A 144,179-nucleotide genomic window follows, 5' to 3' on the forward strand; every position below is an offset into this window, starting at 1 on the left:
CAGTTACGTTGAGAGAGGGATGATGTGGTGCAGGATCCTCATGAGGGTGTCCACCGTCACCGCAGACATGGTTCGCATCCTCACCAGCCAGCTCAATAGCATGCTCCTCAGAGTAATTGAGGGGCATAATGTGGGTCACTCCACCCCTGGTCTGGGACATCTCCCTGATCTTATAAACCAGTTTTCCCTGCATGAAAACAGCTGGAGAGATTGTGAGCAGGACACATGGCACTGTGTGGAATGTTTGTGTGGTGAGCGGAGCCATGGACGGAATGAGGACGTGAGCTTGAGAGGATGTGAGCCTGATGGAGATGTGAGGGTGTGTGTGAGGGTTGACAGTGATTGCGGAATGGATGAGAACATTTGTCATCTTCCTGCACATGATGGCTGACCTCCTCTGTGCTCCTGTGGCACTGACAGCCACTGCCTCCACCTCCCAGGCCAGATTGGTTACTCTGGTGGACCTTCTGCGGCCAGACCGGGGGTAGAGAACATTGCGGCAGCCCTTCTCTATATCCAGCAGGCACTCCAGAGAGTTGTCACTAAATTTGGGGCTGTCATCATCTTTGCTTTCGGGGCCATCTGTCACCTGGAGCAGTCCTGCTCTGTAGACACGAAGTAGGCTGTGCCCTGGTGTGCTTTAAATATGGTGCCTGGAGCGAGGAAGCGCTGAAGTCACGCATTGCGGGCAAATCTGAGCTCGCCCACCAGCGATCCAGAGTGTTTCCCATGAATGCATTATTGATGAGGCTGGACGTGCCAGGAAGGGGATGGTATGGTGCAAAGATCCATTGCAGCCGACAAGTAAAATGCCTTTTTCCTCACCCACTGCAGCATTTAGTGTAAATCTGGGACAATTCCAGCCAAGTGTCTCCTTTCCTAAGTGGATCTGCTGCCATGTACAATTTTATCATATTATTATATTTTTTAAAGTGAGGAGTATGCTATATTATGGCACTATTTCGAAGAAGACCAAGAGATATTCTGGTCATAACTTCATTGCTGTTTGTGAGACCTTGCTGTGTGCCAATTGGCTGATTCTTTCCCTACATTATGACAGTGACTACGCTTCAAAAGTACTTCATTAGTTGTAAAGCATTTGGAATGTCCTGAAGACATGAAAAGTACATTATAAATATAAGGCTGTCTGTATGCCTTCCTTTCTACACGCATTTAACTATTTGATCTGTGAGTAGAAGGGTGTCGCAGGGTTGCAGTCGCTTGAAAGCATATTTTCATATAAAGACAAGAAAACCTCCTCCAAGTTTCCTCTTACTTCATAGAAAGTATAGAAAATGTGCCGCATAACACACACAGCAGTGCTCAAGGAAAGAAGGTAATGGAAAATTGTAAGCACATTTCTTCATTTACATTGCGGATAGATAAATAACTTTACACACGATTAAGCAACAGCAAAGACAGAACAGATTTTCCTATTCATTTGTAACATCTTGCCAGCATTGCCAGATTTACTCCAATAGCCCAGTGGCAGAATTCTCGATGCACTCGCTCTCTCAACACCACAACACCATCTGTTAAGTTGCCACTCCGCTTTTCAACTCTCTCAGTTTCACCATTCTTTTAATTTTCAATTAATTTTCCATGTGTCTCCCCTCTCCATTAAACATTATCTAAGCCTAACTTCAGGAGGCTCCAGAATCTTAGGGTGCCGCATTTTGTTGATGCAATTAGTCTGCCCTCAGACAGAACAGAGGCAGAGTTCACCAGCTCACCCGTGCTCTTTTGCCTGATTGCCAACAACAACCTCTCTTGTAAGATATGTTTAAATTTATAAATTGATAATTTGAGCTACTTTGTACATTTGAGAATACATTTCAAAATCAGTAAGCAGCTGCGTTTTAAACATTTCAATGGCTTCCCCTCAAGTATTCTCTGTACATTATTGTCTGAAGGTTGTGCTGACATGCCCAAAATTAGTCAAGCTAGCATAAAAGATCAAGGAATTTCAAGTCTATATTACGTTCTGTGCAAATTGAGTTTCACAATCTTTTGCACTGGCTTAAAAAACATTGCACTAGAAGAGGATCTCCCCACAAAACTAACAACGCAGTCAAATTAAATTAATTGTGTTGCCAAGTTTCTGCTGATTTTGCCCATTTTACAAGCCTTCAAGAAAACTCTTAAGCTTTTCTCTTTGGATTCAAAGGCACAAATAGGGACATTTTGGAAGCATTTTTTTTAAAAAATTTACTACAAAGCTAACTTACTTACACCAATGTAATTAATTAGTAAACAATTCTTTGCAGCTTTTTAAGATTGGGTTACTCACAGGCAATGGACCAGTCACTGATTAAAAATGCCAATCTTTTGTAGTAAAGCCATTTTCATCTGCATTAATAAAACTGCACCAGGTTAGCATGTGTAAATATGTCAAGGATTTTGCTAATGCAATTTTTAAAAAAATACCTTTTTGAAATGCTGTGCAATTGCCCTGGTTCATGGAAAATTTTCATATGTAAATTAATTTGAGTCAAAACTTGAGGAAAAATTCACACAGCAAAACTAGTGTCATTTTGTGTGCAATTTGCACCTGGTTCACTGTTCCCAGAGTGAAAAATGTTAGCCCATTTATCCCTTGCATTATATTTTCCTTTTACTACTCTCCTTTTTCCTTACATCTTTTCATTATACCTTCATTATCAGTTCATTTTCATTTTTTTTTTCTCTTTGGGTTTTAACTCTGTCAGTATTTAAAAACAGAACCTAATTGCCTGTGAGCAGTTTCCCTTCCCCTGTGTCCAAATCATGCTGCTCCTCTCATCTACCCTTTCTCTGAATATTCACATTAGCACTTTCTCTGCTGGCAACCAATTGTCCCACGGGATGCTGGTCATGGAAAACTATCTGATTCACATTACCCATGGACTAGGTGATTGAGTCCTAGCACTACTGAAGCTCCTCTGAGGAAAGTAGCGTTCTGTTCCTCTGATGTCTCAGCAGTTTACATCATAAGTTGTGTAGCCTGCTGACACCGTTTGAGCCAGTGCTATCCAATAAGAATTTGTGACAAGCCATGAGGGTGGATATGGCAACAAGTTTTAGCTAAATGTACTAATTTAAGTAGAAAATTACACACATACAGGTAAAAGTAATTTGTGTGTCTATTTTCTTAAAAAAAAATTACCACCATTCAGTAGCAAGGAAATAAAGTACTCCCATTGATCAAAATACATTTGCACATTCGTCTCTTAGCATTTTAGTAGCAAATGCATGAAAAAATTAAGAACAAAATTTCCCAGTCCTGTTGGCGATGGGCATCATGATGGTTGGGGAAGGGGGGGTTGGCGCCGATGTGGGGGTGGAACAACATGGCGAGAAGGTCAAAAATTGGCTTCACCCCGTCGTAAAACAGGTTTGCGATCGTCCACTCCACCTGGCAATGGCAGGTTGTGTTTCCCGCCGCCAGGCATCGGGAACCCAATTTCTATATTTTAGCATTTCATTATAAACCCTGCTCACTGGAATCATTCCCCCCACGTCAAATTTACTGCCCATGTCGGTGTGACTTCAGAACAGCGTGCTTCATGACTGCCTTTAAAAGGCCTGCACCTGGCGAGCTGAACTTTGAGCGGAACTTGGAGATAGTGTACACAACCTTGCACAGCACCCACAAGCATCACCAGTAGGACATCAAGGAAGAGGTGCCCCACTTTCCCAGAGGGGCACAGGCAAGTTGCTTTTTCTTGGCTGACTTTCAGTGCAGTGCCATGGCAAGGGTTCCAGTACGGGCAAGGCAGCACAGGCTGAAGGAAGTACTCAAGCATATGTCGGAGGGTTGGGGGTAGATGGGTGATGTAAAGCGGCCACGCACTTGGAAAAGTTTGTCAAAAGTGAGCATTCTTCCTCAGCTGAGGCCGTTCAGCTGCAACTCCATTGACATGCCTGGAATTGGCCTCTGAAGCTTTTTTTCCCATTCATGCAACGCAAAAGCATGAAAGTGCCACCAAATGCTCCAGAATGTTTCACCCCTCAGGCACAGATTGCAATGAAAATGCATTTTAGGGAGGCGCAGAGCAATTGGCTGACTGGGCAAGTTATATAATCCCCTTGCAAAAGGTGGCCATGGCACAGTTACTGGTGGAGGCACTCACAGCCCCTTGCAATGTCTTTATTAAGGTTTGGACCAGTCTTCCCCATGGTTCAAGCAACAGTGCGGCCTTGCAGTGCGGGTTAGGAGAATAGCTGCGCCTGAGCTGAGAGCACAGCATGCAGTCCAATGGCTGAAGCTGTTGCCAATTGATCAGGTGGAGTTGGGCGGTGGGTGGGATTTCAGACAGCCAATGAGCGCATTACACACTGGCCATCCAAGTGTTGGCCAGCACTCACCTGCTTGTGTGAAGGGGCCTTCAGGCTTAACCAATCCTATGCTAACCTCTGCGTCACTCTCTTTGATTCTGCAGAAGAACATCAGGATCATGGAGCCTGCTAATTTAGCGATGTGCCTCATGGCTTACAGGGAGCAGAAGAGAAGGAAAAGAGAGCAGCAGAGGCACCTGGCTGGGCAAAGGAAGCAGTACCTCTCCCAAGATGAAAATACAGCAAAGCCTGCTGCGCACGCAGCTGAAGATCCACAAAGAGCCGTCGCTTGTAGGTGCTTCACTAGACCCAGGGTCTGTAAACGGCACCTGTCATTCTTGCAGATGACCGAGAACCAGTGTCGCTCTCATGTGCATGTCTAGGGAACTGGTCAGTCACATATTGCCACCTGCTGCAGGGATCAGGAAAGCCAGGAAGCAAGAGCGCTGGGGTTTGCCCAGATCTCAGATTTTCCACAGGTGCAGGGTGCCATCAACTGTGCACATGTGGTGCTAGGATCTCCATGGCAACAAGCAGTCAACTATATCAACAGCAAGGGCTTCCACTCGCTGAATATTCAGCTGGCGTGCGACCACCATAACCACATCCTACAGGTCGGTGCACAATTCTCAGAGATTGTCCATGACTCCTACATCCTTAGCAGGTCTCAGATCCCTGACATCTTCCAGGGCCTGTAGACACTGTAGGGCTAGCCCCTCAGGGACAAGGGCTACCCACAAAGGACAAGGCTGATGATGCCCGTGTGGCAGCCTTGGACTGCAGCAGAGTGATGGTATAATGAGGCTCATGCTGTGACCCTGACTTTGGCGGAGAAAACGATAGGCATTTTGAAAATGAGGTCCCGGTGCCTTGACAGGTCCAGTGGAGCACTTCAATACAGTCCCCAGAGGGTGTCACACATCATTGTCTCTTCACAACCTGGCGCTGCAACATGGGGAGGCTAAGGAGGAGATAGAGGAGCTGCACGCCTCCTCCGATGAGGAGGACATTGAAGGAAATGATGATGATGAGGTCCTGGACTGCAAGGATGCCAACAATGAGGCCATCGCACTGGCCAGGTGAGGCAGATATACTCAGGAGGCCCTCATAGCCACAAGGTTCATGGAGGAGGAGGATGAGATGCAGTGAGGACAATCCCGACATCCTCACCTTGCATCTGTGAATATTTGACTCCTGTGTAGCTGATGGCAGTGCACATACCTTCAGTGCTCAGGCACATGTCATGGAGATGCATCGGAGGCCCTGACAGTGACTCGATTCCAGGAGGATGATGACGACATGCAGTGAGGACACTCCAAGGATCTTCACAAAGCCTCTGTGAATGTCTGACTCCTGTCAGAGGGCAACTCGCTTGCACTCTGTGATCAGGGTCATATCATGGAGATGCAGCCATGAAACTTTAAATGTACCAGATCCTTTGTCAGCCTTCAGCACCTGTCCCCTTCAGGAGCACAGTGTCACTGGTCACAGATGCTGAAGAGATGGGGAGCCAGCCCCACCTCAAAGGTGCTGAGAGCACACGGAAGTCTGTGATGCCTGTCCATGACATTCTGGCAGCAATGACAAGCACCATCGAGGTGCAGGCATCAGTAATATGTGCAGTGAGTGTGAAGTCGGACCTTCACTGAACAGGGAAGAGACACTGGACCGAGACACCTGACTTTATCTTGTGCAGGAGCCAAGGTTTGACATCTGAATGACATGAACACTGCTCATCAGAACAAGGAGCCATAGGCAGGGAGAAATTCTTGGGAGTTTATTGACAATAATGAACATTATGCACAAGTGATTAACACCCGTGCCTGGGCTGTGCAACTACATCTTCTTAACACTCTAAAAGAGTTAAAAGAGTTACATCTTCTTAACCTCCATAACCCTGCCACCACAGCTTGGTGCTCTCGTGACATCCAGAGCAGAGCTGGAGGCAGTCTGCTGACTGCTATGCCCTGTCTGTGATGAACTTGATGGATGTCCTCTGGAGGGCCAAGACTTGGAGGGCCCTGGCCTGCATTTGGACTCCTGCTGTGTGGCAGTGGCACCTTCCTCAGCCTATGGAGCAGAAGCTGCTGGGTTACAGGAAGAAGGGGTTTGGTAGAGCTGGACACTTCTGGAGTCACCTGGGTGGATGACCCCGGGGTGTGCACCTGCTGATCCTCCTCACTATGGGTGCTGTTGTGGTCGCTTTGAAAAATGGACCACAGGAGTCTCAGGTACAGGTCACAATCGTTTATTCGAGCAATTGCAAGGAGAGAACCATCCCAATGCAGCTTGAGATAGCACTCTGCTAAACTACAAGTGTTCAACATATTTATACATTATTGGTCACGTACAAGAACAGTTTCCAGATTCTGATCTCGTCAACATATAGGTTTACATTAAACAGACATCTCTGGTAACATGCATCATATGTCCTATTTTCACCCAGACAGAGACCTTCCGTCCTACCTAAGCTGGGACCATCTGTCCTTCTCCTATCTGTTGAAGAGCACACTTAATCTTAGTTCCAACCTAAGTCTCCAGTCTAACTCCCAGGACCTTGCTGGTGATTGCAAACCCTGAGGGTGTACAAAGTTTGAGAGTGTATAAGGTTCATCTGGTTCAACTGTTTAATTGTTGATTTACTGATTTGCGCTGACCTGCCTATAGATTCTAATTTAAGTAATTCATTCCCTTATAATGAATTCTCCCTTACCATAAATTCTCATTTACTTTCTTCCCCCTAACACGGGCCTATGGGCCTCAGGCTGACTCCCTGAGACAAAGGGGAAGATGAAGTGAAATTGAGCTGCCCCCACACCCCTCTTGCATTGAAACTGCTGGAGGCCAACCATGGTGTCAGCAATGGAGTTGATCCCACACAGCAATGCAGGACCAATGTCCTGGACAAAGGCCTCCATGGCGGCTGCCATCCTACCAGTGTTGACCTTGGTGCATTGACATGCCCAGTGCTATCACCTTAGCCTGAGGCGGATGGACTCCTCCATCATGCCTTGCAATTTGAGGAGTACAGTGAACATCCCTTCCTCATCTTGCCTTCACAGCTTCAGCAACTGAGGTATGACCAAGTCCAGAGGCTCCTCACTTGACTCTGACTCAGCAAATTTTTGGTCCCAGCAATCCTCTGAGTGCAGGAAGTGTGGGAAGTCCTTGCGTCCACCTGCTGTTGATCAGACAGTGAGATGTGCCTACCAGATTGTGCCCCTGAGGCCACTCTAGCACTCTACTCAAGAACTAGGTCCCATCGAGGCATGTATCTCTGCACTGGTGGAGGGTGTGGCTGAGCAGGTATGTCTGTGAAAGCGAGGTGAGATAATTAGTGCATGGCAGGGGACTTTGGAAAAGGACACATCACTCATGGTATGGCTGTCTGATGGATGTTGAACTGTTGGATGCTCACTTGGCTGAGCACCGCCAACCTCACCGTCAGCACAGGAATGGCCCAGATCCTCGCCAGCCAGCTGGATGACTCTATTTTCAAAGTCTGTGAGGACCTTGTTGTCGGGCATTTCTCCGCTAGTCTGTGACCTCTCCCTTTTGTTCTGTGCTAGCTTGTCCTGCATGAATTGTGATAGAGGAATGTAAGCAGGACACCTGCCAGGCCAGATGAGAAGGATGCTGAGCATGTGTGATGGTGAGTGATGCCATGGACTGGATGAGGACACGATCTGCAGGGCAGATGGTGAGTTTGAGAGAGTGAATAGTGATGCCACTTGAACTGGCAGTGAGTGAGATCCCTGTGGATGTGTGAAAGGTTTGTGAGTGTACGAGTTGAGTGATAAGAAAAGTGACTTACCCTGGCTGCACAGAGGAGACCATTCATCCTCTTTTGACACTGGGTGGCTGTCCTCTTTTGCAGGGTGTTGGCGTTGCCATTGCCTCCCATGCTGGATTAATGATCTTGCTTGCTGCTCTTTGCCCGAAATGGGAGTGGAGAACTTCATGGCAGGCATCCACTGCATTCAGTAGGTACCATGGGAGGCGTCGCTAAATTTGGGGGCAGCATGTTTCCTCTTTTTGGCAGCCTATGACTTTCCAGCAGCTTCCGATCCCCTAGAGAGCGCTAGCTCTGTGCAGGGGTGCCCTTTAAATATAGCGCTCGGATTACTGAAGGCCTGAGGTGATGGCAGGGCGGGCAAACCAGAGATCGCCCACCAGCGACCTGGCATATTTCAGGGAATTCATTATTAATGAGGTGGGACACACCAGGAATAGGACAATATGGCGTGAAAACCCGCCACTGTGGCTGGCCGGTAAAACGACCTTTTACACCGACTACGACACTTAGTGCAGGTCTGGGATCATTCCATCTTAAGTATCATGCATAAGCTAGATGTATTTGTGTATTGATATCTAGTGCCCAATGTCAGTGTTTATTGCTTACTTTTGTTCACTAATTAGAAAAATCAGCATCAATTTGCCACATTTGACAAGGGGCTGGTGTATTGGACACGCTGGCCTAATCTCGCACATGAAGAATAGAGTCATAGAGGTATACAGCACAGAAAAAGGCCCTTCGGCCCATCGAGTCTGTGCCGGTCAAACAAGTACCTAGCTATTCTAATCCCATTTACCAGCACTAGGCCCATAGCCTTGTATGCCATGACATCGCAAGTGCACATCCAAATACTTCTTGAATGTTATGAGGGCTTCTGCATCTACCACCCTTTCAGGCAGTGAGTTCCAGATTCCTGCCACCCTCTGGGTGAAAAAATTCTTCCTCACATCCCCTCTAAACCTCCTGCCCCTTCCCTTGAATCTATGCCCCCTGGTTATTGATCCTTCCACCAAGGGGAAAAGATCCCTCCTGTCTACTCTATCTATGCCCCTCATAATTTTATACACCTCAATCACGTCCCTCCTCAATTTCCTCTGCTCCAGGGAAAATAACCCCGGTGTATCTAATCTCTCCTCATAATTAAAACTCTCCAGCCCAGGCAACATCCTGGTAAATTTCTTCTGCACTCTCTCTAGTGCAATCACATCCTTCATATAATATGGATTCCAGAACTGCATGCAATACTCTAGCTGTGGCCTAACCATTGTTTCATACAGTTCCAGCATAACCTTCCTGCTCTTATATTCTATGCCTCAGCTAATAAAGGCAAGTATCCCATAAGCCTTCTTAACCACCTTATCTACTTGTCACGCTACCGTAAGGGACCAGTGGACATGCACACCAAGGTCCCTCTGATCCTCGGTATTTTCCCAGGGTCCTACCATTCATCGTGTATTCCTGTGCCTTGTTTTTCCTGCCCCAGTGCATCACCTCACACTTATCTGGATTAAATTCCATTTGCCACTGATCAGCCCATCTGACCAGCCCATCTATATCCTCCTGTAATCTAAGGCCTGTAAGATGTCAAATGTATTGCCCTCGTCTACACGCCTGGTCACCTCTTCGAAAAATTCAATCAAATTGGCCATACATGACCTCCCCTTAACAAAACCATGCTGACTGTCCTTGATTAATCCCTGCCTCTCCAAGTGTAGATTAATTCTGTCCTTCAGAATTGCTTCTAATAGTTTCCCCACCACTGAGTTTAGACAGACTGGCCTGTAGCTCCCCGGTTTATCCCTTCCTCCCTTCTTGAATAACAGTACAACTTTGGCTGTCCCCCAGTCCTCCTCACTATTTACCACCCCACCAATTTTTGTGTCATCTGTGAACTTACTGATCGATTCTCTTACCTTCAAGTCTAAGTTGTTTATATATACCACAAACAGCAAGGGACCTATCACTGATCCCTGTGGAACCCCACTGGACACAGGCATCCAGTCACAAAAACACCCCTCGAACATCACCTGCTTCCTGCCACTCAGCGAATTCTGGATCCAATTTGCCAAATTGCCTTGGATCCCATGGGCTCTTACCTTCATTATCAGTGGGACCTTATCAAAAGCCTTGCTGAAGCCCAAGTAGACTATGTGAAATGCATTGCCCTCGTCTACGTGCCTGGTCACCTCTTCGAAAAATTCAATCAAATTGGCCAGACATGACCTCCCCTTAACAAAACCATGCTGACTGTCCTTGATTAATCCCTGCCTCTCCAAGTGCAGATTAATTCTGTCCCTCAGAATTGCTTCCAATAGTTTCCCCACCACTGAGTTTAGACAGGCTGGCCTGTAGCTCCCTGGTTTATCCCTTCCTCCCTTCTTGAATAACAGTACAACATTGGCTGTCCCCCAGTCCTCTGGCACCTCTCCTGTGGCCAGAGAACTATTGAAAATTATTGCCAGTGCCCCTGCTATCTCCTCCCTTGCCTCACTCAACAGCCTGGGATACATTTCATCCAGGCCTGGAGATTTATCTACTTTTAAGCCTGCCAGATCACTTAGAACCTCCTCCCTTTCTATGCTAATTTATTTAATTATCTCACAGCCCTTCTGCCTGATTTCCATACCCACGTCGTCCCTCTCACTTGTGAACATGGACACAAATTATTCATTTAGAACCCGACCTATGTCTTCCAGCTCCACACACAAATTACCACAAAAACAAACCACAAAAAAAGAATGTCCACCTTAGTCGAATGCCCATAAGGGAACCAGTGTTCATACACCACCATGCCTTCAGATAGAGAGTAATGCATCTAAATTTGTTGACAGTATAAACTTAGGTGGGGATGCAAGCTGTGAGGAGGAAGCAGAGAGGCTGCAAAGAGATATAGACAGGTTAAATGAGTGGGCAACAACGTGGCAAATGGAGTATAATGTGGGGAAGTGTGAGGTTATTCACATTGAACAGAAGAATAAAAAAGCAGAGTATTTTTTAAAAGGTGTGCAATATATAAATGTTGACGTTTTAAGAGACTTGGGTGTACTCATGCAAGGAACACTGAAAGTTAGCATGCAGGTACAGTCTGCAATTAGGAAGGTAAAAGGCAAATAGGCCTTTGTTGAAAGAGTATTGGAGTACAGAAATAAAGAGGTCTTGCTACAATTGTCCAGGGCTTTGGTGAAACCACTTCTGGAGAACTATGTGCAGTTTTGGTCTCCACATTTAAGAAAGGGTATACTTGCAGCAAAGGTTCACTCGATTGATCTTTGGGGTGAGTCTTGTGTTGACAGGCTGATTAAATTGGGTTTATATTCTCTGGCATTTAGATGAATGAAAGGTGATCTCATTGAAACATTCAAGATTATGAAGGGTCTTGGCAGGGTGGATATTGAAATGTTGGCCCAGGTTTTCGTCCGCAGGTCGTGTGTGCAGAGGTTTCTGAGCTCTGCAAACCCAACCTTTAAAAACCCGCAGGTCAGGTTTTCAGTCAGGGTGGGGCTTGCAGGTTAAAGTCAAGGTGGGCGACTCCGGAACGAGTGAAGAAGCTGACAGATGTGGAGGTGGTCTGGGCGGAAGGCCTGTCTCTGCGCCAGCACTATGTATAAATAAATGAAAGAAAAGATTAAAACAAAAAACATCCCTCACCTCTCACCCCCCCCACCACGCCTCTGTGCACACTCCATACCCAACCCATGCCAACCTATGCTAAACCATACCCTCCACCCATCACCCACCGCTCCTCATACCCCTATGCCAACCCAGCTTGACAGTTCCAATGAGTTCGTGTGCAATAAGTGCTTAACTATATTTAATTTTAACCATCTGAAAGGGTGCCTTACCTCTCCCAAAAGTGTCCCAGTACCCTATCTAAAGAGGTACCTTACCTCTCCAAAGGGATATTCCTGGCTATCCAAATTAGTCCATCAAGTTAAGACCCCCGCTTGCCTGTTCTAATCTGCACACTCTGGGTTTCACATCCCTGGCCTGCCAAAATCCCACTTCAGTGGAGGCAGCTGGTGCCTCCGCAAATCACACATGTGTGAATGCCAGCCTGACTCCAGTCACCCTCGCAAAGATGGGAAATGCTGGCTTCACGGGCGGGACTTGGAATTTTCGCCTATTTTCAGGATTTTTGCCATGGTAAGGAGCCTCTCCTTCATGTTGAAAATCTGGGCCATTGTTTCTCCTGGCTAGGGAATCTAGCACAAGGGGGCACAGTTTCAGGATCAGGGGCTGACCTTTTACAAATGAGATGAGGAGAAATTTCTTCACTCAAAGAGTTGTGAATTTTTGGAGTTCTCTACCCCAGAAGATTGTGGATGCTGCGTCATTGAATATATTTAAAGCTGAGATAGATAGATTTTTGGTCTCTCAGGGAATCAAGAAATATGGGGAGTGGGTGGGAAAGTGCAGTTGAAACCCAAGGTCAGCCATGGTCACATTGAATGGCGGAACAGGCTCTTTGGGCCATATGGTCTACGCCTGTTCCTATTTCTTATGTTCTTATCATTAGTAAACTCCTACAGGAGAGTTAAGGAGCTGAAAATTTATTGGAGAAAATGATTCACCAAAAATGTAGGATGGCAAAAACCTTTTTTCATAAATTTCTTTTGTACTGTAGCCCACTATTTTTTCAGAAATTAGGTATTTGTTTAATTTTCATACCCTTGTCTTTTAATGCAGCTGAATTATAGATGATAAGCTTAAGATTAAACCCTCCATTTTCCCCACTTGGATATTGCGCAAGTGCTCTTTGCCTATTTTCCTATATAGAGCATTTCTCAATTTATACTTTTGCTTGTTGTAATCACGCAACAGAGCAGACAGGTTTCAACAAGAAAGAGTTAAACTTTATTGCTGAGAGCTTTTCAGGTGCTACATGCTTGATCAGGACTCTCGTCAGGAAGCCCCCCCTCCCCAATTGCCCATGCTTAGGGCTCACTGGTCGAAGCCTCTGTAGAACATCAAATGATCCCCTGATAAATCGCAGGAGGGGCAATACCCTCAGTTGCTACATCTGCTCCCCCTTTAGTTTTTTACAATCTCTATTTACAGGGAAACATTTGAATATCAAACAACATATAAATATATAAAACTTTGTGTGATTAAAGATCATGTCTCTGAGGTGGTCTTCTTATAAGGTGTATCTCTACCACTTGAGGTTCCTGTACCGTTATCAGAAATGACAATTTCAGGTAGGCCATGTATGGTAAAACAGTGACGCAGCTTCTCAATAGTTGCGTTCGATGTTAGCGAATTGACTTTGTACACATCCAACCATTTTAAGTGTGCATCTACAATCAACAATCAACAAAAACATGGTACCTAAGAATGGTCTTACATAATCAATATGTAATCTAACCCAGGGTTGACCAGGCCATTCCTACGGATGCAGAGGAGCTGAAACAGGCAACTTCTGTTGCCAGGATTTGAAACTGCAGCATGAGACACATCATCAGAGAGTGGCAGTTCAGGGTTTGGCAACTCTACAAATACATTGAGCATGTCTATTCTAGGTCAGTCAGTCACCTCAGGAATTGATGGTTTGATGTTAATCACAGGCGGAAGAGTTGGTTGTTAGAATGTCTCACTAGCACAAATATAACCTATGTGTTTATGGACAATTCTATCTTCCACTTGTATTTGGAAAGATAATGGACCAGTCTCTGAGACAATGATTCCAGGAGCCCAACAAGGTCCACTTCCAAAATTTTGCACCAATACCATGTAACCTACACTAAATGTGCGAGCTTTGCTGTATATGTCATGGTTAAATTTTTGATTAATCTGACTCCACTCTACCTTCCCCTCTAAATTTGGAAACAGCAGGCTTAACTGTGTACGTAGGTGGTGTTTCATCAATAATTCAGGCGGTGTTGAACCCATAGTCAAATGTGGTGTTGTATGACAACTGAAAAGAAAGTGAGAAAGTTGAGATTCTAGAGTACCTTCTGATAACCTTTCCATTCCAGACTTGAAAGTTTGTACAGCTCTCTCCATAGAACACTACAGCACAGAAAACAGGCCATTCGGCCCTTCTAGTCTGTGCCAAAACCATTCAATGAGCGATGCCAAGGGGCTATCTTTATATGGTGGATTCCATTCAGATCCTTGAATTTCTGAAACTCTATGCTGGTAAAGGCTGTACCGTTATCAGAAATGACAATTTCAGGTAGGCCATGTATGGTAAAACAGTGACGCAGCTTCTCGATAGTTGCGCTTGATGTTAGCGATTTGACTTCATATGCATCCAACCATTTTAAGTGTGCATCTACAATCAACAATCAACAAAAACATAGTACCTAAGAATGGTCTTACATAATCGATATGTAATCTAACCCAGGGTTGACCAGGCCATTCCTACGGATGCAGAGGAGCTGAAACAGGCAACTTCTGTTGTTGCTGACAGTGGAGACAGCGCTTGACCATGCTTTCAGTGTCACTCTCAATGCTTGGCCACAAAACATTGCTTCAGGCAAGCATTTTCATTTTTGATATGCCTGTATACACATCGTGAAGCTCTGTCAAGAGTGGTTTTCTACCTTGTGATGGGACAACAACTCTTGATTCCCACAACAAAATTCCATCTTGACAATTTAACTCTGTTTCTGGCATGGAATGGTCTCAAATCTTCAGATACAGGCAAATTCGACCATCCTTACAAAACAGAGTCTCTGACTTTCTCTGTTCATCCAATTTCTAATTTGCTTCACACACACAGCTGAAGAATCCAAGAAATTCAGTAATAGCACAACTTCTTATGGAACAGGAGCATGTATAATTCTATCTGGTAACATGAGATGACTGGGTGCATCTGCATTTGCAATGTGTAAGCCAGGGCGATACATAAAAATATATTCATAGCCAGATAGTATCAGAGCCCAACATTATATTCTTGCTGATGCTATTGGTGGAATGGCCTTATCCTCACTGAATAAACCCATTAATGGTTAATGGTCCAACACAATGATAAAATGTCATCCATGTAGGTACTGGTGGAATTTTTTCACCCCAAATACCACCAATAAACCTTCCTCCTCTTGCTGCAAATAACCCTTCTCGGTTATTGAGAGGGTCTCAAGACTGAGTCAATGGACCTTTCGGATCCATTTTCCATTCTATGTGGTAACACGGCTCCTACACCATAAGGAGAGACATCACATGTTATTACCAACTCTTTCGATGGCCATAGTGTACCAATAAACACGACCAAATCAACAGTTTCTTTACTTTCACAACGGCTTCTTCCTGTTGTGAATTCCACGACCAACAGTAATCCTTTATTAACAACAAATGCCAACACAGTTGATAAGTTAGGCAAGAAGCAGCTATAGTAGTTGATCATACCCAGGAAGAACTTGAGCTCAGTTACATTGGATGGTGAGGGCACATCTTTTATAGCCTGAACTTTCTCTTCTACCGCTGCAAATCCATAGAGTCCATCCTGTGATCCAGGTAAGTAACTTCTGGTGCTTAAAACGTGCATTTTTCCTTCTTTAATCATATGCCGGCTTCCATGAACCTTCTTAGCAGCCCCTCCAGGTTGGCCAAGTGTGTGGTCTTGGTCAACCCTATGATCAGAACATCATCTAGGTTATACCACCACTTGGGGAAGTCCTTGCGAAAGACTTTCAATTGTTTTCTGGAAGATAGCACATGCAGACAAGACTCCAAAGGGTAGGCGAGTGTACTGACAGAGACCTTTGTGTGTGTTAATAGTCACGTATTCTCTCGATGTGCTAACGTGCTATTCAATTCTAATTGTTGGTAGGCATGGCTCATATCCAATTCTGTATAGGACTTGCCTCCAGCCAGTTTTGCATATAAGTTGTCTATCGTTGGAATGGAGTACTTGTCCAGTTTTGTTGCCTTATTTACAGTCAGTTTATAGTCCCCACAGATGTGTATGGTTTGACCAGATTTAGCCACTGGAACTATGGGTGCTGCCCACTCTAAGAATTGGACAGGTTGGATGATGCCCAGCTTTTCTAACCAGCAAAGTGCTGCATCCACCTTCTCCTTCAACGTATAAGGCACAGGTCTGGGCTTAAAGAAATGTGGTGTCGCCTGAAGATCCACATATATCTTGGTGTGAACACTTTTTAGCTTCCCTAATTCATCCCAAAATACCATGTTGTATTTCCTTAGCAGTTCAGGAACTCCTCCTGATTCCAGGTGAAATATCTCAGACCAGTCAAGCTTGATCTTCTGCAGCCTAAAAGACTGGCCCTTCTCCTTTCACTATTGTCACAGGCAGCTGGCTGTCTGTTGCCTATAAGATACTTGCACTGTGGCGATGCCCTTTCCCTGAATAGATTCTCCCTTATATGTTCTTAATTTAGCAGTTGTCCACTCCTAGTTTATTGGCTGTCTGCCTTCATTAAGGTACTTAAAAGTGTGCTCTCCCACCACTGAGGCACCTGTATCCACCTCCATTATTAGTGGCTTTTCATTAACTTGCATTGTGACAGTGATAGATTTGGTTTTCATAGCGGTTACATTATACAGGGAATAAACGTCGGTGACGGCAGCTTCAGTCTCTGCTGTATTCTTTAGCTCAATCATGTTGGTTTGTTGCTTTGCAGGCTGCTTTGACTTTGCCCAGCATTGCCTTACCACATGGCTTTACTCACGGCAGTAATGACATTCGCCCTCCTTGAATTTATAGGTGTCTGCTCTGTGGTCACCTCCACATCCATAACAATTTAATCTTGAAGTCACTGCTGCAGCATTTCGACAGGCCTTTTTATGTTTCTAACAGCGGACATTGAATCTTGCTTCGATGCTGTGGGCCTGGTTTTCAAGCGATGCTCAGTGGTAGGTTCCTGCCCCACATGAAGAACAGCACCATGTTGTATGTGTTGCAAAGCCTGCAAGTCCCTCACAGCACTTTCCATGGCGAGGGAGATTTCTAGCGCACGATTAAAGTCAATGTCGACTTCAGCGAGTAAATGGCGCTGTATGGCATTGTCCTTAACTTCACAAAGTAATCAGATCTGCAGCATATGCTTCAATGTGTCCCTGAAGTTGCAGTGTTCTGTTAACTGCTTCAAGTTCTTTACATAGGTTGTGATGGACTCTCCCGGGGCTCTAACTCTAGAAGTAAATTTAAAACGCTGCATTATTACAGATGGCTTTAGCTGAAAGTGCGTTTTCATGAGGTCCACTAATTCATTATAGGACTTAGAAATGGGCATGTTCGCGGCGTCAGGTTGTGAATGAGTCATAGAGTTATACAGCAGAGGAATAGGCCCTTCAGCCCATCATGTCTGTACCAGCCATCAAGCAGCTATCTATTCTAATCCCATTTTCCAGCACTTAGCCCTGTATGCTATGGTGTCTCAAGTGCTCATCTAAATACTTCTTAAATGTTGTGAGAGTTCCTGCTTCTACCACCCACTCAGGCAGTGAGTTCCAGATTCCAACTGCCCTCTGGGTGAAAAAAACTTTTCCTCAAATCCTCTCTAAACCTCCTGCCCCTTACCTTAAATCTATGCCTCTGGTTATTGACACCTCCGCTAAGAGGAAAAGTTTCTTCCTATCTACCCTTATAACCTTGTATATCTCTATCAAGTCTCCCCTCAGCCTTCTCTGCTCTCAGGAAAACAACCCCAGCCTCTCTTCATTGCTGAAATGCTCCAGCCCAGGCAACATGCTGGTGAATCTCCTCTGCACCCTCTGCAGTGCAATCACACCCTTCCTATAGTGTGGTGACCAGAACTGCACACACTACTCCAGCTGTGGCCTAACTAGTGTTTTATACAGCTCCAACATAACCTCCCTGCTATTATATTCTATGCCTCGGCTATAAAGGCATGTATCCCATATGCCTTCTTAACCACCTTATCTATCTGTGCTGCTACCTTCAGAGATCTATGGACATGTACACCAAGGTCCCTCTGATCCTCTGTACTTCCTAAGGTCCTACCATTCATTGTATATTATCTTGCCATGTTAGTCCTCCCAAAATGCATCACCTCACAATTCTCAGGATTAAATTCCATTTGCCACTGCTCTGCCCATCTTAACAGCCCACCTATATCATCCTGTTGTATGAGGTTGCATGTCTGACTGTCAGAAGGATAGCTTTCTGCTTTTCCTCTGTGGTAATCTCATTCACTAGGAAATAAAATCCTAGGTGCTCTACATACTGGCTCCAGTCTTCCATAGTTGCATCATATGGATCAATTCTGCCAAAGAGTGGCATGACTGGTGAGCAGTCTTTTTTTCTTTTCTTTCTTAAGATTTGATGTACTCCTGGTAACCGGGTGAGGTGCAGAGTCAGAGCTATTTTACCCTCACCGCCAAATGTAATGACTTGATGGAGCAGACAGGTTTCAACAAGAAACAGCTAAACTTTACTACAGAGAGCTTTTCGGGTGCTACAGGCTCAATCAGGACTCTTGCTGGGAAGCTCCACCAGCCACCCACCACCCCCCACCCCCCACCCCCAATGGATTACCCACTCTTAGGACTCACTGATCAGAGCCTCCACAGAACATCACATGACCCCCGATAGACCGCAGGAGAGGCTATACGCTCAGTTACTACACTTGCAATGTGTCTAATTTTCTTCATGTGCATTTATGGGCATCTAGCAATAAATAATTGCATTTACACAGCACCATTAATGTAGCAAAAATGTCCCAAGGTGAGACTGTGAGGGTGCGGTGGGGAGGGAATTTTATTGACGGTGGCCAATTAAGCGGCCATAGCTGGGACCGCAGTCTAAGTTAGGACACTTGAGCTGCTGGCCCAATCAGAGGGCTGTCAGCTTGGCAGGCTCAGCAGGTCCATCAATAGAGGTAACTAATGCTGAGAGTACAAGGGAGAAGGAGAGGGCACCTCACTTCCCATTTGGCGAATGTCTGTCTATATATTGGCTATAAAACTGAATTTAATGGGAAAGATTATTTTTGTGTTTGCTGTAACAAAGTCAGGAGGCTGTTGATAAAGAATTTATTTAGAATTTCACTATACAGAGGAAGTCTTCCCCCCAGGTATCCATCAGGAGTTTCGGGCTGATTTCAAAACAGATTCTGCAGTTAGTGCATCTTGGCTTGCTGGAGAAAATGTAACAGCTGTTCCTGCCTTCCATGTTTCTGCCTTATTTCACACCCTGAAGGTGATATTGCAGTGCTCAGCTAATCTATTATATATCACTGTCTAAAGCAGATGACAGATGCTTTGCTGAGGGTGACAGATCACCTTATCAAAGCAAGCACCATCAAAAGCATGCAGTTTTCATACCACATCTGTTTTACTTGAAGTCGATGGAATATCTGACTGTTGCATTTGGAAATATACACACATACCCAAAGTACAATGAAATTCTGCAAATAGAGAAAGATTGTGTTCTGTATACATACAAATAGTCAATGAACCTCAAAACATTGCCACCCATGCGCTTGCTAATTTCCCAGCATCCTGGCATGATTTTTTCATTCTGTGCCAATTGCTACTGCCTAGTCACTTTAAGACAGATGGCAGCTTGCTGGGCTGGCTCATGGCCTTGTGTTGTGCATTGCTATATTGCCCTTTGTGCCCAGGGCAGAAAATTATCCTTTTTCTTAAAAAAATAGGAGCTCATTGTACTGTTCTTGTGACCAGAAATTATGGTTGTTGGCTCCAATGCTTTATCCCTGTACTCGTACACCAGAAAAACCAGTTGAGGTACATCACATCTCAAAGATTGTAAGAAAAAGTCTCTTTTCTAACTCTATTAAAGCAGCCCTATCTTCATCGCATCATGTAGTCCCTCGCAGAGTGCATCAATGTGCTAAGGTAATGTGGTCTCAATTACAGATGTGTCATGAATTGTAGTATAAATGCATTTTTCACATGCGACACAGATTGGTCTGGTGGTTGCTGCCACATTTTATTGAAAATTTCTTTTTTTCTCTTACTGACTTACTGTATTGGCTCAATTTCAAATCCAGTAGAACAGGATTACTCCTGTTATAGTTAACCCTGTTTCTGCAGGCTGAACTCGGGATAATCTGCCCCATTCGACTTCATAATAAACTTGGATCTAGGTGAAGTGACTTAGATTATGACATTGAAGCGGGGTTATTATATTACTCTTTATATTTATTGAATATTTTCCTTTAGACAGACAAGTAGAACAGCAGACTGACAGCAGTGGTATACAGATAATGCACTCTATATATTGGTCAATGCTGTACAATATGTATGCACAGCAAAAACTTACATTAAGTAGTATGTTTAATGTAGAAAAAATATCTTGATGTGCTTCACAGAAATCTTATTAGCAAAATTTAATGCTGTACCAAAGAAGAGGCTATTGGATAATGTGGAGAGCTTGAGGGAGACAATTCTAGAGCTTGTGGTCAAGATGGCGAAAGGTACAACTCCCAAAGGTGAGGTGAAGGCTCCAGGTTTTGAAGATTTATGAATTCTCGCACTGTTGTAGGGCTGGAGGTGGTTGCAAAAGTAAGGGTATGTGTGACCATTAAGGGTGAGAAATAGGTGTTGGCCAACTGGGATTCAGTGTAGATCAGTGAGCACAGGGATGATAATTGGCTAGGACTTAATTGGTGAGGTTAGAATACGGCCACCAAAGTTCTGGATAAGTTGAAGTTTATAGAGCTGTAGAAGGCGAGGACTGCCAGAAAAACATTGGAATATTCTGACCATTGGAGGTAACAAAGGTCTGGATGAGATGCAGTTGGGCTGCACAGAGGTCAAGAAGGGTAATTTAGAGAAGTGGAGGATTGAAAAGATATAGGGTTGAAGTTTAACTCATGGTCTAGTAAGTTGATCAAGTTGAGAATGCTCTACTTAAACTTGAGACTGGGGCCAGGGAAGGTGACGGAATCAGGAGCAGGTGTAAAATAGTGGAGGGGCTGAAAATGATGGTTTTGGTCTTCCTAATTTTAAATGGGAATTCAAGACTGGATGTGGAACAAACAGTCTGACAGCTTAGAGGGGTTGAAAGAGGTACTGGAAAGGTATATCAATGTCATCATCAATGTGCAAATGAAATTTGCTGCAATGTCTTTGAATAATGTCACTGAGGGGCAGCAAGTAGATGAGGAAGAGGAGGAGACCAAGGATTGATCCTTGAAGGATTTCAGAGGTAAATGTGTAAGAGAGCAGAGAAAAGCTATTGCTGGACATGCTGTGGAAGTGAAAACTCTCTGATTTTATGGAAGTTTAAAGTCCTCAAGGTAGGCTCATTATGGTAATGTGTTGGTATTACGTTTAATTTATATTACAAGAGGTATAAAGGTATACCGTTAGCTAGCTTTTTGCAGTGACCTTTCACAAGACACAGTTCTGTATGCCAGTCACACAATCTCTTTCCAATGACAGGCTTGGATTCCCCTTCTTCTTTTTAAGCAGTCCCTCAGGATCGAGGACATCTTGCTCCCGCTCTGGTTCGATGGGTTCTGGGATGGCTGAAAGATCCAATGCGTAATCTGCAGACCCTGTCACTTGTCTGGCAGGTGGTGCTTGAAGGGTTGGTAGATGAGTTGTTCACGCTTTCCCCTGTCTATGGTTGCTCCATCAGGACTCTTTGGGGGAGGGGTTAGGGGCGGGTGGAATTTTCCCAGAGGAAGCAGGTTTGAGTGCGTGTGGAGAGCCGACCCCCCCTGATATTGACATTGGGTTGTGATTTTGACATCTCCCTGCCCTCTTCTGGGTTTCTGTGGGATAGAAGATGAGCAGGGAATCCCCTTAAGTCTGTCCACTAAGTAGTTGAGGTAGCTAAGAAGGCAATTATGATTGATGTTAACCCTTAGTTCTTGATTTAACACTCAAGCGACCTGCTGTGATCTGTCAGCAACTTGCCAGGGTCACTGAGGTGAGTGCACAGTGGGAAGAAATTCTTCAGTAAAACTGACAACCTTTGAGCACTTATGTTGAAGAGGTCCAGCCATGGCCATTGAGAACCTGCTATTCAAAGCACTTCTTCTCTTAGAGAGTGCTATCACTACCTGACAGGTTACTGCCAACTTCTTGGAAGGCACTTCACCTGCCTGGAACTTTACCGAGCCTCAGCTGCACTCCCGTGCTGCCAGCCTCCACCAGGACTTGGGAGCAGCTTGCAACTTTGATGAGGGTCAAGAACAAAAGCAACACCAGCACCAGCACCAGCTGCCTTCTCCTCAACCACATGTACCTCCACAGGGAAAATGGGGTGGACACTGAGATCCAGTAGGAAAGAGGCAAGACAATCAACACAAGGGTCTACAAGGTGAGGATCAGTTCTCCTGATATGTCTAAGCACAAGTGTGTCAGGAGGCTGAATGTGTTAAACTACATTTTCAATGCATGAGATCTACAGTGTTTTAGAATCATGTTTTATAATTCTCCCTGCTTACAATTAGAACTACTGGTTTATGCTGACTGAGCTTATCAAATTCCATTATGTTCTGCTATATCATCTTTTATTCTCAAAGGTTCAAACGGCTTGCCTTATTTATACCACCTTCTGTTGCTTTCAGACCTAATGTGAATTAAAGTGTGTGAAGCTAATGTAAAAAGAATTACAACACAATAGTAACTGTGTGTGTTTAATACATTTTGGCAAATTCCAATTAATGTAAAATATTTATTATCAGTGCATTTTAAACATTTTACGAGCCCCATAGAGATCGAAAAATTTTTTAAAAAAGAGATTAATTTCCCAAACAACTGATGGAAAGAACCAAAGTACAAGATTCCACATTTTAAGACTTTTGCTGTAACAAACAAACTAAAATCAATATGGATAAAGCATTAATTACCAGGCAACCAATACATTTAATTGTTATTTTTACATTAATTAACTAACATGATCAAGATATGCCTTATAACTCCTTTTGTTCTGCACTGCACTTCTGGCAGATGGATAACGTTACAATAACAAGTTCTAAATTAATCCCAGCTTTCCAGCAGTCTCACTTCTCCCTGCCACACCAGGTCAAATCTTCTGGTGTCTCCAAAAATCAGTCCACTCGGCCTAAGTATTCCAGAACTGAGTTCCACCAGCAAGGCCCAGCTCAGCAACTCCTTTCAGAGCATTCTGTTTCGCCTTGAGTTAAAGGAGATATTTTAAAGCAATGCAACTTTGTAAAGTCCTGCATTTGTAATAATATTGTCTGCGTTCCTGGTGCATTCAATGTACAAAAGCAAACTTGGGTGCTGGAATCTGAAACAAAAACAGAAAATGTTGGAAATACTCAGCAGGTCTGGCAGCATCAGTGGAGAGAGAGAGAAGAAATACCTTTTCAGATTGATGACCTTTCATGTGTTTACAACTGGAGCTGTACAAAAATGAATCATAAAATCTATTTAACATTGCACTTTTTCCAGGAAGTAGAATTAACGCATCAAAGAGAAATACAACAAATCCACATTTCAGATCCAAAAACAACATTAATGTGAATAGCACTGTCATATAATCCATGGGCACATTAGTAGCCTTGATCTTTGACTTAATCCTTTAAAACCAATGTAGAAATCTGTATGTAAACGAGACATAAAACCCAATGCTGGTTACATAGATTGCCCAACTGAAAAATAACAAATAGAAAAATAGATTGTGTTCTAGTCAAAATTCATTTGAATTCAGTAGTTGTAGGCAGCCAAAATCCTATTTTCATTGTTAAATTGTTGTGTGTCAGTTGTCTTCTTGTTGTAGTCATGGATGAAGATGAAGGCATCAAATGCATTCAAATCAATCCCTGTTTTTAACAAATAACCTTTGATGAACAGCACCATGAAGAGCAAGGAAATGAATGAGTTTACATTATGGTGCAATATGTTCTGGCTCAGACTGCAAATATTTCTGATAGACTAGTTACTGAACTGAATGTGAGGCAGCACAACTGCCTATTAGTGTAAAAATTGTATTTCATACCCTATTTGTTTGCCATTTGTCAGCATTGCTATGAGCTTCCCTCCTTTGTCACCACTTAATTTTTCTTGTTGAAGTGTATCTGCTGTTCCTTGTTTTGTTTATTTTTTTCTTTTATTGCATTACAGTGTTCATTCTGTTTCTTGCTTTACGACATTGGCTCAATTGCATTTTTTAAATGTAATCTTGATTTGTAAATTTTGTCTTCTTAATAAACAAGTTTCTCAGTTTCTTTCAGGTCCACTGATGAATGCCATACTGGGAGTGGACACCGGGATCAACTCAAGAATTCAGATTTAGATTTGAATTTAACCTGTATTCAGCCACGCCAATACGGACTCCAGAAAAATAAACGTCAATATTCACAAGACCTCAGCAGCTAAAGCATAGCGAGGCTTCTGGAAACACAAAATAAATAGTCATATTGGAAAAAACATAATACATGAGTGAACAATTAGATTTGGGAACCGGTCCAGTATGGAGGAGGCTGAGTAGTAAAGATTCCAGTCACCTTCTGAGGTTGGGGGAGCATCTGAGAGCTATGGAAGTCAGATGCGACCGGACTTGTAACTGGGAGAGGGGAGACTTTAGGTGTAGCCTCACTCTCTGAGCATATGAGGAATTCACATATTGAGGCTAACAATGGGGAACAGTAGGCAGAAGAGAATAAGATGGTGAAAGTTCAGTTCATTAGAAAAACAAAGACAAAAAGATAGAGTACCAGATGTGTCAGCCGGAGACCAGCAGGCGAAGTAGATTAGTTAAATCAGAATTGAAAATAAAAATAAAATCAGAACAAGGAGTGTATAAAGTTTAAAAAACAGAGGGAGAGAGAGGGTTGAGAGCATAATAGGTTGAATATTGCCCTTTGAATACTGCTCAAATTGATGGGAAGAGAGATTCTTCTTCCTTTAGATAAATGACTCCTAGGTTAAATGAGTTTGAGTGGTTCTAACCCTGCTTACTGAATGTGAGATCTGCAGCACTAAACATGCCAGCATTCTTGTACTGTTTAGCACAGCATTGGCAATGTCAATTACTATGTGGTTTGGGGCTTTGGGAAAAAGAAATGGCACACTGCACAGAAAAGGTCCCTTTCGGAATTAGGGATTAGAGGCCTACAGTTAAATCAGTGGAATGGGGGCCTTTCCCTTCATCAAATCCAAGCCCAAGATGACCTAAGAGTGCTCTGATAATAAGAAAATAATGATGGCCCTTTATCTTGAGGAAAAAAAGAAATCACTATAAATGAAACAGGGAAACTGAAAAGTGAAGAGAAAAAGAAAGAACCAGCAGGCGAGATCCAACTAACAAGGAGCTTAGAGTGTCAGGAAATTCAGTCATTCAGAAATGTGCAACACAACACAAAAAGATTATTTTTTTAAGTGGTCAGTGTCAACTGTGTGTAAGGGTACAACAGCTAGAAAGAGACCACATGAGGGAAGAGCAGCATCAGTCATGAAGCACAAGCAGGGATTTATTCACAGTCAGACAAGCAGAGACTTGGATTATGTTTTATTATCTTTTATTGATAATCCTATGAGTTTTGTATTTTGATTTGCAAGTGTGTACCTAATCCCCCCAGTGTCTGTGTATTATTAAAGTGATAGCATCAAACATCAGATAAATAATCTCTTGATAAGTTGTACACTGAAAAACAAATTAAGACGGCTGATTAGTGAAGATAATGATTACTTCAGATACAATAATAGAACTGTATGTTGTGTTTGAACAATGGATGGACAGTTTGCTACATTCAGAAGTTGATTTTAGACTGGTCGCTAGATGATGTTAACCAAGCATCAACATCCTCTTCTCACCCGATCCCACAAAACTTCATCATTTTGCTGTTAGTTTTACTAATTCCATACTTCAAAGTATGGTTCTTTCAATGAAAATGACAAATTTAAATTTTTTAGCAAATACACCAAGTTGCAACATAAGCCTTTACATTCACATACAAAATAATGCATATTTAAGGGAAATAGCAAACTCATTGTACCCGGGATTTTTTTTTTACCAAGCTAAGTCTAAAGCAAGAGAACTCACCAAGAGCCTTGAGTCTTTGTCCTTTTCGACCCAGCAGAGTGTGTGAAGGGTGCAGCCTAACCCTTGGAGATCAACAATTCTTCATCATCCCTGACAATCCCTGAAACTAACTGCAGGGTTTAGATCTTTGGATCTTTTTTTTTAAGTGCTAATATTAGACTTTTATGTTTCTGGATATCGAAAGAGATGTATTTGCGTTGCACCCATCATAACTTCAGGGTGTTCCAGAGTGCTGTACAGTCAAAGAAGTATTTTTGAAATGTAATCACTGCTGCAATGTAGGAACTGTGGCAGCTGATTTGTGCAAAGCCAGGTCCCACAAGCAAATGAACAAACTGAACATTAGTTTTAGGTGTTGGCTGTGGAATAAATGTTGGCCAGGATCCTGCTCATCTTTAAACAGTGTTGTGGGATCTTTTGTACCCACCTGAGATGGTAGATGAGGCATCAGTTCAACATCTTCTCTGAAAGATGGTACCTCCAACAGTGCAGCACTGCCTCAACCTAGGATATGTGTCCAAGTGTTTGGAGTGGGAATTAACCATAAGGCCTTCTGACTCAGAGACGAGAGTGCAACCAATTGAGCCATGGCTGATGTTGGAAAAATCTATTTCATTGCAGCTTTTGGGCATTGATTTCATCAGTTACAAATAATGCTTGTTATGAAAGGGCAGTTGCTTTCCCAGGTCACTTTGATATATTTTAATGCTACAATAACTATGACACAAGATAAAAGAGGAACCAGCTGCAAACCACAGCAAAAGCTCTTCGATTTAATGGTGCAAATGCTGCTTCTTAACGAGCAACCTCTGCCGACAACTTTTCATTATTAAGAGTCAAAACACTAATTCCTTCTGTTGTTGGAGAAATGCCACAAGAAAGAATTTAAGATTTCGATCTCATTGGCCTGAGTTTTATCTTTGGCGGGTGCGCCCAATCGACAGGCCCGGGAGTGGCTGGGAAACAGGCCGCTGACTGCAATCAGCCCCCAGCCATAGTTTCCCGATGGCTGGCCAATTAGTGGTCAGCCAGCATCTAATGCGGGCTGAAATTCTCAGCACTGCCGGGGTGGGGGTGGGAAGAGGGTGGGCAATGACATTTCCGTGGGTGTGGGTGAGCGCTGCGAGAAAACTCCTTGAAGACAGCTGCCCCAGGGAGCTGGAGGCATGAAAAAGCTGAAATAAAGGTTTTAAAAGCTAAAAAAAAAATGTCCATGCATCATAATCAGTCACCTGAAAATAATATAGTTGATGAAAATACTGCCCGTAGAAATTTATTTTTATTTTATTTCATCATGGAAATTTCATCCCGCCCTTGGGATGAGGTTTGATGAAAAATGCAAAGGCCACCTGGCCAATTTGCCCGTCCGCCAACCGTACGGTAGGACGGGCAACAAAAAATCAGAGTCGATTGTGCCGGTAATGGGCTTAATTTCCATCTTAATTGTCAGTGGGCGCGCTTCCGAATTTTGTGCGTGTCCACCAAACGAAATATCACGTAAGTGCGCAATGACGTCAGGACGCTCGCCCAAGGTCTTCTTGCGCGATGCGTGCCTGATATAAACGTAAAAAATGTTACAAAATGTAAAATTATCATCACTGTTTTTATGTACATGTCTGCTGGTTAGTGCCTCAATCTCTTACTGGCGAGGACATTTTGAGATTTTAAGTTTGCAGATTGCAAAAAGCTGTTGGCTCTCCTTTCAGATCAGTTCAAAATATATGGATTAAATGCATGTGTCATTTGTCTTAGCAGCTGTCCAATCAAGAACGTTTATTATCAAAAATCAAGCAGAAGATTCAGACTCCTTATCAGAGTTTTGAAGTTTGGGCAAACCCTTATCTTCTGTTGTAGTCAGACAAGTAATGTATTTGAGTTAAGGTGATCTGAAATAGGCCAGTTCCTCAAGCCTGAAGACATTTGTCACTATTGCACAGATTCCCAACCTTGCATTCAGTCCAACCCTTGAGAATTTTTGCTCAAGGTTGATTCTATTACTGACTGAATAATGATTATTTTCCTTTTACAAGCTCTCTATCAACAAATACACAGTCAGTGCTCGGCATTTAATCCACAGTTATGTTAACTATACATTAATTTAAATGCAATCAGCAACTCAGCCCATGTGAAGAGAGCCGGCATCCAGCCTAGGATTGTGTAGGAATCCCCATTCAACTGTTTCCAAGCAACAGAGACTCTGAAGTGTTAATGATTGATGCCAGTACCGTGTGCGTGAATGGGACACAAATTAGAATTCTGACTAGGTTTAACCCAACTCGTTCCTTGCCACCCACTCCATTAACTGTAGTAATGCACATGGGGAAGGGCAAGGGTTGAGTGGATGCTGAACCCCAGTAGAGTGGAGTGACCTCCTCGCTGCTGAGGATAATAGTGGCTATTGACCATTTACGTGCAAAACTTAAAATGATTCAGGCACACATAATCCAGACTGACTCTCCAGTGAGGTACTGAGGGAGTGCTGCGCTGTTGCACTGTTGAGGTGACATGTTGTGGATGAAACATTAACCTGAGGCCCTGTTATGCCTTTGTAGGTGGATTAAATGATTCCACTCACTATTCGAAGAACATCAAGGGAGTTCACCTCGATGTCCTGGTAAATAGTTATCCCTCAATCAATGCCACTAAAAACAAATTATCTGGTTATTATCATATTGTTGTTCATGGGACCTTGTTGTGCGCAAATGATTCCTATGTTATAATAGTACTCTTCAAAAGTACTTAATTGGTTGTAAAGTACATTTAGACATCTGGAAGTTACGATAGGTGCTGTGAATGCAAGTGTCTTTCATTTTCCACCTACCTTTTATCAGACTGTTCTCCATTCACAGAAGTTCAAAACAGACTGACATCCAGTATGGTGAAAGACAGAAAGGGGTCTGAGTTAATTATACCTCACTACATATATTGTACACCCCTGCACATACCCCACAGAGTATGTGACAATGATACCAATGTTACCTACAGGCTGGGGGAGCTGATTCTGATGGTAGACAAAGGGATGGTTCATAATTCAGGAGTGTAAAGCTTGCACCACATCACATATAAATAAATCTGCCACAGTTACTTACCTGCCTGAGTGTACCCACAGCAGGACATCAGCATGCCACTAGTAGGCTGCAGTGTGCAGAATTACACTTCTTGGTTGTTTCTGCAAAAGCAGAGCACATTGTTGAAATGTTGCTGTGGCTGTAATTTAGATTCAGCCAGCACAAATGCAGAATTTGAATACATTCTACTATTCAATTCATTTAGAAACAAGTCAATTGTTGAAATCTGGATAAACAAAGCTAAGTTCCAAGCATCGGAATATTTGCTCTTGAAAATGACCTCCTGAGAGTGAGGCCCAGTGTAATAGACTGTCATGGGTTTGTGATCCAAAACTCATGTCACATGTGCATTCTGTAGCCAAACAAATATATCAGAGTGATTATTCTTTATTGTGTGGAAGCTGCTTATCAGCAAGGACAGGCTGTAGTGCTGAACCTGAGTGATTCACTCCTCACCTGCTCTTACAGGACCACTATCTCTCACCTGTACAGGAAAATAGTAACAGTATTTAATAAGCCATTCAGTCTCTTAAGCCTGTTGCACACATGCAAACATGCCTGATGGCATGTGCTCCTACAACCTACTCTGCATCTGAACACAGAGTCTGGGGGCACGGGGGAAAGCTTGGCAGATAATGTCTATCTTGGTGCACACACCGCACACTGGCACTTCATTTAAATAAATCTAATTTAATTTCACTTTTCAAATTTGAACTTGTCTCAAACAAATGAGAGTCATTGGCATTAAATTACATCCCAGATGACATCACAGCCTTGAAAACCAGGAAAATGTGTCTAGCACCTCAGACCACAGCACTTTCAAGAACCCCTTGATCACTGTAGGATATAAGGAGACCAATAGGTTTCCACTGTGTGTATGGCCATATTAACCTTTTAGTAAGCACTTCAAACTGACAGATGAGAGCCATATGTAAAACATCTTCAGGCCCTCACTCATTCTGCAAAATGTAAAATATAAAAGCTACTTTTTACTTCAATATATAATTAATATTTCATGTAATTATTTAAGCTGAGGGAGAGATACAGAATATTAGTAAGGAAAAGAAATCACAACTATTGATTCCTGATTTTCAACTATTATACATGTAAATCATCCTATCATGGCATTTTCAAAGAATATCTACCAAAAAAGTTGCAAATGAATCACATCTTCTACTGATCAGAATAATAGTTTGCCAAAAGGATTTTTCTTGTTGAAAAGAGCAAAATTCCTTTCAACTCAGTTTCCATTTGGATTTAGTGGACTGTCCATAATTGTAAATAGCAATGATTAATTATTAATTTCATTAATTATTGGTGTATGAAAGCCAAACTTCTTGCAGAAGTCTAATCCAAATTATTTTGAAAATATTACTATTATATTTGAGAGCTGTAGTTGCTAATCAAAAGATTGCAAAGAACTATTCTTAGATTGCACTCCAGCAAGCTCCCAATTTTTCTGAGATGACCTGAGTGGTTACTAAGTGTAGATTAAAATTTAAGTCATTGACTGGATAGCTTCTCAAACCTACTCCTGCTCTCCTGCTGTTAGTTTACGTTACAGGAAAGTAATGCTTACAAAGCAGGACCAGGTCTGTGGAACTTCCCGACCATTGTTTTTTTCATCCTTGCAACCCGTTAAATAAATAAAAGTTCCATCCTCCAAAGGCAATATGGGTTCTGTTCTGTGACATCAATTTCATGCTGCATGGATCAGAGGGTGTGTTCATTTGCCATTGCAGATTAATAAATGCTGATAGAAAGCAATTGAATATTATATGTATCAGTGTGTATATTACCCAATTTATATTTTGCACAATAAAGAATAAAATAATCACCTTGATGTATTTGTTTGGATACAGATTGCAAATGTAACATCATTTCTGGATAACAAATCTGGCCCTCAGGCGGTCAGTCTCAGTCTTGTATCCTGCTAGTCAGTGGTGCGTTATCATTCGATAACTGTTTTGTAGTTACATCTGTATGAAAAGGGTGTTCCAAAAATAAAGTAGTTCCTCAACTCTATAAATACCACAATTTTAATATAAAGAGGATGCTGGCCTCTGATTCACCCACCCCACCATTATCTCTAGCCTTCAATAAACCGGGTGCCATTTTTAAAGGCTGCCATTGCACAGAATTAGCACCCTTCAAGGGATAGGAAGCTACTGGGAACTGATGACTGCCAAAGGGAGGAAACATGCTGTCCCCAGATTTAATGGTGCCTCCCTGAAGCACTTATGGATGCAGTGGAGGACTGCTGCAATGTCCTCTACCCTCTCTCTGGGCAAAGACCAGCAAGCAAGGTCACCAATCCAGCATGGGAGGTGGTGGCAGTGGTGGTCAGCGCCAACACCTTGTGAAAGAGGACAGCCATCCAGTGCCGAAAAAGGATGAATGGTCTCATCTGTTCTTCTCATTACTCTCAACTCATACACTCACAAACCTATCACACATCCACAGGGATCTCACACCTCAAGGGACAACACCACTAACTCTCGCACACACCCTCACATCTCCATCAGGCTCATATCCTCTTGAGCTCACATCCTCATCCCATCCATGGTTCTGCTCACCACACAAACATTCCACACAGTGACATGTGTCCTGTTCACACTCTTTCCATCTGCTGTTATGCAGGAGAAGCCTGCTCACAACAGCAGGGTGCGGTCTCAGACCAGGGGTGGAGTGGTCCACATTAGGCCCCTCATTCACTTTGAGGAGCGTGCTATCACGCTATCTGGTGAGGACATGGACCGTGTCTACAGCGATGGTGAGGTTAGCAGCAAACACCCTCATAAGGATCCTGCACCACATCATCCCTCTCTCAATGCAACTGTGAGTGCTCTCTCTCTCCTGCTTTTGACTCTGCTGCCTTGCACTAATTATCTCTACTTTGGTTCACAGGGAGCTCTGCCAAGCAACTGACGTCCTCAGCCAGCCAGTCCCTCAGCTCCATCCACATACTCAACCCCAGGCAAGAGGACACCTCTTCCATTGAAGAGCTGGAAATAAGCAGCCTGGAAGCTCCATTACAGAGCTTACCCAAAACCTGCAGCATCGCAGAGACAAACACCTCACTGGGACCTAGATCTAGATTAGGCACGAGTTCACAATCTGTTGGTCACCGCATGGACACGTGTTAGCAGAAGGAGGAGGCAGGTTCAGCTGAGTTCCCCGGCATTTGGAGAACTGTTGAGGAAGAGGCATCTGTGAGGTCCGAGTCAGATTACGAGCCTCTGGATTCGGCCTTCCAACTCATCCTGGTGAGTCAGCAAAAGGCGTGGTAACATCACACAGAGCTGTTGGAAGCCCTCAGCAAAGTGACACATGAGTCAAATGAGTGCGTCAACTTGCTCTCTGATGAAGTGATGCCAACATGTACATGTATGGGCCTCCATGGGGAGGATGGTGGACACCATGGAGACCTTGGGTCCAGCAGAATGCAGAGGTGCGTGCAGACCTGCACTCCATTGCAATAGCCATGGGTGAGTTCCTGATGTGGCAATGCGAGACGGAAATGGGGCATTTCAACGTCCCTCAGGTGCTCCTTCCCCTCAAGGGGCCAGGCTGGAGCCCTAGGGAACCTGAAGCAAGGAGGAGCGGCTGCTGTCCACAGCAAGCCAGGGTCCTCAAGGCTTTGGTTCTTCAGAGGACGTACACCAAAGTTATCAGAGGCAACGGCCAACCATTGCACAGGCTGTCTCCACCTCCGCTGTGGATGTCAGGGCAGCACCTAGAAGAAGTGGTAGACCTAGAAAAGTTAAGAATTTTTGATCACAAGTGGTTTGTCGCTTTATAATCTGAAAGTGCATTTACCTTCACTTAATCATGTAAGATGATGTCCTTCCCACCCCCAGGGTCCGTGTCTGCCTTTGAGTCTCCACCAACCACCCCTGCCTCCCCTCTACACTACCATCGCACCCTCACCCTCCCACCCTTTTGGCTCACTCTGCCCTCTTTCATTCTAACCATTCTCTCCTACCGTGACCACCCTCATTTCATTCCCCAGGAAGCAGTCATTGACTCCACAGACCTCTCCCTTACACATGCACCTGGACATCCCCCAATCTTACTCCTTCCTCCACCCTTACTCCTTCCTCCACTCCTACTCCTTCCCCCCTCCAAACTCTCTCCTCCCTCCAACCCCTTCCTCCTCTGCATTTCTTCCCCCCTCTGAACTCCTTCCTCCCCCTCGACTCCTTGCCCCCCTTGAACTCCTTTCTGCCCCATGAAGTCCTTACCTCCTCCGAACTCCATCACACTCTGAACCCCTTCCCTTACATCTTCCTCCTCCCTTACAACCACCTCCTCAGTTGAAGCATTCTCCCCTGTTACACCCTCCTCCCTCGTACTCCCTCCCCCTCTTCCCAACCTCACTCCCCGACACCATCATTCCCACCCCACCTCACCACCAGCCACCCCTCCCCCCAACCCAGCACCTTCACCCCCACCCCCACCCCCCTGCGCTCAACCTTAACCCCTCCCGGTACACATTCTTCTCCCATTCAAACCTAGACCTTCCTGTCCCACCCCACCACACCACCCCTCCAATTCCCCCTCCCCCCACATCAGGTACTCCTTCCCGTCCCACTCACAGCTGGACCTTCCTCTCCACCTCCTCCCTGATCATCTGTTGCAGACTTGGCCAAGACACTGATGTCCCGCAGTAGATTCTAGACATCAACAGTCACCGTCCATCTTCCGTGAGCTGCTTTGTGGTGGAACCATGTCCATATAAATCCATCCATCATGCAATGCACTTGTTCCTCCAGGGTCTGTTTGCTTAGGACTCCAGCATCTTATGCTCCTCGGATGCCCATGATATGAGCAAGGCCCTGACGTTAAGTCCAGACTTCTGCACGTTACACGCGTCAAGACGTGTTCATGGCCGGCGAGTTTTCCTGGTGACATAGGCATTAAATTCGGGGAAACGATTCCGGCGAACAGGGTTTATGAAGATATGCAAGGGTATGAAACTGATGTTCCAGACGTCGGACATCAGGAAACGTGGCCCGCTACTGACAGGCGGAGCTGGCGATCGCAAACTGGTTTCACAACGTCATGAGACCAATTTTTGGCCTTCCCGCCATATTGTCCACTCACACCTGCCTTGACGTCCAACGCTAATGGGATGGAAAACTCCAGCCTTTGAATGTTCTGACTCAGTTAGCAGAAATGTTAGAAAGATTAAAACCGGTTACAGTGAATCCTCAATTCCCCACTGGACCCCCGACTACCCTACCCCCTGACTACACCCCAACATCCCCGGCTACCCACTATCCCCGATTACACTCCCAACCCTCCAACTACTCTTCGCAGCCTGGACTAACCCCCAACCCCCTGACAACCCCTGACCTCTGACTACTCCCCATCCCCTGGCTAACCTTAACCACTGAATAATGCTAAAACTGCCCTAATTTGCCATTAGGTTGGCCAAACTCAGACACAAGATGTGGTTACAAGAAATCTGTCACCATCAATGTGTTGTCATGAAGGCTCGATCACCTGTTTGCAGGGGATGGACCGGATTGGAATATGCCAGTTCTTTTTTTCAATTGGATTAAGGCTTTTTCTTTGTCTTTCTCTTCCAGGAGATTGGGTAGCTGTGGAGGTTTTGAACGGCTGTGGTTGGAGTGGGCGAGGGGAAGAATATAAAGGTTAGGTTTAAAGTGTGTGCAGCTTGCACCATACAGTGTTGAATCAGCTGATTTTTTTTGCTGTCCTCTCTTGTAGGCTCGAATGTTATACCTTAGACTCCAATGCCGATAAAAGGACCTGAAATATTGGAGGAAATTCACTCGGTCTTTGGAGGCGAGTTTGGATCGTGGGCCGGGGAGATGCAAGAAAAATTAGAAAAAATGGCATTGGGCAGGAACATCGACATGTTCCTGCCTTGTCCATTTTTTTTCCAGAGGCAGCCTCTGTGTGCTGATAGCAACCCGCCCAGTAGTGGCGGAAAGCCAATTGAGGTTATTAATGAAGCAATTAGCAGGCATTTTCTCAGGGCAATGCATGCTTACTAGTGATGCACAGGCCCCACACTGTGCTGGCAGCTCGTCAACTCACAGAAGGTGAGTGCACAGTGGGAAGTCGAAGTGCTATGAAAATAATACACTTTCAACACATTTCAGGAGCAAATCAGCAAGCCTGAGGTCATCTGTAAACAAAGGCTTGCGGTTTCATGATTATCTCACAAACTGTTGTCACGGATACTACTGGCGAGGAAGAGGTGGCTGCCGTCTCCTTCAGCCGTTTCGTGCCTCCATTTCATCTCACCCTCTCTCATCACGTTCAGGTCGTGAAGTTTTCTCACTGCAGGCACAGCAATGACTGCAGGCAGCCATTGAGATCATGTGCACTAAATCGCCTTCCCCCCTCCTCGATCCCAAGTTGGACAACCAGAGGTGCCTTCTTAAATGGATGCCTCTTGGAAGGTTGCACCAGCAGTCTCATTGCTGCAGTGATTGGGTTCATTACCAAAAAACTGCCCTGCCATCCAGCAAAAACCTGGAGAGAAAGACTTCAGTCCATTAACTCTGTTTCTTTCTCCACAGATGCTGTCTGACATGAGTATTTCCAGCATTTTCTGTTTTTATTTCTGATTTCAGGCACCCATACTCTTTTTCTTCTGTCTTGGAGTGCAGACTCTGTGTTCCTGAAATTACAAAGGTTCCTCCCTGGACTTACAGGCGTCATCTTGAGAAGCAAAAAAATTTCATAAGCAAGGTCTCTTACTCTGTAGATCTTCAACCTTATTTGTGGATTCCAGCCTCATCTCAGTCTGACTTTTGAAACAAAGAGACATGCTGCTAACACCAGTCAATTCCAGTTGCAATTTCTCATTGGGAAATCCCATAGACCAACAAGTGGACTAATCTGAAAAGGAGAGACAGATAGTACTAGAGTCAGAAATATTAGGTGAGTTCAGCGTAAGAGTGAGAGTAATAAAGTCTAAATTAGGATGACAGTGCAGGAATATGAATACACAGAGTCTGGTAAATAAGATTGGTGAATTGCAGGTGCAGATAGCCTCATAGAAATATGAAGTTGTGATTGTTATAAGTTGCTGTCTCTAGTTTGGTAGGTCTCACAAAGAGTTCTGAGTTTTATATAGCTTAACAGTAAGTGTTTTTTAACTACTAGTAACTATTTACATATATAGAGTATAAGGTCTAAGGTAGTAGCTATCTCCATGCGTGTCTCTACACACATCTCTGTCCAGACTCAGGTCATGTGTTCCTTTACAACACAGTGTAGGCGGCACTGTACCCAGTCCCACATTCACTCTTTCTATGCCAGACCTTTAAACTACACCTCCCCTCAAGCCTTTATCCAATTCATTTACAATGTAATTGCGTTTACCCAACATATTTACATTACTTATGCTACCCCTTCTCCCCCCACCACACCCTCCACCCCCCAACAACCACCACCCCCCCAACCCCAAGTATCTGTGTTTACAGATGCAGGTGGTCTGGAGGCTTTACTATTCTTCTGGATGTTGTCTTTATAAAGGTTGGAGGAGTGGTAGGCTCTGTTGCAGTGGGTAAACCTTGATGAATAGTAGATTGCTTGGAATATGGTCATTCTGGCATTTGGCTGGTTGTTTTTAGTTCTCTTTTTGTGTTCTTTGGAGTTGAACTGCTGCTCATCAACTCCCCCATCTGGTCTGATCAATGGCCATTGGTTTATCTTTTTCCTTATGGGGAGAACAGATTCTCAGCTCATCTGTCACGCTCATTCTGTGTTTCTTCCTATGTGCGGTGCGCTATGATGCACGTTGGAATGAAAAATGTCTCTTTCTACTGTGTGGGTCTGACTTAACAACCTTGCAGTTTGGCTTTCTGTGCAACAACATTCCCTTCAGTTTACTTTCTTGCCTCACTGAGGTGTGTTGCAGTCAGTTGATGGCTGTTTCTCTGTTCCTGCATCGTCTGGCTAACAGTTGTACTGGATGGGGGTTGCAGTGTCTGTGTTGTGGTGTCTTGAGGTGTCTTGCCAACAGATGTTGGGACCAGAGGTTGGAACTCTTCTTGCTACTACTGATTCATCTCTAGATTGTCTTCCAGTTAATACATCGTGGTAACCATCTGAGTGGTTGGCTGGTCTGACCAATGAGGAGATTCCGGCACCTGCAAAGGAAATAGATAAACTGGGTCTGCCAAAGAGCAAAGGCAATTCAGAACTGAAGTCTCAGTCAAGAATGTCTTTTTGTTGGGGCTCTCGGGAACTTGCAGTTCAGTGTAATTCATGACAGAAGTTGTTTTGAAATTTTCTTCCATTTTAAGAAAAGTCAGGGCTGCACAGGCATCCTTGTACAGAAAAGAGAAAGACTGGCTATATATGATGTACATAATCTCAAAGATTTGTTTGCCACTATACTTTAATGGTTCCTGAATCATGCTGATAACTGGCAGTCAGACTCTTCCAGGCCTATAAGTTGGTGTGTCTATCCTTCGTAGCCAGAGGTCTCTCAACCACAGTACCTTGTCCAAGAGGATCATAACACTGGCTCCTGAGTCCAATTTAAAGTTTGTGAGATGACCATTAACCAACATGTTTGCATCCAGAATTAAAATCCCTGATCTTTGAGCAGACTGAAGAAACACAGTTGTGTTTCCTTTTGGTGTGGTCCCTCAACCTTGTGAATCATCTTGAGATCATCTCTACATCTGGTTGTGTTAGCTTTGCATAGCTTTCCAAAATATCTTATGCAATTAAAACACTTTACTGAGACTGGCGGATATTGATCGTGCCTGTGGAGTTGCTCAGCTCCATTGCGCTGGCATGGTTGCCCACCTTCTAGTGGTCGGTTAGGCTATTGCTTCCATTGGCTTGGAGTGTCCCTGATTCTCTGCTGTTTTACTAGATGGACAGTGGGGTTTGCTGTGAACCATGACTTGCTTTTGCCCCTCAAGGTGGATCTCTGCTGTAAGCAGGCTTCGGATTGCCTGACAATCTGAATGGCCTTTTCAAGAGTCAAATCTTCTTTAGCTTGAAGCATATCTGAGATTGCATTGTCTGCCATTCTGACTACAATTTCAGGTCACCATAGTCACAGCCTTCAGCCATTTTGTACAGCTTATTAATGAGGGAGTCAGCAGGTTCTCCTGGCTGTTGGACAGGTTTGTTAAACTTTGCTATTTCAAGGATCTTGTTACTTCTCCAATTAATATATATGTGGTGATTTTGAAACATTGTCAAATTTTGCTGAAGATTCATTGATTCTTTGCCTAGCTATTATATTGTCAGCTATTGGACCTACCGAATAAAGCAGTGTATTAACCTGTTCAGCTTGTCTTGTCATCGAGACCTGAAACAATCATGTATTTAAGGAATCTCTTTCTCAAAAGTCCCCAATTATGTGACTAGTCTGGGCCCTGGACGAGTCCAAACTTGCCTGGTAAGGTAGATACTTGATCCATGTTCATTTAAATGAAAAGTGTGTGCAGCCAGAACTGCTGCAAGGAAATCCAAGATGGCACTGTGGTACGCTTCTTCTCAACAAGGTTTCCTGTGCTTGTTGATTTTGGCGGGCTACTGCTGTAATGGTGGTCACGATTTTTTTGTTTTAAATTTTCAGCAACAACTCCCTTGATCGACCTTTCTGAGTGTTCCCCACAGTATCTAAGTATTTTTGGTTCATGGAATTGTCGATTCCCTGCTTTTGCTGGGTTATTTAACTGCTGACTTTTTGTTATTTATTTATTTTGATTGGAGTGAGCTCAGCTGACTCGAGACTTGCGCTGTTCATGGTGCATTATAAAACTGGAAACTCTGACTGCTACTGACTGAAAAGCTTCTTCAAACTAGTTCTGGCTGAGAACTTAAGTCATTAGCTCGTGCCTGCTAAGTATTCTGACTCTGCGCTCTCTGGGTATTGAAGATGGATTTCCACAGAACTCAAAGGAGCCTTCTGCTGCAGCGTGGAGCTTTATTTCTGCTTTCTGCTTCCAGTTGTGCCTTGCAGTTTTTCTCTGATGATCTCCTTCAGCCCCTTCATTTCTGGTGCTTTTTGTCAAATCAGAATGTTGCTTTTTAAGTCTTACAGGTTTTAAATTTTTTCTCCAGCTTCTGCAAGGTTCTGGGTTGTTCTGTCAGCTGCCATCATGTTGTAAAGTGTGTGTAGTCTGGTAGGTCTCACAAAGTGGTTCTGAGTCTTGTATAGTTTAACAGTAAGTGTTTATTGACTACTAGTAACTATATACATATATAGAGTATAAGGCCAAAGCTAGGAGCTGTCTCCATGCTTGTCTCTACACACGTCTCTATCCAATCCAATACTGCCCTCAAGACTCAGGTCATGTGTTCATTTACATCACAATGTGAATGCTACTGTGCCCAGTCCCATGTTAACCTTTCTACTCCAGACTACAGTGATAACAGAGACCTGGCTCAACGAAGGGCAGGACTGGTGTTAAATATTCCTGAATAGAACGTGTTCAGGAAAGATAGGAAATAAGGAAAGGAGGAGGAGTGGCAGTATTGGTTAAGGAGAACATTGCAGTGAGGAGAGAAAGAATGTCCCAGAGGGGTCAAGGACAGAATTGGTGAGGGTTGGGGGGCAGGGGTGGGATGTCAGTTGGCTGGACAGCCAGTGTGGATCAGACCAATAGCACGGGGATTTGATCCCTATTCCAGCAGGTTTGGGACCTGCCTTCTTGCCCTACCTGTGGTGGAGGTCATGGTGCTGTGGACCTGTCCTTTGGGCAGAGAACTGATGAAGAAGTAGGTTTCTAGTCCAAAGGGAAAGGAGGCACTGCTGGGCCTAATTCTTGGAAATGAGGTGGACCAAGTGAATCAAGAGCCAGTAGGGGAATATTTAGGGACACTGATTATTGTGTCATAAGGGCATCAAGTATCAAAAGAACAAGCTGCAATCCAGAGTCAGAATAATTAAATTGGGCAAAGCCAACTTCATTGGGGTAAGAATGGCTCCAGCCCAGGTAAATTGAAATCAAGATTAGCAGGTGAAGCTGTAACTGAACAATGGGCTGCCTTTAACGTAGGGACAGTTCAAGTATAGTCCAAGTATATTCCCACAAAAAGGAGAAAGGTAGGGCAAACAAATCCATAACTCTCTGGATGATGAAAGAGATGGAGATTAAGATGAAGCGGAAAGAGTGTTCTTATGACAAGTGTCAGGTGGATAATGCAATTGAGAATCAGGCCGCATATAGAAGGTTCAGAGGGAAATTGAAAAAGTAAATAAGAGAAGCAAAGAGAGAGTATGAGAAGAGACTGGCAGCTAACATAAAAGGGAATCCAAAAGTCTTCTATAGGTGCATAAATAGTAAAAGTGTGTTAAAGGAGGAGTCAGGCCAATTAGGAACAAACAGGCGATTCATGCATAGAGGAAGATGACATGACTGAGGTATTAAATGGATGCTTTACACCTGTCTTTATCAAGGAGAAAGATGCACACAGCTCCAGGTGAGAAAGGAGATAGTTCAGACACAAAAACAAAAATACCTGGAAAAATTCAGCAGGTCTGACAGCATCTGTGGAGAGGAGCACAGTTAATGTTTGACTCCATATGACTCTTCACCAGAACTAAGGAAAAATAGAAAAGAGGTGAAATATAAGCTGGTTTAGGTGTAGGGGTGTGGGGGAGGGGGGGGAGTGGGGGGAGGGAGTTGGTGGGGGGTGGTGGTGGTGGTGGGGTGGAGGTGGGGGGGGTGACAGCTAGAGCTAGATAGAGGGCCAGTGATAGGTGGAGATTGCCAAAGGACAAAGAGGTGTTGACAGTAGTGATATTAGCTAAACAAATGTGCTAATGGTGACATTATGGGTAGAAAGCAGGATGAGCAAGGTACAGATAGCCCTAGTGGGGGTACGGTGGGGGGAAGGAATCAAAATAGGCTAAAAGGTAGATAAAACAATAGATGGAAATACTTGAAAGGTTTAAAATTGATAAGAAGGAGGAATTGGATAGGCTGTCAGTACTTAAAGTTGATAAAGCACCAGGACCTGGTGAGATGCATCCAAGAATATTGAAGGAAGTGACAGTGGAAATTGCTGAGGCACTGGCCATAATTTTCCAATCTTCCTTAGATTCAGGGGTGGTTCCCAGGGATTGGGGAATTACAAATGTTACACCCTTGTTCAAGGAAAAGTATAAAGATAAACCCAGTAACTACAGGCCAGTCAGTTTAACCTTGGTGGTGGGAAGGTTTTAGAAATGATAATTCAGGACAAAATAAATAATCACTTGGGTAAATGCAGGTTAATTAAGGAAAGCCAGCATGGGTATGTTAAGGGTAAAGCATTTTTAACTAACTTGTTTGAGTTTTTTGATGAAGTAACAGAGAGGTGGTAAATAAAGAGGATAGCCGTAAACTGCAGGAGGATATCAATGGACTGGTTAGGTGGGCAAAGCAGTGGCAAGTGGAATCAACCCAGAAAAGTGTGAGGTAATGCACTTGGGGAGGGCTAACAAGACAGGGGATTACACTATGAACGGTAGGGCCCTGGAAAGTACTGAAGATCGGAGGGACATTGGTGTGCATATCTGCAGACCCCTGAAGGTAACAGGGCAGGTAGATAAGGTGCTTAAGAAGTGCTTATGGGATGCTTGTCTTTATTAGCCGAGGCGTAGAATGCAAGACTAGGGAGGATATGCTGGAATTGTATAAAACGCTGGTTAGGCCACAACTGGAGTATTGCATGCAGTTCTGGTAACTACGTTATAGGAAGGATGAGATTGCACTGGAGAGAGTGCAGAGGTGATTTACCAGGATGCTACCTGGGCTGGATGGTCTGAGCTATGAGGAAAGATTGGACAGACTGGGATTATTTTCCTTGGAGAAGTGAAGGTTGAGAGGGGACCTGATGGAGGTGTATAAGATTATGAGAGGCATAGATAGGGTGGATAGGAAGGCACTTTTTTTCATTAGTAGAGGGCACAATAATAAGGGGACATAGATTTAAAGTAAGAGGTAGAAGGCTGAGGGGAATTGAGGAGAAATTCTTTCACCCAGAAGGTGGTGGGAGTCTGGACCTCTGGGCCAAATGGCCTCCCTCCGCCTATGAGTCTATGAGAGGGTTGATGAGGGTATTGCTGTTATCGTGATGTACATGGACTTGCAAAAGGAATTTGATAAAGTGTCATACAACAGACTTGTGAGCAAAGTTAGAGCTCATGGAATAAAAGGAACAGTAGCAACATGGATGTGAAATTGGCTCAGTGACAGGAAACAAAGAGTAGTGATGAATGGTTGTTTTTCAGACTGCAGGAAGGTTTATAATGAAGTTCTCAGGAATCGGTGTTAGGACCCCTGCTCTTCCTGTTATATATTAATGATCTAAACGTTTGTGTAGAGGGCACAATTTCAAAATTTGTGGATGATATGAAACTTTGAAGTATTGTGAACCATGAGGAGGATTGTGCAGAACTTCAAAAAACATAGACAATCTTTGGAGTATTTGTACATAAATCATTGAAAATGGTAGGACAGGTCAAGAGAATGGTTAATAAAGCATATGGCATCCTAGGCTTTATCAATAGTGGAATAGAATACAAAAGCACGGATGTTATGTTTCATTGTTTCAGTCTCAGCTGGAATATTGCCTCCAGTTCTGGACAACACACTTTAGGAAAGATGTGAGGGTATTAGAGAAAGTGCAGAATAGATTCATGAGAATGATTCCAAGGATGAGGAACTTCAGTCACATAGAAAGATTGGAGAAGTTGTGGCTGTTCTCCTTGGAGAAGAGAAAAGAAGAGATTTGATAGAGGTATTCAAAATTATGAGGGGTCTGGGCAGAGTAGATAGGGAGAAACTGTTCCTATTGGTGGAAGCAGTGAGTGTTTAACATCTGGAATGCACTGCCTGAGAGTCTGCTGTAGGCAAGTTCAGTTAAGGCATTCAAGAGGGAATTGGATCATTATCTGAAAAGGAAAAAATTGCCAGGCTACGAGGAAAAAACAGGGAAGTGGCACTAGGTGGATTGCTCCTTCAGAGGGCCAGCACAGACACAATGGGCTGAATGGCCTCCTTATGTCCTGTAACTTATGTCCTGTAAGGTGAAATTCTATGATTTTATAGGTAACTGAAGCATCCAGCTGTTTCTGACTTTCCCCAGATCATGCACCGTCCAGTCAGTGTGAAAGTAAGTCCCAAATGCCAACGTATGGCATTTAATATGAAGTTGCTTCCTAATATCCCCAAAATGAATGTCAATGAAGTGGTCCATTGGTGCTGGGGAAGATCACAGTTGTTCATCGAGGTGTGGTAGCATTGAAAATAGGGATGGAGGCTGGAATGGCAGCTCTGTGTTCAGGACCATGCCAGTTTTTGACTCGAGCTAAATACAGCTATTGGCCTCATTTAAATGTCACCAGAGGTGGAAGCTAAGTGGCTGGGAAACTGGTCGCCTTTCAGCTGAAGCCACGAGGCCGATTCTGTAGGTGGGTGAGATGATGCGGGGGAGAAGTGGTGGGTGGGGAGAAAATATGGTAGAGAGAAATGCGGGGAGCATGGGAGAAAGTAAGGGGGGGTGGGGGGAAGGTGTGGTTGGGGAGAAATTATTTCAAGAGCATCTGCAGCAGGCAGGAGATCTTTGTGGGTTCAGCAGTAGCATTCCTAGTTATCCTAGAACCACAAAAATAAAAATGTAAAAACTCTTTAACCATTTTCTCAGAAGCCTCCAGCAGAACTGCTGAATAGCCCATTACACACCCAGTACGAGATCATGGAACATGTATGTCACGAGCTCCAGCCATTTGTACCTGAATGCTGTATTCAGGACCCAACGACCCCATAAGAGTACAATTTGCATATCTAAACCACCTTAAACCTCCAATCATCAGCCAGGAGATCATGAATCATGAAAAGATAAAAGGTGAAAGACAGGTTAAGCAGAAGGCTGATAAGGTGATAAGGTCAGGATGGAATTTGGGGCCTCTGATTGTGCAAAACGGTCCGAGGATAGTTGAGACACATTCTTCTGCACCCACCACACCCTGCTGCCACCCACCTCTCAGTCTTTTTCCAGTCTTCGTGGATCTCCTCTTCATGGCTTCTACTCCCAATACCAGGTCCTTCCATCCCCATGCCAATGCTCACATACACCTAAACCAGCTTCCTAATGTTCCCAGATTCCTGGAGACATCCCCCCACCCCCATACCTCACCAAATTATTCCTGATCCCAGGATGGCCCCAATTCTCTCAGAGAGCCCATATTCCAGGCCCTCTTCCAAATGCTCTCAGACCCTAAGCCCATTCCGATGTGCCTATCTGTGATGGTGCTACTTGGCATCACACCCAATATATTTATCTTCTTCTTGTAAACAATGCCTTAGGATATCAGGGATATTTAATTAAGGACATGATTCCATAGTTTAACAACTTTCAGAGCCATCAAGCATCCCTGGGTCAAAAAATCATAATAACTTAACCAAGCACTGTCTGTTACACTATCTGTACTGATTAGCGCAACTATCTAACCGACTATATGTCAATCAATTAAAATATATTTGTATTCACCAGCTGCCAATCATCAATCACCCCAAAAGTCACCAAACCAGTTTGTTGTTGTTTCAAAGCAACAAATCACAAATCAGCAAATATGACGAAACTAGCCAATCAAATTGCTGAAAGGCTTTTCCTCCAACTTCCTTTGCTAACATGTTGTTTGAGCCAATGACAATATAGGTCTCTTTATTTCTGAGGAAAGGTCATTAATCTGATATGGTGAACTGCACGTCAGCACTGGGGAAGTCCTGCTGCCTAGATCAAAAGTGGGAGCTGACCCCATGCCGATTGATGGTGGCCAATGAACAGGGTGCTGCTGGGACTGCTACTCAATTGAAGACAGAGGTCCCATCACCACCTCCTGCCGTCCACAGAGCTACTGACTCAATCAGAAGGCTGGCAGCTCAGCAGCTTTGGCGTGCCACCAATAGCAGCGGCCATGGCAAAGACTGCAAGATGAAGGACTGAGCACCTCTATGATAAGGCTAAGTCTTTTTCAGCAAGCTGAGATCACCAGGCAGGCAGGTCTCTGCAATCAGGGGAGGGGTGGGTCATATTGCAATGGTGGCACCTTAAATGCTGGGGCAGCCATTGCCACTGGGGTGTCCCTCCATGGTCCACGGAACAGGCACAAAGGAAGAGCCCACCAGGAATTCGCTGGGAGGCTGCCAGAGTTTACCTGGTGCTCTTCCCTCACAATGTTAAAGGGCCCTCTCAACATGAGTAAAATTCTGATAGGGGTGGGAAGTGGCCCTTAACGAGGGCCCTTAAATGGTTCAACTGGCTGTCTGATGGGCAGCTGTAAACGGTTGAGGCTCCCGCCACTGGTATTATGCTATAGTGATGGAAATACGTTCGGTGCCCCTCCTGACGCCTTCCCCGATCATATTACCATCCCTCCCACCTCCCTGCCTGTCACGACATGGTGGGGAAAATTCAGTCCGCTAACCCTGTTTCTCTTTCCACAGCTGCTACCTGAGCTGCTGAGTATTTCCAGCATTTTCTCTTCATGGTACTCCTTTTAACCCACCCAAGTTTTCCTCCCCATTAACTTCAGTAGTATTCAACATTCTTTGCTGTTTATCCCATGGAACGTGTGCCATTGGTAATCACAATTGATGCCAAGACACCATTGTCTGGGGAACAATGTCCATGGATAGAAGTTTGGAGATGGAACTTATGCTGACAGGTGACCTCAAGTAATAATGGAGTTCAGTCCCTCCCTCCCAATGCTGCCTACCCATTCCTATGCTTAGGCCTCACTTGCTGACACCCACACCACTGTTGCTGTCCACCCTTGACCATAAGTTAGCATCTGACGCTGATCTTGACCCCCTTTCCTCCCACGGTCTGTTCGAAAAATCTTTATCTGGTGCATTATTGGGGAATTTTCCATGAATTTCTCAGTTCCCATCAATAGCTTAGTGAGCTTCCTATATTCCCTTTAAAGGGAGACTCTGATTCAGGTAGAAGTCTAATAACATGTGAGATCTGCATGAGAGGTCGGGGGGTGGGGGGAAGAGGGGGCACATGGAAGAAATTGTGCAGGAAAATTGAATCATTCGCAAAGGCTCTTTATTGTATGAGTGCAGATGATGAAGTTGTAATGAACTTGTTAAATCTGACTCAGAGCTGTTTTTGCATATAATTTTATTTAAATTATTATAATTAATTGCAATAAATAAAAATGACGAGAAATAGAATGCAACAAAAACTGATGGAATATAAATGTGAAATTAATATGAAATCTTATGAGAAATGTAAGTATAATTTAATTAACAATTCAATGACAAGGACTGCATACTCTTTATTTGTTGAATTTTTCTAACATAATCCTGCAGTGAAAAGGGAAAACTGTAACTACATGTCTCTTTAATGAAAAAGATGCAATTGAAGCCTCTGCATGGAAAGCTTTAAAACCAGAAGTATGACCTTGAGAAGCACACAGATGATCTATATCAAACCTCTGAACCATATTGGAGCTGTAAATGTTTCTACTTCCTTCTTGGCTTTGCACTCCAAATGTTTATGGGGTACTGGAACTCTTTCTCAAAAGGAGTTTGAAAACTAGTCATACCTGGTTAGAGACAATTTTGTTTTTGTGGCTATCGGAGAATTGGAGAATTACATCTCGATTTAGGACTCTATTCAAAAGGAAGCATATACATGTAGGCACACGCATGAACAAAGGCACACACACGCACACACACATACATAAATACACACAAGCAAACAGGCATACATACTCACACGTCTAGGTGTAACACTTTAACATCTCTTTGAAATTCATTACTCTGGGTTATCTAAAATGCAAATGTTCCTCACACCTCCCATTCTAAAACTTCAGGCATGTTTACGTATTTAGCATTTCAAACCTAGTTTCCCTTCTGATACATCAAAGCACAGACCAGCTGTCTGTAATTCAATTAAAACCCACATGCACACACAGACAGACGTGTACACAGAGAAATTAATCCAAACCCCACTATTAACCTTTACAATAAATTACAATAATATTATGAAAATTATTATATTTTCATGACACTCCCCTCCTGTCATAATTTAAAAGGACGGCTTCATTTTCTTAACCCATCTTACATTACCTCATCTATACACTCACATCCTTACACTACCAGATGCATGCATTGACATAACGATATATAGATATATATACAAATCGCTGGCATCAACAGAAATCATTCCAGTCCAGTGTCCAGGTTTTTAAACGTACAATTTTCCCTTTCAGTTTCAAACTCTTGACAATGTATCTGCAATCAGATTTTCTTGGCCAGCCACATGGATAATCTGTAGATTAAATGGTTGTAGTAATAAACTCCATCTGAATAGCCTTGCATTTTTGACATGAAATTTGTCCTGAAACTTTAAAGGATTATGGTCTGTATAAACAATTGTTTCTGATGAATTGTTTGCAGCATAAATTTCAAAATGCTGCAATGCTAACACCAGACCCAAAGTTTCTTTTTTGATTGTTGAATATCTTCTCTGTTGAACATTCAACTTCCGTGATAAATGCTCTATCGGTTTCTCAATTCCATTGTCATCCTCTTGTAACAATATGCCCCCAATGCCTATGTTGCTTACGTCAATAGCAAACTTAAATTACTTGGCATAATTGGGTACTGCCAAAACTGGTGTCATAGTCAATACAATTTTCAAACTGTTAAATTCCTTCTGACACTCCTGTGTCCATTGAAACACCTTGTTCTTTTTTAATAGTTCAGTCAGTGGAGCAACCACACCGCTAAAATTTGATACAGATTTCCAGTAAAACCCACTCATGCCCAGAAATCTCAAAACCTCTCACTTTGTTGTAGGCACGTGGAAATCCATGATAGCTTTGACTTTCACTTCTCTCAGAGCCACCTTACCATGTCTAATGATATGGCTTAGATATGTAACTTGCCCTTTCGCAAATTCACTTTTAGCCAAGAACATCACAAATTAGCTTCTTGTAGGTGACAAAACAATTCTTCCTGATGTTGTAAATGCCCCTCCCACGTTTGACTGAAAACTATCAAGTCATCAATATAAACAGCACAATTTGCTCAATAGTTCAGTTACTTTGTTTGTCTGTCTTTGGAATGTTGCAGGTGCATTTTTCATACCAAGTCACATGACTTTAAACTGATATAGTCCACCTGGCATCACATAAGTCAAAATCACCTTAGCAAGTCAATCTTTGTAATAAATTTTGATTGCCCCACATTCTCAATACTATCTTCCAACTGTGGTATAGGATATGAATCCGCTTTTGTGAAGGCATTCACCGTTTGATAGTCCAGAAATAGGACAGAGTTTTCCATGCTCGCTGACAGAGGGGGCACGATAGGTGGCGTGAGCTGGCAATATGGCATGATTGGTTTCACAATGGCAGGAAGGCAGGTCGTGATTGCTGATGGCAGGCTGTGTTTCCTGCCATTAGTTGTTGGGAACCTCATTATAATACATCAGCATATCATTATCAGGCCATTCCGCCAGGCTCTTGCAACCCCGCTGGATCGTCTGTCCATGTCGCCAGGGAAGCACGCCGATGTGTTTAACAACAGCACAGAGGCAACGTGTACTTGGCGGCCTGCACTTTGGGTGAATAGGAGGTGAGTGCACAGCAACATTTTGTAGGGCTCGCCTGGTTCGCCTGTTCCTTTGCAGGCTTCAGGAACACTGGGGTGTCAGGGTTAAGTACCGCCCTGGCCGATTGGTGGCGGGAGGGGGTGATCAGGGGGCAAGTGCAGCCCTGCCTCTGAAGCAACTTTTGAGGGTGAGGGGGAGTGGGGAGCAAGTGTAGTACTGACTCTAAGGTGACTTTTGAGGGTAAGGGAGGGCAGGGGGCAAGTGCAGCCTTGCCATTGAGGCAACTTGTGAGGTGGGGCAAGTGCAGGTGGTGGGGGGCGCGCGTGGTGGTTAAGGCAGCCTTGCCTCTGAGGTGACCTTTGAGGGTGAGGGTGAGGGGAAGCAGGGGTTGAGTGCAGCCTTGCCGTCGAGGTGACAGGTGGTGGTGGGGGGGCAGATGGTGGTTAAGGGCAGCCCTGCCTCTGAGGTGACTGGTGGCGAGGGGCAAGGGCAGCCCTGCCATTGAACAGAGTGCACAAGCATTCGGGGTGGGGGGGTAGGGTGGGCGAGGGAAGTGGCCATGCACTCGAGAAACCTGTTGAAAGTGACCTTTCCTCTGCAACTGAGACAGTTCAGGCGCAGCAACATTGATATGATTAGGGTCGGGCTCCTAGCTTATCTACCCACTCAAGCAATGCAGAGGCATCAAAGTGCCACCAAGTTCTGTAGAACTCCCCCACTCCCCCCCACCACCAGCACAGGCAGCAAATTCATGAGCACTTTAGTGGACTGCAGAGCAGTTGGACTGCACACGATGTGCAATCTCCCTGCTAAAGCTGGCCATGGAGCAGTCACTGGTGGAGGTGCTCACAGCATCTTGCAATGTCAGCATCCCAGTTCGATCCAGTTCCCCCATGGTTCAAGCTAACATGGCAGGCATGCAGCGCACTAATCTCTGCCTATCCAGGTGGTGGCCAGCACTTTCCGGGAAGCATTAAGGGGCCTTCACACTTAACCAGGACAGGTTCTTGTACACCCATATTAATCACATGTCTCTCTCTTTCATCCTGCAGGAGGAGTACATTAGGATCATGGAGCCTGTTGAACTAGCTGTATGCCTGATGGCCTACAGAGCTTGAAGATGACAGAGGAGAGAACGACTGAGGCTACTGGCTGCTCAGACGGAGGACCAGCAACCTCAGGAAGAAAGGGCGGCTAGGGCCCCTGCACACACAGCCCAAAAGCCACAGCAAACCTTCACAGGCCAACGGCTAACGACACCCAGGGCCTATAGACACCACCTTTCATTCCTGCAGATGACTGAGAACCAGTGTCGCCAAAGACTGCACATGTCTAGGGAACTGGTCAATCACATCTGCCACCTGCTGCAGGATTTGGCACCACGGGGACAGGGAGGGCATCCACTGCCAGTGGCTGTGGAAGTGACCATGGTGCTCAGTTTTTATGCCAGTGGCTCCTTTCAGGGCTTCACAGGTGACCTCTGTGGGATTTCTTAAGCCTAAACCCACAAATGCATCCATAAGGTCATGGATACCATCTTTGCGTGGGCACACAACTTTGTAGTTTTTGCTCAGGACCAGCACAGCCAGGACACAAGAGCGATTGGATTTGCCTAGATCTCGAGTTTCCCATAGGTGCAGGGTGCGATTAACTGCACTTATGGTGGTGCTCAGATCTCCATCACAACACACGGTGGACTACAACATCTGCAAGGGCTTCCATTCGCTGACTGTGCAGCTGGTGTGTGACCACCACAAACGCATCTTGCAAGGCAGAGCATGGTTTCCAGGGAGTGTGCACGATTCCTACATCCTCAGTCAGTTACAGATCCCTGAAGTCTTCTAGGGTCCACAGAAGCTGCAGGGATGGGACAAGGGCTTTCAACAGAGGATATGGCTGATGACACCCATACAGCGGCCTCAGATTGCAACAGAGCGATGGTAGATGAGGCTCATGCTGCAGCTCGCAACTTGGTAGAGCAGACCATCGAGATGCTGAAAATGAGGTTCTGGTGCCTGGACTGGTCTGGAGGAGCCCTGAAATACAATCCACTGAGGGTGTCATGCATCATCATCATCTGATGAGCCCTTTACAACCTGGCACTACAATGGGGAGATGAACTGGCTGAGGAGGAGATGGAGGAGCTTCACGTCTCCTCTGATGAGGAGGACACCAACAGGGATGAGGCTAAGGAGGTCCTCGGAGGTGACGATGATGGGGATGAGGCCCTCGCAATGGCTAGGCAAGGCTGGTGCTCTTGGGAGGCTGCAGGACTTGTGGAGGATGATGACAACATGCAGTGAGGTGTCCTCATAGATCCTCATCATATTTGTGAACGCTTGACTCCAGACTGGCTTATGGCAGTGTGAATACCCTCTGTGAGAATGCTCCCATCATGGAGAGATGGTCGAGGCCCTAAGAGTTGCTCGATCGCAGGAGGATGGTGACGACATGCAGTGAAGACACTCCATAAATCTTCACATAGCCTCTGAGAATGTCTGACTCCTGTCTGGGCGAGGGCAGCTCACTTGTGCTCTGTGACAGGGTCATATCATAGAGACGCAGCCATGAAACTTTAGACGCATCTGATGAACTGTCTGCCTTCAGCACCTGAGCCCTTCAGGAGCTGGAGCACAGCACCAGTGGTCACAGATGCTGAAGAGATGGGGGCCAGCCCCACCTTAAAAGTGCTGAGAGCACACACAGAGAATGAAAGAATTCTGTGATGCCTGCCCACTACATTCTGGCAGCAATGACCAGCACTGCCGAGGTGCAGGCATCAGTGATGATTCCAGTGAGTGTACGGTTAGACCAACACTTTAGTCTGAAAGCTGCACAAAGCACAGGGAAGAGGCCCTAGACTGAGACACCAGCCTTTATCTTGTGCAGAAAGGTTTCACATCTGAATGAACGAACACTGATCATCAGAACAAGGAGCCACAGGCAGGGTGACATTCTTGGGAGTTTATTGACAATAGTGAACAGTATGTACAAGTGATTAACACCCATGCCCAGTCTGTGCAACTAATTCTCCTGAACTGTCCTAACCCTGTCACTACGTCATGGTGCTCCCTGGACATCCACAGCGGAGGTGGAGGCAGCCTGCTGACTGTGATGCCCAGTCTGTGATGACATTGGCGGGCGTCCTCTGGAGGGCCGAGACTTAGAGGGCCCCAGCCTACTTTTGGGGTCCTGCTATGTGGCAGTGGCGCCTTCCTCGGCCTGTGGAGCTAGAGCTGCTGAGGTCACAGGAAGGGGGGAGTCGGATAAGCCACACACTCTCGGAATCACATGGATGGGTGAGCCTGGAGTGTACATCTGCTGATCCTCCTCCCTAAGGGAGGAGCAGGGGTAGCTGGCGTGAGATCGAGCTGCCTAGCACCCCTCTCGCGTACACACTGTTGGAGGCCAACTATGGTATCAGCGGTGGAGTTGAGCCCGTGCAGAAGTGCAGGAGTGACATCCTGGACCAAAGTCTCCATGGCAGCACCATCTTGTCAGTGTTGACCTCGGCGCGTTGCAATGCTGGCGCTATCACTTCAGTCTGAAGGCGGATGGACTCCTCCATCGCGCCTTGCAATCTGAAGAATGTAGTAGCCATCCCTTCCTGATGTTCCCGAGATTGCCTTTGCAGCTCCAGCAACTGTGACATGACTGAGTCCGGAGATTCGTCATCTGACTCGGACTCAGCAAGTTTCTCGCATCCCACATGGGAAATCTCTGCCACTGCCTGCTGTGGATCAGACAGTGTGATGTGCTCACCAGGTTGTGATTCCCGGGGCTACTCTAAAGCTAGGTCCCACCAAGGTGTGTGTCTCTGTGCTAGTGGAGGGTGTGGGTGAGCACTGTGACGGGACTTCAGGGAGGGTGCCTCCAGATTCCTCTTCGGAGGTTTCTCCAGGGCTTGATTGGAGGCCCTGGGTCATGGGCTCTGTCAGCTGTTTGGTACATGCGCCTGCGAAAGCAAGGAGAGATAATTAGTGCATGTCAGTAGCCTGTGAAACAGGACACATCACTCACAGCATAGTTTTCTGATGGATGTTGCACTGCTGGATCTTCACTTGGTACAACAGCGCTGATCTCACCATCAGCACAGAACCGGCCCAGGTCATTGCCGGCCAGCTGGATGGTTCTGTTTTCAACGTCCGTGAGGACCTTGATTTTGTGCATTCACCCACTGGTCAGCAAACTCACCCTCTTGTTGTGTGCTAGCTTGCCCTGCATGGGTAGAGATGGAGAGTTTAAGGAGGATGCCTGCTGGGCTGGATGATAAATGTGCCTGTCCTGTGTGGTTGGTGTGGTCGCATGGACGGGATGAAGACAATGATAGTGAGTGTGAGAGAGTGAATGGTGATGTCCCTTAAACTGCAGTGAGTGAGGGCCTTGCGGATGTCTGTTAGGTTTGCGAGTGTGTGCATTGAGATTGATGAAAAGAGTGGTGGAACGAAGGAGATAATTCATCCCCTTGCGGCACGGGATGGCCATTTTTTTGCTGGGTGTTGGCACTAATCACTGCTGCCACCGCCTCCCAAGACAGCATGCTGTTTTACCCACCTACTACCACACTTAGTGCAAATCTGAAAAAACTCCGCCCACATTCTATGTGTTCCATCCGGTTTTGGTACCAGCACAATTGGCGAACTCCAGTTACTGCAACTAGACGCAATTATGTTATTTTGAAGCATAAATTCATTTCTTTCTGTACTTGTGATAATTTTGCCAGATTTAATCTATAAGGAAGATGCAACTTCTATGCATAGTTAAATTTGTCCTCTCCATCTCATTCCCACAAATAGTTTTGTGTGACGGCAATATCTCCTCCAAATCACTTTGACGCTTGTCTGGAAGGTAACTCAACATTACATTTAAATTTTCAAGTCTCCCCTCATTATCCAATTTGGTTAGAGGAAAATCAATTTCAGAATCCTGCATTTCTACCTCTTTTTCTTTTATCTACCACCACTAACACCAGCTTTTGGTCCTCTTCTCTGTTCAAGTACATTTTAAGCATAATTACATGATACACCCTCTGCTTCTTTCTTCTATCTGGAGTATTTATTAAATAATTTACTTCACTCAGTTTCTTTTCAATCCTGTAAAGCCCACTAAACCTTGCCTTAATGAGTCACCTAGTACTGGTAACAGAACAAGCACTTTTTCCCCAGCAAGGAAACTGCTTTCTTGTCTGCCTTCACTTTCATCACCTGTTGTGATATCCTTAAATGCTCCCTAACTAACTCACATGCTCTGTCAAATCTCTCTCCAAAGTTTGGTACATAATCCAGGAGAGTAGTTTCTGAATTTTGACCGACCAATTTCTCATGAATCAATTTCAGGTATCCTCTCACATCATGACCATTAACTAGCTCAAAAGGACTAAAACCAGCCAATGCATTAGGAGCATCCCTAAAAGCAAAACACAGGAACGGAATTCCCCACCTCAATCCTGTGGATAATCCTGACTATACGACCTCATCATAGCTTTCAAAGTTTGATGCCTTCTTTCCAAAGTCCCTTGTGGCTCAGGATGATAAGCTGTTGACTTAAACTGTTTTATCCCCAAACTGTTCATTACTTCCTTAAACAGCTGTGACATGAAATTTGACCCCTGATCTGATTGTATTTCCTTTGATATGCCATATCCTGTAAAAAAATTAGTCAACTCTTCTGCATTTCTCTTTGTTGTAATATTGCTTTATTGACCATTATTTTCAGTAAGTACTGATTTCCAATTTTAGTCTGAGGGAGGGGCCCTACACAATCAATCATGACCCTAGTAAAAGGTTCTTCAAATGCTTGAATTAGAATTCAAGGTGCTGGCTTAATCACTGCTTGTGGTTTCCCTATCATCTGACATGTGTGACTTGTTCTATAGAATTTGACTACATCTCTGTCTACAGGCCAATAAAAATGTTTTTGTGTTTTCGTTTGTGTCTTTCTAAATGTCCCCCCATTGGAATTTCATGAGCAATCCTCAGAATCTCATTTCTATATCCAAATGGTATAATAATTTGATGAAATCCCTCTAGCTTTCATTTGCTGAAACATGGTAAGACTGCCATTTTCTTATTAAAACATTACCCTTAAGGTAATAATATTCTGAAATACATTCTGCCTCTGTTTCTGAGTGAGCTGTTTGATATAACTGTCTTATTTGTGTATGCTTTTTCTGTAACTCCTCCAACTCCCTTGAGCTAAACACGTCAGCTGTATTCTCTGTTCTTTCTTCCTGAACAATGCAATCAAACACAGTGTCAGCTAATTGAATTTCCATACATTCTCCCAGCCTTTTAATTTTCTGTTATTCTTGTTTCAATGTGTGAGCCTGTGATATTCTTATAACACAATCTGGAAACAATCCAGGATATTCCCTCTGCAACAATTCTGTTGAAAACACTTCTACGGGCTGCTCAGCTACCATAGACATCACTTACATCTGTGACCCAGCTATATCATTACCTAAAATAAATTGAATCCCTGCAATGGGCAATTTTTCCACTGCTCCAACAATCACCTCACTTGTTTTACATTTACTCTTTAAATGTACCTTCCACAATGCAATAGGTTTAGCATCTCCATGAATCCCATTTATTATCACCTGGTCCTGCAATACTCCCTCTGAACAACAAAAAATCCCACAACATTAAGGATTGAGTAGCCCCTGTGTCCCTTAAAATTTTAATATATTTACCTATTCCACCCTGTACACATGGAAATACTTTCCCTTCACATACAAAATCTTTAAAGATTTCTGGAACCTACTCCTCAGAACTAGCTTGGGTAAATTGCAAACACATTCCCACTTCTCTCCCTATCACTGATTCTTCTTGGTTTAACTGTACACAAACCATTAGTTTGTCCTGTGCCTGAACCTCAGAACCCACAGTATTTTTACTTTCAAAACTTTTCTGCACCCCAATAATCCCAGCAGATTTTCCCTGTAATTTCCAACATACTGATGTTATGTGTCCAACTTTATTACAATGAAAACACCTCAATTTTTGAATGTCATTTCTACCCTCAGCACCTTCCTTTTTATTCTGAGAAAAGAACTTCCTGGGAATTTCCACCTACTCCTCTCTGCCCTGAATTTCCTTTCACCTTCCCACTTTCTATCCTTCTCTGATTTAAAAGGGTGATGAAAAAAAGGTTTAGCTCTATGAACTAACTCATAATCATCAGCTATCTCTGCTGCTTGTCTTACCATTTGAACCCTCTGTTCCTCCACATGAGTTCTAACTACTAAAGGGATTGAATTGTTAAATTCTTCCAAAAGAATTACTTCTCTAAGAGCTGCACATGTCATCTCTATTTTTAGTGCCCATATCCACCAGTCCAAACTACTCGATTTTACTCTCTCAAACTCAATATAAGTTTGCCCAGGCTGTTTCCTCAAATTCCCAAATTTCTGCCTGTATGCCTCGGGAACCAACTGGCATGCACTTAAAATAGCCTTTTTACCACATCATAGCTCACCGACATTTCTTCTGACAGTGAAGGAAAAACCTCATGTGCTCTACCCACCAGCCTGGATTATAACAACAATGTCCAGTTTTCCTGTAGCCATTTCATCTGTTTAGCTTTCTTCTCAAATGAAATAAAGAATGCTTCAACATCTCTTTCCTCAAACTTTGGAAGAGCTTGTGCAAATTTAAACATGTCCCCACTGAGTTTTAGGTTAAAGGTTTTCTCATCATCAGAACTTTCCTTAGCATCTGATGCCTCCTTTTTAAAATCCAGTACTCGCTGTTTCTTTCCTTCATTCTCTCATCCATTGCTAACTTTTCCCTCTGGAGATCCAAGTTTCTGAATTTCCATTTCTTTTTGAAATAATCTCTCTTTTTCCCTTTTTTCCCCTGCTGCCTCTAGTTCCAGTTTTTTTCATTCCCAATTCTTTTTCCTTTTTGTTTGCCTCCAAATCAAGTTTTCTCAGATCCTTTGCTTGTTCAAATTCAAGCCTCTTCATTTCTAACTGAAGTCTCACTAACTCCAGCTATGACTCATTAGTGTCAGGTATCACTCCCAACTTTAAATGCTTAGCTATCACTTCAACTATATCTGCTTTCTTTGCTCCTTAACATAACCTCAATTGCAACTTATCCACCAACTCTGTTAACTTACCCTTATATACTTTCTGTGACACAACTGGAGTCTTCTACTTCCAAAAATGTTTTAGCCATGGATACAGCCATTTTTCCAGTCTCACCACGTTAAAAATACCTCACACCAACTGCTGAATTCAAAGTGCTTCTTATACACATAACCTTAAGATTCACCAACTCCAAACCAATCAAGGAAATACATCCTGCAAGAGCCCCCAGTTTTGTTATGGCACAGCGGATGGTAAATGTTGAGCTGCTCAAATTCCAGAGAGAAACTTGAAACAGCTGCCACAATTGTTTTTGCAATTTGTATTTTTATTTCGAGATGCATGCCTTGAATTCAGTCGTAATAAATCCACCGAGTTTTAGAGGTTTTTTACAAAACTAAATTTAACATTTATTAATAAAATAAATGATTTTATGCACATACATAGGTATACAAATTACTTCAATGATAGCTTCTAAATCCCCTAATTAATCAGGCTCCCATTTACAACTCCATCAAGGCAACAGTAAAACAACATTGATTTCAACAGACCCAAGCAAAGCACACAATACCCTGGTCAGTGAAATTTAAGATGAATTCTCTCAGCCTCAGTTCCTGGAGATAGCAGCTAGGTACATAGAGGCTGGAGGTTTTTCACACTTGTTGGATATTAGAATGCCTTCTTCCTTACACAAAACCTCATCTCCTTTATACATGTTTCTCCCTTTTTAATGCAAATTCCATTGTCCCAATATGTCTTTGCAACTTTAGTTTTTCCAGAATATAAACATTTCCCACCACTCATATTATCAGTAATCTTTGGGGAAAATAAATACATTGTTTGGCTAGCCTCTTGTAACACCTTACCATCTCTTTCAAATTCACTACTCTGGTTTATCTAAAAATGCAAATGTTCTTCACACCTCACATTCTAAAACTTCAGCCATATTTATGCATTTAGCATTTCAAACCTAGTATCCCCTCTGATGCATCAAAGCATCCAGACCAGCTGTCTGTAATTCCCCCTCCCACCAACACGCACACACCTACACACAGAGAAACTAATCCAATCTCCATTATTAACCTAACTTTGCAAAAAAATTACAATAATATTATGAAAATTATTATATTTCCAAGACATATACAAACACACACACGCACACAGGCATACATACACATGCGTGCACGCACACACATATATAAACACACACACGCACACACAGACACACATATATAAACACGCACATGCATACAGGCATATACACACACACACACACACACATACATACATAAACATACGCATTCATACACACACACACACACACACACAGGTGCAAACAAAGAGGAAATGTATCAGAAACATAAAGAGTAGCAGACCATTAATCACACCCTTAACAACAGTCAACTGTAGAAAGAGAGAAAAAAACTCAGGGGAAATAAATTTGCATTTGAACGTCTTTCAAGGAAAGTATTCAAAGCCTATTAAATATCTCCCATCAACCATTGTTTCTTACATAATGTGATCTAGTGAAGTGTCAATTCACTGCACTTACCACAGAATGGGAAGATGCAAACTTTTACCTGCACAGTGGCCCGGATTTTTGCTCCCGAGGTGAGAACGCAGATTTGGAAAATTTTCTGGCTCGTGGCAGCCGCCTTGGGAAGAAGAGTCCAGAATGGCGCTTTCATTCTGGGATGGGGGAAGATCAGGTACACGCTGGTGTTGGACCTGCTGCCCTCGGACATAGATGGGAGGCAGCCACTGAGTGCCAGGGCAGGCTTGTTAAAATGCCTGCCTCAGTGCTCTGGGATGTTGTCCCTGGGATGTACTGTTGCATATTAAGCCCACTAGCCTTTACCCCTCACTTCCCCTCACACCCCTACCCCTCTTCAGGCCCCATCCATGCCAACATATGCCCCCTCCACCAACTTGGTCCCTTATAGCCCTATGCCAACTTAGTGCCAACTCATATTAACACATAACTGCCCCATCCCCCCACCTAGCATCTTTTATCCTTACGCTCTCCATGCCAACTTACTCAGTATCTGCCATGAGCAAATTCAGGAGCCATGCTGAGATGAAATAAATTAAAGTCTAAGTATCTATTATAGACTTAGTTACATAATAAGTATTATATTGATAAAAGCTCATTCAATATATTTCAATCCCCTCAAGTATTTTATCCCTTATAAAAACAAACATTTGTACACATAACCCCACATCAATAGCAGCCAATCCTTTTGGAGTTGTCAAACTATGAACTTACAGCACCCAGCCCCTCCCCCCACTGTGATGATGACAAGTCGTGGAAGCAGTCGAGCAGTAATAACGCTATAATGATATCACTTAGAGTTATGTCAACAAAGAGCTATTGAAACCACAAGCACTGATTTTATTCAACTCAGGCTGGCTGGATTTTTTACAAAATTTAAAGGGCTCAGAATTTAAATAACTTGACAGCTTGACAGTTCCACAGACCTCATCTGCCTTTTACAAGTGTTTATGTCTACTTTAAGAAATCATAAGTCACATGCTGAAGGATAAGGCCCTCATTCCGGTGAAAATGGGGTGTGTTTGAACTCAGCACTGAGTTCATCTGGTCCTGCTGGGTTCAGGATTCCCTCATGCATGAGTTACATCTTGTCTCTATTTCCCCACGAGCAAAAATAGGATCTGTCGGATATGGGGGTCCTGGTGCCATTTGGATAAAGCGCAGCGTTTCCATGGCTCCATAAAAGTCTAGGCCAGTGAGTTCCTAATCTCAGGTACAGGCCGGGCAAGACTCGGAGTAGCAATCAGAATTTACCCACAAGGAATGCGAATCATCAAGGGAGATTGTTAACCAACTCATTTCAAGTGGGTAAGCTTACAAACTTTGGTTTGATTTATTCCTGGAGGCTTCACTGTATGACCTCCAACTGCACAGTCCGATGAAGCAGCCTTTTTTATCCCCTATCTACAATGTCTATACTAGTAATTCTCATCATAATCATTGCATGTGCTCTGCCCAGAGAAAGGTCCTTGGCTCATTATCTGCTGATGCTTCACCCTGAACTGTTTTCTTGGTAGACTTTTTGTCAGTGGTGTTTCGCCAGTGCCTTCACTTCAGGGGCAAGCCAAGGAGGCAGGTCCCAAGTCTAGCTTAGCCAGAAAAGGAAACAAACCTGCACTGTTGACTTCATTCTTAACCACATGCCAGGCATCTGAGGTAATCTTTCTCTGTATAAGAAATGAAAACATTCAAAGTAAACCCACATTTTTTTTTAATGCCCCTATGATTTTTCTCTTGGGTTGCTCACAGCAGTAACTAGGAGATTAATTTTTAATTGCTGGAGCCTGCAGAACAATCTTGTGTGGGTTGGGAGGCCTAAGAATGGTATTGGCCAATTTTAGCAAGAAGTCTCCTACTCCTCTTCCAGCCATTGTCGAGTGAGAGTCTATAAGGAGAAAGGAAATAGAAATAATACCGAAAATAAAGCTGCAGAAATACAAATGCACATTTTGTTATGTCAACCAAGCTCTGCTTGACCTCCATAATTTACATGGACAAACGAGGCTGGATCTGAGACTAGTGTCATGTATCACTGGTCGAATAATAGTGTTGGTAGCCATGTGTGGAAATGGAAAGAAAATACAGGGGCAGAATGTAATCGGGGAACACGGAGGTCTGGATGGCTTTCACATTCAAAATGATAAATCCAGTTTAGTTTGATGATTCCTGTCATGCTGTTGCGATCTTACAAAGGCCATTAAAACAGGCACAGATCTTAAGCTTAAAGAAAACAGATTCAACATTTACCTGTAACTTCAGCATAAAACAGACTGATCAGCATAATTTTTTTTAGCTATTTCTAACTCTGCTGAACAGATTTACAGACATATATTTCTCACTCATTGCATTTAAAAAAGAGAAATATCTGAAGGATAAATAAGAAAAATTGTATAAATGCCATAAATTTAAAATCTCTATGTTTGCTGTATTAGTTTTAGTATGCTGCATACATTATTTTTGCTCAGAGCTCTCTCACCGAAAGTCATTTTATTAATTGAATCCAGCATCATTAAAACATAGATTCTGACCCTCATTTCTCCCTTCAGGCTGTGAAAGACTTTCGGCCAAAAATAAACTACAGAAGAATTCCTGCACTGCAGTGCAAGAATCCTGGGGACAGCGTTTTGTTTCCTATCAGTCTATAAAACAAATTGGAACAGTTTTTCAAACCAGTTACCTTTCCTTCCCACCCTCTATGGATGTGAGCAGTTCGATATTTGCGAGTTTTAAGATAAGGAGAGTGGATTTCAGAAAGAACTGAATAGGTCTGAGCTCTAACATTCGATTCTCTGCTACCACATTCCCCTGGAACTCATTAACCAACACAACAAGAAAATAAAGCTGGAAGAATTCTTCACCCCCTCCCCCACATCCCCTCAACTCTTTACCCTGTCCTGTATTCTCACGCCAACTCCTCCCCTGTCAGACCCCTCTCTATTGTATGGACAGCAAGCTTTGCCGATGGGCTTTTGCTAGTCTGAATGTTCTTTGATAGACAGCTGGCATCCACCAATCCAGAGCTTGGAGTCAGCTCATTGCTATATTATAGTACCAGGTGCTAACACTACCACAAGCAGAGGAAGAAGCCGGTGCTGGGGAGAGTGGGTCTTTTGAGGTAGTGGAAACCTCGTGTGCTCTTGTAGCCAGCAAAGATTTTACAGGCAAAAGAAATGCTATTAAAGAATTTGAATTTTTAGTTTATCTTTTGTGTAGAAGCTGATGGAAGAAATGCTGCTGAAAGCCTGAAGAGAGAGAGAGAGAGAGAGAAAGAAAGAAAGAAAGACAGAGGGAGAGAGAAAAGGAGAAACTGAGTGTTTGCAATTAACTAAATGAGTCCTTCACAGTGACTGCACACAACACTGCTGACTGCCCCAAATCTCTGTGCAAGCGGTTTCCGCTCAATCTAACCTGAAGCTGGATACAACACTTCAGTTTACTTGGGTAAGCCTCTGCTATTTTTTATTCTCTCTCTCTCTCTTGCTTGTATGAGATCTGTAATTCCTCAAGCAATTATTTATTTGAGCACAGTTTTTTTTAATGGAATGATTGTCTGCTAAGCAGAGGCATGTGTGCCCCCTAATCTCTGATTTGCATTTAAATGCGACTGCATTCTGGAAGGAGCTTTCCTTTCTTTATTCGCACTCAGGAATCTAAAGGGACAATAGGCCCCGAAGAAGCAGAATGAAAAGCTCAGCATGGGCCCTGTGTTTCTAAGATCATAGAGTCCGCTGTCACCTTTAAAGCTGATGAAGGGGCTGGGAAGAGCCCTTCACCTTCGCCACTGTCTATCGCACTCTCGAAAGGCAGTACCCTCTTGCACCTCGTCCCAGCAGCATACAAGAACGGTTCCCAGACAAAAGGCTGCCAGCAAGTTGTGTGTATGAGAGCGCGTGTGAACCTGGCCATTAACTATAGCTGTCAGTGTTTGCTTCGGGCTGTGTGACAGGGTCCCAGACCTCATGGTATAAAGCCGATGAATGAACTATTCACACGAAGGGCATAATCCTCCCATTTCCACCCCCAGCCCTATCCAGGAAGGTTTTATTCAAGGGGGCAGTCGAACATTGAAAAGAGTCTGAGCTGCCAAATAAGATAGTCTAAAGGTATGCAAACAAGGCGAGCAGCTGCTGTCGTGCTCTGGATTTAGAGTATACAAATGTTGCTCTGCTTCACTTTGTGCTTCCTTCCCTCTCTCTCGTTTTGGCAGCTGTTTCTTTTTGGGAAAGTAAAGTGGGGGGAAGAGGAATAATTTGCTGATGCTACAAAACAATTGGCATTTTTTTTTCCGAATGTGTCTTCTCTCTTTCTCTCCCCTGTCCCCCAAGTCTGTTTAGCTCCTGGTTCCTCCCTTAATGTGAAAATGTTAAGATATAGATTGTACTGTGTGATGAGATTCCTTTAACTTTTTTTCAGGTCATAGTGTTAGAATTTCTTTCAAAGGAAATTTTCAAACAATACATCAATTTGCAACTTCTGAGCTCCTGGAGAAATATGCATCATAATTTTAATTGGTTTTGTATTTTCACGCATATCTTCACTGCACTTTCCTTTGTAGTACAGTAACATTGTTATTGCTGAATTTGAAACTGAGGTTTGTATAAAAAGAGCTTTTGTAGTTATTCACTGTTTGCCTGATTTTAATTTCACAAATCCCCTAGTCCCTTTCCTCTGGATGTGATCAAAAGACAAGCAAATAACATGAGTCACCTTTATCAGCAATGCCAATGATCATTTGGATAATATCTGAAAGCATTTGACAAAGGATCAGTACAGGAACAGTGGAAAGATGAGCCAATAGGCAGTGTATTGGGCAGCATGAGGCTCTGCTGGAATATAGGAGTTTGACCCCAATGTTTGTTCGTATAAAAGTAACACCATAGCTAATATTTAATTAGCGCAATTTATTGTATATTTTAGCATTTATGAATATGTAAATTTATGCAAACCATGCAGCATATCAGTCTTCAGTTATTTATGTATAGCTTTGCACTGGAAGAAGGTACTTACATGATCTTGTTCTGCAATTCTCCATATCCTCGAAGTAAATGGATTGAGTTCATTTTACTTTGTAAATTGTGAAGATTTCTTAAGTTCAATCTGTCTTGATAATGGTGAGTTTTAAGACACGTACTAAGTTTGTGTGCACTTAACCTTATCAATATTACGTGACAGCTATGCAAATAAATGTTAGTGTCAAATCGTAGTCAATTATGTGTTCTTTTAATGTGGTTTGTTTATCTTAATCAGTGACTGAACCACCTTCAGTACTTGAAGGGTGAATTGAAGCAAAGTCACTGGAATTTAATTAGATTCCACTTCCAAATAATAACCCCAATAAAAATCTTTTGTGTAGGTCATTCTTTGGCAGTCTGTTGGTATCAGTGCTGAGGGCTTCAAGAACTTGCATTTTGGACTTCTTCTAGTCCCCCCTTATGATCAACTTTGTAGGCTGTGTTGGCACCTATCTATTAGCTGGAACAGGAGACTCAGATGATTAATCTCAAATAACAAATCACTGAGGTAAATAAAGGAAAATTGAAAATACTTGGGACTAGATTTTATATCTGCTGCCATTTGGTTTCTTAAGCCTTCTATCTGGTAAAGCTGTTTAGGACATCATTTTACACAAGCTTGTGAGCATGGATGGACTCTGGTGATGTAATTGGTGATATTGTGCCAGCTTGCTGAGTACTTTTGATCCATTGCAGCATGTACAGCTCAAAACTCTTTATTGATAATTCTTCTATCCAGCACAGAAATAAAACCGTTGAGGTTTGGCCAGTGAACATGGCTTGTACATTAGAGTTCTGAGACATTACTGAGGTCATACAAAGTCACTTGCCCTCATGTCAACAAAGTTGTTCAAAAAAGCAAGATGAGCTCACATGTTATGAGGCCACAATGCCCTGGTTAGTTAGCACACTGATGCCATTTTGAGGAACTATTTTTTATTTTTATGCACTATTTGGGTACAGGGCACCAATTTGTTCATGACTTATTGTCTTTAATGTTTCATGTTACTGAATAAATATTCATGAGGCCATTTGAACTGTTTTTGACTGGCTTTCTGCATTAGTGCAGTGAAGTTTCAGCAGGGGCTAGGAAGTGGAAGTGGTCTCCGTTACTTAAATGAGACATGCATATAAAGGATGGAGGCATCGATTAGTAGTTGTTAATAATTATCAAGTTTTCCAAGGCTATTGACCTTTTTCATGAAATTTACATGTCACTCCTCAAAACATTACTAACTAGCACCAAATTGACCTTGCATCTGATTCTTAAAGCAATTCACCCCAACTGAGCAGAAATTTGCAACAATGCATGAAGCGTTTGCTTTGGGAAATTGCAGAGTAAGCTTATTTTCCCACTGTATTAAGTGGAACTTAACCCCATCCTGGAGTCATGTGCTATGCTGTGAACAAAAAGCAGCTTGGGTGGATTATATGGTCATAAGACAGAAGCTTGAGGGAGGCTGTTAGACCCAATATAGATTAACAAACTCAAAACATCTCTCGTTATTATAGTCGGCAGTCACTATACCGTGGAGCCCACTGTAAGGACTTGATTTTTAACTCTGCAAGTGGATATATTTTGATTGGGTTAAATCACACCCTATGAATCAGTTATTAAATATCAAAATACAAAATGTAGAGTCTAACCACAACTATACTATGACAGTTTTTGGGTGTTTGGTTAAAAAAACACCTTTCATAGCTATGCTACAGTGAAGGGAGCAGATTGAACTGCCAATGGAAGTTACCATGGAGACATCAATCAAACACCCCCACCCCCAATTCTGGTAATTTCCAATCCCTTTGAAGGTATTGAAGTGCCTGGCACTTCCTCAAAGAGAAAAGGAAAATAAAAAAGAATCGTTCTTGACCCATTCTCTAGCACTGGTTGAAAGCAATGTTAGTAGAAATCCAAGTGTGTGCAATCAATCCCTGCCTACAGTCAGGGTGATCTGATCTGTGATCTGGATAAACAAGGCATGTTTTTAATTCAGTAAACCAACTGGCCAAAAGCCACTAGCTATGGATGTCAACAAGTTTAGAATGGGCAAGAAAGAACATAATATAAATTGGATGACAGCAATATTCTGCCTGCATGTAGATTGTGAGAAGAAAGAGACTTCAGTAGGAAACAGGATTGTTTCTTTCCTCACCATAAAAAAACTATACACTCAATTATTACTGATGCTATTAAACAAGACTCGCTGCAAATGAAAGCTTTTGGGTTTCCATCAACAGTGTAGGATGTGCACACAATGTGGCAACTGTTAGATATATGTTTTGATGCTGGTTGATTTAAGGCTTAGTTACATTTATATTAAAAAAAATTCTCTTGAATAATAGAGGTGATTGCTGTGACCAAAACATTCAATAGTCAGAATTCTCTTAATGCATCCCCTCATCAAATTTTTTTTTGAAAATTCTCAATTCCAATCCAGTTCTTTGCTTTTGCAACTGACTTTTTAATCTGAAATGCTGTTTGAGTTCATTTCATTAATTGACTGCATTAATTAGCTGAAGAGAAGCTGTTTCAGTCTCTGCATTGAATGCAACACTGAACAAAGACCTCCCAATCCGTGCGTCTGGTTGTCCTGGCAGACGTGAACTGTGCAGATGTCGTCTCATTTGTTCCCAAGCTGGACAGTGCTGGCATTTATAGGACTCCATGGTGATGGAGTAAAATGCAGACGCAATGCTTGATCCCATTTCAAAGTTGCACTGCGTTAATCAGAATTTGACTCTGTGGTGTACACATGCCATAGCGAAGAATAGGCTTCCTTATCTTTTAATAATTTAACTTTTAAAATGACTGGTGGACAGTTCTAATATCTCCTGTACCTGTAGTAGATTAAGAAGATTCATTTGCTTTGCTATTAGTACTGGTACTCTTATCATCTCAAATTTCAGTAATCTCCTTTACAATAATCTGCCTGTCTAATTCGGGAATACACATCTGTAACTGGGCTGATCACAAACATTTTTTTCTGTTTATTGGAGTAATGTAAAATAAAAATATATTTCTTTAAATCATAGGGCTTGGTACTGTTCCTTTCTGCCTATTTTTAGATGATGCCCAGGAAAATTGTGTCCCCACAATTGGACTATATCTGCCGCCTTGTCTTATTTGTCCAGCTTTCTTTGATTTCTATGCTGAGGTCAATAGATGATCTTCCAGATAAGGTCTAGCACAAACCATGCCCACCTTAAATGTTTGTGACCATCTAGATGCATTGTCAGTACAAAGTGGTGGTAAATTTTGAACAGGAGCCCTCTCCAGTCGCCCCGGTTGCCATTATTTCTCTCTCTTTCCATAGACTCGCCTCTCATTACCTGCTACATCCTCCTGGCATCATTCACCCCACCTTTGGCAGGAGTTTGGTTGAAACCCCTTTTTACACGTGCCGAGTCCTCTGTCAAGTTTGCAGTGGAGGAAGACTTCAAGGAAATTCTCTGACAATATCTAAAAACCGATTGAGAATAAAGAACATAAACAAATAAGGCTGTAGAGGGACATTGTGCATGTGCTGCCATCTTGAATTTGAACAATTCAAATACCATAGCACAAATGTTCCCCAGAATAAAGTGATCATTGCCCCTAATTCATTCACCTGGATTTCATTACTGAGGCTGGCTTACAGGATATGAACTCTGTACACTCTTCACTGTCCAGTTTTCTTGCATTTTCAGTTGCAGCATCTGACCTCCACATAACAGAGGTACAGTTTTGCCATTGAGCCTCAACTGCATAGGATATCAAGAATGAGTCAAACATGGACTTTGCTCCCTGACACCAAATTCAGCAATTGGACTGTGGAAGATACAACAATGGTTTCCCCCACAGGATGATGCCATTGGGCAGAGCAAAGAGAGACTTTTGGCCAGATTTTTCCAGAGTTTGGGATGACTGTGGAGTCTTTAAATATGGTGGGTAGGACCTGAATGCGGAAGAGACCCCATTTCCAACAGATCCTGGTTTTGTCAGCGGGGGTTGTGGGTGAATCTCTCAGGCAGAAAACCTGAATTCAGCAGGGTCATTTGAAATTAGAGCAGAGTTCAAACAGACCTCATTTTCCAAGGGACTTAACTCTGTGTGGGAGTCACAGATTTATGGAGGAGGCATAAACTCCTGAAGGGTGGAGAAGATCTGTTTAAGTGTCATGATCTTAAGTTATTTAAATCCCTAGACCTTTAAAAATGGAAAAAAAAAATACACAGCTGCAGTTGTCAGTTACAGTTTAAAAAAAACAGACATCCAGTACAGAGGTGCATTGATAGGCTATCTGGTGTAGTTTAGAAATAAAACATTGGCAGCCTGTTTCAATAGGCTTCATTATTGATGTTTTCTAAGTGCTGTTATTAGAGTTGATCCCATTATGAATACTTGGCTGAGTTTCAAAAGTTCACAAACCACATCTCAGTAGGGGGAACTGAGTTTACATTTTGACACCTTCAGGAGGCTATTTGCTTTGATGTAGTTAGTGAATAGAAGTTTGTTTTCATAACGGACCACTTGAGGGTATCAAATTTTTGAATAGGTTTCACTGATGAGTTTGTTTTTGTTTTACTATCAAGTAACTCAGTGAGAGCTCTGTTAGATTTAGTTTAATTTTTTCCATCTCCACATGACTCTGCCCATGGTAGATACTTGGGGCAATGGAGGTGGTATGTGGGTATGATGTGGATGAGGGCTAGCAAGCCATACAGCTTTTTGTACAACCAGGCCAAAGTCTGAGAACCAAAGCAGGTCTTCTAACCAGCCTGCCATAGCACTCACCTGCCTCCAAGGGTGGTAGGCCTGACTCCATCTCGTGCTCACTCACCCCCTCCCCCACCCCTGCACGAGTCAAAGTGTATGTAGGGATCATTTCCGTGGAGACAGGTCTGCCAAGTCAGGAGATTTCCCTGACTTTCAGCCTCGATCGCGAAAATCTGGTCCTCTGCATTTATATTTGATTATTATCCCTCGGAACCATTGGATGTCAAACTCTCTGCGGTGAATTACAATGTGCAGGAGCTATTGTAGGCAAATGCAGCAGCCATTTTCATGCAGGATCCTACAAACCATCCCTGTGACGAATTAACACCTAATTTGGTTCTGATGGAGGTTCAGGGAATAGTGTTGGCCATTGCAATAAGACAACTTCTTGTCCTTCTTTACTTAATGCTGTAGGATCTTGAACATTCACTTGAACCAGCAATACCCAACGATGGGCCACAGGTAAATACCATGCCCCCATGAAAGCGATGCCTCCATCAATGCAGCATTCCTCTAGATCTGAGCTAGAATGTTGGCCTGGATTATGTGCTCAATTTCTGGAGTGGCATCAGAACCCAGAACTTTCTGACTTGATATGATTGCATTGCCAACCTGATCTCAGATGTTTGTTAGTAATAAACTCCATGTAAACAGAAACTGGGTGATCTACTCTGATATCCCCTGTTGATTATCCGGCATTCTCCAAAGTTTGCATCACAGGAGAATCGTGCTGACACAACACCCATGGGTAGCTGTGCAGCTGCATAAACAGGTACTCTAGGTGGATACCTGGATCTGCTAGAGGCCTACTGAGAATTGATAGGCCACAGATATTTCAACAGCAGTTTAGATCCGGATGTATGTATCCTTTAGGTTGCAGGCTCCTGAATCATACAAGATTAGATTTTGTTAAACTGTAGAGTATTCCCTCCTTATGCCCATGACATTTCCATGGTCTGTGCCAGCTGTGGATCTTTTGTTTATACTTATTTTGTGCTTATAGTTTGTGCATCTGTTTCCTCACTTCCCCCCCCCCCCCCCCACCCCCCCACATCCCCAGCCTAGCCAGCAAATGCCCACATCCCATGAAAGATAAATAAAAATAACACACACCCATCACATGCAGCTTCTAATAGTGTGTTTTTCAATGTTGGAAACCGTACATCTAACTAAATTACCTGAGACCGTGTTTAAAAATCACAGAACAAAGCTTGGGCTTGTGCAAATCCATTTGCTCTAAATGGAAAGCTGGCTAGTTTACAGTTTTTGATAGGAAAAGTCATATTTGTCCATTCTCAAATTGAAACCCCAATGTCTCTAGCTGGACGTAGAATTATTCCCCCCCCCCCTGCCAAATTTGCTTGAATTTGAACAGACTGTAGCCTAGTTGATGTTGCGGCTACCCTATTCTCTGCCTGATTTAACCTTTTCACCCTTTGTGTGCCAATCAAAGACCTTCTGTCCCCTCATTCTTCTGCATCTGTGCTACTTAATCTTGTAACGCTATTGACTGCAACTATTCATTCTGCTTTGGAGCCATTATAGATTATCAGTGGATCAAAATTGCAAATGATATTTTCATCAGATCTGCAGAGATTTGGCAGGAACAAGCAGAGAGTTAGCACCCTGTCAGGATTGGATTATCCCTCATCGTTGAATTACACTGAACTCCTGTGTATTACAAAGAAACTGGAGTCCTGTCTTGAATTTTTCAGGATCGCTGAAACAGGGCCCCTAAGAAGTAGTGGTTTTGTGGTGCCATGCTAATTTGATATTTTAATGTCCTCTCTTTCCAGATAAAATGCTTCAGTCAGTAGATCAACTTTGCAAGGGCAGTGCCTTTTGCTGAGTTTCATGGTTAAAAAGGGAGAAGAAAGAACAATTTGCCTTTTAGTTTTGGTTCAGACTGGCAGTCATGCAATGTAAAGTAGCATGCATGTTAGTGCCAGTCAGCACTCCATCTGTTGCCTCTGGCTGCTGTGTAAATCCACTTACCATGTTTGATAACAGGAATTATTTGGCATAAGTCAATATGACCAACAATTCCTGCCTAAGGTTAATTGCTTGGTAAGAAGTCCTTCCTTTAATATTGGACCTTCCTTTTTCAGTGGTTAAATGTTTTCACATTACCACTGGAAAAATAGCCTGGAGCAAAAGCCTGGTGTTTTTTTGTAAGTACCCATGGTAAGATTTTATACCTGTGGTAAGATTTTATATCCATCATCAGTAAATTGACACCTCCACCATTGGTGGAGCTGCCAAGACCCCAAACTCCAGGATACCCTCGCTACACCTCTCTACCTCTCCACCTCATTTTCTTCTTTACAATCTATCTCTTTGAACAAGTTTTTGGACATCTGACTTAATATCTACTTAGGGTTCATACTTTGTTTTTACAATTCTTCTCCTGTGAAGCACCCTGAAACATTTTATGTGAAAAGTGCTATATAAGTTGTTGGATGACAAATGTGGTCTGTTAAGTCAATTTGAATGCAATCTATATTTAAAGGTTACGAGTGTTTGCCAGAGTTCAGATGTCATTTGTTGTTGGCTTTTTATACAAGCACAGATGTAAAAAGTAAAACCCAGTCCTTTCTTTAACAAAAACAGAAAATGCTGGAAAAACTCGGGTCTGGCAGCATCTGTGAAGAGAGAAACAGAGTTGACGTTTCGAGTCTGTATTACTCTTCAGAGCTACAGAGAAGTAGAAATGTGACGAAATTTATGCTGTTTAAGTGGGGGTGGAGCAGGTAAAGCTGGATAGAAGGCCAATAATAGATGGGGGCAAAGGAGAGACTAACAAAGATGTCATGAACAAAAGGAAAAAGGGCTGTTAATGGTAGTGGTAAGGGCTAAAAAAAAAAAAGGTGCTGATGGTGGCATAAAGGTAAGAAAGCAGAATGTGTTAATAGCAGGACAAGGGTAAGCATCCTGAAAAGAACAACATGAACAAGTGACAAAAAGCCCTAATGGGGGTGGGGTGGGGCGATGGGTGGTGGTGGGAGGGAGGAAAAAGGGATTTAAAAAGGGGGGGAAAGGGGGATAAAATGATGAATAAATGAATGAAAATAGAAATAAATAAAAATAAAATGATAAAAATGAATTTTGAAGAAAGGGGTTTAAAAAAAGGAGTGTAGATAGAGGAGAGGTCTGAAGTTGTTGAACTCGATGTTAAGTCTGAAGGCTGTATTTGCTAACTTTGACCTAACTGAGGGAGGATATTGCGGTAGCTTAGAGCTAGAGGAATGAATCATCACCAATTTAGGGGTACTTCACTTCCAAAACCAAAAATAGTTAGCTTCAACAAATTCCAGGGTTGGTTGGGGGAGGGAAACGTGAGCAGAGGAGCTGGAGTAGCGGGTGTGTTTTAACATTCTTATTATTTTAAAGGGATGTGCTCCTGAGTGGGCTCTGTACTGCTAGGAGCAGCCCTTTTTTTTTGTTTAAAATAAAACAAATGCAACTGCTGAGCAGTCAGCCCAAAATCCTGGATGGCAGACTCCGTAGAACCATCATCTTGAGTCGATTCAGGCATGTGGCAACTTGGATTTAAGCGTAAGTGGGCTCCCTGGAAGCTGAAGTCATGTTGCAGCCCTCAAGTGGTGAATTTCTCAATATTCACCAACATTGGGACTGCAACCTGCAAGTCATGATGTATGCTAAGTGTGCATGCTTGGAGGGGACAAGTGGATCCCCTCTTTTGGATCAATAGATCCCAAAACATTCTGCTATTGGAGTGAGGGGGTAGGTTCCTCATTTTATCTCTCATAGACAAATTAAGAGATTGATTGATACGATTAGTCAACTCCATTTTTATCGTATCCTGTAACTACCAGGATGGTGAAAATCAAACACAATGAATCATGGATGACTTATCTAGCAATTCCCATGTTTAGTGCATTGATATGAAGCTTGATTTATTCAAGTCAGCCTCGTCCCTCCCCACAACAGCAACTGACTAGCCCTTTTTTCCCTTTTGAGAGGGTTTCATTTCACTTTTTTTGTCCTTCATTTCTGTCTCAATATTCAGATATGAGGCATCCATTCATTCATGTCCCAAAAATGAGAAAAGAGTGACTTGTTGGGGGTTGAGGGAAAGAGTGCCTCAGCTGTCTTGGTGCAGTTAGAAATTTAAAATGGACAAAGTTTCTATGGATGGGTCAGGGAAAGATTTGAAAGTACTGAATAGTGAATTGGTATTGTCTGGAAACAACTTAGAGGGAACTGGAATAAATTATCTCCAGTTTGGAAAATCAATGCCTTAAAGATCCTTCATATGAGGTTCAGGGCTATAAATGTGTGAAGCTCTGCAAAAATAAATGTGTTTTTTTCATTAATATCAAAGAGAACATGAGGACAAAATTAAAGTTGGTGACTGCTCAAGTTCTGAGCAGTCAGAAATCATGCGCAAATGAAGAAAAGAAACTGCAATTTCTGGAAATTTGATATAATTAACAGTGCTGGAGAATAGAACACTGAATTCCATGGGAATTCTCCCAATCATTTGCTGTGACATCGGCAGAACTCCTGAGAAGCGTTGGAAGTAAATGTTTACACTGCATTTCCAGTGATCTGCTACCACAGAACAGCCGTAGAATTATTGGACAAAGACCTGAATCCTGCTGTTAGAGACAAGTTAACGTTTCAGACCAGGATACTTAATTTTACATCCCTTCCTCACCCTCTTTGCTGTGTGTAAGACTTGGTCAAATTAGGAAACAACATAGGACTGCTGGTGGCCATTCAGCTCCTTGAGCCATTTCTGCCATTCATTTTGGTCAGGGCTGAGCTGTATCTTTATGCAGCTTGATTTGAATTGAAGAAGGATGTGGATTTGGAGCTCAGTTCAATTAAGCAAGAACATTTTGTTGGCTTTAATTGACTGCCACTGCTCTTCAAGAAATGCCTACCTCCTTGAAGTTCTGTTCTTTTCTGCGACAAGATTTCCGTTCCTCTCTTTTGCCTTGTTCACCTTCCTTGCTTTCCATTTCCCTCCTGGTGTTTGACAAGGTGTTTACTAAAACCCGCTTTCACAGCCATATCTCCTTTCTCAGTGACTGTCTCCGTCTCCGATTTACCCCACGTGGATTTCAACTGAAATTCCACCCCTCATGTTTCGAACCCACCCAGGATTACAGGTATCTCCGGGACATAAAAAGTTTCTCGGACTGCTGTTCCCGTCACATTCTGAAATCCACACTCAGTGCCATGCGCCGCCATATGAACACACTCGACCTCTCCCTCCAGCAGCACCGCCTCACCCTTTTTCAAAGCTGCACGTGCCCCCAGTTTCATTTTATTCTTCAACTCATCCGACGCCTCAACAAGAAACTTTTTCTCTTTCTCTCAAGTGCTAAGGAACGCAAGCTCCAACAACTCATCGACACCAACACCCATCTAGGACCCTCCACCCCTGCCCGTCCCTCCGTCCCCACCCCATCTTCCAATCCCAACCCCAGCCGTGTATTCACTATACCCCCTGACCTTCCCCTCTCCGATGCTGAACGTTCAGTGCTCAGCAAAGGACTTAGTTTCATACCCTTACGCCCTCACCTCAATGAATTTCGGGCTCGGCATGATGCTGAACTCTTCTTCCGCCGTCTTCGTCTCCAGGCTCACTTCTTTGGGCAAGAGTCCTCTCCCAGTTCAACGGATCCTTTTACCCATCTCCAATATTCTCCCTCCACCTGGGCCCCTCCCTCTGGCTTCTTACCTTCTCTTGATCTTTTCATTGAGAACTGTCGGCGCGACATTAGTCGTCTCAATTTCTCTGCTCCTCTCACCCATTCTAACCTGTCTCTCTCTCTGAACTTACTGCACTCCATTCTCTCAGGTCCAACCCTGACATTGTCATCAAACCCGCTGACAAGGGTGGTGCTGTTGTTGTCTGGTGCACTGACCTCTACCTCGTGGAGGCTGAGCGTCAACTCGCAGACACTTCCTCCTACCTCTCCCTGGACCATGACCCCACCACTGAACATCAAGCCATTGTTTCCAGGACTGTCACTGACCTAATCTCCTCTGGGGATCTCCCTCCCACAGCTTCCAACCTGATAGTCGCCCAACCTCGGATGGCCCGCTTCTATCTCCTACCCAAAATCCACAAACAGAACTGCCCCAGTAGACCGATCGTCTCAGCTTGCTCCTGCCCCACAGAACTCATTTCTCGTTATCTTGACTCCCTTCTCTCTCCCCTTGTCCAGTCCCTTCCCACCTACATCCGCGATTCCTCTGACACCTTACGTCACATCAACAATTTCCAGTTCCCTGGCCCTAACTGCTTCCTCTTCACCATGGACGTCCAATCCCTCTACACCTCCATCCCCCACCAGGATGGTCTGAGGGCCCTTAGCTTCTTCCTCGAACAGAGGCCCGAACAATCCCCATCCACCACTACTCTCCTCCGTCTGGCTGAACTTGTTCTCACGCTGAACAATTTCTCCTTCAACTCCTCTCACTTCCTCCAAATAAAAGGTGTGGCTATGGGTACCCGCATGGGCCCCAGCTATGCCTGTCTCTTTAAGGGGTATGTGGAACATTCCTTGTTGCAGTCCTACTCCGGCCCCCTTCCACAACTCTTTCTCCGGTACATCGATGATTACTTCGGTGCCGCTTCATGCTCTCGTCGGGACTTGGAAAAATTTATTAATTTTGCTTCCAATCTCCACCCCTCCATCATTTTCACGTGGTCCATCTCTGACACTTCCCTCCCTTGACCTCTCTGTCTCAATCTCTGGTGATAGACTGTCCACCAATATCCATTACAAACCCACCGACTCCCACAGCTACCTCGACTACAGCTCCTCACACCCCGCTTCCTGTAAGGACTCCATCCCATTCTCTCAGTTCCTTCGCCTCCGTCGCATCTGTTCCGATGATGCTACCTTCAAAAACAGTTCCTCTGACATGTCCTCCTTCTTCCTTAACCGAGGTTTTCCACCCACGGTTGTTGACAGGGCCCTCAACCGTGTCCGGCCTATCTCCCGCGCATCCGCCCTCACGCCTTCTCCCTCCCAGAAACATGATAGGGTCCCCCTTGTCCTCACTTATCACCCCACCAGCCTCTGCATTCAAAGGATCATCCTCCGCCATTTCCGCCAACTCCAGCATGATGCCACCACCAAACACATCTTCCCTTCACCCCCACTATCGGCATTCCATAGGGATCGCTCCCTCCGGGACACCCTGGTCCACTCCTCCATCACCCCCTACTCCTCAACCCCCTCCTATGGCACCACCCCATGCCCACGCAAAAGATGCAACACCTGCCCCTTCACTTCCTCTCTCCTCACCGTCCAAGGGCCCAAACACTCCTTTCAAGTGAAGCAGCATTTCACTTGCATTTCCCCCAACTTAGTCTACTGCATTCGTTGCTCCCAATGTGGTCTCCTCTACATTGGAGAGACCAAACGTAAACTGGGCGACCGCTTTGCAGAACACCTGCGGTCTGTCCGCAAGAATGACCCAAACCTCCCTGTTGCTTGCCATTTTAACACTCCACCCTGCTCTCTTGCCCACATGTCTGTCCTTGGCTTGCTGCATTGTTCCAGTGAAGCCCAACGCAAACTGGAGGAACAACACCTCATCTTCCGACTAGGCACTTTACAGCCTTCCGGACTGAATATTGAATTCAACAACTTTAGGTCGTGAGCTCCCTCCCCCATCCCCACCCCCTTTCTGTTTCCCACTTCCTTTTTTTTTCCAATAAATTATAAAGATTTTTCTTTTCCCACCTATTTCCATTATTTTTAAATTTTTAAAATCTTCTATGCTCTCCCCACCCCCACTAGAGCTATACCTTGAGTGCCCTACCATCCATTCTTAATTAGCACATTCGTTTAGATAATATCACCAACTTTAACACCTATGTGTTCTTTTGTGCTATTGTTGTTGACATCTTTCGATGATCTGCTTCTATCACTGCTTGTTTGTCCCTACAACCACACCCCCCCCGCGCTTCTTTCTCTCTCTCTCTGCCCACCACCACCACCACCACCCCCCCCCCCCCACACACACACACACACACACACACACACACACACACACACACCTTAAACCAGCTTATATTTCAACTCTTTCTTGGACTCGAACTCAAGTTCTGTCAAAGGGTCATGAGGACGCGAAACGTCAACTCTTTTCTTCTCCGCCGATGCTGCCAAACCTTCTGAGTTTTTCCAGGTAATTCTGTTTTTATTTTGTTGGCTTTGCTTGTTTTGCAGTTTTTTTTTCTCTGAGAATCTAGGACAATACCAACTGTGTAAATCTTATGAATATTCATTTGATTCATTGTTCTTTGGGTGTCACTGATGTCGAATTAAATAGTCAAACTTGAATTTTGGTGGCTATTCGTTGAGGATCAGCTGCCGAATCCTGTGCTTTTTTTATTTCTAATTGCTTGACACTAAATTATTCTAGTGTGGAGATTGAGCAGGTATGTTATAGCCATCATCATCAGTCCATTGAAATGAGTAGGATGTCTTTTTCCAGGCTTCATGATTTGTCTCCTCGGGTGACTGAGCAGGCCAATCCTTAAGGCACAGGTCTTTGGGCAGAGAGGATAAGAGTTGCCCTGCAGAAGTGGGGGTGGGGGGGTTCTTGAGCTACCATTCTGCATTCTCTCTCCTTCTGTTTGCATCGCTTCTCCATAGCAGAGTTTATGCGGTCACTTTCTGAATATAATGCAGCTTGTTGGATGAGGTGGTTGGATGAGGTGAATTCACACGGCACAGTGTGTGGCAAGTTCCTCACATGCACCCATGTCGATTTTATTCCTTTTTCAAAGAGGCCCTTAGAATGCCCTTAAAATGCTCTTTCTGAGATCTGGTGCCATCCTTGAGTAACAAAGAGAACCTGCTTTGGGAGCTGGCTGTTTGGCATGCGGGTGCAGTGGCCAGGCCAGTGCAGCTGATTTTTCGTGATCATGGTTCCAGCATCGCAACTATGATTGCGAATATAGCAGTACAGCTGAAGACGAGGCGCAATGGAAGGGAGAGTGTTATCTAGCATGACACATACCTGGTTTCATCCATGTGTTTGAGTAGCTGCTCATAACCATGCAACCAAATGTCAGACACTTCTCCACAAAGCAAGAGTTTCCCCCGTCTCCTCTTACACCTCCTGATGGACGGTTTTTGAGAGTGGCAAATCTGAACAAGTTGACGATTCACTCTTGTAGCTGGGAGGTCCTATATTTTCTGTTGGTGTTAGACTGCAAAGCCAGCAGAAATCTAGGGGGAGATGGAAGAAAAGGCAGCTGGCGCCTATCCAGTGGCCCCAGGCTCACCTTGGCTAGGTGGGGGAATGACAGTGGGAATTTCAATTTATTCATCCATATATGGTGCAGGCAGACGGAATGTTAAAATATTATGCAAATCATAGGAATACTTCATCCAAAGTATTTACTGTTAGTCGAACCATAGCAACCCGAACTTAAGGGCTGCCTGTTCATCACTGGTGTCCAGTGTAGTGACTTATGCTTTTCTTGGCTCTTAAAATTTTGATTAGCAAAGCAATCAAGTGCACATAAGCTGTTGACCATGTCAGCTGGGATGGCCTACCCAGCCTGCCACCGGCAATCTCTGCTTATCCTCCAGATGGACTTCCCAGTAAATGCTGGTTAAGTTGCCAACACTTTGTATAAACCCTTGGGTACATTAATACCTCCTGAAAATGTAGGCCATGAGTTTTAAGAATATTATAAAGAATCCCAAACGTTTTGTCTGCATTTGTAAAATAACAATTTAACTTGCAGGAGCTGTAAGTGTCTTGCTACTTACAGAACACACTTAACAAAAAGAAAACAGGAATCGCCTGAACCATCACCTACCAAATCACATGATGATTACTCAGAGGCTATATACTTACATTCAATGTGCATCTCGTGGCACATCCTCTCAAAACATGGTACCTACTTAACGTAGAATTTAAAAAGAAGCCGTTGCTACTGTAAGAAAGCTTCTAGATTTTTATCATGATCTTGATTCGCTACTTCAAGCATTTTCCCAAAACTAATTGCCACAAAATCATCTGCAGCCCTTCCACCAGCTCATGTACCTTCTGTTGAAAACTGCTGAGCTAATCCCAAAGGATCCACAGGAATTGCCCAAAAGTGTCTGAAATACTCTTTAAGATATGACAATTGTTCATTGAGATTCGCCAAAACCCATGATTCATGAAGTCTTGAGGTGTGTGTGTGTGTGTGTGTGTGTGTGTGTGTGTGTGTGTGTGTGTGTGTGTGTGTGTGTGTGTGTGTGTGTGTGTGTTCAATCATTGCTATTGGATACTGCTCTCACTTGAAAGATTCCTTCAAATCATTAGGATCTAAGCAGATGCACAGTACACCATCCTTCTTGGGTACAAGTATCACTGAACAGATGCATGAGGGCAATTTTACAGGAGGATGATGTTCTGTCTCACCAGACCATCCAGGGTTTTCTTCCACTTATCTCTTAAAGATACTGGCACATGGCACGGAACAAGTTGGTTTTGTTCAGTCTGACTTCTATCTAACTTGTCCTACTCCATCACTGAACACCCATAGCTCTTTCAATATTAAATAGTCCTTAATTAGTGGCTTCCTGACATTGATCATGTACACTATTATTCCAGGAGATGGCGTTTTATTAATTGCATCATTATCATTATGCCTATTGCATGTCCAGGCAGGCCTTGCTAACTATCAGAGGTGTTATAGTCGTGCTATCAATGAGCTGACGCACATTATCACCACGTTGGACTAGAATTCATAATTGTAATGAGGAGACTTGATCTGCCATAAATTATAATTGCTGAAGTGGTTCCACCCTTCTGGAAGCTTAAAATCCCTTGCTGCTTTTTCACTGACATGATAAGGGGAATTATATTACCTTGTGCACCGGTGTCTGGTTAAAACCTTAGGCAGTTGCCTGACTCCAGAGCTTGAGTGTAACACAGTCATCAAAACCAATATGACTGATCTTGTTGATTCTTAATTGATTTGGTCTAGTTATCTATCTGTGTGCAGGCAATTCTCATGCGTGATATTTAGCTTTGAAATAGTTGTTCTTTCTGTACTTGTTGCACATCTTCCCAAATTGCTCTTTGTGTTTCACTAAGACTAACACATCCTCAGCTGCAGGCAGCCATTATTGAACTAGCTTTATTTACACCTCCACCACAGGACAGCAGAGAGAGCAATATAACAAAAAATTCTCTCATCTTGCAATATAATGCACTTTTGTCCCCTGTGGGAATTTTGTCTGTTCCCTCTGTTCCAGCAATCACGAGTCTTTGGGGATCCTTTAGCTTTGACCTGAAGCTTACCTTGCCATGCCTCGTGCTTTCTTTGACTTTAAATATCACACTCGCACTCTGCCCTTTAAACTCCGGATAGCTTTTAAGTTGCTCCGCTTTGTTTTCAGTCTCGTGACAAATCTTATCCGTCTTCAGCAAGGTTGGCTTAGATTCTCGAAGCTCTCTGTCTCACCCTTGAGTTCACAATTCCAAATACGAGCCAGTCTCGCGCTTTTTGCATTAGTGTCAAACTCACACCCTTCAGTGAGTTTTGTGTTGTACAATGCTGGTCATAGGGGAATGCAGAATGCCAGCAAAACCTGTTAAATGTACAATTCTGTAAAGGAACAGCCCTGCATGCTTGGCAACACTGAGAAAAGTTTGTCAGCAATGGCTCTCTTTATCACTGTCTAGCCACGGCCAAGACTGACCTTGCGGAGAAAGCTTGTACGCATCATTCCCTATTGCTGTGAGCAGGGGCGACTCATTATGGCTCCTGCTCGAGCTTCATCACGAAGGAATAGCATTTCCAGGCTTGAATCTGTGCAACATTCGCATTTTGTATTTCAAGAACCCGAGGTGATGGTACAGCAGCCCCCCTCCTCCCAATATCATGATGTGCACACTTTAATTTGCATGTAGTTTCATAAACTCTGCCAGCTACCAAGCTGGTAAAGATTGATGTTGCCATGTGTAGATGTCTTGTTATGAAAACACTCAACTCTGCCTTTTTTTAAAGTATCAATATTTTATTTTTGAATATGTAATAACAAACTAATTCGCAGCTCCTGAAACTTTTTCCTTGCTGCTTAGTATATCTCTGACCCAGAGGGGGAAAAGAAAGGAATCACCTGACTTATCAGGTGACGAGCGGCATGAATCTCATGACAATTACATAGACGCCATGTAATTACAGCCAGCATAGCAGCTCCTGTCACGGCAAATTAGAAAATCGGCTCGGCACCATGCTCATGCTGGTTGTGCAGCACCCAAGTTTAAGCAAAGGAATGAAGACCTTTGTCCTTTGAAAACAAAAGACTTAACTTTACAAAGCAGCTCACCCTTAACAATTTGAGACCGTTGCTAGTTGCTACAAATGAAGTTTAATTTGAAGATTGATATATTCTGTGCATACTTGATCATTAATGGTTAGAAACCTGCAGTATAGATATTAAAGAACTACATAATGAACTTTGTTTTCCAGGTCCTGTATAACCTAAGAAAGCCAGAGGTTCCATCCACTTTGTCTCCTACCATCATGGTTGCCACACGTTTATAGGGAAAGGTGGGTTTCTCATCAATGTTCAACAGAGATCCATACATAGTCATACATGTACAGCTGTTGCTGACTTTCAGTATGCTGTGTCGAAGCAAATAGTCTAACAGAGGGGGTCTCTGCTTATGATATAAAAGATCCAGCCACCACAAGGATTTAGATTCAAGTGATCGACCTGACAGGACTTGAATTTATCCATGCTGTGGCCCAGATTGCGTACTGTGCTTTATTTTTTTGCTGCCATCTCCTGCCTCCAGTTTGTAATTGGAAAAACTTACTTGCCTCAAAGTCTTGTGGTGTAGTGGATAGTGTCCTTGCCTCTGAAGCAGCAGCTTGGGTGCTTCCCACCTCAGGATGATTTATTCATGATGTGGCCAAACAGGTTGAGTGTCAACCTGTAAATGTTTCCAACGTCATTAATGGTAAGTGGCAAGAGCGGGAGTGATTCCTGGTTGGCCATGTGATGGAAAGAACATTGGAGCCTCCACTATCACTATCCATAGCTCCAGACTATGCATGTGAAAAGTGCATGTTGCCAGAGCAGCTTGGACTCTGAGTGAACTGTAACACTCCTCCACTTGGATCACATCATAGCTCATTGGTAAAATTTGTATAGTTGTAGCAGCTGCTGTCGTATTTGATTTTTAAAAATAAAATACACAAGATTTTTTAACTTTTGACTTTCCATAAGAATTTAAGTAATGAGTAAATGGTGAAGATGAACATTGACTCCTAATTCAGTGAATTAAAGAGGAAGGAGGATGTGGTAACATGATTTAGATCAGGGAAAGACAAGAGATGAGAGTTGAGACAAAATGAGTTGGAAATGCTGAGAAAAGCTGTGGAACTTGAGACTGGAATGGCCTTCAATAATTACCTGACTGCTCCTCCACTGTTTAGTCTCTACTTCACTATAGTCTATAAATGAATGTATGCCAGTACCACGAACAATACAGCCCACATTTATATTATCACCAAATCGCAATTACATATTGGCATATTGATTCCCTTAATTGGACTTTGTTTTTCTGTTGTCATTCAGCTTTTAGAAATATCTCTTGGATTTGTTTTTAAATATTCAATCTGTTTCAAACTGTTAAACTGAAAAATTCCAGGATGCAGCCTACTCTTTGAATTAGTGAGTTCGTGCGTTGGTGTCAAGAAATGTACCAACTTGAAGTTGAACTGACAGTTCATTGTTAACTGAACTTAAACTCGCTCCATTTCATCACACTGTCTGCAGCACTCAATCGGCGAACCCTTGATGATGTAAATCTCTTTTTTAAAAAAGAAATTGTTGTTTGAAAAATAAATGCATTTATATTGTGCAGGTTTCTCAGAAGATTGAGATTGTTTTGTTTGTGGAGGCGTTGGTTTAAAGTCTTATCCAATATGGCAGATCTGAAGGAGCAGTCTTCTTATATTACAATGGAGATGCTCAAATCCCTGGAGTGGGCCATTACATTGAGGCCTGATCTGCTCTCTTAGGAGGACATAAAGGACTCTTGAAAAAGAGTTGGGAGTTTTCCTGGTGCATTGACCTACATTTGCACATGGGAGCTTGCTGTGTGAAAATTGGCTGCCATATTTGCCTATATTACAACAGTCACTCAAAATATATTATTGGCTATGAAGTGCTTTCGAACATGTTGTAAAAGGTGCTATATAAATGCAAGTTATTTTTCTATAACAGAAGCAGGACAATATAATTTTGTATTCATTCAAGGATTTAAAGAAAGCTTTTCTGTGTAGAAAGAGAAGAAAGAACAGGCAATTTTAGAGTGTCTTATAGAACATCCCAAAATACTTTAACTGGCAGTAAAGCGTACCAAGTGTTGTAATGCAGGAAACATAACAGCCAGATTGCACACAACAAACTCCCACAACATCAAAGTGTTAATGATTTGTATAATTTGTTCTAGCAATGTTGCTCGAGGAATAAGTATTGGATCAGAACACCAGGGAGAGCTTCATTGCTCTTAGAATTGGAGTGGGACGGGGAAGATACAATTGCCATGGTTTGTGGGAACCAGTGATTCAGAAACGAGGAATGAGGCTCTGCTGAGACAGCTTGGGCCCTAGTTCCTCAAACTAAAATGCAGAACACCACAGGTAATTATCTCTTGTGTTGTTGCCTGAGCTGAGGACTGATTGGATAGGGATGAAAAGATTTAGAAGGTTAAATGAGTGCATGGTGTGGAAAGTTGGAGTTTTGATTCATAGGATATTGACACCATTGCTGAAGAAAGGACTGTTCCCTGGTATGGGGCTGCACTTAAACCAGTTGGGCCCAGTGGCCTAATAACCAGTGCAAATAACCAGTGCAAAAGATAGAGCTTTAAACTAATGAAGGCCGTGGGAGGAGGGGTAGTGTGGGGGTGGAGTGGTTGAAGTGGTATTGGTCAGATTTGTGAAACATTCAAAAGCAGTAAGAGAAGTGTCAAGACTGTTGGGTAGTGTAGTAAATTAGATAAAAATAAACAGTGGGAGAAGAAGGGACAGAACCTTTAAAAAAAAAAGGATACTAGTGACTAAGGTACAAGGGAAAAATAAAAAATAAAGTTAAAGGTGCTATCTCTGTAGGCAAAGCATTCGCAACAAAATAAATAAAATAGCACAAAGAAGGAAATGGGCAAGATGATGCGGTTGCAGAATGACCAAGGTTGGCAGCTAAATATTCCTACATGAATATTCCTACATTTAGAAGAAATGGGCAAAGTGGACATGTTGGGGAGGGCTAGTTGTGATAAAAGATGGATAAAGATGGTAGACTGAAAGGATTTTAACTTAAAAATTCAAGATATAGAACCAGTTTGAGTGGAGCTAAGAAATAACAAGGGGCAGAAAACATAGGCCAGAATTTTACATCTCGCGGGCACCCGAACCAAACGGATGTGAAACAGCCCAAGATGACCTTGGACGAATGTCCCAGCATCATCCCGCATGGTAGCGATCTTCAGGTCAGTGAGCGCTGGAGCCGTGCCCAACAATTAAAGGGGTGCTTAAGGCCATTAAAAAGGCTGATTTTATGCTGCCTGTGTGATTTTTGTGCTTGTCTCACAGGCAGGCAGACATTTTTAATGAAACCTCACCCAAGGGCCGGATAAAAAGGGTCTGCACCATAGCCATTGTGAATAGTGAGGAGTTAGTTTGCTGCTGGATACTTATTTGAACTTGACAGCTTCATTTTCAGTCTTAGCATTTCCAGGCTTCATTTCAGGACTCATTGGAGAATTTTGACCACATGGACCCTTCCAGGCACCAGACAGTCTTCTGTTACCCTGGCAATGGGGATTGTGCTCTCTGCCAGTGGCACCTCCTCTGAGGAGGAAGAGGGAGAAGGCCAGATGTCCCAATGCAGCTTCCAGGGGAGGGACCTATGGGAGGAGAGGCACAGGCACAAGGGGTGCAGGGGCAGCAGGTGGTCCAAGGCAGAAGGGGCTGCAGAAGATGCCACTATCCTGCTGCCAGGGTTTACAGGTAGTGATGCAACTACCTCAATATGTCCAAGGTGTAATGCTGAAGGAGGCTCCACCTCTCCAGGAAAACCGTGACCTCCATTTGCCAGATGATTGGGCCTGAGGTCAGCTCCAACTGTGTGGGTAGACACCCCATGCCAGTGGCTCTGAAAGTTACGGGCCCTCAACTTCTATGCCTCTGACTCTATCCAGGGGTCAGTGGGGGATCTTTGTGGAGTCTCCCAATCAGCTGTCCACAGTTGCATCAAGCTGGTGACAGAAGCTCTGTTCTGGTGGGTAATGACATTTATTCATTTCTGTAAGGACCAGGCCAGCCAGGCTGAGCGAGCCAGAGGCTTTGCAGCGATTGCTGAGCTCCCCCGCATCCAGGGTGCAATCAACTGCACATGTGGCCATCAAGGCGCCAGCGGGTCAGCCAGGTGCCTTTGTCAACAGGAAGGGATTCCACTCCATGAACGTTCAGATACTTTGTGACCACAAGACGCTGATTCTGCAAGTCTGTGCAAGGTACACTGGCAGCTCCCATGACACTTACACCCTGAGACACTCCTAGGTGCCAAAGCTATTCAGTGCTCCAGCCCGACTGGATAAATGGTTGCTGGGTAACGAGGCATATCCGTTGAAAAGGTGGCTTAAAACACCTCTTCGCCACCCAAAAATAGAGGCAGAACAGCGTTATAATAGGAGTCTTGCCTCCACAAGGGTGGTAATGGAGAGGACCATAGGTCATCTTAGGATATGATTCTGATGCCTAGACCGTTCGGGGGAAGTACTATAATATCCCAGAGTTTGTGTCACTGATCGTGGTTGCGTGCTGCGCTCACAATCTGGCAATGGCAAAGGGGGACCCACTGGAGGAAGAGGATCTTGAGGCAGCTCCACACGCCACAGATGATGAACCCAGTGGTGAGTTGGAAGAGCTCAGTGAGGACCACGGCGCGGATGTGGTGGCAGACCTTCTGGATCCTTCAGGGAGTCAGGGATGCCTTGATCCAATGCTCCTTGAGCTAGGCTGCCAAAGATTTGCTTCCACCTCATGCCAGAGGTGCTGCCTCCATCCCAGATGTTTGAAATGACCCTTTCCTTTGAACCCAAAGTCCACTTAGTGCCTGTGCAATAAAGTTTAGAGCCACTTACATCCAGCATTAGATATGGCGTGCCCAGCACCTACAACACACATGCAGCATACTTGGGTCATTAAGACAAAAGCAAAATTTATATCCTGTTGGTACTCAGATCAAGTGAACTTAAAAATATATGGTGTTTACAGAACAGAAGATTATCTGTGAACAGTCCCTCTTGTGCTCACAGTGCCTTAAACTTCGGTTTGTGACTGCTGCGTCTTGCCTCTCCACGACCGGCAGACTGAATTGGGTGCTTCAAGGCATCCATCTCGTACCTCGCCAGAATGAGACTGTTTAGGGGAGCCTCCACCTGTCATCTTTTGTTGGTGGTGTTATGGCTTCTCTTCTGAAAGGACAGAGGAGCATTGATTAGTCCACTCTCTATCTGCAGCGCCATTGCAGGCTGGCAAACCCCACTCCCTAGGACACCTTGCAGGATACATCCTAGTCGTGGCCGTCGACCTGCAAGGCACTCAGGCTGAGCAGCCAGGGCTCGCACCTTTGGCCAGCGCTGGTGTCATTGACAGTTGGCACTCAGACTGTAACACCCCTGAGCTCCATGGGGGGAACGGCCAGACCTAACACTTCTCCACGCTGATCAATGCTAACTCGGTACTCACCCTTGCCAAGCGCAGCAGATTATTGACCCTTTTCGGCACTGCGCCCATGTGCACCGTGCAACGTCATGGCTGCTGACCTCGGCTGCCGTCTCCTTCCCAGACTTTTTTGGTCCAGTGCGGTGGCTGCCTCCTGCCATCCCTGGGTGCTAGTGTCCCGGCTGACACCGACCTCCTCCATAAGGACCGTGAGGCGCTCGTCCGAGAAATGGGGGGCTGAGTGCCCACCCGACTTGTCCTCCCGCCTGATTTCTGCAGTCACTGGGTGAGGCCATTGTTTAAATGAAATGGTTTCCTATACAGACTCCAAAGATTCTCCCTTAGCAGCCTTCAGGGAGTTGACTCTGCTGGTTTTAAAGCACCTGGGTCACCGTCGGACCCAGCGCCTGACAGATTTCTTCTCTTTCCCCCTCCCCCACCCCAATATGGCCCTTCCTGACCATTGAGAACGCGTGTTCATACTAGGCGGACCTTAATTGGCTGTCCTGTGTGAAATTGTGTTTGTAATTCCACATCTGCTTCAGTTCCTGCCCACTGGGCACACATGCCAAGTGCAAAAGTCAGGTCATGTTATTTTAGATCAAATTTCATGTAATGTGACAGTAATAACCTTGTAGTGAAAGGAGCCTTTTGAGGAAAAACTACTATAGTAGAATTTTAATTGAGTTTGAGTGATATAGCTCAGCCTGAATCTAGGGTCGTAAATCTCAACAAAGCAAACTACATGGGTATGAGGGGAGAATGACTAAAGTAGATTGGGAAACTACTATCAAAGAAATTATGGGTATTCAATGACAAATATTTTAAATTAATAATTCACAACTATACATACCCTTGAGGGATGAAAACCTGCAATGTTCTTAACAAGAAGGGGTGGTATTAGAATGAAGGGAACAGACTTATCATTGACAAAAAGCGTTGCAAGCCTGAGATTTGGAAAACAATTAAAATTCAGCAAAGGATGATGAAGAAATTGACTTAAAAAAATAGAATGAGTAAACTAGCAAGAGACATCACTATAAAAACTTTTACAATTTGTTGTTTTATGTAAAAATGGAGATGAGTGAGTGTAAGTATGGGTCTCCTCTTACAGGAAGAGACAGGAGAACTTGCAACAAAGAAAGAAATATCGAACATAACACGCTTTGTTTCCAGAATATTTTTTGTGCAAAACCAATGGGAACAACAGTAGAGTGAGAATGAGGAATCTGGAAAAAAATCCCTGGATCTGATGGCTTACATCCTTGGGAATTAAAAAGGTTAAAAAGAATTTCCTAGACTTTAGAATGGTCCCTGTTGATTGGATGGTGACGAATGTCACCCTGCTATTCAAGAGAGAGAAAACAGGGATCTATGGGCCAGTTAAGCTGGCATTAGTAGTAGGTAAAATGTTGGAATTTACTACCTGTATTAGGGATGTGTAGGTACACCCACAGTGCTGTTAGGGAGGGAGCTTATGAAAGTGAAATTATGTTTGATAAATCTATTGGTGTTTTGATATTGTAGCCAGCATGGTGGATAATGGGGGAGCTACTGGATGTAGCTATTTAGATTTTCAAAAAGCATTCAATGAGATGTCGCAAAGGAAGTCATTAATCAAAATTAGGGCTTGTGGGGTTGGGGTAATATATTAGCATTGATTGAGGATGGGTTAACAGACAGAAAACGGAATAGAAATAAACAGGTCATTTTCTTGGGTGGGCAGAGTATAACTAGTGGGATGCCCTAAATTATCAGTGCTTGGGCCTCAGCTATTTACAACTTCTATCAAGGACTTGGATGACGAGTCAGAATGCAATATGTCCATGTTTGCTGATAGTACAAAGCTAGGTGGGAAAGTAAGCTGTGAGGAGAACGCAAAGAGGCTGCAAAGGAATAGTGACAGATTAAGTGTGTGGGCAAGAATATGACAGATGGAATGTAATGAGGAGTTATCCAGATTGATAGGAAAAATAGAAAAGCAGAATATTTTTAAATCATGAGAGACTAGAAAATGTTAATTATTCAGAGTGACCTGAGTGTCCTTGTTCATGAATCACAAACTTAACATGCAAGCGCTGGAAGCAATTAGGAAAGCAAATGAAATGTTAGTTTTCATCACAAAAGGACTGGTGCATAAGTAAAGAGGCCTTACTGCAATTATATATGGACTTGATGAGCCCACTTCTGCAGTACTGTGTACAGTTTTGATCTCCTTAACTAAGGAAGGATATACTTGCCTTGGAGGAAGTGTACCCAAGGTTACTAGACTAACTACTGGGATGAAAGAACTGTCCCACGAGGAGAGATGGAGCAGACCAGGCCTATATTCCCTAATGTTTTGAAGAATGAGGGGAAATCTCGATGAAGCATATCAAACTCTTAAAAGAAATTGACTAGGTAGATGCTGCAGTAAGTTTTGGCTGGCTAAGGTGTTTCGATGTAGGCATTAACAGTCTTCAAATAGTGGGTCAACCATTTAGGATTGAGATGAGAAATTTCCATCAGAGTTGCAGACAGTGATGTGTAGCAATAAAAGGAATAAAATGCAAGTAGCTTGTTCTCCAGGTAATACCTTACTAGTTACCAATGAAATAACTTATTTAGTTTTCTAGGAATTTCTAGCTTTCATAATGCCTTAGCTTGCATCCTCATGATTTATGTCTGTATTTTCTATTAGTCTTTCGGTAGGTGGCCTATTAATTTTGAATAATAGTTTCATTGAAGGAAGTGAAAAGAGAAACACTATGATGAAATCTTTAGCCTTGGTGTAATGTCCAATTGTTCGGTGTTTGATTACTTGTATCTGGTGACACTTCTCCTTGCTGTTAGTCAAGCCTGGGTATGGTCAAAGAAAATCAAAAACTAAATTGATCAAGAAGCTGTAAGCATGTGAGCAGACTTTTTTAAAAAAAATGTAAATAAACTCCTATTCAGACATAGAAAGTGGTGTGTCTTTTTGCGTATCTTTGAGGCATAAAACACAACACTGAGTACCTTGGTTTACACCAATACCATGCTATTTGAATGTTTTCAGTGGAAGGCGGCTGAAATGGCTCACCGACTAAAGTGAAGCAGTCCTCTTCACTGCATCTTCAAAGATTGCAAGGTAATTTATCATTGTTTAAAATAACCTCAATTGCTGTTATCGCCACAGGAGATTAATGGCTCTCAAAATACAAAGAGCATAAATGTCATAATTTGTTGCTAAGTATAGTTGGTCCATTGACGCATCAGTGTTAGTGATGGACCATCTTCAGCTCTGCTGATGCACCTGACTGAAAGCTTTGTGCTGGAGCAGTCATTTTGAACGGAACAGCTGCAGCTAATATGAAACTTCTAACCTTTTTAAAGTGGATGCTTGGGATTTTGGGTGTGGTGTATAACCCTGAGTGAGAAGAGTAAATCCATCATTTTGGATTTCCACCTTGAAAATGCTTTTTTTGGTGCTTTGCTTTGCACCAAAATGGAAGTCCAGATAGGAGAGGTTTTTTTTTTACATAGGGTAGGGGGGATCGCAGTTTGGAGCTTATCAAGTCAAGCGTCCTTTCCTACTTTTGGCAGCCCGTCTTAGGATCAGGGTTACGTGCGTTAACTCCAATGTTTGGAAAAGTACCTGATTGGGATAATGTGACCAATCTGGTCCCTCATGACCTTCCAAATGAGATTGCTGCATCAGTGCCAGTTTACTGCTGTGAGCTCATACCCATAAGGAACTGGGTAGAGTTTGCTCAAACTCATTGGGCAGCCTTCCAGCCAGCAGCATGGGAATACTTTTGGACTCTTCCAACCAAGATCCTAGAGGCTGCATATAGTGTGCTACTTAACTAGCCAAAAAGTTTATGATGACATTAAGTAGAAGTTCCAACTGCTGAAGGACTCCATCTTCCAGTGTGAAAGTAAAACACCAAATCTGTACTCTGGTCTTCCTGGCTGAGTTTGAACTCTTCACACTTCACACGACTCTTCAATTTTCATGTGAAAAATATCACTTTTTTTTGGCAACCACATTACTTTGATTTTTGCTTTCAAAACAGTTCAATTCAGTTTAATAGGGCTTTAATCTAGCCCTTGTGCTCACATTGGCAGCAATCTAATGCAGTGAGTTTTCAGTTAATAACATCCACCTTTTTTATAGGCAATATTGAATCTCTCTCCTCTCAATTTGTTGTACAGAAAACTAAGATTGAAAGTAGCTTCAGTGCATTTTAACTTAAAAGGGAAGATTAATGAAAGGAGTAGAAAGCTCTTCTGGGACGATTAGATGAAGAGGAGACTGATGTGAATTATGAACACCAGCATGGATCAGTTGGGCTGAATGTCTGTTTCTGGGATGTGAATTCTATATAATGTCACTAATCATTAACTGTGTTGCTAAAAATTAACATGATTTGCATTTGTTTTCTCTAATTGACCCTTTCAATATTTGCACATATCAGTGGTGGACTTGTGCTATTCAACCTGCATTTACTTCAAATACATTGAGAACATGAGTTCTGATCACCAATACATGATGGTTCAGCTTCCCCTCCCATTATCTCCCTGTGATACACATTTTCTCCATGAAGTGAAAAAGTCCCAGGCTTCTGGCAGTGCCATTCTGTTGCTGGTCACTAGGAAGTGCACAGGCGCACAAACTTCCCTGTGCTTTTTCCTCTGTCCCTCAGTAGGAAGTGATTACTCAACAAAAACTTGCATTTATGTTGTGCCTTTAACTTGCTAAAATGTCCCAAGGTGTTTGACAGCAGTGTTACCAGACAAAATCTGACAGAGGCACAGAAGGAGCTATTAGAGCTGATGACCAAAATCTTGGTCAAAAAGATAAATTTTAAGAAAAATCTTAAACGAAGTGTGAGAAGGGGGCCATCAGGCCTTGGAGGGAAACTGAGTGCTTCAGGCTGAGACCGCTGAAAGCACAGCCAGCAGTGGTGAGGTGATTTGAAAGCAGGATGCGCAAGTTGTTAGTTCCAGCCTTGCAGGTGGACCAGATGGACATCTTCCTTTTGGTGCAGACACTGTACGCTACCATTACTCCGTGTTTTGTTTTGAGATGCCGTCATTTCAATGAACTAATACAATGTCATGCATGGTTTCACAGGATGCATGTTTAAAGCACACCCCCGTCAGGAATATGTGTTCAATCCATAGAAACACCTTTTTAAAATTACTTTAGTGAAGCAGCTGAGAACATTAGCTATAGGCTGAGCTGTGTGATGTTGGAACACTGTTGTGAATATTTCCTTTGACAGTTACAAATCCTCAGGAAATCATGACAATTTTTTTTTCTTTTGAAGCTTATTCCTGCTCATGACAGTGACAGCAAGACTATGTTTGAAAAATTCAAGGTGCCTGTATCTGAAATTGCATCCAATTTAATTTCAGTCAAAAAAAATCTATTTACATGATAACCTTTTTGCAACTCTGTATAACTTCATTCAGTATTGTCTCTTGACTGGGGCAGGAAAGGAGCAAAATTCAATTCTGAAGCACCGGAGGAGGCGAAAAAGTAAATGTTCTCAGGATTTAAATTGCAGTTTATAGGGAAGCATGTAAACTGTAATAGAAATATACTTCATGACATTCACGACCCAAAAGTATACTAAATTTCACACACCAAAAGCAGTGGTACAAAGAGAAATACAAACATTGCAGGTCTGTTAAATTGGGATGTTGTCCATCTAACCAGACGCACTATAGTTTTTTGGCAGATACTTTAAATCATCCTGTAGGTTTCTTGCCCACAGCTTCAGTTAACTATCAGAGGCATTTCAGTAGAACTTCCCACTATGTTCTTGGGCCAGGATTGAGCAGGGCTCGCAGACTTTTTGCTGCCCTGAGACTCTGGGCTTTTTCATAATTGCTTTTAAAAAATATTTGGCGAGAGGAGCTTAAATTTTTTCCCCCCAAAGAATGGTACTTTGTTAAAGCCTAAACTGACTAAATATAACCCACTAATTCATTGGAAAGTGAACTGCAGTTGTTGCAATTACATGACTTTAACAAAACAGTGAAGAGCATAAGGGAAATGTGGAAAAAAAAACGTCAGTTCAAACAGCTACAGAACATCTTACTGAGAAATCCCTGGCTGTTGGCAAATGCCATTCAATTTAATGATTGGAATTGCTTTTTTAAATGTATCTTGCATAGCAGGCGTTGTACAAAAAGCATACCAGGGAAATGCACCCAATATAACGCCATATCACTGTATGCACAGTGAGACTGCAAGCAGTAAGTCTGATAAAGCAGACATTTTAAAAGCATTGCAATAAAGATCCTGTTCACACAAGAACCTGGTGAGAGTCATCTCTGCATATCTTCGAGGCATTAAGTTAAGTTTAAAAACATGATGAGCCAAAACACACAATAAAGGTCATCTCTTCCTTTCATCTGTTTCACTGCTACCTCCTGTCAGGCATATAGCAATGCTGTCTCCTGGAAGGGCTGCAAACCAGGCAGCCCTACTGGTACCCAATTGCATTTAACAATAGATCCATTTGACCAGTGGCCAAACAGCGTTCAGGCTGATCCTACTCAGTGACTTGCCCACTGCTTTTTCTGTCTTAACCATTCATCACGTCAACCACTAATTTGTTGCTGTCAGCTTTTCAGGAGACAAATATCCGTATGAAGTATTTGCTGCTTTAAAAAAATAGCTGATAGCATTTATGCGGTTACGTATAATTAGAGAACTCGCTTACCTTTAAGGGAGCGCATCCATTTAAGTATCAGCTCTTTTGGGCTGCTGTGCATTATTTCCACAGCCCTATTGCTGTCTTTTGATGAGCTCCCAGGTCCAGACCCAATATGAGCTGGGAGCACATCATTATTAATTTTGGGATAAAGTCATGGAAATTTCAGGGATTTGTCCCAACTGGCAAATCATTAGCATAAAGTTTCCCAATCTGTTATTTGGCAAAGTTTTCTTTTAGCTGAAGGAAAATCTGCCCTCTACCTTTTGTTGGAAAAGGAATTGTCCCTTCTAATTGTGACCAAATAACCTGTGAACCCTGATGCTTATTGTCAACAGACTGCTGAGTCAACATCACTGTTGTAGTCTGAGCCCAAAAGGTATCAGCTCTTGAAACAGGAAACATAGGCACAGGAGATGACCATTTAGTCCCTTGAGCCTGATTCACCAATACTGATCTGTGATCTAACTCCATATACCCACCTTCAACCCATATCCCTACATACCTTGTGGGTCACCAGGAATCAATGGATAGAAATAGGAGCCATGTCTGACTTCCTCTCCCTTCCGCCCCTTTCTGGGCCAATTATAACCCCTTTCCTGTCAGATCAGTTAACTTGGTACAAATTCAAGGATCAGTTCCAAAATATGCTGACTGTGTTTGGCTAAACCTGCTGTTCTGGAGAACAAGCTGAGCAGGCAAAACCGTCTAGTCACTTGCTGATTGTTAGCATGAATTGCATATTGTAACTCATATATTTACTTTTCTCTATATTGAAAATGTACCACTGTTGGTTTTTAATTGCCATGCTGTATATTTTAATGGCAGATTCTCAGCTCATTACCGGACGGTGTTCCTTTTGGACTGTGTTTGCAAGCAAGATTGTAGGTAAGTATTCTTCAGGATGAAATCATTTTAAAAGGATGATCTCTAAATTGCTGAGAAGTTCATTGTTTTGCAACCTATTGGTACAATGCCATTAGAGTCATTCATCACTATGATGATGGTGATTGTCTCATAGTGCATAAACACTGGCATAGACTTATTGGGCTGAATGGCCTGTTTGTGTTATAACATTACTATACAAAAACACTTTGCACAGAAATAGATGCAGCTTTGGTTAAGATTGTTCAAGAACAAGTAATGCTTTTTGCACCTAATTGCTGTGGGCCAGAGAGTTCAAATCCCCATCCTGAAATTACTTTTGTATCAAACGTAATAAGAGATACTTTAAGTGGTGACCATTATAGGCTCATTGCTCATCTTGCACAATACCTGAAAGGCAATCCAGATGAATTCAGAGTGATTCAACTCAATTGCTGCAGATCTTAACTGAGCATAATGGTGTGCAAAATTAAACTGATTTCCAAGTGAGTTTCTTTGAGCCTTGGATATTGAATAGAGTTACAATCTTACTTGACTGGATTTTTAAAGCTTTACTTTTCCTATAGATTCTTGGCTTGAGTTGGCAAAAAAGGCAGGACAGCTTTCTTGCTTGCAAGCTAAAATTCTGTTCTTTTAGAATTCTGTAGAATTGAGACTATTTTCCCCTTTTCATTTGCATGTATGTTCAAACACTCTTAAACTACAGTTTTTATACTGGCTGTTAATAAAGGACCATTTTGAATGCACAGAATAATTCTTTGTATAAATATATGCCAGGAACACATTTACAGTGACACTTTATTTTTGCTTTAGAATAGTGAGGCCCCTTCCTATCGTTCTTGTCCTTGTCCCTCCAATATATAAAATGAATCTTTATAGGCACAACTGCACTAACAATGATTTACTTTAACACATGGTTGGTATTTTGATATGGAGAAGTGCACATTGGTAACTGCTGCATGCTTGGTCGAGAAATAAAATGGTCTAATGTGTTCAACATGCTCCTGTGATTGAGAAACACAGCGATAGTTAGACCTACAATTAGTTACACAAAAGGCCAGTACTTACAGTAACGAGAACCATCTTTGGGCCCAATCACTGGAGCTCATGTTACAAAGTTGTTTCACCCGGGGGGGATTTTAGGCTCTCTGTTGGGAAATGTTCAGGTTATTTGTTGTCTGATGTTGAATACAAATAAACAGAGCTCTTAGAGTTGATCATCCCTTCCAAAACACATCTTAACATTTAGTTGTGGCTCAGTTGGTATCATGGTCTCCTGAGTCAGAAGGTTATAGATTCAGACTCTGAAGGCTTGAGCGCAAAAGCTAGGCTAACTTCTGTGCAGTACTGAAGTGAGCGGTGCACTGGAGGTGACATCTTTTAGGATGAGACGTTAAACTAAGGCCCTATCTGGCCCCTCAAATGGGTGTGAAAAATCTCAGGACTCATTTTGAAGGGAGTTGCTTACTGATGTCTGACCAATATCTATCACTCAACCAACATCACTAAAACAGATTATCTAGACATTCTCACATTGCTGTTTTGGAAACATACTGTGGACAAATTGACTGTTGCATTTCTCACATTCCAAAAGTATTTAATATAACATAAAAACAGAAAATGCTGGAAAAACTCAGCAGGTCTGGCAGCATCGGTGGAGAGAGAAAGACAAGAGTTAACATTCACAGTCCATATGACTCTGAAGAAAGGTCATACGGACTCGAAACGTTAACTCTTTTTCTCTTCCCCCGATGCTGCCAGACCTGTTGAATTTTTCCAGCATTTTCTGTTTTTATTTCAGATTTCCAGCATCTGTAATAGTTTGCTTTCATCTTCCAAAAGTATTTTATTGGCTATAAAGCAACTTTGGTAGGTTCAGAAGGCATGTGTGAGTCTTTCGGTTGTCTACAACATATGTTCACTGGTTAAAGTTTTCTCATTCAAGAAACTGGAGAAACAATGCCCAACTAACAGAAAAGGAAAAGTTGCATTTATATAGTGCTTTCCATGACCACCAGACATCCCAAAGTATTTTACGACCAGTGAAGTATTTATGAATTGTAGCCTGTGTTATAATGAAGGAAGCACAGCAGCCAATTTACGCACAGCAAGCTCCCACAAACATCAGTGTGATAATGACCAGGCAATCTGTTTTTTGTGATGTTGACTGAGAGATAAATATTGGCCAGAACACTGGGGATAACTCACCTATTTTTCTTCACTGGATATATAACTTAAAAAAAAAACTAAAACATGTCAAATGTCAACTCGCATATCTATTTAAATATTGCTCCATGTTGCTTAGACAATATCCTTGTGAAATGTACACAGCTTTCCTGTATATGCATTTGGTACTAAAGAACCTCACTTGTGAGAAGTGATCATGTTTCCAGAATAATTGGCCTAATAATAAATAGGCAGCCGGTTCAAACTAATTCCAAGCATGCCAATTAGAGGTTTTGTTGTGAAGTGCTATCTGTTTGTAAATCAAATGTGAATAACATCATTATAATAATAGTTTCCAAAGTGGGAATTAGGACTGCATTGGTTGTACAGTCATCTCAGTTTCAAAAGCCCCAGGGCTACAGTAAAGCAGATGCAATAATGCAGAGCCGTTGATAAAAGAATACCTGTTTCAAAAAGGAAAATTAGCTCCAACTGGAGTGGAAAAGCACAGCCAGAAAGAGATGAAGTGACATTCATCATAAGAGATTGCTGGGTAACAAATGCCAAACCAATTCAATGTTAGGATTATTGTTTTGTAGGAATGTGTGCAGAATGCTGCTTCCACTGACAGTAGATAGAGAAAATTGTTTTTTAAGAGATGTATTGTACACATTCGATCTTTAACTGGGATGGTATGTTTTCTGTTTCGATTTGCTCATTTTGGTGATGGATTTCACTTTGGCTCAGAAACACTTCCAATTTGACACGATACATTACTTAAATTGTCACTATAGTTCTCGCTGTATTTCACACCAACTGAAGTGAGTTTCTTGTATTTTGAGGTACATTGGACTGAATTTTGCAATATGAATAAGGGTGAGGCAAAAAAACAGTCATTGTTACTTATATGAAAATCAGGCAGCAACTTCCAGCAACCCGTGCAGTTGAATGTGTAAATGAGGAAAGTGCTGTCCGAGATGTCTGGATCCTTCAGAAGCTGCGGCAATTAATGTTTTGTCATGGTTCACCATCGAAATACATGAAACGGTGCCAAGGTCTTGTCCTTGCCTTTATAGATACAAAAACTAAACTTGCCAGAAAAAGTTAGCACTTGTCCAAACCAGTATCAGTACCCCTTTAACGGTGACATGTCTTAACTGCTACACAACAGCAACATGTACTTATGTAGTGTCTTTGACATCATAAAACGTACCAAGGGGATTCATAGGAGTGTTTTAAGCAAAATTTGACAGTGAACCACATTAAAAAAAAATGTTAGGGCTGATGACCAAATGCTTGATAGTGGTAGATTTTAAATAGTGCCTTCATGGTGGAAAGAGAATTAACAACGAAGATGTTTCGGGAAGAAGTTCTTGAGCTTGAGGCCTTGACAGCTGAAGGCACAAGATAGGGAGCAATAGGGCCAAAGAAGGATTTAGAAACAAGAATGTGAGTTTTAATCTCAAGGTGTTGCTTAACCAGGAGCCAATGAAGATGAGTGAGCACAGGGGTGATGGGTGAATGGGATTTGGTGAGTCGGGACATAGGCAGCAGAGTTTTTGGTGACCTCAAGTTTATGGAGGGTAGAACGTGGAAATAGTCAAGTCTAGGGGGAACAAACGTATGGACGAGGGTTTCAGCAAGAGATAAGTTGAGGCAATGGCAGCATCAGGTGAATGAATGCAGATGGACTTAATGATTTGTGGTCAGAAGATTATTTCGGGGTCCAGTATGACAGCAAAGTTTCAAACCATCTCATCCAGCCTTAAGACACCAGCCAGGGAGATGGAGGGAATGAAGTTTGTAGTAGGGCCAAGACAACGGCCAGGATTTTCCAGCTGCAACACTGGGTATCGTTGCGGGTGGGATGGGAAAATTTGGAGAGCTGTTGATTTTTAACGGCTCTCCAAATTTTTCCCATCCTGCCCATGATGATGCCCACCAGGGTGCTTTGGCCAGGAAATCCCACCCAATGGCTTTGCTCTGCCAATTAAGAAATCTTGAATTTTATATAAACAACTTCTGGTACTAAAAATTAATTTTAACTAGTATAGAACCGCATTCCTTTCAATTTCAGTTATTGTTAGAGATTATTTTATATTTTCAACTTTTTCTGTTTCTTATCTCTGCCTCTTAATCCCATCTTTCTGGCTCCCTTTATTTTGCTTCCTGTAACCTAATACGACATTGAATTAAGTATTCTAACTGATCTTTCCTGGCTCATCAACATTTCTTCAACCTTCTTGGTTAAGGAGACCCACAGATGCATGTCCTGTTCACACGGGTGCTAACTGCCCTGTCGACGGCATGTGCTTTTTGGATGTTTGGCAGATGGGGATTGAGAAAGCCGTTCACCACTGACCACAAAATTTGCCGCATGACATTTGGCATGTAAATCGATACTAAAGTTTTCTCTTTGTACTCAGAAACGGCTTGTTTCACATTTTAAATTTGCATATTTTACCTGACAATTTATTTAAGTGTAGTTTCTTCACTTCAAAAGTTGCCTGGTGTGCAATCTGTGTCAGGCCATTAAAATTCTCTGCATCAGTCCAGCTCAATATTTTGTAAGATAAATTTGACAGCTATTGAGGATTTTTTTTCATGGACAAACTGAAAATAATTAGGAAAGAAGTATATTCCTCAATATGCCCTGGAAATAAATGGCAGATAAGCTCAATAGAAATAATTATTCCACCAAATGTGCTATCAGTTGGCCTTTTTGTAAGCTGTGTAATGTGCAAATTTTGACACTCTGCCACATCGCATTTCGCTTTTGTAAGTGTCAACTTGCGCACGAACAACAATAGTACAAACAGACTACTGGCTTCAGGTATTGATTGAGGCCAAATTGTTGGCCCAGACACTGGGAGAACTCCCCTGATCATCTCGTAACGCCATGAAATCTGGTGTCTGCCTAAGAAGGAAGTCGGGATCCTGTCTCGGCCAAAAGATGGCACCTTCCACAGTGCAGCACTCCCTCAGCAGCGATCTGAAGGGCCACTGTAGATTTTGTTCAAGTCTGAAATGGGACTGGAACCCGTGACCCTTCTGACTCGAGTGGAGATTGTGCTACCAATGTGCTTGTTTCCTGAAGTGGGGTGTCTGATTTGGAAGCAAGAACACTGCCAATGTGTCAAAGCTTTCATCTATAAAGGAAGGCATTGAGATTCATTCACCTTGGGCTACCCTTGTGTGCTGCCAATTAAGTGTGCACTTATTAAATGCCTGGAAACAGTTTGGATATTTGCTCTCTTGGGGGTAGGGGAGGTGGTGGTTGGAGGGAGGAGGAGTGTTTTGAAAAAGATGGAAATAATTAAATATTGGTGAATAGATTTAACTGAGCATTCGTGTTTGTAAGCAAAAGAATCAAATATAAACACACACCATAATTTTAGTTCCTATATATTTGTAAGTTAATATGAAATGTAGATATTCAAAGTTTCCTTGGCTATCATAATCTAGAATGAACAATAATGACATTCTACTTCTAATTATCTTCTTTATTTAATGCTACAAGTGGATTGATTCAATGTACTGAAATCAGAAGAACTTTTTATTGCCATTTCTAAAATGGAGCAAATGTGTTGATTGAATTTTCCCAAGCTCCAGCTACCTGTCCACAGTGTATTGTTTTTACTTTCGATCCATTAAGTGCAGTTAAGATGTAGAAATTATATTCTGCACTCCTTAAAGGCTACAGGCTGATTTTCTTTCATGCCTTCTTGCAGATGCTGTTGGTGTCAAGATACATCTGACATAAATAAAAGCTTTCACCATGCACCTTTAACGAAAGAACAGCTGAAGATCAGGATAATTCCCAGCACGTTGGAAACCGAGTCAAAAACACCAGATATCCTCCTCTACCCAGGCACTATTTCCAGCTGAATTGTCTTCCACATCCCGAAGTTAACTTAAATCAAGCATCAAGTCCCCTGATAATTGTCATTAGTTTCAAGAAAAGTAAAAAAAAAAATGTGTAAAAAGAACTGTTTCACCGTTTGTCATGTAATGATGGGTTTTCTGACTCTTTGTCTAATTGAAGCTTCTCCACAGCCTAATGAATGCCCTCAGCTGTGCGTTTGTGAAATCCGGCCATGGTTCACACCACAATCGACATACAGAGAAGCTGCTACTGTGGACTGCAATGACCTTCGGTTGACCAGAATTCCTAGCAACCTTTCTGCTGACACGCAGGTGCTCTTGCTTCAGAGCAACAATATTGCCAAGACAACTGATGAATTCGAGCAAATGTTTAACCTCACAGAGCTGGACCTCTCTCAGAATAATTTTACCAATATTCAAGATGTAGGCCTGACCAACCTTACTCAACTCACCACTCTACACCTAGAGGAGAACCAGATAGCAGACATGCCTGATTATTGCCTACAGGATCTCGTCAACCTCCAGGAACTGTACATAAATCACAACCAGATTAATAGCATATCAGCAAATGCCTTTTCTGGCTTAAGGAATTTACTAAGACTTCACCTGAATTCCAACAAAATAAGAGTGATTGACAGCCGTTGGTTTGAGTCAACACCTAACTTGGAGATTCTCATGATTGGAGAAAACCCTGTAATTGGCATCCTAGATATGAACTTCAAACCTCTAAGCAATTTGAGAAGTCTGGTTTTAGCAGGAATGGAGCTCACAGAAATACCTGGGAATGCTTTAGTGGGATTGGATAGCCTAGAAAGCCTCTCATTCTATGATAATAAACTGGTAAGGGTGCCTCAGCTCGCACTTCAGAAGGTGCCAGCCTTGAAATTCCTGGATCTAAACAAGAACCCTGTTCATAAAATTCAAGAAGGTGACTTCAGAAACATGCTTCGCTTAAAAGAACTTGGTATTAACAATATGGTTGAGCTTGTTTCTATTGACAGATATGCACTGGATAACCTACCTGAACTTACAAAATTAGAGGCTACAAATAACCCTAAATTGTCATACATTCATCGCTATGCATTTCGGGAAGTTCCTTCCCTTGAAAGCCTGATGCTTAATAATAATGCATTAAATGCCCTGTATCAAAAGACCGTGGATAACCTTCCTAATCTACGTGAAGTAAGTATTCACAGCAACCCAATCAGATGTGACTGTGTTATTCAATGGATGAATTCAAATAAAACAACCATTCGGTTCATGGAGCCTCAGTCTATGTTTTGTGCTATGCCACCAGAATACAGAGGGCAACAAGTTAAAGAAGTTCTCATGCAAGAGACGGCTGAACAATGTCTTCCAATGATTGCGCATGACACCTTTCCAAATCACCTGAATGTAGATGTTGATATGACAATTTCCTTAGATTGTCGTGCTATGGCAGAGCCTGAACCTGAAATCTACTGGGTCACACCACTTGGAAGTAAAATCACAGTAGACACCCTGTCAGATAAATATAAATTGAGCAATGAGGGGACTCTCGAAGTTTCTCACATTCGCATTGAGGACTCTGGCCGATACACTTGTGTTGCTCAGAACTCTGAAGGAGCTGATACAAGAGTTGCAACCATTCGAGTTAATGGAACTCTCCTAGATGGAACTCAGGTTCTGAAAATATATGTGAAGCAAGCTGAATCTCACTCTATCTTAGTTTCATGGAGAGTGAACTCAAATGTCATGACTTCCAATTTGAAGTGGTCATCAGCCACCATGAAGATCGATAACCCTCACATTACATACACTGCAAGGGTTCCCGTTGATGTCCATGAATATAACTTGACGCATCTCCAACCTTCAACAGAATATGAGGTGTGTCTTACTGTATCTAACATCCACCAGCAGACTCAGAAATCATGTGTCAACGTTACTACAAAGGGGGTGGCATTTTCACTGGACATTTCTGACCAGGGAACAAGCACAGCTCTAGCAGCTGTAATGGGTTCAATGTTTGCCATCATTAGCATTGCGTCAATAGCTGTTTACATTGCCAAACGCCTCAAGCGGAAGAACTACCACCATTCGCTGAAGAAGTACATGCAGAAAACCTCTTCTATTCCCTTGAATGAGCTTTATCCACCACTTATAAATCTATGGGAAGGGGATAGTGAGAAGGAAAAAGATGGCTCTTCCGATGTGAAACCTACACCCGTTGACACATCAAGAAGCTACTATGTATGGTAACTCTGGAAGAATTTTGCTTCTAGTTAAAGGGAGCACAGATACTTATTTTGCTTTTTTCTGCAAAAGTAAAGTTCTGACTTTTTGTATTTTGACTTTGCTAACTTGTGGCAGAGCTGTGAGGACAGGTGGATATTTCAGAGACTATTAGTATAGCGTATCGCCTTTGTTGAACATTTTTTAAAAAAAAAGGCAGCTCCATTTATCTTGTGAAATGCCTCAGTTGCTGTGCTTGATTACTTATTTCTCACTCCACTGCAGAACTCCCAATGTAAATTGGTGACAATACAAGGCATCCCATGTTTTTAAAGGAGTGATGAGCCTTCAGACGTGTGCTCATTTAGTAGAAACTGTTTACCTTAACTGTTGGGCATTGATCCACTTCCACATTATAGTTTTTTTTAGAATATTGAAGCTGACATATGGAATTAGATCCCATTCATTCTTCTATTGAATGCTGTTAGCCAACTAAACTGTATTGTTGTATCAACTATAATTTGCTCTCTTTTGAAATTTGAAAGCCCAAACACTTGTAAATTTTATTTGCCTTCTTTGCTTGAACTAGTTTTACAATTTACCTTAGACAAATGTGTGGTTAATGTTAAAACCAATTATAGTGTAATGTGCTTTAAAATCGGCAACATTTAAAAAAAAAACTTTTGGTGAATTTATTGAGGGACTTTAGTTGCCAGATTTTTCTGAATGTCTCTCTAACTGCATTTAGTATCAAAGGTTTAAAACAATGAATTTTATTGTGAGACGTATAGTGTAAAACAGGGACAAAACTATAATAAATTAGTTTTGAGCTTGATTTTTATAGAGCTTTGTCTCTGATTAAAGTGTTTTTATTTGAAGCTATGCCTATTGTCTCTGCAGATTTCCTACATCCCCTTTTGACATTTGACAAATTGAGCTGCTTGACCATAATTCTTTCTTGATTGAAGAAAAAAATGAAGCTCATCAGTGGCAGTAGAATATGCCACCTAGTAAACTGTAATGGATCATTCTGGATAAAAAGCTTATTGTAGAGTGGGGCTCTTTTGTTACATTGAAGAAGCCTGATTTTCATAAGAGTAGGAACTGAGGCTAAGTAATCTTCTATCTCAATGCATATCAAAATGCTGAAAGTAGATTTTGACATTTTAACACTCTCTCTTAAATGAAAAGGGTTGGCCTGCTTGAACTCGATAGGCTTTGCAATGTTTTCTTGCCCAATAAATTAAACTAGGTATTTTCCAATGGCCGAGAATTAATCCTTGTCTCCACCCAAAGGCTAAGACTGGTATTCTGTGCCTTGCTTTGCTTTTCTGGAAGTGCATTTTTTTTTTTTGCTGAATGAATGTTTGTAGCCTGGTTCCCATTGATGAAGCAACTCTGGTCCTAACTGGATAGAATATAAACCAATGAAACTGTTTGTTTAATTTGTAGCAAATTCTGCCTGCATTAACCTTTCATTAATTTTACTAATGATACTGTATATTTTTCAATGTTCAAGATTACAAAAAAGTTTGCATTGTCATTTGCCAAATTGGAAAAACAATAGTCAATCAAAAGGCTCTTATCTATGAGCTAATCCTCCAAATATAACAAATGGCTATGCTAAGCATACAGAAACATGGGAACTGATGAATGAGTCTATTTTTCACTGCAAAGTCAACAAGGACTTCAATGGGCTATTAGCTTCAGTCAGCTAAATTCACAAGTGTGTGCACAGAACTATCAAACCCCTTCTTGCAAATAAATGATTCAGCTGAAACATAATTCATTGGGCTATCTTTACATTATCATCAAAAGGCTGTTCTCTCAATATTTATGGCCTTGAAGGATAATTTTATAAACACCACCATTTGGTTTCCGTAGAACAATGTGTCATTTTAGTACTGATTTGAGTGAGGGCTGCAAATCTATTGCCCCTTATATTTCAGTACTATGGACAGCACCCAGTTGCTTAAACCTTATTTTTGCTTAAACCTCCTGTTAGTTTTTCTCATTTGCAGAACAATTGAATAATTCCCAGTATGGTGTAGTTTGAACCCTGGGCATTGTTGTTGGCACAACATAACTGTTGGTATAAAAATTGATTTTAATGTCATCTTGGCCATCTGTTAATTTTGTAAATACCGTGACTTTTATTCTGAAGGATTTATCTTGAGGATTAAAATGTTTGGACTCCGAAGACTTTCTGCCTATTGTTAAAGAAAAGGACCAACAGACATATTGAAATTGTAGTTTCATTTGAATGTAAAAGGAAAAAATGTCATACAAAAATCCTTTACATCAACTAGTGGAGAAAGTTTCTTTTATTAAATGTTATTTGTTATATTTTGACACCTTTTAGTCTTGTGAAATGACGCACTCTGTATTGCTTAGTTTTTTGATACTAGCTTTGGTCTTGGCGCAGGTAGGTTTGTTTGATTTTAAATTGTAGGTAGTCTAATAGAACTAAATAACAGCTTGTTCCATATATGGAAACTCATCTTTGCAGATATGTGAAATGTCTAAACTTGACTGGCAACCTTTTAAATTAAAAGTAGTACTTTGGGAAATGTTTTTTTTTCTCCATTTAATGAATTTATACTTCAAGTATTGCCTGATTTGTTGTACCTGTCAATGTTTCGAACCCACTGATGGGAAGGGATCATGAATTATTCTTCCACAAGAAATTAATGCTGAAGTGGAAATGAGCAGGACTCGTGGCGCAGTGTGCATAGTGCCTCAAAAACAGCAACCTCTGGACTGAGTCCATGCCAGATTTTGTTCCTTGTTGGATTGAGGGAGGCAGGTACATTGTTGAGGGTATGCTTTTCAAGTAAGGATTGCAAAGGGCAGTTCTGAAAGAAATGGAGACAATGCTGCAAGTTAAGCCAGAAAATTCTTTGGAGCGGCTTCAAGTCCATCAACGTTACTTTGCCAGAAGCGAGGCAGAAGTACATTTAAATGGGGCTTCCACTGCATTTCAATGGAATGCTGATGGTAAAGTGGGAGCAGGTCCAAGGAATTTCCCAGCCACACAGTTAGACCAAAGGTGTTGGATAGGAGGGACAGTCAAGTGATGGCAGATTAAAATATGCCCAGCTTTCAGCCATCACCAGTTTTTGAATAGCTGTACTTGAGGCACTACCTGTACTGAAACTTTGCTCATCAAATGGAAGGGTGACACTGAAACTAAGGTTATTTTGTTTAAGGGTAACTGACCTTTATGTGTATCCTCGTGATGTCTCCTACACACAGCATTGACTAATGTCACCTGTTTAAATTTTGCATTGGTAGTTGTAAATTGGATTACTGGTGGCTTCATTGCCTGGTCCATGTGGTAATATTTTCCACTTGAAAAATTTTCCATTTGATAAATGTTTAAACCAATCAATGCTTGCATGGATTACACATAGGGCTTTGTCAGCGAGGTTACATGGGGCAGAATTTTGCCCTTGGTGGGTGGGCGGGCTCCACCAGCTCGGCGGCGGGCGGGGAGCTGAACTTCGCCGCCAAAACGGGGCCCACCCACATTTTGAGTGAGTGGGCCAATTAAGGCCCGCCCGACAGGAAGCGCTATGCGCTTCCCAGTGGTGGTGGTGGGGGGCGAAGAGAGGGTTTCCCTATCTGTCAAAGTGCGGTCTTTCACACATGCGCGCAAAAGGGCGCACATCTCCCTGAGACTAGGTGCTGTCTCAGGGTGATTACTACAGAGTAAAAAAAACTCCAAAAATAGAAAAATATTAAAATTATTAACATGTCCCCCTCATGTCACATGAGATGGGACAGGTTAAGAAACACACAAACTTTATTAAACTTTTTAAAAACGGACATGAAACCTTATCCCACCAGTGGATGACGTTTCATGAATAATCTAGAGCCCGCCGGGGCTCCTGGCCTGCCTGCCAGCCTTAAGGTTGGACGGGCAGGTCTTTAATGATCTTAATCAGCCTGTCAATAGCCTTAATTGGCCATTGACAGGTCAGCAGGTGGACAGCTGATTTCGTTGTCCACCCGCCTTCCTGAAAATTTAAAGTGACCAGGATGACATCGGGGGTTCCGCCCGATGTCCTCCCATGCCATTTTCCTATCGGCAAGCGGGCCTCGCCCCCAAATCGCCAGGAGAATCCTGGCCACGGATACTTACTAAACTCATCTGAAAATCCTGTAACCTATTTTAACCTCATAGTTCATACTTGTGTCAAAAGTTGCACGTTCTGACAATGAGGAGAACTTCTGATATGTGAAGTTTATTTACCCCGACAATTTTTTTTCAGTGACTGTAACCTCTTCAGTATCTTTCAAGCTGTGCATGCTTCATGCAATTATAAACCTGGTGATGGCATAGTTGTCCTGGAAAGTGTAACCATCCAAAGCACAGTGAGGCCACCAGTCCATCCCATCCTGATGACAATTAGTTAGCAGAATGTGATCATGTACAGCTGCATGGCTGGCAGACAGCTTGGTGCTGGAGTACAGCAGATGAACCAAGAGGTGAGGTGGCTCTGTGTGGGAATTGTGCTCTCCATGCACATTAGCAGGTGTATGTGCAGGGCTGCCTGTGAGAATTTGGGTGTTGGGTTACTGTGCAATGATCACATCACTGCCAAGTCCCATCCTCCTCACACACCAGTGTATCTAGAACCTAGTATTGGCACTATTATGACCAGGTGAGAAGTGGTGAACTGGCTCACCTGCTCAGTTGGTCACAATAAATGTTTCTTTTTCACAAGGATATGCCTTTTCCAAATTACTGTATTTAACTAAGCTGTGAGCAATAAGGAGCCAATCAATCAAGGTTCCCTTGAGTCAATTTATTATCCACGAAAATTGAAAAATAATAAAATTCAGTGTCAAGCATTTGGCCCTCGTGCAGTAATTTGGGCCCACATGTGAGTGCATGCAAACAAGCATCAGGAATAAGGGGAATTAAATTAGAGCCCAATAAAAAAGGTAAAAGAATATACCATTAAGTATCCTTTCATTGACACGGGGTGTAGATTTTAAATGCTGCAGCCTATTTGAGTTAGCTGGCTTCATTGATGCGGTCAGAAGTGTAAGATGTTGCAATTATTACAAGATCTCAGTTTGTTGGTAGGTTTCTGGAAGTGGTGGCTTTTTGAGCAATGGAACACACTCCAAAAGAGAGTGGGAGAGATAGCAGCCTTTAATTTGTTTCCTCTGCTGAAGGCTACTTTCTTGATGCACGCCTGTATAACTTGCAATCTCTTTAGTGGCTGGGCAGCCTTGCCTTGAAATACTTTACCCATTTGTGTATTTCCAAGACGTTTTGGGTGTGTCTGTCTGTGGCAGCCATTGTTTCTAGCAATTTGCATTTTTAATCTGTCTCTTGCATTTTTAATGTCACTTTATTAGATGTTCATGAGTTTCAATGAGTGTCTGGATTATTGGAAATGTCTCTCTTCATCCCTCCTGAGGGCGATTTTTGTTTCCCAACCTCACATTGGAATGTGGCCTTGCATTTTCAAGCAGTTTGCTCTGTCTCAGTTAAAATTGCACAATTTCCAGTCAGTTGAAAGGTGAAAAATCATATTTTCAAAAATAGAGGGGCATAACCTTGTGATAGTATTGATGATCTAAGGTGGCCTCAACCCAGAGTGAGCAGCTCTCCCTCGGAGTGGCAAAGGCCAGTTGGGAGGGGGTGCATAGAGCAATACAAGTCAGATAAGTGCTGCTTGCTGTTGGTGGACCACAACAGTCAGTGTCCATGCACTTGCCTTCATTATCTGAAGTCTTGTGCCATGCCCATCAATTGTGCCATCTGCAAATTGGAGCAACAGTGCCCATACATAACATCTTTTCCTCTTCCTGCATCCTTAGCAGCCTGAGCACTGCTGCCTCCAGCTGGTGTGGGCATCTCTATTTTATCCTTTTACTTAGGGTGCCCCACCCAAGAAACCTTTGAGATCTTTGTGCTTCCCTAAATCCTGGCATTTTGCCCATCCCTGTGCTGGACCTGTCCTAGGAGAATTTAATGAGAGAGTTTAGAGAGAGCTTGATTGGTATAAAAGAAAGATCCCTCTGTCCCATCAAATACTGCCAGGGCAGGTACTGCATAGGTTAGATAGAGAATAAAGCTCCTTCCAGCTGCATTATGCCACCAAACACTCCCAGGACGGGTAAAACATGGGTTAAACACTGAATACAGCTCCTGCTGGTCAGGTGATTTATTGGAACAACTTGGCTGTTCTCAACACTACAACCTGGATGTTTCATGGCCTCAGACAGCAGAAGTAGTTGGTTCCACACTCATCCCACGGTCCAGAGAGACATTTACAATCCAAGTCAAACACAGCCAGAGAGACTGGTGTTTACAGTTCATCCAAGCTCAGCACTGCCAACAGGTAGATATGCAAGTCCCAGTTCAAAGTTACAATAACTATCTGATTGACACAGTGCTTTTTAATCTTAAATTAGTGCAGCCTTTGTCACAGTAAGTACTAGATTAGAACTGACACATGGTGTGGGGTGTGAGGTATTAACTGGTTAAATGGACAGCACATCTGAAAGCTGGCTCCAACCTATCAACTTCTGCATTTCACTCCAGTGAGTGAAAGGTTAACAAATGTTGACCACTCAATTCACATGATATTGGCATGGATGGCTCCCTTTAACTTCGGGTCTATCAGGTTTCCTAAAGTACACCAGAGAGAGCAAGCTTTGTATACAGTGGCAATTGAGAGAACTGAAGAAATCTCAGAAATATGTCAGTGAATACACAGCATTCAACTGCCTTCTTATGCACTTGTAGAAAATGATACATTAATAGCTCTTTTGCCAAAAGATTACTTTGTGCAGGTGTGATCTGCATTACTGAGCTAGGCTGAACAAGAGCCACCCTCCAGCACAAAGCATGATCTCCGGTAATATTGAAATGGGCAAATGTTCAACATGGAGACAATGGCGGGTATCACTTTTCCATAGAGGTCTATAGGGTTCATAGGAAAGGTCTGTGTTGCAGTTGTCCTAAAATAACTCTAGCTTTTGCCCAGTTTGAATTTTGTTCAATGTATGGAGTTTGTGATAAATATAGGAGGGATGTCATGTGCATTGATGGATATCCTTCACCCTCCTGCACAGTAGTTAAGTGCTTGTGCTGCAGATGATCATTCTTGGCACTTATGGCTTGAATCTTGCTTTGCACTTACTAACTGAAGTCTGTGTTATCTAGGTCTTGAAAAATGAGGGTATGGCCTGTTTCATTTATACATCGAATTGCAAAAGTAGCTGGATGCTGTGCAAGCACAAGTGAGCAGCCTCACTTCTGACCTTTATGATAGAGTGAGTCATTTAGGAAGCAGCTGAATATTGTTGAGCCTAAGACGTTGACCTGAGGCACTCCTGTGGCTGAGATGATTACATCCAACCACCTCAATCACCTGGCTTTATGTTTGCAATTGGAGAGCTCCCCCACCCCCGCCTAATTATCATCAACTTTGGTTTTACTCGGTTCCTTGGGACTGCACTGGGTCAAATGTTTCCCTAATGTCAGGGGCACACACCCTAATCTCATTTGCGGAATTCATCCCATATTTAGATCAACGCTATAATAAGGCCTGGAGTCAAGTGTTGCTGGAAGAAAGCAAACCGTGAGCAGTGAGAAATGCTGCTTGAACTGCATTCCAAATGACTACAACAGCTGCTTTTCCTTAGTTTTATTTTGGATCAGAAAAGCTAAAGGCAAGTGTGCAAATTCTGGGAAGAACTGCACTATTATTCGGGTTCAGAGGGAAGCCCTAGTGAAAATTTCTGCATATTTAAACGGAACCTTTTAATGACACCCATTACTAAAGTGATATTTTCTACAGAAGGTCAACCTCTTTAGACATGTGTATCCCTCTGCCATCACCTTGGTGTCTGCTTAAGTCAAAAGTAATCTGTTCTATAGTCTGTATTTTCATTCCAATTGTCTTATTACAAAGTAATATAGAGAAATATACACCTGAAGGTGCTTCGCATGCACATTGTGACTCAGTGTCATACCTTGTTTTATACAGATATTAGACCAGATGACCAAAAGCTTGGTCATAGAGATATAAAGTCTTTAAAGGCAAAAAGCAAGGTAGAGAGATGGAGAGGTATAGGGAGGGAATCTAGGGCTTAGGGTCTAGGCAATTAAAATTGGGGAGGCTCAAGAGGCCAGAATTAGGAGTGCTTAATCTGTAACATTTATGTTGCCATTCTTAGAGCAGTTATAAGTGGAACAGAATACTGGTATATCAAGACATCACAGCATTGTGTTCTGGGATTGGCCACAGGAGAATGAGGAAAAAATGAAGTAAGTCAGCCATCCTAGAACCTGGCTGAGATCTGAGAACGAGTCACTTACTCTCTGTCAATAAGGGACAAACAGAAAACTACTGAAGTGAAAATTACTTTAAAGTAATACAAGTCCACAAAATTGGAATATGTTGTCACTGAATATTTTAGTTAGAACTTTTCTTTCCTGAGGTCATGACAGTCAATTTGAATCTATAGCTTTTAAACCAAAGTCAAGTGTAATTACACTAGTTTCATAGAGCCCCTAAGCAAATTGTATTTACTGTTTTGAATTAAATCTTACAAATAACATAGAAACTAGGTTTATGATGTACATATGTGAAGGAAGTGTTCTAAAAAATGAAGACAAAAAAAGCCTGCTATTAATATGCAACGAGCTGTGAATTTCTTTTTACCTTCCAAAATCTTGCAGTTGGTGCACCGACAGCAGCTGTTCACTTCATGTTAACAATGTGTTGGACAGTAAGGCTTTTTGTAGTAAATTATAGACTATTTGATAATATGTTGGAATGCTTTGACCTGGTATCCATACTTAACAAGGAATGTTAATGTCAAAAGATTTTGAGTAACTCCTGCCAATGATTCGAAAATACAATTTGCAGACCACAGCTGTCTTCAGAAAATACCCTGTGGATTTAGCCATCATCCCACCACTCTTAAATCTAAGAACTGTATTGAAGCAGGACAGAAAATGGAGGTCACATTTTATTTGTGATTCTTTGTTGTTAGGGCAAATCTGTGGTAAGCTTTCTCTTCCAATTGAAAAACACATTTCTGCCGCACCAAGTACTGCAGTATTACAGGCCAGTGAAACGAGGCAATTGTTGGTTACCAAAGCCCAGTGCGGAAATACTCATTTAGTTTTGACACAACAGCTAGCATTGAACTTTCATTTCAACTTGGATGCATGAATGCAAATTTTTTCCTTGGAGCTTTGTAGGCTCCGAGACACAATAATTTCAATACTTGGAGAGTAGGTTGGCAGGTTTTCATTTAATTCTGACTATCCAAAGATACATGACAGCAATGATAAGATGTAGCATTTTTAAACACCCTACATTGCAAGAGTGATTACACTTGTTCTTTAGGTATCCCAAAGGTTCTGAAAGATGCTTTTCTAAATACAATTTATTTTGTCTTCATGACTTCGCATGAAAAGTGTAGAGAAGCTCTTCCCCTTCTTCATCTCAGTCAGGTTGAGTTGTTTCCTGGTGTAGAAATGTAAGTATTTTGAACTCGGGCCATGGCTATGTGCAATCTGATGTGAAGTGACTTGCAGCCTTGTTCTTGGTTACATTGAAGTTCAATGTGATGATGCAGCCCATGGTGAGATATCTGGAAAATAAATGGCAATGAGACATGGGGCTATCAGCTTGGGAAGGTTCTCATCATGCACAGTCTCCAGGAGCAGGGCTGGTACTATTCAAATCTAATTTTTGCAAAAGATGCGATGTGAGAGAACTTTTTCACCCAGCAAGTCTGGAATGCACTGCTTGGAAGTGTGGTTAAGGCATTCAAGAGAGCATTAGATGATTATTTAAATAGCAACAATGTTCAGTGTTACCAGGGAAAAGGCAGGAAAATGGCACTGGCTCATTCGGATAGCCAGTGCAGACACGATAGACCAAATGGCCTTCTACATTGTAACAATTCTGATTCTGTGAATTAGTTGACAAGCAAGTCAAGGGTACTGTTGTCATGAATGCTGCCCTCTTGAGAGGGCACTAGTTTTAAGCTGTACAGAGCCACTGTTACCTCCAGTATTACCACTGGTATCTCAGCAATCCTGGTACCTAGCTGCAGCACAGACTTCTGTCCTCCAAAGAGAGCCTGAAAGACCCTTTGCACATTATGGTAGGAACTCACCAAGCTGCCTCAGGCAGCGCCTTCCTGACCCACAACAACTGCGATATTGCAGACACGTGAGAACGCCACCACCTGGAAGTTCCCCTCCAAGTCATTCGCCATCCTGACTTGGGAATATATCGCCGTTCCTTCACTGTTGCTGGGTCAAAATTCTGGAACTGCCTACCTAACAGCACTGTAGGTGAACCACTACAGTCCATGTGGTGTGGGTACAAGAAGGCAGCTCACCATCACCACCACCTTCTCAATAAATGCTGGCTTAGTGAGCAGTGCCCACATCCCGTGAATGAATTTTTAAAAAAGCCTGGGCCGACATGATAACTAAAGATTGATTACTTCGGTCTGAGCTTCCCTTTCGGCATTTGGACATTAGGTGGCTTTTGCTTGTGGTGCAATGGAAGCTGAGACATGGCCATCAGATCATGATTGGGTCTGCAAGTGCACTCTCACAGTTAGTCACCACTTCCATGCAGGGAAGAATGGGCCAAGCTGGATTCTGGACTCCTCCATGCTCCTTTAATGGTGACAGCCTGCTGTCTAACATGCCTGCCAATGCACCAAACTGCTTTCTGTGCCTGTCTCTCTATCTTTTTCTATATGCTGCCCTGTCAAAGTCCTTATCTGAGTCCTCTGGAGCAGAACTTGTGTGCAACTTTGTCCTCCAGGGAGCTGATACATGTGCTGCCTGCTTCCCTCTGCCCTGGCTGCTTCCCACTTGTGCTCAGTGACTCATCACATGGAGATCCCGAATCTGTTACCCGCTAAAGTGCATGCAATCTGTGCCAATGGTTAGGAGTGTCATCGGATTGAATGATGGTGTTTCTTCTGCATCAGTCTTTGCTCCTTCTAGGCTTGCATCCTCTCACACCGCTGACTGGCTAGATGGCAGTTCTTTGGTACCTGAAATCATAGAGGCAGGGTTGGGCTGAGGAAAGGGAGTTGGGAGAAGTAAGAGGTGCCTGCTTACATCAGCTACAGCTTGGCAGCCATAGCTCACCTGCTCATACCCTCCGTCTCCCTCATCTCACATCGTTAAATAGGAAATACCATCATCCTCTGGGCTAAGACACACCACTGCCACAGCGGCAGCTGCTCCAGGGATTTCCAGCACCAGCTTTTCCCTGAGAGTGTGAATATGCAGCCATGCCTGACACTGCTGGTTATCATGGGCCCACTGGTTCTGCAAGAGAGGGCGAAGTTTGCCAGTGTGTGTGATGCAATGGGGTTAGGAATGTGCTTGTCAAAGTTGAACAGTTGGCAGCGTGCACAGTCTGAGGTGTGTGTCCAGCGCTACTATAAGAACCGGTGCTACTATAAGATATTGAGATGGCAAACAAATTGACTACAATGCATGAAAATCAAATTCTGACCAGAAAACACAATGGCAGAAGAAAAGCTGATGAACCAGTAAGAACATGTCAAGTAGACTTGTCAACAGAAGATAAAGATGCAAAGTTTGAGTTCAGATGAAAGGCCATCAGTCTGAAACGTTAACTCTGTTCCTCTCTATAGATGCTATATGACCTGCTGAGTATTTCCAACATTTTCAGTTTATTTCTGATTTCCAGCATCTGCAGGATCTTGCTTTTGATTACACATTTAAGCCTGGTCAGGGGATGGGCATTGGTGGCAGCAGAGTGGGGTAGCACTCACAAATGTAATTGAAGGTACCATGAGCACAAGAGGGACAATTCATGGGTGATTTTGTGTTCATTTATGTTTGGTTTATCTATATTGGACTGGGAATGAAAACCAAAGAAGTTTATGTAAATAGTTTGGAACTCAATACGAGAAATTTTCTTTTTGTCGCCATGGCCTGAGTATGCTTCACCTTTTTACTTTATTGGTGCAGGGTACACCAGTATATATGCTGGATGTAAGTAGCTCTGAGTTTTATTGCACAGGCACTGAGTGTTCTTCGGGTTCAAATGAAAGAGTCCTTTCAGACATCCGGGATGGAGGCAGCAGCCCTGGCATGTGGTTGAAGCTGATCTTTGGTAGACTAGCTGAAGAAGCATTAGATCAAGGCGTCCTTGCCTCCCTGGAGGTTACCGAGGTCTGGCTCCACCCCCTCGGCGTTCTCCTCACCATGCTCCTCTTCCGCCTCACTACTGGACTCATTATCTATGGCCAGTGCAGCTGTGTCAAGATCTTTTTCCTCCAGTGGATCCCCCCTTGCCAGTGCCAGATTGTGGAGAGTGCAACCACTATCAGTGACACCCACTCTGGGGGGTATTATAGTGCACCTCTTGAATGGTCCAGGCATCAGAAGTGTGTCTTGAGAAGACCTATGGCCCTCTCTACCGCTGGCCTTGTGGAACCATGACTCATATTTTAATGCTTCTCTGCCTCTGTTCTTGGGTGGTGGAAAGGGGTCATGAGCCACCTTTTCAACGGATAGCCCTTGTTACCCAGCAGCCATCCATCCAGTCGTACTGGAGTACTGAAGAGCCTCGGCACCTTAGGATGTAGGCGTCATGAGAGCTGCCAGGCTTACAGAATCTGCATCTTGTGATCACACACTATCTGCACGTTCATGGAGTGGAAACCCTTCCTGTTGACGAAGGCACCCGGCTGACCTGCTGGCACTTTGATGGCCACGTGTGCAGTCGATGGCAGCCTGGACATGGGAACCGGCAATCGCTGCAAAGCCTCTGGCTCGTTCAGCCTGGCTGGCCTCATTTGTATGATAAAGTGTAAAGGTCAGTACTCTCCTGAACAGAGCTTCTGTCACCAGCTTGACACAACTGTGTGCAGCTGATTGGGAGACTCCAGGCATATCCCCCACTGACCCCTGGAAAGAGCTGGAGGCATAGAGGTTGAGGGTCCTGTGACTTTCGGAGCCACTGGCATGGGTTGTCCACCCACGCAATCGGAGCTGATCTCAGGCCTGATCATCTGGCAAATGGAGATGATGGTCTCCCTTCATAGATCCTCCTTCGGCATTTCACCTTGGACATATTGAGGTAGCTGCATTGCTGCCTGTAAACCTGGCAGCAGGACAGTGACATCTTCTGTGGGCTCATGCACCTTGGACTACCTGCTGACCCTGTGCCCCTTGTGCCTGCGCCTCTCCTCCCACAGGTCACTCCCCTGAAAGTTGCATAGGAACACCTGGCCTCCTCTCCCTTCTGCCCCTCTCTTCATCCTCAGAGGAGGACGTGCTACCAGTGGAGATCACAATCCCCATTACCAAGGTAACAGAAGGCTGTCTGATACCTGGAAGGTCCACACAGGGTTTCTCAGGGTTTCTTGGAGACAGCAAAGAGACTTGAAATGAAACCTGGAAGTGCTAAGAATGAAGCCTCAAATAGAGATGAACCTGCCTAGTACCAATAAGTCACCAGCACAAACTTTGTACCAAACTCCTCACTATTCACACAGGCAATGCCACTCACCCCTTTTATCCCACCCGTGGAAGAGGTTTTTGAAAATGTTGGCTGGCCACCTGCCCCTTTTGCCCATGCGACGAACGCGAAATCGCACGGACAATGAAAAATCGCCATCATTTTGATTGTTCATGGCCTTGAGTGGCCTCTTAATTAATGGTGGGCATAGCTCCAACACCCGCCAATCAAAATATTGCACAAGTGCTTGATGACGTCAGGGCGCTCACCCAACATCATCACACGCTATTTTATGCCCGATTGGGTTGGGTGCATGCCTGTCTGCGGGACATAAAATTCTGCCTTAGGAAATATTATCCAAACTGAGAATTGCTTTTGTTTTAAAGAGAAGGTCAATCCACGGCTTCCCAGAACAATTCTACGCTGATGGTTTTATTTGAATCTCCCTTTGGAAGGACCACAACTGTACCACAGGACAAAAAAGTCTCCTGGCCCAAAACCAAGTTGCTTTCTTCAATTAAAAGACTTTCAGTTTTTCCAGCACACCCCAAACACACAGGAGTTGGCTTTCAGCAGGACTTCCCCACCCCTCATCCCGACAGCAACTGTCTACAGCTGAAACTCTGTTTTCATAAAAACCCTTTTCACCCCTTTCATCTTAGTTCTCCATTGTCTTCAAATATCCCTCTAAAAACTCAGGTTCCCAAATATTCAAACCTTTCCTGTTCCTATTTTACCTCCAGTTTTTGGGTCAATAAAATTTAGAATGCCTGTTCCTGTTTGCTGACGAATATCCTGTAAAGTGCAACTGTTCTTTACTACCTTTTGAGATTCCTTTTGAAATGCAACCTTTACCCATCAATTTCAACACTTATTCTCAAATGCAAAGTTCAGATCTACTCTTTGTTTGTTCATTAAGACCCACCTTAAAGCCCCATTACAAAATGCGAGGAGACAACACTTTTAATCTTCCATCCCTAAGACAGTCTGACTCCAACAACCTCTACCTTGAATAACCCTGGACACCCACAGCTTTCCCCTTACCTACACAGAACCTATACATACACACAAATATAAAAAATATACCCATTTCATCATACAATGTAGGACTCCAACCAGTGGAGACCTTACTCCCTGATTCCCATCAACTCCAGTTTTGCTAGGGCTCTTAATGCTGCACGTGGTCAAATGCTGTTTTAATGTCAATGACTGTTTCCCTCACCTCATATCTCACCTCTGGAATTTATCTTTCTTGTCTATTTTTGGACTAAGGCTAGAATGGGGTCTGGAGCTGATTGGCTCTGGTGAAACTCTGATGGAACTGAGCATCAGTGAGCAGGGTGTTGCTGAATAAGTGCTGCTTGATAGCACTGTCCTTGACACTTTCCATCTCTTTGCTAAGGATTAAGGGTAGACTGATTGATTGAGTGGTAATTGGCCAAATTGGCTATGTCCTGCTTTTAGTGGACATGACATACCTTGTCAATTTTCACCACTGCCAGTATTGTAGCTATACTAGACCAGCTTGGCTAGGGGTGCAGCTAGTTCTGCAGCACAAGCCTTCAGTACTGCTGTCAGGCCCCATAGACTTTGCTGTATCTAGTGCCTTCAGCCATTTCTTGTTAAAAGATGGAGTGAATTTAATTGGCTGAAAGCTGCCATCTGTCATGCTTGGGACCTCAGATGGAGACTTGAGATTGATTATCCACTCAGTATTTCTGGCTGAAGGTGGTTGCTGATGCTTCAGCCTTGTCTTTTGCACTGATGTGTTGGGCTGCCCCATCATTGAGGATGGGGTGCTTGTGGAGCCCCTGTGATCAGTGGTTTGATTGTCCAACAACATCCATGACTGGAAGTGACAGAACTGTAAAGCTTTGATCTGACCTGTTGGTTGTCGGATCATCTGTCACATGCTGCTTCCATAGTTTGCCATCCATGTAGCTATCTGTTGTAACTTCATCAGTTGATAACTCATTTTAGGTATGCCTGATGCTCCTCCTGGCATGTGTTCCTGCACTCCTTGGTCCTCTGGTTTGATGACAATGGTAGTATGAGGAATACGCCAGGCCATGAGGTCACAGATTGTGATCAAATACAATTCTGCTGATGATGACTCTCAACACCTCATAGATCCTCAGTTTTGAGCTGCTATATCTGTTCTGGATCCATTCCATTTAGCATGGTGGTAATGCCACACAGCACAATAGCATCTTCAGTGTGAGAACGGTCTTGGTCTCCAGAATGACTGTGGGTTGGTCACCCTTACAGATGCATCTCCATCAGGTACATTTCTGAGGATGAGGTCAAGCAGGTTATTCCCTCTTCTTGGTTCTTTCATGAGCTGCCACATGGCCCAGTCTGGCAGATATATCCTTTAGGACTTGGCCAGCTCAGTCACTAGTGAAGCCAGTCTTTTTGTAATGGCCATTGCACCCCCCACCCAGAGTACATTCTATGGCCTTGCTATCTTTGGTGTTTCTTCCAAGTGGTGTTTAACATGAAGCAGTACTGATTCATCAGATGGGGGGGGAATGGAATGTGGTAATCAGCATGTAGTTTCTTTGCCCATGTTTGACCTGAAGGCATGAGACTTGGGTGGGAGGTGCAGAGTCAATTTAGGGAGCTCCCAGTGCCACTCCGTCCCAACTGTATACCGCTATGCTGCCAACACTGGTAGGTCTGTCCTCCCAGAGGGCCAGGACATATCCAGGGATGGTGAGGGAGGAGTCTGGGACATTGGGCGTGAGATATGATTTGATGAGTATGGCTATGTTAGGCTAATACTTGACTGGTCTTTGGGGCAGTTCTACCAATTTTGGCCCAAGGTCCCAGATATTGATGAGGAAGACTTTGCAGGGTGAACTGAGCAGGTTGAACTTCCTCATTCCTGTTGTCTGGGTCGATACTGGGTGGTCAGTCAGTTTTATTCTTTGCCAACTTTTCTGTAGCTCTTTGATACAATTGATGGCTTGCTAGGTAATTTTAGAGGGCAGATAAGAGTCAATCCCATCGCTGTGGGCCTGAGGTAGGTACTCATGTAGGTCAGGCCAGGTAAGAATAACTGACAGATTTCCTCACCTGAAGGACATTAGTGAACAAGATGGGTTTTTAAAACAGTTCAGTAGCTTCATGATCATTATTAATAAGACTAGCTTTTTTATTTCAGATTTATTAATTAACTGAGTTTATGTTCCCTTATTTGTCATGGTGGGATTTGAACTCATGTCTTCAGAGAATTCATCTGGGCCCCTGGATTACTTGTCAAGTAACATTATCATTATGCCCTCATTTGCACACACGCAAACTGGTCTGTCAAAGGAGGATACTTCTTTGATGACACACTTGAGGTGAAAACTCTGCATTCGTGATCTAGGGAAATTCAGTTCTACAACTGGTAAGCTGAACCTGTCAATTGCATTAAATTCTGCCCACAGTAAAGAGACAGTTGCTTTTGTGAGACACTGGCAGAGAGAGAGAGGCAAGGCAAGTACTGCTGTGGAGAAGCCCGACGCTTGCAACAGTTCATTTTCTGTTTGAAAGGAAGAGTGCAGAACCATTGGGGCTTTTGGAGCTATAAGGAACAAGGAGTCTGAGTTAGGCCTGTTCAAAGTTGTATGTGGAAGACTTGGGCTCAATGGGATTAGTTTTGAAGGACATTGAGAAATTGTGACCTAGTGCGACGGAGAAGCAACTAGAGAGCTGGGAGTAACTTTGGACTTGTTCTTGCAAGGATACACATCTGCCAGAAGTGTGGTGCACAGCAAAAGGGGTTGAAAGACCTAACTATATTGCATTGGTTAGTTAATATGAAAGTACCTTTTCTTTTATTAGATGTATTAGTTGCCAGTTAAGTAAAGTTATTCTGATTTTAGTTTGTTACAGTACCAGTGTTAAAATATCAAATCTTGTTCTTTAGTTATTTATGTTGGTCGTTTGGGAAATTCATCTCTTTTTAAAAGTTATGGTCTCTGAGGACTGTAACAATAGTTAAACTTAAGTCTGGTTAATGCCCTGCAGCTATCACAAAGGTCATGGACATGCAGCTAATGCCAGCATAAGGACAGTGAAAGAGGCGCTTAGTCCATTTCAGCTGAGTGGTTTCTGATGCTCTCTCACATTATACTACCTGCCATTTGTCATGATACCATTGTGCTCTGTAAAATGAGAAATTGTCTTAAACAAATACCATCTCATTCACAAAGATTTGAATAACCCAACACCAATGAACTTAAATTATGCATGCCCTGCTTAAAAAAAACCTAACAATGAAGCTGCTGGTATCTATCCACTATCCAGATGGACAGACTTGTGAGATGCATACAGCATAAAGAAGCCATGCTTCCTAATTGACCCAACAGCAGAGCTCCCTAAATTTGACCTTCCTCGAAGATGGTGCACAGCTGAATCTGTACAGCTGGGCATGGTCGATGCAGCCACTTGCCCCACAAGTGGAAGATGAGAGGCAATCTGAAGTGTGATTGTGGTCATGAGTCCCAGACCATGGAACACCTTATATCAAGCCTGCCTACTAAGATCTGTTGTGGGAGATCTGTTGCATCTCAGGAGGTCATCAAATGGATAGCTAATCTGGATTTCTCACATCATAAACTTTTACTGCCACATGAAATTAGCAGTAATAATACATTTTGACATTTTTTTTGGTCACATGTGGCACTGACATAATTTGCACTGAAATGCTTTGTGGTGGTACTTGCACATGAATTATCAGAACAAATGTATATTTTTTAAACTCTTCCCCATCATTGCATCTCTCTACAAGCTGTATTGCTTCTGTCAGTTGAAACTAATCCACTTATGGGAAGATGGTGGCATAGTGATAATGCCACTGGACTAGTAATCCAGGTTAATGCTCTGGAGAAATTGGTTTAAATCCCTGGACTAGTAATCCAGGTTAATGCTCTGGAGAAATTGGTTTAAATCCCATCATGGCAGCTGCTGGTTAAATTTAATTAATACAATCTGGAATATAAAGCTAGTCTTGATTGTCATAAAAATCCATCTGGATCACTAATGTCTTTTCGGGAAAGAAATCTGCCATCCTTACACAGTCTGGCCTACATGTGACTCCAGGCCCACAACAATGTAGTTGACTCTTAACTGCCCTGTGAAAATGGCTGAGGAAGTCATTCAGTTCAAAGAGCAATTAGGCTTGGGCAACAAATACTGGCCTTGCCAACGATGCCCACATCCCATGAAAAAATAAAATAACTTCATTGAATGACTCTCTACTATAATTGTAGCTTTGTTCAAAAGGATTAGATTGATCTCCCCTAAAAGCCTTTTTCCTGACCTACATTGAAAATAATTTTCCTGTCCTCTTATCTAAGGCATTTTGTTACTAAGAGAGTGAGGGACCAGTAAAGCTCTTTTGGCATCATTGCACTGGTGAAATCTTTGGGGCAACACACAAAAATGAAGGCTAGAGTCAATTAGGAGATGGGATTTTGTGTCTTCATTGGTCCTACTTATTTTGATTGTAGAATTCTGGTGCATTATGCAATCCACACACTTCTGCAGTACTTTACCATAACAAATACAGTCTTGTACTTCCCCAGCTATACTTGTTAGGGAAGTTAATTCACATTTAATGGTGTTTGAATATTGTCAATATTTCAGTAACTTTGGAATTTAGCATAGATTCATTTGTATGCATCTTTCACTCTGAATTGTATGGATAAACACTGGATAAACCTTGTAAGTTTAAAAAATGCCAGGCAGCAGCACTGTGCCAATGTTGCTTCTATTTGGGAAGAGACAAGCACAAACCAATTTGGGCCATTTTTAAACAGCAGTGTCACAGTAGTTGTGGGACAGAATATTTTCAATATTTGATATCTCCAGCTGTCCATATTTTATCATCTGTGTTTAGAAGCAGAATAATTACGCAGGTTAATTTTGAGTTCACCGAACAATGGATAATAGTAAAATCCTATAATCGCAGTTGAACTTAAGAGGGGGTATGGACTGAAGAATCAGGGTTACAGTGCTACCTCCATCCAGCACTCTCTGGAGGTCTAACTTCCCAGACAGATCCCTGGGAAGGCGGGATTGTCCAGTGGGAAGAAACTGAGGAGACTGGGTCCATATTCTTGAGTTTAGAAGAATGAGAGGTGATCTCATTGATTCATACAAAATTCTTATAGGGTTCAGCTGGGTAAGAAAGGATGTTTCCCTGTTTGGGAGCCTAGAACCAGGGAACACAGTCTCAGAATAAGAGATTGGCCAGTTAGGACTGAGATGCGAAGGAATTTCTTCACTCAAAAAGTCATGAATCTTTGGAATTCTCTCCCTGAGGGCTGTGGAAGCTCAGTCATTGGGTATATTCAAGACAGAGATCGCTAGATTTACTAAAGACATCAAAGGAAATGGGGATAGTGTGGGAAAATGGTGTTGAAGTAGATCATCAGCCATGATCTAGTTGAATGGTGGAGTATGCTCCTGCTCCTATTTCCTGTGTTCCTATGTTCCCACTAGGAGTGCCAAATGACCCTTTTGTATTTTACCCTTAGTATTAATTTAGCATCTCGGTATGTATCCGACCTTTGGCAATCTTGCAGGATATGCATCTAACCATGCAAATGCTGCATTTAGCCACTATATTCAATCTCTTTGCATATAGTGGTTATACATCATTGGTGAGCTCCTAGCAGGGCAGTGTCAAACCCATTGTTATTCAGCTGGAGAATGTATCGGTGCTCCCTGGGATTCCAGAAGTGTATCTATACTTATTGCCAAAGTAATTTGTTTACACACAAGTGTTATGGTATAATGTTAAAACTTAAATGTTTAAAACATAACGGATTAATTTATTCAATTCTTGCGATCTTGGAGGCATTAATCAATTTCTTTAATTGAGCGACTGTTTGATAAAATAGACAAGCTTCAGATATCACATCAAACATTTTTTGCACTGAATCACTCAATCAGGGTCTAGATATCAGCTTTTTCAAGTCTCAAATTTTTGTCACCATCCAAGTTTAAAAAATTGTGAAAGTTGCTCCCTTTATTTATGGCATGTGGGTGTCACTGGCTGGGCCAGCATTCATTACCCATCCCATCCCTAATTGCCTTTGCCCAGAGGGCATTTGAGAGTCTGGAATCACATATAGGCCAGACCAGGTAAGGGTGGCAGATTTCCTTCCCTAAAGGGGTTTTAATGAACCAGATGGGTTGTTATGACAATCAGCAATGGTTTTATGGTCATCATTAGTGTTTTAATTCCAGATTTTTATTGAGTTCAAATTCCACCACCTGCCATGCAGGGATTTGAACCCAGGTCACCAGACATTATGCTAGGTCTCTGGATTACCAGGCCAGTCACAATACCACTATGCTGCCACCTCCCCATATTTATGGGATAATCTTATCAGTTTGCATGCTGTCCATGATTTTCTGACTCAATTTTTAAATGTTTTTCTGTTTTCTTCTTTTATCAAGGTTCAATGTTTTGCAACAGAAATGTTTGGGAGTATTGAATAGTTTGTTATTGGTTTTAAGGAAAGTTGGATCTAAGAACAAACAGACCAGATGGTGAAGGAGTTGGAACTAGGGACCACCTCACTAACTGCAGTCAAAGACTGAGTAGATCTTTTATATTGATGATTTTCCTCATGTTTATCTTTACAGCATGAAATTGTTCATTACATCAGAGCAGTAGGTTGATTTTTTTTTTTAAAACTGCCTCACTTATGTGATATAATGGATCGTTTTATTAAATCAGTTCTTATCTGTAAGAAGTAATCAAACAAAATGAACAGTACCCCAGAGTCCAAGGCAGAAATAAGGGACAGAAATTTTCGCAACCGCCACCTGACCTGCTTGAGCGTGAAATGACACGCATTGACATCGGTTGAGTGTACTGACGTCAATGCGCAGTCACATGATAGTTCGGTCAGCTGGTGCACATCAGAGTTGGCAGCGCGCCTGCCGACAATTAAAAGGCCTGTTAAGGCCATTAAATAATCAATTAAATTAATATCTTTGCTGCCCGTCTGACCTAAATGGTGGTGGGCAGGTGAAAAGACCATGCAGCCTTTGTATTTTTTTGGAAAGCTCATCCACGGGTTGGATGAGGTTTCCAAAAACAAATAATAAAGTATAAGTTTTAAAAATTAATTAATAACATGTCCCTGCTCATGTAACAGAATCACATGAGGGGGCATGTTTCATTACATTTTTTTTTTAATTATTTTTTCATATCTCTTCATCTCCCTGAATCCCTCACTATCAACATGGGGTTACCATTGACCAGAAACTGAACTGAACTAGCCATATAAATACTGTGGCTACAAGAGCAGGTCAGAGGCTGGGAATCCTGCAGAGAGCAACTGACTTCCCAAAGCTTGTCCACCATCTACAAAGCACAAGTCAGGAGTGTGATGGAATACTCCCCACTTGCCTAGTTGAGTGCAGCCCCCACACCACTCAAGAAGCTTGACACTGTCCAGGACAAAGCAGCCAGCTTGATTGTCACCACATTCACTCCCTCCTCCACTGAAGCACAGTAGCAGCATTGTGTAACATCTACAAGACGCACTGCAGGAATTCACCAAGGTTCCTCCACCTTCCAAACCTGCGACCACTACCATCTCGAAGGACAAGGACAACAGATAGAAGTTCCCCTCCAAATCACTCACTTGGAAATATATCACCGTTCCTTTACTGTCGCTGGCTCAAAATCCTGGAACTCCCTTTCTAACAGCACTGTGGGTGTACCTACACCACATGGACAGCAGCGGTTCAAGAAGGCAGCTCACCACCATCTTCTCAAGGGCAACTAGGGATGGGCAATAAATGCTGGCCTAGCCAGCGAAGCCCACATCCCATGAATAGATTTTTAAAAAATTGTGCAGCGATCACTTGCATGCATGCACGAAGTTCACGCTCAGCCTACTCACCCTCCTCCCCCCACCTGCACAGGAAGCGCTCAGTGCTGCCACTTGGGTATCACACTAGGCAGGCCTTAATTGGGCCACCAGAATTAAATCGGGGTGTGATGCAGATCTCGGGCAGCGGTCGGCTTCTCAACCGCCCCGCTCGCCTCCGCAGAGCACCCGCGCCAAGGGCAAAATTCTCCCCAAGGTGTATTTCTCTTCATTTGCATTTAACGATACTGAGTCCAAGGGACACCTCAGTTTTCTTAGGATCTAGTGTTGCTAAGGGCAGTGGAGGGGGATCTTAATAGTTAAAGGATGTTGAATGGACTGAAGAGTAATTTTAATTTGCTATCCCTGCAAGAATTTAAAATTATGTATAAAAAACTCCTCTGATTCCTTTCTGTGTTACAGAGATGTTGACCATAATATGCTGCAGGAGGCCTTTGATAGCCTTTCGAGGACAGAGGGATGGAGACCCCACTTAAATTATTTGAAGGACCTTAAACTTGGAAATCACCCAGGGACAAGGGGGGCACTTCCATCAGCATTAACAACCAGAGCAAATGATTGACTGAGATTAGTAAAGCTACTGTTAATAAAATTTGAGTGCAAATATCAAATGAGGGCCTTGTCTGTACCTGGCAATTGTCCAACCCTCGGCAATAGTCCAGTACCCGAGTGCCTGTATCCTGCTTATTTCCCATTCCTTTAAAACTGAGCCCTTATAAAATTACAGTTGTTAGAAATACACCAACCATTTAATGATGAGTTGATTTATGATGACTGCAGGTGGATGAAAAATTGGCTGAGAAAGGAGCACAGCATAGGCCCTGATCCCTGGGAGCATTTATTATCCAAGCAGCTCAAAATAATTTCTTGACGTCACCATAACATAAGTCAGCCTTTGCCTGGCTGAAAAAGCCACTTACTGAACCCCAAATAAGTTGCCAAGGAACTCACCACAAGAGTGTGGATAATAACCACTTACAAAATTGACTGGCAGAAAGTCACTGCATAATTCGTCTAATTTCAGAAGAAAGCATAATTGAAGCTGGAGATTGCTATTGTGGATCCTTCTTTGAAGTATGACAAAGTGTTGTAGCTCATGGTTTTCATCATGACAGGTTCCAGAAGAAGGGTAAAAATGCCATGTTATTTTAGAATTCACTGTCATAATAACACATATTCAACTCTGCCAAGAGGCTCCATTTAATTCTGTGACGTGGGATGAAAGAATATTTTCATTGCAGCTTTATTTTTGGTATTCTCACTGCCATGTGACCACTTGAGACTCTGTGAAGCTTGAATCTTTCCAAAAATACAGTCACTGTTTTACAAATTAAATTTGAGATTCGTTTGATCTTTTCAAAGCCTCTGCAGTGGATTGTAACCCCCAATGAGTTTGAACCTTTGGAGTTGGTTCGTTTCTGGCCTGCTGCGTGGCAAAATGAGCCCAGAGTAATTTTAACCACTGGGCTTCATTCTTGTGCATCCATTTGGTACCATGCTGCTGGCCTGTAGGAATCATATAGGGAAGGAAGCCATTGCCAACAAGGAAAATCCAACAGTACAGTGTTATACATGTTCTGCAACACCAGGAATGGAGAAGCTAACGAGAAAGTGGGAAGGAGCATCCTGAAGACATTGAGCTAAATTATTTAACATGAGTCTTTCAATCAGTCCATTTTGTCCTTCATCAGAAGGATAGAAGAAAGATTAGGGGGAAGGAATATCAGGTTTTCTTCTTGCAGAGATCTCCCCAACACTGGGCTGAATTTTGTGTTAAAAACAAAAAACTGCGGATGCTGGAAATCCAAAACAAAAACAGAAATACCTGGAAAAACTCAGCAGGTCTGGCAGCATTGGAGGAGAAGAGTACAGTTGACGTTTTGAGTCCTCATGACCCTTCAACAGAACTATGTAGAAATAGGAAAGGGGTGAAATATAAGCTGGTTTAAGGGGGGAGGGTGGGGGGGCAGGCGGTTGGTGGGGTGGGGGTTGTGAAGTTTCTTGCTGGGGATGATGGTAATCTCCTCACAGACCCTTTTGTTGGTGTGGAAGTCATTGCCAAGACGGGTGTAGTATGATCACTTGGGCGACTTTCTTAACAGTCTTAGTCCTGACACGACCCATCTTGGATTCCAGCGCCCCCCACCCCCACCTTAAACCAGCTTATATTTCACCCCTTTCCTATTTCTACTTAGTTCTGTTGAAGGGTCATGAGGACTTGAAACGTCAACTTCGCTCTTCTCTGCCAATGCTGCCAGACCTGCTCAGATTTTTCAGGTATTTCTGAATTTTGTGTTTGTCGGGCGGGCAGGCCCAACCCAATCGGTGGCGGGCACGGAGCTGATCGCTGCCAGCGAAAAGGGCCACGCTGGCATTTTGCATGGGTAGGCCAATTAAGGCCTGCCCAGCACGTTTCAGACTTGCATGTTCAGCGGGAAATTCAAATCTGTGGCGGGTGTGTTCAGACTGCTGGTTCCAATGGGGAATCGGCAGTCTGTTTAAAGAAAGGCCAGACTGCCTCCTGTAGACTGTTCACCATGGCCAGCAACCGGGCTCCAGAAGAGGTGAGGGCAGAGAAGGAGGAGGGGGGCAGGCTGCATTGGCAGGGGGCCAATGTGCCCCACGGTTCTCCGATGCCTGCCTTGCTGCCCTCCTGGAAGAGGTGTCAAACAATTGGGAAGTGTTGTTTCCGGAAGATGGGAGGAGGAGGCCCCCCATGTGACCAGGCAGGCATAGGAGAAGGTGGCGGAGGCAGTAAGCTCTCAAGATGCTGTGCAGCGCACAGGAACCCAGTGCCGCAAGCGCTTCAATGATTTGTTGCACTCTGGAAGGGTGAGTACCATGTCAGCCTTGGCCATTTTACCAAGCAGGTAGCCTTAGCCTTTGAAGGCCCCCCCCAACACTGCCCCACATCTTAATGTCGTTACTGCACTGGGCATTTGGCGCACGCTGGGTGGGCAAATAGATAGTGACCATGCTTACATCAGCCTTAGTGGATGAGGAGGAGATGGGTTCTCCCTACAGCATATGTTTGTTGCATCTGAGTAGTCTGGGGGCAACCTGCAGGGAGGCAGCTAGATACACACTCAGAACTCTAACACATGTCTTATTGATGGTGATGAGATGGTGAAAGGGGAGGCTCAATGTGTCATGGCCAAGAGCCATCTGCTTGCCTTGGCGCTGCACCTAGTTGCACCTCCTTGCCATGGGCGCTAAGACCCGTGTGTTATTCAAAGTGATGGACACCGAATGTGTCCAAGCTGTCCGTTTGAGGAGGGGGTCATGACCAGCCGTACTGTCTTCTGGTGACTGATCACCAGCAGTGTGGACAGGAGCCGCTGGAAGCCTCAGATGGGCCACTGTGGTTGGGTTGCAGCGTGCGTGTGGAGAGTACATGAGCAATCAGCCACAATAAATGCTATTCTCTGTTCTGCAGGCAAAAACAGAGAACAATAGCCGGGAGCATCTGCAGACTGGTGGTGGGCACACCGTGCTGCAGCACCTCACCACTTATGAGGAGCAGGCCATGGAGCTGGGGAGGAGGCAGGTGGCCAGGTCGGCAGGTGTCGGTGAGGGTGGGGTGCAGCGGCCCGGTATTTGAGGGCCAAAGTCCCATCCACTCTGTCTCCCCACCATCCAAAGCACTGACGGTTGCTGCAATCGTTAATGCAGCAACACTGCTCATTCACAGACTGATACAGTCAGACGTGTGGGTCATACACAAAGGTCCCTTGGCCCCTTGAGGCTGCGTGTCCTTAGCACTTTCCAAAGTCGCCTTATCCCATTTGTGACCACTGTCCCCATGGCCTAACATGCTATGGCATTGCTGCTGCACATCCAAAGACTTAGTGCATCTGAGGAGGGTTTGTACCTCCACCATCCTTTCAGCCAGTGCATCCCACATTACTCTATCCAAAAGGTCCTCAGTACCTCACCTGTCAACCTCATGGCACTCTACTTAAATAAATGCTACCAGGTTTGTCATCCCTGTGCCAAGGGGAAATGTTGCCTTCTGTCCACCCGTTCTATGCCCCTCATAACGGTATGAAGGTCAATAATGTGACCTGTCAATCTCCTGTGCTCCAAGGCAAATGTCGCAAGTGTATGCAATGTTTCCTCATCACTCCAACTCTCCAGGCCAGCATGCATCCAGGTCAGGAACCTCTGCACTCTCCCCACTCCAATGCCATCCCTCCCATGAAGCGCAGGTCACAACTCAATGCAGAAGTGTAGATGTGGCCTTGACAGCGTTTTCTGCACTTGCAACATAACCTCCCTTTTCCTACATTCTATTCCTCGACTAATAAAAGCAAGTTTGGCTTCGACCTTGTTAAACGCCTTATGTTCCTGTTCTGCTACCTTAACGAATCTGCCCAGCAAGGTCCCTGTAATCGCGTGACTTCACACAGTCCTACCATTACTCATGTATTCCCGTACCTTGCTTGTCTTGCCCAAGTGCTTAACTGCACACTTATCCACATAACATTCCGTGTGGCATTCCTTAGGCTATCTGACCAGCCTGTCTGTATGCACGTGTAATGTTTGGGCCTCCTCATGACTATTTACCACCCCACCAATGTTCGTTCCCTTAGGTTCTGGAAGGGTGAGCGACTTATGAGGCTGGAGGGGAAAGGGATGAATGGTGTTACTGACTGAACGCCAACTGATGCACTGTCCTTGTTGTTAATTTCAGCATCACCACCGCATGGCCGCCAGCAACAAGTCCAGAGCCCCCCTCCACACCTGAGGGGCATCATTTGCAACTTGCGTCACATCCTTTCAGTGAGCCAGGAACCAGCGCAGCGACTATCACATCGGTGGGGATTATGATGTCGGCTAGTGTCCCGGGGCAAAGTGGAGAGGGCACTTCACAATCGCTGGAGGAGATGGCACGGACAGAGTGCCAATGGCGCCAGCAGCCGGAGGACTGCAGGGGACCAGGCACATGCTGAGTCGGGCAGTGATGATGTACCTCTGGAGATGGGAGCGATGCAGCAGCTGCAGGACAAGTGGCAGGATGAGTGGGAGCATCTGGCAGGGTTGCATGAGGGTGTGCTTCACTTGGTCTCTGTGGTGAAGGAATCCAGGCAGAGTTTCAGTGATGGCATGAACCTCAGGACAGAGTTTCAGGCTTCCTCCATTGAGAGATTGGCGACTTTCATGGAGAGGGGTTTCCAGCAGATTGAGAATCTTCTGATTGGGTTACGCTCTGACCTGCAAGTTCTCACAGCGCTAAAGGCCACAGGTGGTCATTCACAATGTGGGAGACGTTCTGGGCACCAAGTGTCGCAGCTCAGTGCCCATCCATCTGCGGTGAGCAGGGAGGTCCAATGTGACCTCACGTCAATGCAGTAGCTACCTGTCATCACTGTGAGCTCCTCAGGGCACTCCAGATGAGGGCAGCAGCTCCTCTGCCCCTCTGCCAGTGACCGTTGCATCCGTTGAGGCTGTGACAACTGGGGAGGTGCCAGTTCTGGAACTGGCCACTCCCTCCCAGGCGGGGCCATCACAGGCTCCACAGGTCAGAGGACGCCCGCTAAGGTCATCTAGGCCAACAGGACAGCAGAGTCAACAGGCTGTCTCACAAGCCACTCCGAGCGATGGGGCAGCATCTGGACGTAACACCCACAAACGTAAGCATAAGGCACGTTAGGCACTCAACAGGTATGTCACTGGTGATTTTGTGTTGGCCCTAGATTAGGGAATGTTTCATTGTGTGTCAGAGTGACATTTGTTGCTTATTTTGGTGGCAATGAAGTCCATTTTTCTGACCATGGCTGTGGGTGTTTCCTTTGTGTTGCATTTGTATGTTTCACAGACATATCATGAGTATTTGAGTGGACATTGATGTTTCTGTACTAAGCCCTTAGTTGTAGCTGATGAGGTGGAAGATGTAGCATCTAAGTGCCACCTGTGGAAGTGCCAGGCAATGCTGATCCTGCTGATCGATGTGTGTGGATCTAGATGAAGGTTCATTGGATTAAAGTGTCCCAGATGTCCCTGCCTCCTTGGTGTAGGAGCGGGTCGACGTGCTGCCCCTCATCATTGCCCTGTGCTTTCTCATCCTCTGAGCCACTGCTGGATTCATCATGTGCAGCCTCATCCAGTGCGTCAAGGTCTTCATCGTCAACTGCATCCGCCTTTCCAGCGTAAGATTGTGCTGAGCGCAGCATGCTACCACTATCAGAGACGCAATCTGGGGGGTACTGGAGAGCGCCCCCTGAGCGGTCCAGGCAACAGAAATGCATCTTGAGGAGACCGATGGCTCTCTCCACCACAGTCCTTGTGGTGCCCTGGCTCCTATTGTACTGCTGCTCAGCTTCTGATCTTGGATGGTGGAGAGGCACCATGAGCCACCTTCTGAGGGGATAGCCCTTGTCACCCAGCAGCCAACCATCCAGCCGAGCCGGAGCACTGCAGAGCGCCAGCACCTGGGAGTGTCTGAGTATGTAGGTGTCGTGGGAGGTGCCTGGGTACCTTACACAAACTTGTGTAGAATCTGCATCCTGTGATCACACACTCTCTGCATGTTCATGGAGTGGAAGCCCTTCCTGTTGACAAAGGCACCAGGCTCACCTTGATGGCCACATGTGTACAGCCTATTGCACCCTGGACGTGGAGGAAGTCAGCAATGGCTGCAAAGCCTCTGGCTTGCTGTGTCTGGCTGGCTTGGTTGCAGCAGAAGTGGATGAAGGTCAATGCCTTTCTGAACAGAGCATCTGCAACCTGCTTGACACAAGTGTGGACAGCTGATTGAGAGACACCGCAAAAATCACCCACCGTGCCTTGGAAGGAGCCAGATGCATAGAAGTGGAGGGCAACTGTGACCTTCAGAGCCGCTGGCATGGGATGTCCACCCACACAGGGGAGATCTCAGGGCCAATCATCTGACAGATATAGTTCACTGTCCACCTTGACAGTCGGTCCCTCCTTCGGCACTGCACCTCAAGTCATTTTGAGGTAGCTGCTTCGCCGCCTGTATACCCTGGCAGCATGATAGTGGTGTCTTCTGCAGCCCCTTCCCCCTTGGACAACATCCTGGCCCTGCGCCCCTTGTGCCTATGCCTGGCCTCCCAAAGGTGGCTCTCTTGGAGGCTGATTGTCCACTCCTGGCCTTCTCTTTATTCTATCCCTCCCTTTCTCTCAGAGGAGCTGCCTCCAGTGGAGATGTCAGAACCCATACCCAGGCTAAATGGAGGCCTCGGAAAGCTGCGGGCCCAAAAAAGATTACTGTCTGCACACTGGTGAGCTGAAGCTTCAAAGTACAGAGAAAGCTATTGGAAATTGTTCTGAACTGCTAGCAATCACACAGGCAAGTTTAAAACACTTTCTGCAATAAATACTTCAGATAAAACATTAACAACTCCTCTGAGCCTACATATCCCACCAGTGGATGAGGTTTGTTTAAAAAAAAATCAGTTTGCCGCCTGCCTGTTGCGCCCGTGCACCGAGCCGAAGATCGCACAGGCTCCTCAAAATCTGCGTCAATTGCCAAGTTAAGGGCCTTAACAAGGCCTTTAATTAATGGTGGGTGCGCGTCGCGCTTCATAGCGCGCCTGCTCTCCTAAATATTGTGATGCCGCGCTGATGTCGGGACGCTGGCCTGACGTCACCGTGCGACATTTTAAGCGCTGACGTGTGTTTCAGCCCCTCCTCTTTGCCTATAGTGGAAATTAATTTGGGCCTATGTCTTGGTCTAGACATGCAATGCGCTGACTGCAAGACCATCAAGCAAAAGGCCCAAGGCAGGCTCGAAATTAGGTCAAAGGAGCCACTGAGATTTTCTGTGCCTCCACAGGCAGCCAGCTCGTTGTAGATGCTGAATGTTGAACCAAATGCCTCACTAGCATTGGCCCAAAGGTGAGTCCCAGGAGAGGAACTGGAAACAGGCAACATAGCTGGGCAGGCAATGTGATGATTGTGGAGCATTCCTGCTCCTTCTGGCTTCACAGTCAGCTGTTTTTTTAACTTAGAAATGTTTACCTTTTGTTGATGGTCAAAAGCATTGCTGAAAATTTCTCAGAAGAGCAGGCCCAGGGTTTGTTCCACTTACCATTTTCCATAGGGACCCTTCATCAGCATTAGCCAGTGTTTAACATATATTTGTTTTAAAAATAGCCTGACAAAGTTAGTAGTGCCTCAAAGGCACGATCAGATTGAGTGGAGGCTGATCCTGTGTTAAATTCACCAGCATTACATCATTTTTCACTTGAAACATAGGTGCAACACATATCAATTTCCCCCTCATCCACCCTGGTCATAATTGGGGTAAATGTTAGAAATGTTATTATGGTGTGGAATTTGGGGAAATAGGCTGCTTTTTGCAATCCACAATGCCACCAGCATTTAAAAAAAAAATTAATGGGCTATGTGTGTCGCTGGCAAGGTCAACATTTGTTACCTATCATTAATTGCCCTTGAGAAGGTGGTAGTGAGCCACCTTATTGAGCTTCAGCAGTCCATATGGTGTAGGTACACCCACAGTGCTGTTAGGGAGGGAGTTCCAGGATTTTGACCCAGTGACAGTAAAGAAACAGTGATATATTTCCAAGTCAGGATGGTGAGTGACTTGGAGGGGAACTTGCAAGTAGTGGTGTTTCAATGTGTCTGCTGCAGTTGTCCTGGTAGTGGTTATGGGTTTGAAGGTGCCGTTGAAGGAGCTATGTTGAGTTCCTGCAGTGCATCTTGTAGATGGTACACACTGATACCACTGTGTGTCAGTGGTGGATTAAGTGAATGCTTAAGGTAGTAGCTAGGCTGTCAATCAATTGTGATGATTTGTCCTGGGCGGTGTCGAGCTTCTTGATTGTTACAGCTGCACTCAAGGATCATCAGATCAAGAGCTCCTCATCCAAGGAACTGGGGAGTATTCCATTGTGCTCCTGACTTGTGCTTTGTAGAGTTGCACAAGCTTTGGGGAGTCAGGAGGAGAGTTATGCATCACAGAATTCCCAACCCCTGACCTGCTCTTGTATTCATATGGTCCAGTTAAGCTTATGATCAATAGTAACCTCCAGAATGTTGATAATGGGGGGATTTAGCAATCATAATGCTGTTGAATGTCAAGGGGAAATGCTTAGGTTCTCTCTTCTTGGAGATGGTCATTGTCTGGTAGTTTTGTAGCATTAATGTTACTTGCCACTTATCAGCCCAAGACTGAATGTCGTCCAAGCCTTTCTGCATGTGGACATGGATTGCTTCAACATCTGAGGAGTTGTGAATGGTGCTGAACATTGTGCAATCATCATCAAACATCCACACTTCCAATGTTATGATGGAAGGAAAGTCATTGATGAAGCCACTGAAAATGTTTGGGCTTAGGACACTACCTTGAGGAACTCCTACAATGCTGTCCCAGGACTGAGATGATTGACCTCCAACAACCACAGCCATCTTCCTTTGTGCTAGGTATGACTCCAATCAGTGGAGATTTTTTCCTCCTGATGGCCATTGAATTCAATTTTGCCAGGACCCCTTGTGCCACACTTGGTTAAGTGCTACCTTGATGTCAAGGTCAGTCACTATGATCTCACCTCTGGAATTCAGCTCTTTTGTCCATGTTTGAACCAAGGATGTAATGAGATCAGGAGTCAAGTGGCCTGGAGGTACCTAAACTGAGTGTCAGTGAGCATTATTTTGTTGCGGAAGTGCTGCTTGATAGCATTGTCAATGATACCTTCCATCACTTTGATGATTGAGAGTGGACTGATAGTGCTGTAGTTGGCTGGTTGGATTTGTCCAGCTTTTTGTAGCCAGGACATATCTGGGCAATTTTCCACATTGTTGATTAGATGCCAGTGTTGTAGTTGTACTGGAATAGCTGTGCTTTGGGCACAAGACTTCTGGGATGATGGTCTTTGCAGTATCCACTGCCATCAGTTGTTTCTTGATATCACATGGAGTGATTTGAATTGGCTGAAGCCTGGCATCTGTGATGCTGGATGCTTCAGGCGGAGGCCGAGATCGATCATACAGATGGTGGGATGACAGCCAGTCCCTCCAGTGGAGGAGGATGGGTGAGGGAAATGCAGGAACTTATTTCCTGAACCCCTTGTCCCTGTGCTACCTGATTTTTGGCACATTAAAGGAGGAAAATCTAGAATCTAGAGTGCGAGCGGAGGACCCTGGGTCAGGCAACCAGCAGTACCTAGAGGAGAGTGCGAGAGGAGGACCCTGGGACAGGCAGTCAGCTGTATCTAGAGGATCTAACATCTAGTGTATACTCAAGTAGGACTGAGGGCAAAATAAAAGCAAGGGTCCATATCGTATTTAGTTAAGATACGTCTGGGGACCTTAGTCCCGGATTTGCAAACCCTGCATTATGTGGGAAATCCTAGAAGCTCCTGGTGGTCTGGATGACCATGCATGCAGGAGGTGCCTCCTCCTGGAGCAACTTGAGCTCCGGGTTTTGGAGCTTGAGTGGCAGCTGGGGGCACTATGGAGCACTCACAAGGCTGAGAGGTTCATGGACAGCACGTTTCAGAACGTGGTCACCCCGCAGCTTAAGGAAGTGCAAGCAGAGAGGGAATGGGTGACAGCCAGTTGGAAGAAGGGGGCCAGGCAAGAAGTGAGGTAATCCCCCGAGTTCATTTCACTTGCAAACTGCTTTTTGACCTTGGTAAATGGCAAGAGTGACAGTTCCTCTGTGGAGGCTAACAAGAGCCAAGGCCATGGCATTGTGGGTGGTCCGGCTGCTCGGGGAGAGGAAGAAGTGTGGAAGGGCAATATTGTTCGGGGATTTGTTAGTGAACAGAGTAGACAAGTGTTTCTTCAGTTGTAGACGTGACTCCAGGATGGTATGTTGTCTCCCGCGTGCCAGGGTCAAGGATGTCATGGAACAGATGTGGGACATTCTGAAGAGGGATGGTGAACAGCCAGAGGTCAAGGTCCATGCTGGGACCAGTGACATAGGAAGAAAGAGAAATGAGGCCCTGCAAGCAGACTTTTTGGAGTTAGGTAGGAAATTAAAAGCAGGACTTCAAAGGTAGCAATCTCCGAATTGCTCCCAGTGCCACACAGTAGTGAGTATAGGAACAGAAGGATAGAGCACCATCGCTAGAGTAAATAGAGCAAACTATTGGGATTAAAGGGTGACAAGTCCCCAGGACCTGATGGCCTACATACCAGTGTCTTAAAGGAAGTGGCAGTGGAGATAGTGGATGCATTGGCTATAATATTCCAAAATTCCCTGGAATCTGGAAAGGTTCCAGTGGATTGGAAAAATGCTAATATAATGCCCTTATTCAAAAAGGAGGGGAGGCAGAAAGTAGGAAACTATAGACAGTTAGTTTAATGTCTGTTGTTGGGAAATTGTTGGAATCCATTATTAAGGAAGTAGTAATGGGAATATGGAAAGTCAAAATGCAATCCATCAGAGTCAGCAAGGTTTTATGAAGAGTAAATCGTGTTTGACTAATTTGCTAGAATTCTTTGAAGATGTGACAAGCAAAGTGGATAATGGGGATCCTGTAGATGTAGTATATCTGGACTTCTAGAAAGCCTTTGATAAGGTGCCGTACAAAAGATTAATACACAAGTTAAGATCACATGGAGTTAGGGGTAATATATTAGCTTGGATAGAGGATTGGCTAACCAACAGAAAGCTGAGAGTTGGGATAAATGGATCTTTTTCTGGATGGCAAGCTGTAACCAGTTGGGTGCCACAGGGTTCGGTCCTTGAGCCCCAACTATTTACAATCTATATTAATGACTTGGATTCAGGGATAGAAGATACTAAAGCTAAATTTGCAGATGACATCAAAATATGTTGAAAAGTAAGTTGCAATGAAGAAATAGGAAATTTACAAATGGATATGGACAGTTTAGGTGAATGGGCCAAAATTTGGCAGATGGAGTTTAACATGGATAAGTGTGAGGTTATCCATTTTGGTCAGAAGAATAAAAAGGCGACTTATTATTTAAATGGAGAGAAACTTCAGAATGCTTCAGCGCAGAAGGATCTGGGTGTCCTCTTTCATGAATTGCTGAAAGCTAGTATGCAGGTACAGCAGGTAATAAGGAAGGCAAATGGAATTTTGGCATTTATTGCTAAAGGAATAGAGTATAAAAATAGGGAAGTGTTGTTGCAACTGTACAAGGCATTGGTGAGACTGCACCTGGAGTACTGTGCACAGTTTTGGTCCCCTTACTTGAAGAAGGATGTAGGTGCACTGGAGGCAATTCAGAGGAGGTTCACTAGATTGATTCCAGAGATACGGGGCTTGTCTTATGAGGAGATATTGAGCAGTTTAGGCCTATATTCGCTAGAGTTTAGAAGGATGAGAGGAAATCTAATTAAGGTATATAAGATGCTAAAGGGGATTGACAATGTAGACATGGAGCAGATGTTTCCCCTTGTGGGGCATTCTAGAATGAGAGGCCATAGTTTTAGGCTAAGGGGTGGTAGATTTAAATCAGAGATGAGGAGGAATTACTTTTCTCAAAGGGTTGTGAATCTGTGGAATTGCTGTCTGGGCTGGGCCCTTGCCCGGGCCCTTAGTGTACATATATGATTTGGACTTAAATGTAGGGCGTATGATCAAGATGTTCGTGGATGACACCAAAATTGGCAGGGTGGTAAATAGTGAGGAGGATAGCTGTAAACTGCAGGAGGATATCAATGGACTGGTCAGGTGGGCAAGCAGTGGCAAATGAAATTCAACTCGGAAACATGAGAGGTAATGCACTTGGGGAGGGCTAACAAGGCAAGGGATTACACCATAAATATTAGGACCCTGGAAATTACTGAAGATTGGGGGGTGGACCTTGGTGTGTATATCCACAGACCCCTGTAAGTAGCAGGGCAAGTAGATAAGGTGGTTAAGAAGGCATATGAGATACTTGCCTTTATTAGCTAAGTTATAGAATGCAAGAGCTGGGAGGATATGCTGGAACTGTATAAAATGCAGGTTAGGCTACACCTGGAGTATTGTGTGCAGTTCTGGTCACCATTTTAGAGGAAGGATGAGATTGCACTGGAGAGGGTGAAGAGGTGATTTACTTGGATGCTGCCTGGACTGGAAGGTCTGAGCTATGAGGAAGGATTGGATAGGCTGGGGTTGTTTTCCTTGGAACAGCGAAGGTTGAGAGGGGTGTATAAGATTATGAGGGGCATAGATAGGGTGGATAGGAAGGCACTTTTTTCATTGGTAGAGGGGTCAATAACCAGGGGGAATAGATTTAAGGTAAGAGGTAGAAGACTAAGAAGAGAATTGAGGAGAAACGTTTTCACCCAGAGGATGGTGGGAGTCTGGAACTCGCTGCCTGAAAGGATGGTTGAGTCAGAAACTGTTGTAACATTTAAGAAGTATTTAGATATTCATTTGCATTGCCATAGCCTCCAGAACATGGGCCAATCACTGGAAAATGGGATTAATGTAGTCAGATCTTTGTTAACAGGTACAGACACGATGGGCTGAATGGCCTCCTTCTGTGCTTTAAACGTCTATGAGTCTACCTGTTAATAGCAGTTCAGAACCACACATTGTTGATGAGGACTGGAAAAATAATACTTTTCCACCGGGAGTATTATTCTGTTGGGGAATTGGAGGTGCAATTGGAATGGAAAAAATGTGTAGCAATTATATCAGTCCTTTCATGATCTCATCATCCCAAAGCGCTTTACAGCCATTAAGGTACTTTTTGAAGTATTGTCACTGTTGTAGGGTAGGAAACACTGTGATTAATTTGTGCACAGCAATCTCCTACAAACAGTGTTGGCCAGTTAATCTGTTTTTGTGATGTTGCTTGAGGGATAAATAGTGGCCAGGACACCAAGGATAACACCCCTGCTCTTTTTCACAATAGTGCTATGGGGTCTTTTACATCGACCTGAGAAGGCAGATGAGATTTCAGTTTAATTTCTCATCCAAAAGACGCACTTCCAACAGCGCAGCCCTCACTCGGTACTGCAGTGGAGTGATAAACTGTTTTCTCGTGCTCTAGTTCTGGCATGGGAATTGAAACCATAGCCCTGTGACTCAGAGTCAATAGCGTTAGCAACTGAGCTATGGATTGATTTTGGCCTATAACGTTGGAGCTGTTAAAATTGTGCAAGGATTTAAAGAAATCAGAAGACAGTTATAGAATGCAAGAGCTGGGTGGATATGCTGGAACTGTATAAAATGCAGGTTAGGCTACACCTGGAGTATTGTGTGCAGTTCTGGTCACCATTTTAGAGGAAGGATGAGATTGCACTGGAAAGGGTGAAGAGGTGATTTACTTGGATGCTGCCTGGACTGGAAGGTCTGAGCTATGAGGAAGGATTGGATAGGCTGGGGTTGTTTTCCTTGGAACAGTGAAGGTTGAGAGGGGTGTATAAGATTATGAGGGGCATAGATAGGGTGGTTAGGAAGGCACTTCACATTAATCCCTGAATTTCTTCTACCAGCAATTGCAGCTGTGCTGTTGGGCCTGGTGCTAAAAACCAGCATACCTTTGTTGCAGGGTTTTCTACTGTTTGTGCTTGGAAAACAAGTTTATATATTTTGGATCAGTTGTGTTTTCTGTTTATGGTGCTTTCTGATTCCCTGGGTGGTCCGTGCTTCACACCCACCACTGCAGTGCTAGTTGAGAGAGAAGGTGGTGTCACATCAAAGTGTCCCAATGCTTGCTGGTGACATCCATATTATAACAAAGCATGAATTTTGCAGGAGTACTTGCTTTAAGTGGCATAATGTCATTGTACACAAAAGGGCAAAAAGGTTACGTTGCTTACAAGATAATAATTTGTATTTATATGGTGCCTTTAATGTGATTAAAACCTCACAAGGCACTTCACGGGAACATTATAAAACATAATTTGACATTGATTCGCACAAAAGGAGATTAGGTCAGATAACCAAAATCATGGTCAAAGAGCTAGTTTTTAAGGATAGCCTTAAAGGAGGAAAGGGAGATAAAGACAGCAACATTTAGGGAAGGGGATTCCAGAGTTTAAGGTCTTGGTAGCTGAAGACACAGACATCAATGGTGAAGTATTGTCGAAGCTTTTCATCTTGCATTCATCAGGACAATTCGCAAGAATATCAAAAGTAAAATGAAAAACAAATTAGATCATATGAGAGGAGAGTGATGATTGGTTGGCAAATGGACTGTGATTGTTAGAGGCGTTATCATGGAGAATGCACCAGTTGATGGTTACTGACAGTTAACTGCCAAGCATTGTTCTGAAATTTAAACCCGGCAACTTGACTCTGATTGGTCAAGGCAATGCAAGACAATCAGAGTTAAGTTGCCTGGTTTAAATTGTCAAAACAAAGCATTGTCACAGAGAAAAAGGAGCCAAATGCAATGAAGAGAACTTACTTACTGCAAATGTTTTGTTTGAATGTAGAATTGTTATATATTTGTAGCCGTAACTGGAATGAAAATGTTTTTTATACCATAACGTTTTGACATCCTGTTGATGCAACAGGTAATTTATGGCATATTCAAATAATATTTATTATAATTTTTATACATTTGCATTTATTATGCTTTCAGAGTGCAACTTTACTGTAAAATCTACAGTGATAGAAAATTACCTCCAAGAGCTTGGCCATAAGATCGAGTAACATAAATTTTTAATTGGCACTCTTTAAGGAAGATCTAGGAGAATATGTGAAAGTACCCTGTGATGCCATGAGTGATACAGCAATAGACATAGCATTCCACAAGAAAGCAGTAAGCCTACTGAGAGTAATGTTGCATTGCACATTTTAATCAAATGGGGCACCTAAAGCACAATTAAAATATAAGGAAATCTCATTATATTTTTATGATTCATCGTGCTTCATTTAAATTTTCTTAAAGCATAGAATGAAATAAGGACATTCAGCCTTCTGTACAGCACATCAAGTCCTATTTGGACTGCTCAGCCCATTTAATCTCCCAAGGGAAATACTAAACCAAAGAGGATAATCCTCCCTGAAACCGCTCCCAAATTCTCCAAAGTGATCAATCTATACTTCATGGTATTCAATCTAGAATCACAATCTATTTTGTTTTAACCCAGTTGCCTCCACAACTACAATTCCCACAGCACAGGAACCATTAAAGGGAATTGAGCAATTAGTGATTTGTGCCTGAATATTCTGTGAATTTAAATAGAAAAATTGTTGAGAATTGACTTTGGTGGTATTTTAACCTGGAGGAGCGTGTGGGGTTGGAACCCAACAAAAACACAAGTGTTTTGGGAAACCGGCTCCAACTTTCCAACTTCTGCATTTCACTCCAGCGTGTTGGTCTTTATGTGCACAATTCCTTCAGGAGAGGGAGATTGTCAACTGACATATGTTAATTGTTTAATTAGAGTGATATTAAAGTTGGTTTTGCAGGATAACCTTGGATCGATGATTTCCCTGGGACTTGCCAGTGAAAACAAAGTGAGAACACTGTGGCTGAACCTGACAGGAATAAATGCCATTAAGTGCTGAGTATTCAGTTGTTTTCTTACCTGCTTGGGTAAATGGGTTTGCTCACAATCCTTGTAATGAGAGGTTACTTTATGCACTTTGAAGTGTCATCTACTCTTTGGAGGTCGGATCTGTACTTTGGAGCTTTATCTATCAGATCACATTGATGCTGCTTATGCTGTGTTAGAATGAACCTCAGCTGAGGACCAGCAATTTCACCAGCAGCAATAGTTTGTTGCTTAGACACACACAGCCCCATAGGACAGAGGGGGTCAACAGAGAGGTGCAGTTCACAAGATGCCACACCCAGCACAAAGGATCCACAGGCAAAGGATATACTTCCTCAACATGTCTGACAGAAGTGTCTCAGGAGGCTCATGATGCAGCAGCACATGATGACAGACATTTACAGCCTGCTGGAAGAAGACACAACCACCCTCAATATTTTTTTCCTTCTGGATCCCTCCAGGGATCTGCTGGAGACATCTGTAGGATGTCACAGTCAACGGCTTCTGGGGTACTTCAATTGTGTCCAGATGAGCAGAACCTGGAGTCTCCTGAGCCCTCCGATGTTGGCTCTCCATTGCTGCCCTTGTCTCCATCACCTGTCCTTTCTCACTTGTAATGTATGAGTTACAAGGTGAAAACTCAACTATCATTCCTACCAATTCCACTGGAGCATTTGTGTCTGAGATGGGTACAATCTGCATGAGTCCTATGATATACCCTCAGAGTTGGTAACATCCTCTGGGGATTTGTCATCATAGGTGACCTTGACCAACTCCTGCTGGATATGTAGAGGCCTGTGGCGAGAAAAGACATGAATGAATACTGACAAGGTAAGAATTCTTGATGTTATCATTATGCACGTGACCATATTTCACTTGCTGTTAACATCAAATCAACATGAATAAATTCTGTATGCATGTGTCTGTCTAGTGTTTAATTATGTTACCAAGCAGCTGGCATGCCCCTATCTCCCCATCTGTGGCAATCAGGCATGTGGAGGCTCCACTGGTCTTCAGTGCTTTCTCCACTGCAGATCTTATCTGGGAGGAGGCTGCAGGTATACCACTGGATCTCTGCCTCTTCCTGGCATGTTCTGTTCTCTTCTCCTACAAGGACTGAAAGAAGAGACCTATGAATGAGAGTAATGGGATGTGTTCATCAAATGGATGGAAAGCACTTGTTGAGAGTAACTATGAGGAAGATGCACACATAGCATAAGGAGGAGAGTGAGCATCTGTGGTGAATGAGTAGATGGGAATCTGGGTAAGTGCAAAGACAGAAAGTGATGTCGGGAATGATGTGCTGGTGCAGACTTCACATAATAGAGTGAGGGGGGATTATGGTGATACCCAAATAAAACGTAGAGCAATGTGCCATTGCTCTCACCTGCTGAGGTCATTAACTCACTTCCTGGCACTATGCTACTGCAACTGGTTTCCTTGGCAACCACCAGCCACATCTTGGTCTTAGCTCCTGACTTCTTCCTCCCATCACTAGGGAAGAATATCTTCCTCTGAGATCTTACAGCCCCCTATGGTATATCCAGAGAGGCATCAGTGACATGGATATGCTTTTGCCCATTTCCACTCCACAGCAACAGACCTGAAGCTCTCCTTGGCAACTCCAAATTACTTCAACTTTCATGTTTGGAGTGTGCCTTTAAATACTAGAGTTGAAATCATGTCATCCATGTCATTAAAATGCTTGCTGACAGTAATTGGAGATAAAATGAAACTTGAAGGTAAAACGATAATGAGGTGACTGAGTTAAAAAGCAACTGATAGACATACTGCACTTACTTCCAGGCTTCCCAGGTGCTATCAGAACCACCCCCTGACCCCACCCTGCTCCCAGGCCATCTGCATTAAAACCCAACCCAAGGTCGCTAACAGACCACCTCTATAAATTCATTTGTTTTAAACTTCTTATATAATAAATAAAGATTACACAATCAGTGAATTGTACCATTTAGCATGCTACTGGCCCAAGTATGCATGTTATAAAACATTGCTTTTCAACTGGTTCCACATTTGCTTCTGATCTATGCTAAATCCTCAGAGGCAAAAAAAGAGTCATTGTAACACATAATAGGTCTAGAACTGTGCTGGACTGTATGGACTCAGGCTAATAATCAAGAAGATTAGAGTACAAATCCCACCATGCCAGCTTGATAATTTGAATTCAGTTTAAAAATCCTTCATGCAAAATGTTCTTTTAGAAAGGAAAACTGCCTATATATGGCTCGAATCCCACATCGGTGTGGTTGACTCTTAACACAACAGTGGATAACGACACATGAACTGCAGCTAACTGCACCATCATGCTGGAGCAATGGAAGGGGCAAGAGTAGTTGGCATTGCCACAAATGCCCACATCCTGAGACTGTATTTCAAAAGAATTATCTGCATGATGCAGGCATTGCATACAATTTGGGCACATGCCCACCCAATCTGTGTGTTTGCACTTTCATTGCACTTTCAATTTGCAACATCTGAAACCCATTTTATTGCTGGCACAACAGGGTGCTACATAATACAAGGGAACAGGCTTGATCTGGAGGAGGCTCAGAAATTACAAGCCCTTTCATTAGAAGGATTCCATTAGACTTTGAGTTCCAATTAGAAGAATGCCATTAGATACAAAGATATTGTTATATATAATTTGTGCAGTGGGAATAGTAGATGAGATGACCTTCCTAGAACTCAGAGAGAGTACCATCCAATATTTATGCCTGTTTTCCCTCTCCATCATTTCCACAGAGCCAAAACTGCAACTACACAAATTTATAATGGTAGCATTTTTTGAAACTGTGTGTAGGAGACAATTTTTCTACAATTGTGGGCCAGGGAACAAGGATTTGACAGAAACTGCGAACATCCCAGAGTAAGGCAATACCTCACAGACTCCTTTGTCCTTCTCATCAATGCTTGCAAGCTCTAACACAGCTATAGACTTTATGCAGTTAGTAAAGAGGATATATTGAAGAGGTAGCATCAATCATTGTGTACAAAGGGAAAAGTTGTAGTGACAAAGGAAAAGTAGGTACCTGATCTCTGCTTACCGTGTTGTTTTTAGCTTAGAGCCCTCTGTTTTGGGAAAGGTGGGAGTGTGATGATACTGGATAGTTGTATCATGTTGTTGTTTTCTATTTGGTGAACAAGGGGAAGAAAGTACAGTTTGTACTTTCATATGTATCATTCACCTGTTTGATGAAAGTGTGGGTAACATCTCGAAAATTACTGAGGGGGAAACCTGCGCTAGTCTGGAAGAAGGTATTGGCAGAACAATCTAAGGCAGCAGGTGGCCTTGACTATTGCTGGCATTGCCATTCCTGTGGCTGCAGCAGATGATACAACCCTGCAACTGTCTTGCTCACCACCACTGTCAATGTTGGGGGTGGGTGAGGTGAGGTCAGGAATGGTCAGTGCCATAATGGTAGGTGTGTGTAGTCCAGTTTGGTTCTTGCTAATCTCCATTTCTTCTTGTCCTAATTCAACCATGAAATACCATATATTGGGGGAACTGATAAAACAATCGGCACCATTAATTTTGGGTGGCTTCCTGATTGTCATGGAACTCTGTAGCTTGTTAATGGACAACTAGTTGTTCCTGTCTAAGTCTATATTACAAGTGCCTCTTTGACATATACCAACTATTTTTGCAGTTCTCCCTTTTCTGGGGAACAAGACCTTCAACTG

The 144,179-nt window shown here is 43.3% G+C and overlaps 1 protein-coding gene across 8 annotated transcripts; it reads left to right on the forward strand.

Moving 5' to 3' along the window:
- Positions 1–61,362: 61,362 nt before the first annotated feature.
- lrrn1 (leucine rich repeat neuronal 1) lies at positions 61,363–102,496 on the forward strand. 8 transcript variants are annotated; one of them, XM_041192281.1, is made up of 6 exons: positions 61,363–61,426; positions 61,509–61,752; positions 80,555–80,635; positions 88,863–88,934; positions 93,343–93,402; positions 99,297–102,496. In XM_041192281.1, the coding sequence occupies exon 6, from the start codon at positions 99,541–99,543 to the stop codon at positions 101,686–101,688; it is 2,148 nt and encodes a 715-aa protein (XP_041048215.1). In that variant the 5' UTR covers positions 61,363–61,426; positions 61,509–61,752; positions 80,555–80,635; positions 88,863–88,934; positions 93,343–93,402; positions 99,297–99,540; the 3' UTR covers positions 101,689–102,496. The 8 variants fall into 8 exon arrangements, with proteins under 8 accessions (XP_041048215.1, XP_041048216.1, XP_041048214.1 ...); XM_041192282.1 differs by having other exon boundaries at positions 61,374–61,426; positions 61,525–61,752; XM_041192280.1 differs by adding an exon at positions 82,549–82,738 and having other exon boundaries at positions 61,387–61,752.
- Positions 102,497–144,179: the final 41,683 nt, after the last annotated feature.

This window comes from Carcharodon carcharias, chromosome 7, assembly GCF_017639515.1.
Source record: "Carcharodon carcharias isolate sCarCar2 chromosome 7, sCarCar2.pri, whole genome shotgun sequence".
Lineage (NCBI taxonomy): Eukaryota > Metazoa > Chordata > Chondrichthyes > Lamniformes > Lamnidae > Carcharodon > Carcharodon carcharias.

What these genes read in the sequence shown, in the direction of transcription:
- lrrn1 (XM_041192281.1), top strand. Translation starts at nt 99,541, where the DNA reads ATGTGTAAAAAGAACTGTTTCACCGTTTGTCATGTAATGATGGGTTTT.